General features: G+C 44.0%; 2 protein-coding genes across 5 annotated transcripts in view; one reads left to right on the top strand and one right to left on the bottom strand.

The window, feature by feature from the left end:
• Nucleotides 1–17,368: 17,368 nt before the first annotated feature.
• Nucleotides 17,369–72,644, bottom strand: LOC141105341 (MOB kinase activator 3A). The gene is made up of 4 exons (XM_073595209.1): nt 72,508–72,644; nt 40,791–41,298; nt 22,366–22,568; nt 17,369–17,854 (listed from the first exon to the last, which is right to left on the bottom strand). The coding sequence occupies exons 2-4, from the start codon at nt 41,206–41,208 to the stop codon at nt 17,825–17,827; spliced, it is 651 nt and encodes a 216-aa protein (XP_073451310.1). The 5' UTR covers nt 41,209–41,298; nt 72,508–72,644; the 3' UTR covers nt 17,369–17,824.
• A 19,663-nt stretch (nt 72,645–92,307) lies between these two features.
• Nucleotides 92,308–144,179, top strand: part of BTBD2 (BTB domain containing 2) — a 239,590-nt gene continuing 187,718 nt past the window's right edge. The window contains exons 1-3 of one of the 4 annotated variants that reach the window (XM_073595242.1): nt 92,308–92,327; nt 138,219–138,338; nt 142,863–143,019. In XM_073595242.1, coding sequence (XP_073451343.1) covers nt 138,256–138,338; nt 142,863–143,019 — 240 coding nt within the window. In that variant the 5' untranslated portion in view covers nt 92,308–92,327; nt 138,219–138,255. Of the gene's footprint in view, nt 92,328–103,599; nt 104,082–138,218; nt 138,339–142,862; nt 143,020–144,179 lie in introns of those variants that run through there. The other 3 variants (XM_073595225.1, XM_073595219.1, XM_073595234.1) reach the window with 3 other exon arrangements.

The following is a 144,179-nucleotide window of genomic DNA, read 5'->3' on the forward strand; positions in this document are numbered from 1 at the left end:
ACGACAGCGGCAGCCGCTACCCGGAAGCGCCGTGGCTGCCTGGAACGCAGAAGCGTTCCAAACACCATGAGGGGACACAGAGGAGCCAGGGTGTACTGGGGAGACAGGAGACAAACAACAGCATAAACAAAGAAACGACTGCCATGGAAGTAGTAGGAAATTGCAGACCTTGCCAGCCATTGATGCGTCCACCTTCAGGCATACCAAAGCATCCTCCCCTCCATGACTGGGGTATCTAGTGCCATGAAAAGCTATTCGCCCGCTCATAACTGGGCCCTGAGCTGCACCGTATGATGGTATGCTAGATTCTGGAAACATTCTGACCGGACGCCAACAGGAACAATTGTGATGTAGGTCCATGGAGGAGGACAAAAAAGGAACAGAGTCTATACAGGTGAGCTCAATCTTATAGGGTAGGGGGTCCTATAGCATTGGAGAGGAGGCGGGGTTAACCCACACGTAGGCTGCCATGGAGTCTGTCAGGAAAGTACAAATACCCCCCAAATGACCCCTTTTTGGAAAGAAGACATTCCAAGGTATTTAGAAAGATGCATGATAAGTTTTTTGAAGTTGTCATTTTTTCCCACAATTCTTTGCAAAATCAAGATTTTTTTTTCTTTTTTTTTCACAAAATTGTCATATTAGCAGGTTATTTCTCACACACAGCATATGCATACCAAATTACACCCCAAAGCACATTCTGCTATTACTCCCGAGTATGGCGATACTACATGTGAGACTTTTACACAGCGTGGCCACATACAGAGGCCCAACATGCACGGAGCACCTTCAGGCGTTCTGGAGCACCCAGGCCAATTCTGACATTTCTCTCCTACATGTAAAAATCATCATTTATTTGCTAGAGAATTACAAAGAACCACAAAACATTATATATATGTTTTTTTTTAGCAAAGACCCTAGAGAATACAATGGCGGTCATTGCAACTTTTTATCTCGCACGGTATTTGCGCGGCAATTTTTCGAACGTGTTTTTTTTGGAAAAAAAACTGTTTTGTGCTTTAAAAACAAAACAAAACAGTAAAGTTAGCCCAATGTTTTTGCATAATGTGAAAGATGAAGTTACGCCGAGTAAATAGATGCCTAACATGTCACCCTTCAAAATTGCACACGCCCGTGGAATGGCGCCAAACTTCGCTACTTAAAAAACCCATAGGCGACGCTTTAAAATTTTTATTGGTTACATGTTTTGAGTTACAGAGGAGGTCTAGGGCCAAAATTATTGCTCTCGCTCTACTGATCGCAGCGATACCTCACATGTGTGGTTTGAACACCGTTTTCATATGTGGGCGGGACTTACGTATGCGTTCGCTTCTGCATGCGAGCACACAGGGACGGGCGCTTTACATTTTTTTTTTATTTTTATTGTTCATTTTACTTTATTTATTTTAGTTTGATGCTCTTTTCCAAAAAATACATTTTTTGATCACTTTTATTCCTATTACAAGGAATGTAAACATCCCTTGTAATAGGAATATGGCATGAAAGGTCCTCTTTACAGTGAGATATGGGGTCAATAAGACCCCACATCTCACCTCTAGGCTGGGAAGCCTGAAATAAAAAAAAAAAAAGATCCTGGCTTCGATCGTAGCAGTGAGTCGGTAGAAGCACCTGAGGGCAGCGGAAGGGGGGGACGTCCCCTCTCGCCTCCCGTGAGAACGATCAAGCAGTGGTACAGCTGCCATGATCATTCTTATAGTGTAGGGAATCGCCGGCTGAAAAAGCTGATATCTGAATGATGCCTGTAGCTGCAGGCATCATTCAGATATCCCTGCACAAAGTCAAGGACGTTGTATGATGGCCGGCGGGCGGGAAGTGGTTAAAACGCATTTTTTTTTTAACACAAAGTTGTCCATTTATACAGTATTTCTAACACATAGCATGTACATACCAAAAATGACACCCCAAAATAGATTCTCCTACTCCTCCTGAGTATGGCAATACCCCATGTGTGAGACTTCCACAGCCTGGCCACATACAGAGGATGAGTACAGCCGAGTATGGTTGAGCATTGCAGGGTATTGCAGGGTATGGCAGAGTATGGCTGAGAATGGCTGGGTATGGCAGAGTATGGCTGGGTATCACCGAGTATTGCAGAGTATGACTGGGTATTGCAGAGTATGGCTGGAGTATGGCTGGGTATTGCAGAGTATGGCACGGTATTACAGAGTATGGCAGAGTATGGCATGGTATTGCAGGGTATTGCAAAGTATTGCGGGGTATTGCAGAGTATGGCTGGGTATTGCAGGGTATGGCTGGGTATGGCAGAGTATGGCTGGGTATGGCTGGGTATTGCAGAGTATGGCATGGTATTGCGGGGTATTGCAGAGTATTGCGGGGTATTGCAGGGTGTTGCAGGGTATTGCAGAGTATGGCAGAGTATGGCAGGGTATTGCAGAGTATTGCAGGGCATTGCAGAGTAGTTCAGGGTATTGCAGAGTATTGCAGGGCATTGCAGAGTATGGCAGAGTATTGCAGGGTATGGCAGAGTATTGAGGGTGTTGCAGGGTATCGCAGAGTATTGCAGAGTATGGCAGGGTATTGCAGAGTATTGCAGAGTAGTGCAGACTATTGCGGGGTATTGCAGAGTATGGCCGGATATGGCAGAGTATGGCTGGGTATTGTAGAGTATGGCATGGTATTGCGGGGTATTGCAGAGTATTGCAGGGCATTGCAGAGTAGTGCAGAGTATTGCGGGGTATTGCAGAGTATGGCCGGATATGGCAGAGTATGGCTGGGTATTGCAGAGTATGGCATGGTATTGCGGGGTATTGCAGAGTATTGCAGGGTGTTGCAGGGTATTGCAGAGTATGGCAAGGTATTGCAGGGCATTGCAGAGTAGTTCAGGGTATGGCAGAGTATTGCAGGGTGTTGCAGGGTATTGCAGAGTATGGCAGAGTATTGCAGGGCATTGCAGAGTATTTCAGACTATTGCAGGGTACTGCTGAGCATGGAGGGATGGCTGAGCATGGATGCATGGATGGCTGAATGTGACTGCATTTGTCACAGAGCAGCGCTGTGGGCACTACAGATCCAGCCCACAGCGCTGCTGCCATCCGATCCCACCCCCTCTGTACCGATCGGTACACAGAGGGGAGGGAGGAACCGGCGTCATGAGATGACGCCGGTTTGTTTACATGTGATCGCTCCGTCCGCGATGAGCGGCCGTTTACCTTGATCCGTGATGCGCCGGGTCCAGATGTTCTCGGGTGTGCACCCCAGGGGGCGCGCGAGAGCAGGATTCTGGGAGGACGTCACTGTACGCCCTCCCAGAGTTAAGCAACCGCCCTACAGCCGTCATTCATGCTAAGTGGTTAACTGCAGATGAGAGGCTCATACAGGAACGATCACCTACCTGTATGTTGGAGGTTTCATCCGGGTCCACAAGTGCCCAGAAACCCCTGATGTGATTGGTTGCAGTACCAGTTTGTCAGTGGGTCCCAGCCAAAATTTTGCCAAAAACCCTGCTAATCGCCTGCAGCCAATCGGCCTGTGATTGTACTTGTAAACATAGGCAGCTAACCGTTCCTTCTCTTCCTGGACTGAAAAGAGACACCACACAGTGAGTAAAAGCAGTACAATTTGCACCCACACACCTTAGTTAGGTACATTTAACTTTGATCCAGCCAGTGCCATTAGTACAGTGTCAGTGTACAGAAATTTTCACTGATCACTGTATTATTGTCACTAGCTAGATCAGATCAGGTCAGTTAACGTCCCTCTCAGCCAGGATCAGCTAGCATTAGATTGCCCTCACACTATAGGATGCTGATTTCTGCCATTGCTAGTATAGTCTTTATACAGATCAATATATTGAACACAAGCAGAACTATACTAGTTTGCCCCTTAGTATAGTGTCCCCAAAAACACAGTGTTAGCAGGATCAGCCCTGTTCACTGCCAGCACTTGTGTTTAGCGTCACTGTGACAGGGCAGTGAAAGGGTTAACTGGGGGTGATCAGGGGGTTCAAATTTTATTAGGGAATATATGGCGGGTACCCTGAACCTAATAAAGTTTAACCCCCTGATCACCCCCAGTTAACCCTTTCACTGCTCTGTCACAGTGTCATTAGTACAGTGTACAGATCTTTTTTCTGATCACTGTATTAGTGGCACGGGTGATGCCAGTTAGCGTTAGCGTCAGTCCCTGATAAAGTCAGGGTCCCGCCACATTCACTAATAAATTTTAACCCTTTGATTGCCAGTAACACACACACACACTATACACCTCCATTACTAGTATAGTGTCTGAACGAATGAATTTCTTTGATCAGATCTACGTATACTAGTGTCCCCAATAGTATAGTGTTCCCAAAACGCAGAGTTAGCAGGAACAGCCCTGTCCCACAGCCACCCACAGTAGTGTCCCACAGCCACCATGTCAGGGTTGGGCTCAGCCCCTCCTTCTCTGAGCTGGCCGCTCAGCTGTCGGCTAATTGCCAGCTCCTATCTCTCCACAGTTACTCAGCTGTTGAAGATATCCTGCTCGTCAGTCCTACCTTCTTAAGCCATCCAGCCCAGAGGATCTCTGCCTTCGCCCTAGTCAACATCACAGAGACGCTCTCCTGCATTCCTGTTAAAAAACTTGCTTGGCTGACATCCCTTCTGGCTCCAGATCCTGTCTGCTGTTTTACTACGCTCATCTCCGACTCCCTGACATTTGGCTTGTCTATCCGTTCCTGAACTCTGGCTTTTTTGACTACATTTGTTCTATTAACTTTTATTATTAAACAAGTGTGATTTAACTGTACTTCTGTCTCGGTCTGATTTCATGGTTTCTGACACACCAAGAATTTAAACGCAGGCCCATAGAGCCCTTCCTTATGCACTTGCAAATCCTGATTGGCAGCCCACCAAATCTGCAGCGCCCGTACTTCCCCCATTCACTGACCAACCCCCCCAATTCAGGTGGAAACAGCAAATTTAACTCCCCTTGGTTTTTATGAGCTGTTTTTCATGGAAGATCTGTACAGATCTAGTGTGGACCAAAGCAATTTATATGCTGATCAATTTATCGCCGCAAACCCAAATTTGAACCTTGCCAGACAATTTGAATGGAAACGTATCAAGGTTTCTGAATTTAGGACATTTCTGGGCCTATCCCTCAATCATAGGCATTACTATAAAGAGTGAGTTGCAGTCATATTGGTCCACTGACCCAATTCATCATATGCCCGTGTTCTCTGCTGCCATGGCCAGGACTAGATACGAGCAAAACTTGTGGTTTACTCACTTCAACGACAAACTCTGTCGTCCTCTGGGTGATCCTGGATATGATCGGCTCCACAAAATTTGGCCCCTCGTAAATCACTTGAACTAAAAAATTTGCATGTGTATTTGTATATCCCCAAACAAGCTGTCTGCGTAGATGAGTCCCTGATTAAGTTTTCTGGCCGCTTTGTGGTCAAACAGTTTCTCCCCAGCAAGTGTGCCAGATATGGGGTCAAAATGTATATGCTCTGTGACAGGGCAACAGGCTATACATGTACTTTCCAGATATAGTCACGTGGAGTCCCCCGTCTGCCCAGACTACATAGGGAGCAGTGGCAAGATTGTTTGTATATGGTGTCTCCTTTTTTCGGAAAGGAGTACCATTTATATGTGGATAATTTTTTACAAGCGTCCCACTTTTTAGACACCTCTTTCAATGTTGGAACTGTCGCATGTAGCACCGTACGATCTAATCGCTGGGGCTTCCCCCAACAGCTTATAAATTCCCCACTTAGACCAGGGGAGAGAGTCTGCCTGAGGTGCATGAATTGCTCACTGTGAGGTGTAAGGACATTATATTAGCCGCTAGACTGCTTTTACAAGCAGTGGGGGGGGGGGGGGGGAATCATCTCTACGGCCTAAGAAAGCAGAAGTTACAAGCATTTCATCCCTTTGGTTTCGCCAGATATAAACAGCGCCATGTTTAAAATGGAAAGCATCTTATCACACCGATCTTGGTGTGGTCAGATGCTTTAAGGGCAGAGGAGAGATCTAGAGTCTAAAAGACACCAATTTTTTTTTAAAAAAAGAGTACCTGTTACTACCTATTGCTATGATAGGGGATTTACATTCCCTGTGATAACAATAAAAGTGGTAAAAAAAATGAAAGGGACAATGTAAAAATAAAATTATAAAAGCAAAATAAATAATAAAAAAATAAAAGGAAAGCACCCCTGTCCCTCCGCGCTGGCGCGCAAAGGCGAACGCAAGCATCAGTCTTGCGTCGTACGTAAACAGTAATTGCACCATGCATGTGAGATATCACCACGAACATCAGATCAAATGCAGTAATTCTAGCAGTGGACCTCCTCTGTAATTCTAAAGTGGTAACCTTTAAAGGCTTTTAAATGTGTATATAGTTTGTTGCTGCTGCACGGGCATATGCAATTTAAAGCATGTCGTGTTTGGTATCTACAGTGGGGCAAAAAAGTATTTAGTCAGCCACCAATTGTGCAAGTTATCCCACTTAAAAAGATGAGAGAGGCCTGTAATTGTCATCATAGGTATACCTCAACTATGAGAGACAAAATGTGGAAACAAATCCAGACAATCACATGCTGATTTTTGAAAGAATTTATTTGCAAATTATGATGGAAAATAAGTATTTGGTCACCTACATACAAGCAAGATTTCTGACTCTCACAGACCTGTATCTTCTTAAGAGGCTCATCTGTCCTCCACTCATTACCTGTATTAATGGCACCTGTTTGAACTTGTTATCAGTATAAAAGACACCTGTCCACAACCTCAAACAGTCACACTCCAAACTCCACTATGGTGACCAAAGAACTGTCGAAGGACACCAGAAACAAAATTCTAGACCTGCACCAGGCTGGGAGGACTGAATCTGCAATAGGCAAGCAGCTTGGTGTGAAGAAATCAACTGTGGGAGCAATAATTAGAAAATGGAAGACATACAAGACCACTGATAATCTCCCTGGATCTGGGGCTCCACGCAAGATCTCACCCTGCGGGGTCAAAATGATCACAAGAACGATGAGCAAAAATCCCAGAACAACGGGAACTAGTGAATGACTTGCAGAGAGCTGGGACCAACTTAACAAAGGCTACCATTAGTAACACACTACAACGCCAGGGACTCAGACTTAAGCCAGTACATGTCCGGGCCCATCTGAGGTTTGCTAGAGAGCATTTGGATGATCCAGAAGAGGATTGGGAGAATGTCATATGGTCAGATGAAACCAAAGTAGAACCGTTTGGTAGAAACACAACTCGTGTTTGGAGGAGAGAGAATGCTGAGCAACCAAAGAACACCATACCTACTGTGAAGCATGGGGGTGGCAACAGCATGCCTGGGGCTGTCTCTCTGCAAAGGGAATAGGACGACTGATCCATGTACATGAAAGAATGAATGGGGACATGTATCGTGAGATTTTGAGAGCAAACCTCCTCCCATCAGCAAGGGCATTGAAGATGAAACGTGGCTGGGTCTTTCAGCATGACAATGATCCCAAACACACCGCCCGGGCAATGAAGGAGTGGCTTCGCTGCGCTACTTTAACTGGTAATTGTGTGGTCATGCAACTCTGTATTCAGACCAAATTTAGGCCCCTTTCACACGGGCTTTCCGATCAGGTCAGCCTGTCAGTTTTTCAGGTGGACCTGATCGAACGCACCTGTTACTCCTAAGGATCGGTAGATGTCAGCGGTTACATGCCCGTTGACATCCAATCTGATCCCCATAGAGGAGAGCGGGGCTTTGACAGGTCTTTCTCCGTACAGTGAGCGGAGACAAACCTGTCATCCACCTGCTCAGTGGGGATCAGCGGAGCGATCGCTGCTGAGCAAAACAGAGCCTGTGTGAAAGGACCCATATATATATATATATTATATATATTTTTTTTTGTTTACACAAATAGAGCTTTCTTTTGGTGGTATTTAATCACCAGGTTTTTTTGCAAAATTTAAACGAAAACCAAAAATTTGTGGGGGGGGGGATGATATTTTCTGCTTTCTGTTTTCAAAAATATCCAATAAACACAAAATTTAGGCCAAAATGTACTCCGCTACATGTCTTTGTAAAAAAAAAAAAAAAATCCCAAAAAGTGTATACTGGTTTGTGTGAAAGTTATAGCAGCTACAAACTATGGTAGAACACTGGAATTTACGCAGCTTTTACTGTCTGACTACCCATCACATTTCTTATGGTGCTAAAATGCCAGGGAAGTACAGACCCCAGCCCCCCCCCCCCAAATTACCCCTTCTTGGAAAGCAGACACCCCAAGGAATTTGCCAAGAGGCATGTTGAGCCCATAAATGATTTCATTTTTTCCACAAGTTACAAAAATCTCCCCCCTACACAAAGTTGTCACTTAAATGATATATTGCTCACACATGCCATGGTATATGTGGAATTACATCCCAAAATACATTACCACCTTACATTATAAATCATGCCTGCCACAGCCGATTGGCTTCCTTCTGATGAAGCCACGTGGGAGGGTGGCGATACTCGTGGAGGCAGAGCCAGGCGGGATGTGATCACCAGTTGGAGCAAGTGAGATATTGCTGGAATGTATTGTTTTACTGAGCTTATGCCTATTTTTTTATAAATAAAATGTTAGTGCATTTCCTAAAGTTAGGCTGGTGTATTCTGTGTCATTACCTGGGGTACCACATTTTCCTGTAAAGAAGCAATATTGGAGCACTTTCTTTTGGAGTCTATATGGTTTTTTTTTCACCAAGATTTTATATATATTTACCTGGCATATTTGATGTTAGTTTATTGTAGATTGATAGTTGACAACAGACAAGTGTAATGAGGAAATAACGCCCTTCAAAAGCCCAAAGACAGTCATTGGTTTATGGCACCTGTACACCGATAGGCTCCTAAAAAAGTTTGACACATGTGGTATCCCCATACTCCGGAGAAGTAGTGGAATGTATTTTGGGGTCTAGTTCCACATATACCGATGGCATGTGTGAGCAATAGATCGTTTAGGTGACAACTTTGTGTAAAAAAAACTTGAAGACCAAGCCTTTTCTGACGATTTTTGTTTTGAAAAAATATAATTTTTGCTAGAAAATTACTTTGAACCCCCAAACATTATATGTATATTTTTAAAAGCAGAGGCCCTACAGAATAAAATGGTGGGTGTTGCATTTTTTTTCCCCCAAGTATTTGCGCCAACTCTTAGAAAAAATACACTTTTTTGAATTTTAATGCATAAAAACACAACATACTGCCCAATTGTTTGGTCAAATATAAAATATGATCTTACACTGAGTAAATAGATACCAAACATGACCTGCTTTAAAATTGTGCATGCCTGTGCAGCGGCGACAAAATACGCACATTTTTAAAAAGCCTTTACAGGTTACCACTTTGCTTTTACAAGCAGACCTCCTGTGTAAATCTAATCTAGCAACTAATTAGCCACTAGAGTTGCCTTTACATGAAAGCCGACCGCCGGCTGAAAAAAAAAAAAAAAAAAATATACCAAGATGATGCCTACACCTGCAGGCATCATCCCAGTATAACAACTCAAAGTCCAGCAACGTTCCAGTACATTGCTGGTCCTTGTTGGGCATATATGTAATGTTATTCTTTTTTATTCTTTTTCATGCAGCCTATGGGCTGCATGAAAAAAAGAGAATCTAACAGATTCCTCTATTCACATCGATTGATCGATGTGGATGAAGAAATCTCTGCCAGAAAAAGTGTGTGGTATGCCCACCATTAGACTGCATCTACTCACTTCTAATGATGGGCATATATGCAATGTTCTTTTTTTTTTTTTTCTCTTCAGCCCACGCTCGATGTGGATAAAGAAACCTCTGCCAAAAAAAAAAAAAAAAATTTTTTTTAAATATATATATGTCAAAGTATAGTGGCGATATACGTTCTTTTTTTAACTACGGATGAGAAATCTCCTCCTACAGTGCTGCAATCACTGATGTATGTATTTTGAAAGCACACCCTGCTGCTGTCAGAATAAACAGATCAATGCTACAAAGTAAACAACGGTAATAATAAAACATTTAAACAATAAAATTACAACTATTTTTGACTTTTTTTTTTTTTTTTACAACTTTCCTCCAACTGTAAAAAAATTAATTTGAGGCTAGGGTCTCTCAAAATGCAATAGCTTGTCTCCTGAGTATCCAACAACTTTCTTTAGGTTGGCCAGGACAGAAATAACAGGTGTCACACTTAAATAAATGTCTACTACAATCACATCTTTTTCGGGGTGGCTTTTGAGTCGGGGTACCAGGGAGGACATCCGGAAAATGCCTCTAATGCAGCCATCTCACTGCATCTAGATTGGGAGACTGGGCCCCAGCACCTTCTGGATACAAAAGGGCCGTGATGATCTCATCCTGAATTTTAGGAAGGATCCACTTCTTCCTGATGCTTTGTATTAGTACAAAAGCGTTGAACATGGCCAATTGTAAATAAATATAGACACTTTCTTGTGCCAGAGTCTGGCCTGACAGGAAACTAAAGTACAGCTTCATCTGGTTGTTGAAGTCCACCCCTCCCATGTTAAGGTTGTAGTGGTGGACACAGAGGGACTACTCAACACCAGTCGCCATTGTAATTTGGACTGTTGTATCGGTGTGAATGGAAGACGGGACAAAAACATCCCATTTGTCCTCCCACTTCATTGTGAGCAATTCATCATTTCTCAAGCAGGCTTTCTCCCTTTCAGACACTATACTAGTAATGGAAGTTTATAGTGTGTGTTACTGGCAATCAAAGGGTTAAATGTTATAATGAATATGTGGCGGGAAATCTGACACTATCTGGCATCCCCCTGTGACACCAACACAGTGATCAGCAAAAAAAAAAAAAAAAAAAAACACCTTTACTGTACTGACAGGGGGTGAAAGGGTTAACGGGGGGGGGGGGGGGGGGGGGGGGGGGCGCGCACCCATCAGAGGGTGAAATGTGCCTATCTAGGCGTTTGTGTGCTGTGATCTCTTCTCACGTTGGAACCGAAAAGGGCTCCAGAAAAGAAGAGACCATCATTTTCTGTGCCTGTTTTGTAAACAGACACATGCTGATCTGAGATTCGTCAGGACCGATCAGCAGGTCCAGGCCAAAAATCATTGCCATGGACCAATCGGTGCTGGATCGAATCACAGCACCACCAGGCCAGCAGGAGCGTGGATCACGTACTAGGTATGTAATTCGGCGCAGCAAAGCCACTTTATATGTAAGTTATACGGTCTGCAAGCGGTTCATTTACTGCATCATTATTATTTTTATTTTTTTTTTTAAGTGAGGAATTTTGACTTACCTGTAAATTATTTATATAGGGAGCACAGTAAAGGACACAGGCTGTGTATTCATAAACCCTAGAACAAAACTCCTCCTGTGCTTTTGCAAATCACTGCACCATGCGTCTTCTCAGCATTCTGGCACCAAGCCCCCATAGCCCAGCTTGTAAGACCACCACTTTGTTCTCTGTTTATACAGTTTCAAAATTTTACTGGGTGGATAGCCAATCCTCTGTAGATGCAGCGGTCAGTCACAAGATTTTGTTGCAGTGGCACTGAAGTTGAATCTGTTGATCCTTGCTGTTGTTGAAATTTGGTTACGAGACAACCCAAATAGGCGAGTCAGTCAGCCTGGATTTTGTAGGGGTATTCCCAAAACAGTTTATTTTTTGTACAGGATCACCAGTTATTCCTTTAATGAAAACTTAATCGTTAAGCAACTGAAAACTATTTTTGAAACTAAATTAACATGATACAGTGTACGAGGATTTTACGGACTGGGTTTAGAAAAAATTCAAAAGGCCAAACTTCAGGACAATTAATTTTCATAACTTTAGATTGTTTATTTCATGTTCAACTCTGCACTTTAGTAATTAGGAGTATGTTTTTTTTTTTTTTTTTTTTTGGAGTTGTAAAAAAACACACTCCTTTTAGCTTTCGCAGAGTGCAGCTCTTACTGTACCTTCCAGACTCTGTGGAACTTCTAGTCCACAGCATCATCAAAGACTGTTATCAGCCATTGCAGCCTATTTGATGTTAAAATTGCAGCTTGAATCTCTAGGAAAACTAAAAAGGCTTTTTCAAATAACTTAAAAGTATGTCCAAAGCTTTTTTGGCTGTACTTCTCTTGATGGTCATGGGAATACATTTACTTTCATTCTCCTGTAACCCAGAGTCTACTAATAGTGGGCCATTGCCCACTATCAGCTGACCAGACAGAGCCAGGCCAGGCTCGAGAGGGATCCTGACAATTCTGATGGACAGCTGACCCTGCCTTTCAGCATGCCACCCTCTACCAAGCCTAGCACTCCAGGCACCCACTGCTTTCTGCTGGTAGCAACCCAAAAGCAGGGCTATCAGTGGTCATTTGATCCTTCAGTTCTTGGTCATAGAGTCAGCATGGGACAGCTGCAGCGATGATGATGCAGCATGGGAGGAGATAATGTTTGTTTTTTGTATACGTTAAGCTTCTCCTTTAACCGGTTCCCGTCTTTTTACGGGGGCAGAATGGCACCCCTGCGCAAAACCCTGTATATATACACACGGGGTTCCCTTTAAGAGCTGCCAGCATGGGGATTTGTGTGTGTAAATATACAAATCCCTGTCCTGTCAGGGGAGAGGAGACATATTGTTTGTTCCTAGTAAGTAGGTACAACGATATGTCTACTCCCCTAGTCAGTCCTAAAAATGTGTCAAAAGTGTCCGATCTGTCGGTCACAATACTGCTAAAAATCGCAGATCACCAAAAAAAAAAAACCCTTTCCCATAGTTTGTAGACGCTATAACTTTTGCACAAACCAATCAATATACACTTATTGCGATTTTTTTTTTTTTTTACCAAAAATATGTAGAATATATATTGGTCTAAACTGATGAAGAAATCGGATTTTAAAAACATTTTTGGGGATATTATAATAAAAAGTAAAAAATATATATTTTTTTTTCAAAATTGTCGCTCTTTTTTTGTTTATAGCACAAAAAAAATAAAAACCAGAGTTGATCAAATAGCACCAAAAGAAAGCTCTATTTGTGGGAAAAAAAGGACACAAATTTTGTTTGGGTACAGCATTGCATGACCACGCAATTACCAGTTAACCACTTCAGCCCCGGAAGAATTTACCCCCTTCCTGACCCGAGCAATTATTGCAATTCGGCACTGCGTCGCTTTAACTGACAATTGCGCAGTCGCGCGACGTGGCTCCCAAACAAAATTGAAGTCCCACAAAAATTTTTTCCCACAAATAGAGCTTTCTTTTGGTGGTATTTGATCACCTCTGCGTTTTTTATTTTTTGTGCTATAAACAAAAAAATAGCGACAATTTTGAAAAAAAACAAATTTTTTACTTTTTGCTATAATAAATATCCCCAAAAAATATTTAAAAAAAACCATTTTTTCTTCAGTTTAGGTCGATACGTATTCTAAATATTTTTGGGAAAAAAAAAAAAAAAAAAAAAAAAAATTCGCAATAAGCGGTTGATTGGTTAGTGCAAGTTATAGCGTCTACAAAATAGGGGATAGTTTTATGGTATTTTTATTGATGATTTTATTTCTACTAGTAATGGCGATGATCAGCAATTTTTATCGTGACTGCGACATTATGGCGGACACAGACAATTTTGACACATTTTTGGGACCATTGGCAATAATACAGCGATCGATGCTAAAAAAATTGCTTTGATTACTGAAAAATGTCACTGGCAGTGAAGGGGTTAACCACTAAGGTGGTGCTGTAGGGGTTAAGTGTGTCCTAGGGAGTGTTTCTAACTGTGGGGGGGAGGGGCTGTGTGTTACACTACACTGATCGCCGCTCCCGATCACAGGGAGCAGAGATCAGTGTCACTAGGCAGAATGGTGAGATGCTACATTAGCATCTCCCTGTTCTTCCTCACCGTGAGACGATCACGGGTATCCCCGCGGGACCCGCGATCGTGGAGCTCCCGGCGGGCGCGCGCCGCCTCTTAAGGGGGAACATACAGGTAAGTTAATCTGCCTGTACGAGCCCTTCTGCCGCAGTATATCTGCGTGAGGCGGTCGGGAAGCGGTTAAAGCAGGTCGGGAAGCGGTTAAAGCAGCACCGTGCCAAATTTTAAAAAGTGCTCTGGTCAGGAAAGGGGTAAAACCTTCCGGGGCTGAAGTGGTTAAATAAACACACACACACACACACACACACACACACACACACTCTCTCTAGAACACAGGGCTTCCACTGGCTGATCATAGAACCCAGCAAAGACTCGATCGGCTTTGTTGTGCTCAGATATAGTAACCCAGAAGCGATGACGTCACTTCTTGGTTGCCTGGATGCAAACCGCACCATTTTAAAAAATCAAAAGCATTCAATCAATTGACCTTGGTGTAATCAAATGTTTTTAGGGCAGAGGAGGGATTTGCATATCCTCGTGTTTGCATGTAAAGGCGAACGCAGGCATCGGTTCTGCACACATGCATATAGTGATCATCCCACGTGAGGTACCGTTTTTTTCTGCAAAACGCACCAGACCTGCTGCAGAGATACGTGAACCGGGTCCATAGAAAGACGGTCAAAATCTCCTGCTATTGCGATTTAGATGAGGTGATCCCACATCCAATTCACAATGGTGTGAACCCAGCCTTAAAGTACGATTAATATTGGTCTTATTTTTGGCGGGGGTCTTGAACTACTTCAGCCTCAGCAACATACTTGGACATCACTAGGGCTGAAGGAGTCATACCAGGATGATGACCTGGAGCTACAGGCATCAGCTGGTGATGGGTTTTAAATGTAAAAGCAATCCTAGCAGCTAATTTGCTACTGGATCACTTACAGGTGACAGAAGGGGTTCCCCCTCCTCTCCCATCCCACCAGGGAGCATGGGACTGAAGCCGGTGGTTCCACCCACTGACCATAGAGGTGACCGAGGACCGGATCATCCCAGATCATCTCTATGGTCCAAGAAACCCAAAGCAATGTGTATTTTGTCACTTCTGATTTTGGCAAATGTAAACAGGCCATTACTGGCTTGTGAAAACACTGGATCAAACCGATCTTAGTTTGATCTGATGCTTTTAAAAGGCAGAGGAGAGATCTGGGGCGTAATAGACTAGTAAAGTGTAATCTGTCACTGTCCATGATACCAAAAGAGATGCTCATCCCTTGTAATTGCAAGTCGATAAAAAAAAAAAAAAAAAATGTAAAGAGACAGTGTAAGAATAAAACAAAGTTTAACAAATAACAAAAAAAAAAAAAAAAAAAAAAAAAATGTAAAGCACCCCTGTCCCCACGTACAAAGGCGAATGCATAAGTAAACTGTGTTCACACCACACACGTGAAGCATCGCCACAAATGTTATAGCAAGAGCACTACGTCTAGCACCAGAGCTTTTGTGCAACTCTATAAACTGGTAACCTGTAAAAGGGTCACCGATAAGTACCCTAGTGTGGCACCATTCCACGGATGTGTGACATTTGAAAATAAATAAATAAAAAAAAAAAAAGTATATATATATAAATAAAACACACACACACACACACACACACACACACACACACACAGTCAGGTCCATAAATATTGGGACATCAACACAATTCTAATCTTTTTGGCTCTATACACCACCACAATGGATTTGAAATGAAACAAGATGTGCTTTAACTGCAGCCTTTCAGCTTTAATTTGAGGGTATTTACATCCAAATCAGGTGAATAGTGTAGGAATTACAACAGTTTGTATATGTGCATCCCACTTTTTAACGGACCAAAAGTAATGGGACAATTGGCTGCTTAGCTGTTCCATGGCCAGGTGTGTGTTATTCTCTTTTATTCTCTTATTATCCCATTTACAAGGAGCAGATAAAAGGTCCAGAGTTCACTTCAAGTGTGCTATTTGCATTTGGAATCTGTTGCTGTCAACTTTCAATATGAGATCCAAAGAGCTGTCACTATCAGTGAAGCAAGCCATCATTAGGCTACATACACACACACAAAAAAAAGCGCCTTTAAAAAAACAACTGGAGCAAATACTGTGTAACATACGAAATTTGCAACACTAACCATTTTACTCTCTATAGCCTCTGCTAAAAATGTTATGTTATATAAATGTTTGGGGGTTCTAAGTATTTTTCTAGTATAAGAGGTAGTAAAAACATGGCTCAACTGCAGGGTTTTACCACCCATCTAAAAAGAGAAAGGAAAGGGAAGCGCTAAGTGCAGTATTAAAATGAGCTTTAATAGAACAGCGGTAATAAAAACTCACAAGATGTGGAGTAATATAATGCTCATTAGTATAAAAAGCATTACCACTACATCTCCTTCCTGTCAGATCCGCTGATGACAGATTGTGTGGCTGTCAGCTGTGCACAGGAGAGGATTGGTGCTTCAGAGGCTATGTGCTCGGAGTTCACTGCTCCTTCAATAGGCCTGTAGAAGGAGCAGCGAGTTTGGAACAAGTAGCCTGTGAAGCACCAACCCTTTCCCTGTAGCTGATCTCACAACTGCCCTAAGAGTGCATTCCAAGCCAGCGTGAGGAACTTCCGGGATCCTTTCCAGTGTCCTTGGCTCACCATCTGTCATCTGTGGTTTCTGCAGGAAAGGGAATGTAGTGGCGGTACCTTTTATACTGAAGAGCATTATATATTACTCCACATTTTGTGATTTTTTTTTTTTTTTTATTATCGCTGTTATAATAAAGGGGGTTTTAAATACTGCCCTTATGACGCTTCCCTTTCCTTTCTCTTTTTGACCCACTACAGAGCTGGCTTACTCTGGGGATGGTTGTCGCTGGTGCTTAGCTTTTCCAAGACAGGTCATTTGGACTTTTCCAATAGGACTACTTTTTCCTTAGTTGAATGGACTTTAATTTTAACCTTTTTTTGTGCCATTAACATCTATATTTTTACCACCCCTCCAACTGCTGCTATGAACAAGCCCTTATGCACTTGAGGCTAAAAAAAAGTGAAAGCATCATATCTGGGAGTTCCGACAGTCACTTTTAACAAGCTGCCAGAAGACTTCTAGCAGCTTAAAATGGTTGTTACCTTAAACAGACATTCACTGCCAGCCCCTCTATTTTATCAAGGCATAAACACACTTTTTTTTTTTAAACGAAGCCTGTAAATACCACATGAGAGTTTAAGGTTCTGAAGATGCAGGGAATTTTTTTTTTTTTACACTCTACTGGTGTGCTTTTTCCACCTGTTATTAGCCCATGAAAACAATGCTTACCTTAGCATCACTTTTCCTATAATGCAATACCTTTTGTGGTCTCCTTGCTCTGTTTTGGTAAATATTTTGCTGCACTGGTGGTCAAAGAAACCCTTTGCTTGAGCACAGCAGCAATGTAGAGGAGTGCGGTAGCTGAATAGGAGTAAAGCGATACACATAATTTGGCAATTCAAAACAGAAGTTTTGCAGGCAATACCGGTTTCTTTTAAAAAAATTTATTGTAAACAAAGCAATGCAAAAATGCTCTTTATAGTTGGTAAATTAGTGAATACATGAATTAAAAAAACATGTAATGTTACATGTTGGGTATGAATGGCAGTGAACATGCTAGAAAAGAAGTAAAATGTATAAAAGTGACAAAGAAACCTGAGATGTAATTCACACAATGCAGACCCTAAAATATCACAGGTGGAAGTGAGTACAGTTCAGCATCAAAAGGAAAAATATGAAATACAAAGTTAAAAAAATAAAATCTAGGAGTGCACATCAAAAAATAGATTAAAAATATCCTATATAGACATCTATTAATAAAACGGCAATAGTCTTATCCAGTGTGACCCATCTCCTTGCAGAAATTTATAACTCTGCAGTTCTCGACAGACTCCAAAGGCAACATAAGTGGCAATATCAGGTGAGAGAAAAGGTCATTCACATCTTAATGACACATCTTCAATGTCATTTCTTTCTGTTAAAAGGGAAAAAAAAAACGAAGTAGTTACTAATCCAAATTAGGTGGATTTGATAAAAGGGAACCTGTCACAATAGAAATATAAAAACTGCATGCTCTGTGGCTGCCATCCTTATACTTTCTTCACCATTTATTGAATCTCTGATCTTGAACAAGCGTAATAATATGTAAATATTGCAGATGCCAATTAGGAATTTGTGCTTCAGTAGGTAGTAAAGCAGGGATCATGATGACATCCCTAGCACTTGTATCTTTATAAGGCCACTATCGTGAAAAATATTGAGGGTCATGTATCAATTCTGTCACACAGCAAGGCTAAGCTAAACAGGATCAACAAGACAGATCTATTAGAATATTACAGCTTAAATTCATAAAGTGTCCCCTTACGGTAGCTGCTATAAAGTATTATTGCAAAAAAAAAAAGAAAAAAAAAAAAAAGGCCTGCCCCTAATCATTTCTTAAAGGATAAGTTTACCTTTTAGAAAAAAAAAAAAAAAAACACCTAAAAATGTACATTTTTTGCAGGAAAAAAAATGCATTTATTTGGAGTCTGTATTGCATTGCATCAGCAGATTGCTGGTACCATGCAGGTCTCCTGGAGCTCTGTCATTGTATCTGTGCACCCGTATGGGCAAGCAGATACAATCTGACCGGAAGAATAATTGAACTACAACGGCGCCATGGTAGTTTATTAAGAACTACAAGCCGACAGCCGAAAAGGATGTCGAGGCTTGTAGTTCATTCACACAGAGCTGAATGAATGGACGCCACCGTGTGGGCACCACGCTGTTTTCAAAAAGTGACAGCTAGTACAGGGAACTCCTCTTCTTCTTCTTGTATAATACAATAGAAGGCCCCACACTCTTACAGTAAAGAACCCTCTGTATGCAGTCTAAGTTTAAACCTCTTCTTTTCTTCCAATCTTAAAGAGTGGCCACCTATCCCCTTCCGCAAAAAAGTTTTCTTTCTATTGTGGGGTCACCAGTACAGTATTTGTAAATTAAACTCATATCCCCTCTCAAGCGTCTCTTCTCCAGAGAGAATAAGTTCAGTGCTCATAACCTTTCTTCATAACTAAGATCCTCCAGACCCTTTATTAGCTTTGTTGCTTTTCTCTGTACTCACTCCATTTCTAGTACATCTTTCCTGAGGACTGGTGCCCAGAACTGGACAGCATACTCCAGGTGAGGCCAGACCAGAATCTTTTAGAGTGGGAGAATTATCGTTTTATCTCTGGAGTTAATCCCCTTTTTAATGCATGCCAATATTCTGTTTGCTTTGTTAGCAGCAGCTTGGCATTGCATGCCATTGCTGAGCCTATCATCTACTAGGACCCCCAGTTCCTTTTCCATCCTAGATTCCCCCAGAGGTTCTCCCCCCCCAGTGTATAGATTGCATTCATATTTTTGCCACCCAAATGCATTATTTTACATTTGTCTACATTAAACCTCATTTGCCATGTAGTTGCCCACCCCATTAATTTGTTCAGATCTTCTTGCAAGGTTTCCACATCCTGCAGAGAACTTATTGTCCTGCTTATCTTAGTATCGTCCGCAAATACAGAGATTGAACTATTTACCCCATCCTCCAGGTCGTTTATGAACAAATTAAAACAGGATTGGTCCCAGCACAGAACCCTGGGGGACCCCACTACCCACCCGACCATTCTGAGTACTCCCCATTTATCATCACCCTCTGAACTCGCTCTTGTAGCCACTTTTCAATCCATGTACTCTCCCCATGGTCCATGCCAACGGACCTTATTTTGTACAGTAAACCTTCATGGGGAACTGTGTCAAATGCTTTTGCAAAATCCAGATACACCACATCTACGGGTGTACTATAATACAATAGTATTATAGTTATGGTTCACATATATAATAACTCTTACTTTAATCATACACAATCTGGTCCCAGCTTCCGTAAAGCAGAGTTCCAGGCTTTTTATTAGTTTATTAAAAGTCAGAAGCTACAAAAAGTGTAGCTGCTGACTTTTAATAAACAGACACTTACCTGTCCCACGGTCCAGTGATGCGGCCGCACGGAGCCTTGCTCCTCTACGCCTCAGCTTGCAGCTTCACGGCCGGGTGTGCACTGCGCATGAGGCGCTGTGCTCCGAGTGGACAGGCAATTTGGGACCTATGACATGTCCCAGAAGATTGCCAAGAGGGAGGGGCCACCTAGGGAGAGAGGAGTCGCCGCCTAGGTGGCCCGAAGTCGGAAGCAGGACAGGAAGTCCCACTCAAAACTAGGCACCCACCCCCCCCCAAAAAATGACATGCCAAATGTGGCATGTAAGGGGGCGAGGAGTGCTTAAAGCGGAAGATCACCCTGGCTGTTGTCAGATACTTGCACACAGTAGCCAAACACTTGAATTTCTCCTGAAAGATAGCAGTCCACTTCCTGCTATGCAAGTGTGCCTACAGCCTCATAGCTGTATATCTGCATTGTGAAATGTATGGCACTGCTGCCTCTGACTGCTAGTCTCAGGAAATATAGACTGAGAATATGTGATATCACTATTGTGCCGCCCACAGTTCTGCTTGCTGGAGGCTCTGAAGCAAAGCTCAGCCTTCACCAAGGTGGCTGCCTCCACAAAGACGCAAAACAATGCAGAACAAGGCATGGCAAGTCAGAAATGGGGAAATATGGGGACCACAGGCAATACTAGGGACTAGTCCTTTGCATGCCTTTTTTGCACACAGCCTGCAGCGTTCAGTTTCACTTTAAAAAGAATATATAAAACCAAACAGTGGACTTTTTATTTGCTCTGATTTGGTTTGATAAACAGACCACTGAAAGCATTTTGCTAAATCTGTTTGAGAAGTGTAAAAAATACCTGTTGATTCTGCCAGAAATCTTGTCAGCTGATAAAATCCTGTGCTTTCAAACTGTGCTGAATTCTTATCAGTTAAATTATTCTTACTACACAGAGCCCACCCTTTATGTTATAGAGGGGAGAAGAGGGAGAAGTTGCAGCAATCCTGCCTTGTTTCAATTGTTCTGATACAGTAGTAGAGTAAGTGTTGCCACCCTTCGTGCTAGTTCACACCAGACGCAGTTCCGTGCACTTTTTTTCTGCACTAAAAATGCATGCACAGTGTTTTCCATGTATTCCAATGGCTCTAGTTCACACCATGCAGTCAGTTTCCACACTGGAAACTGACTGCATGGTGTGAACTAGAGCCATTGGAATACATGGAAAACACTGTGCATGCATTTTTAGTGCAGAAAAAAAGCGTACGGAACTGCGTCTCGTGTGAACTAGCACTAAGACAGGACGTGTGTTACTACAAAATTAATAGAGGAATATAAAAGGGGAAAAAAAAAAAAACTGATAGGGAAAACATGCAGCCAGCACATGACAGTTGTGCCATCTTAGGCCTTGTGCACACTGGACATGTTTGCAGCTGCTCCTAGGGGCACCTGGCTGTTTTTTTTTCGCCCACTTAACTCCCCTGCATGTTAGCCTATGTGTCCATGCACACATAGGCTTTTAGCGCCGTTTAGTGTAAGGAGAGTTTAGATGCAGGAGAATAAAAAAACCCACTGCAAGTGCATCCAGGAGCAGCAGTGTTCGTTCAGAAAAAAAATGTTTGACTATTGAAAACGCACATTAACACTAGGCGCATTTAGCGCTTGAGCGTTAATTTCAATGGCCAGAATAAATTAATGCCCATGCGCCCTACACACTTGTAAAAGCATCAGGGTTTTTTTTTGTAAAAACATTGCTGCCAGGAGGGAAGGTTTTTTAGGAGAAAATATCCTGTGTGCATGAGGCCATATAAATGCGTGTGTGTGTGTGTGTGTGTAATATATATATATATATATATATATATATATATATATATATATATATATATATATATATATATATATATATATATACATATACATATACATACACACACACACATACATATACACACACACACACAGTAGGTAAGGTTGAAGGCAATAGTCCATCCGGTTCAACCTGTGTAGGTGTACGGGTGTCTATAATCATTTCCCATATACCTGTATGTTGTGTTCTTTTAAGATGCACATCCAGGAGTCTTATTAAAAATATCCATACTCCCCACTGCCACCACCAATTGTGGAAGAGAGTTCCATATCCTTATTGCCCTGACAGTGAAAAACCCCCTGCGCAGTTGAAGGTTAAACTGCTTCTCCTCCAATCTCATTGTGTGGCCCTGTGTCTTCTTACACTCCCTGAGACTGAAGCTTCTGATCATGTGACTGTCAATCACTGTGGTCACAAGATCTGAAGGCCCGACTGCTTCCCAGCAAAAAGGGTCGGGGAGGGGGTCAGCGGCAAAGGGTTAAAGTAACTAAAGTTGATGTTCTGACTTGACTTAGCAGCAGTGCTTTCTGGGTAGCTTTAGAAGCTTAGCAATTCATAGTGTTCCTATAAAATAAATCCTCAGGTAATCCTTACATTTTTTTTTAAATGTGATTTTGTAATGCAAGGGGGGGGGGGGGGTGTAGAGAAAGTAAAATATGCTCACCAATGGCTCCAGTTCCTTGGTGTCAATCAGATTCAATTCTTTTACAAAATAATAAAAGTGTTTGTAGCAGGTATTCACATGTGCCTCTGCACCCATTTGGATGATTCTGTCAAAGTGATGAATGTAGACATGAACAAAGACCCGGAAAAGCCTTGACAGAATTTTTTTCACTACCTGCAGAAAATTCTTTGGAAAGGGAGTACCTATCAAAAGAAAACAAAGAAATATGTAAAAACATTCACTATATACAGAATAAGTTAAAGTGGTTCTAAAAGTCTAGGTGTTTAACCTAATGCCTTCCCATGCATTAAGGAAAAAAAAAAACAAAAAAACAAAAACACGCCACACACACACACACACAATACTGGTTTCCTGGCTCCCAAAAAAAAAAACAGACACTTACCTGACACCTCTTACAATCCAGCATTGTCCCTGCCAGCAGTACCACTCTCCTCTGTGCTTGGACTCACAGGCTACACAGAGCAGTGAGAGCTATATGCTCCTGCTGCTGTCAGCCAAATCCTGTGATCAGGGAGTGGGGAATATGGGCAAGCCTTGCTGTGCGTGTCTATCGATGCACACAGCCTGGCTCAGGAGAGCACCTGCTTGGGTGCCCCATAGCACACAGCTTGCTGTGGAGGCACTCTGAGGAGAGCCGTAAACAGCACTGGCCTTGGACCACCCAAAAATAGGTAAGGGGCTGCTCTGTGCAAGATCGTTGCACAGAGCAGGCAAGTATATCAGATTTTTTATTTTAACTTAACAACTTGCCCACTGAGCACTTAAACCCCCTTCCTAACAAGACCAATTTTCAGCTTTCGGTGTGCTCACATTTTGAATGACAATTACTCAGTCATGCAACCCTGCACCCATATAAAATTGTTGTCCCTTTTCCCACATAAACACCAAAAATTTCGTAAGAAAAATGCATTTTTCTTTGTTTTGGTTATAAAATTTTGCAAATTCGTAATTTTTTTCCATAAATTTTGGCCAAAATTTATACTGCTATATATCTTTTGTAAAAATAACCCACATCAGTGTAAATTATTTGGTCTTTGTGAAAGTTATAGAGTCTACAAGCTATGGTGCCAATCATTAAACATTGATCACACCTGATGTACTGACGGCTTATCTCATTTCTTGACACTAAGGCTGGGTTCACACTGGTACGACACAACAGCCGTACCGTCCATGAATCAGAGTTTGCCCTGCAACTTGAAATCAGACTTCAATCCCGACAATACCAGGCACTGTGCGTCTGGTATGAATCTTCAGTGGAAAGTCCACGCAAAAAAAAAAAAAAAAGAGAAGATTTTAACTTAGCTTGACTTTAATTTTCCCTTTCCTCACCCCCTCCGCTCGCCGGTGTGCACACGCGCGATACGGGCCGTGACTGGCCTTACAGCGCATTCGCTAGACAGGGGCTCCCGCTCCGGAAGTGTAGTCAGGGGTCATCACTGACCCTTCACTTCTGGAGGGATCACATATTTTTAAGGAGATGCTGCTAGCGTTTTCATTGTCACAGAGTGGAGACAGTGAACGCACAGCATAGCGGGTGGACGTACCTCCGCCGTGGGTTGCTGGACATTGTAGAGGTATTTGGGCTGTATTTTCTTCTACTGAGCTATGCTGTTTATAACTTTGAGTAGCTAACATGCCTTAAAGGGCGTCTTGTTTGGTGGGCTCACCTGCCTTGTTGGGCATGTTGGAATGTATCACTAGTTCCCGTGTGCCTAGTATATTAGAGATCAGTTTACAGTAATATATCCCTCTCCCTCTCACACTCTAGCCGTATATTTTATTATTATATTTGATATGCTCACATTGAACATACGCTGCAATGCAATATAATACTGGTGGCGGCTCTCCCTCTTTGTCTCATATACTCTTAATTAGGATCTTTTATATATGTACACATATACGTGTCAGTTTTTTGTGGATACAGCTTCTCCAAACAATCTATTAACGTCAATCTAAATACAATACAATGTAAATAAATGCACGCATATTGTTTGTCGGGCCACCTCTGGGTTATTTACATCATATCTAGGGTTACCTGTAACCAGTGTCAATATACATGCAAAATTGTTTAAATGAAATGACCGTATTAGCACCTTAATGATCTATTTGGGTTTTTTCATAAAATAGCCCCCATTAAATTTAAAAATTTTTATTTTTAAAATAATGGCACGGTTAATATATTTTCCTGACATTCTGGTCATTGCGTGATCCGACATCCCACTATCCAGCCCTTTATGGATCTGGCTTCCACAGGGCAATGGTCTTGGTTGGCTGAATTTGATAACCAGGGTTTTGACCGTGAACCTTTGCCGCACATGACCCCACAAGCATTTGCAATCTCTGATTGGGTAAGCACTCATAAGGTTTCAATGAATTATGTACTAAATTTGTATTAAATTAAAGTGAATTCTTAATGTTGTTTTGTGTAATTTAGATGAATATATAGATGCATGCGACGCCTTTGATGAAGCAGGAAACTGCGAAATATGTCGGCTCTCAGCATATTCAAGCATCTTGTGAAATAATACATCCAAGTATCACTTATCAATGATGTACTCTGTGAACTTTGTGATTTTATATTAATATTATTTATTATTTTTGTATCAATAAATTTTCTATTAATCTTTATGATTGTGTGCTTACCTTATTATACAGATATAATTGTCTCCTCCAAAAATCCCATCCTTTAGGGGTAACTTACATTTCCCCTGAATTTTATTAATAATTTCCCAATACAATATTAGGGATTAGAAACACCTTTCTGTATTTGCAAAGGATCCAATAATATTAATATTTATTTCTTCAAATGTTTCTACTTAAGTTTCACTGCTAAAGAATGTGATTCTTGGCAGACTGCCCTTTTTTTTCTTCCTTTCTTTTGACGGCTGTGGCTTCAGAAGAGCAGAGAGAATTCTTTGCATAGCAAGAATCGTGAAACACTTTTTTCAAGATCGCAACCGGGAAAAAATTGCGATAACGATACTTGACGTTCGTGCAGCTCTACTGCATTCACATCTGCGCGTTTCCAAATGCACTGCAACTGCCTCACGCTTGCTTTGCCATATTGCGGTTGTGCGGTTCTGAGCAAGCTGAAAACTCGCATCGCACTTGCGACGCCATAATGGCATGCTAATCGCGACTGCGGCAACCCGCGTGCTTTGCCATGGTGCAAACGTGCATCATGCTTGTGATGACGCACAGAAAATGTGTGCTGTGTCACGAACACCTCGCTTGCATCACCGTCATGGCATACTAACAGTGATGGGGGTGTCATTGACAATTGGGTTGCAGCCACATCTGTGCTTTGCCACACGTTTCTGAAACACGCTGCATATGCATATTGTGATTGCATTGCAATAATGGCATGGGTTGCCGCAGGTTCAGAAATGCACAGATGCGAATGCAGCCTAATCCATCCATGCTATCTACTGTATTGCTCAAAATATTGTTTTCTAGCAAAAACTCTCCGTGGTCTTTTATTAAACTCTCCAGTATCTTTTCAATTATAGAAGTTAAACTAACAGATCTATTATTACTTGGTAAAGACTAATTTCCTTTTAAATATAGGCACAAATTGGTCTTTCTACCAGTCTACTGGTATCAAGACAGTCAAAAAAAAAAAAAAAAAAAAAAAAAAAAGGGAAGGAAGGAATGGCTCTGAAATAACAGAGCTCAACATTTTAACCACCTCAATACCAGGCCTATTCTGGCGCTTCTCTCCTACATGTAAAAATCATCTGTTTGCTAGAAAATTACACCAGAACCCTGAAAAATTATATAGGTTTTTTTAGCAGACACCCTAGGGAATAAAATGGCGGTCATTGCAACTTTTTATCTCATACGGTATTTGCGCAATAATTTAAAAACAAAAAAAACAAAAAAAAAAAAACAAAAAAAAAAAAAAAAAAAAACGGTTTCATGAATTAAAAAATAAAACAGTAAAGTTAGCCCAATTTTTTTGTATAATGTGAAAGATGTTACGCCAAGTAAATAGATGCCCAACATGTTACGCTTTAAAATTGCGCACAATCATGGAATGGCGCCAAACTTCATAACTTAAAAATCTCCATAGGTGACGCTTTCAAATTTTTTGCAGGTTACCAGTTTAGGGTTACAGAGGAGGTCCAGTGCTAGAATTGTTGCACACGCTCTAACGCACGCGGCGATACCTCACATGTGTGGTTTGAGTGGCGTTTACATATGTGGGCGGGACTTACGCGTGCCTTCGCTTCTGAGTGCGAGCTACCGGGGACAGGGGCGTTTTAATTTTTTTTTTCCCTTAAAATTACCGATCTCATGCTGACAGCCGCAATCGCGGCTTTGTTTATTTCCAGGTACCCGGGCGTGACGTCATAACGTCGCACCCGTGCCTCCAATGGTCATAGAGATGACTGGTGACCATCTGGTCACCAGTCATCTCTATCGTCCTCAGCTGGCCGATTCTTTCCTGGGCCCCTGATGGCACGGGAGAGCCCGGAGAAGCACCGGATGGCGGCGGGAGGGGGGGACGTCCCCACCTGTTGCCTATACGAATGATCAAGCGGCGGAACTGCCGCTATGATCGTTCTTATCGTGCACAGAATTGCTGGCTGAAAAGAATGATATCTGAATGATGTCTGTAGCTACAGGCATCATTCAGATATATCTCCCCCCCCCCAAAGTGAGGACGTTTATATACAGTGGCCGGTTTTGAAGTGGTAAAAGCAACGTGGATGCAAGCCATCTGGTCCAGGTACTTTATTCACCTTTACTTTTGTCTAAATGTTTCTGGACCATATCAATTTTGATCCAATGCAGTTCATTTGGGATTGTGTCATTACTATCTCTATTATGGACTTGAGATCCTCCATTTTCCTTTGTACTGTGCATCCAAAAAGTATTTACAGCACTTCACTTTTTCTACATTGTGTTATGTTAACAGCTTTATTCCAAAATTGATTAAATTCATTTTCTTCAAAATTCTACAGAAAAATACCACATAATGACAATGTGGAAAAAAAGTATATTTGAAATCTATGCAAAATTTTTTTATATATATATATATATATATATATATATATATATATATATATATATATATATATATATATATATATATATATATATATATATATATATAAATAAATAAATAAATAAATCACACATACAAGTATTCACAGGCTTTGCTCAATACTTTATTGAAGCACCTTTGGCACCAATTATAGCCTCAAGTCTCTTTGAGTATGCTGCTACAAGCTTGGCACACCTATTTTTGGGCAGTTTCTCCCATTCTTCTTTGCAGGACCTCTCAAGCTCCATCAGGTTGGATGGGGAGCATCGGTGCACAGCCATTTTCAGCTCAGAATGTTCAATTGGGTTCAAGTCTGGGCTCTGGCTGGGCCACTCAGGGACATTCACAGAGTTATCCCATAGCTACTCCTTTGTTATCTTGGCTGTGTGCTTAGGATCGCTGAAAAATATCCACACAGCATGATGCTGCCACCACCATGCTTCACTGTAGGGATGGTATTGGCCAGGTGATGAGCAGTGCCTGGTTTCTTCCAGACATGACGCTTGCTATTCAGGCCAAAGAGTTCAATCTTTGTTTCATCAGACTGGAGAATTTTGTTTCTCATGGTCCAAGAGTCCTTTAGGTGCCTTTAGGCAAAGTCCAGGCAGGCTGTCATGTGCCTTCTACTGAGGAGTGGCTTCCGTCTGGACACTCTACCATACAGGCCTGATTGGTGGAGTGCTGCAAAGATTGTCTTCTGGAAGGTTCTCCTCTCTCCACAGAGAAACACTGGTGCTCTGTCAGAGTGACCATTGGGTTCTTGGTCGCCTCCCTGACTAAGGCCCTTCTCCCCCGATTGGTCAGTCTGGCCGGACGGCTTGCTCTAGGCAGAGTCCTGGCGATTCCAAACTTCTTCCAGTTATGAATGATGGAGGCCACTATGCTCATTGGGACCTTCAATGCTGCAGAAATTTTTCTGTACACTTCCCCAGATCTGTACCTCAATACAATTCTGTCTTGGAGCTCTACAGACAATTCCTTGGACTTCATGGCTTGGTTTTTGAGCCGACATACACTGTTAATTGCGTGACCTTATACAGATAGGTATGTGCGCCTTTCCAAATCATGTCCAATCAACTGAATTTACCACAGGTGGACGTCAATCAAGTTATAGAAACATCAAGGATGATTAGTGGAAACAGGATGCACCTGAGCTTAATTGAGTATCATGACAAAGGATGTGAATACTTATATACATATGATTTTTTTCTCGTTTTTATTTTTAATAAATTTGCAAAGATTTCAAACAAACTTGTTTTATGTTGTCATTGTAGAATTTTGAGGTAAATAATAAATTTAATCCATTTTGGAATAAGACTAACATAACAAAATGTGGAAAAAGTGAATCGCTGTACAGTAACTACTTTCCAGATGCACTGTATACACAGAGCTGAAGAGGGTATTGAATACATTTGCCTTCTCTCTGTCCCCAGTTACCAACTCAAAATGATCTTGTAAAAAGCCTTCATGAGACCTGGCCTTTTTTGCAACCTGTCATTCTTTTTTACTACTTATTTGCAGCCTGACTACATTACTTTAACCACTTCAGCCCTGGAAGAATTTAACCCTTTCCAGACCAGGCCATTTTTTGGGATACGGCATTGCGTCACTTTAACTGACAATTGCGCGGTCGTGCAACGTTGTACTAAAACAAGATTGATGGTCCCCCCCCCCCCCCCCCCCCCCACAAATAGAGCTTTCTTTTGGTGGCATTTGATCACCTCTGCAGTTTTTATTTTTAGTGCTATAAAACAAAAAAAACAAAAAACAAAAACGCAATAAGTGTATATTGATTGGTTTGTGCAAAAGTTATAGCGCCTACAAAATAGGTTACTGATTTATGGCATTTATTTTTTACTAGTAATGGTGGCGTTCTGCGATTTTTATCAGGACTGCGACATTTCGGACACTTTTTTGAAACCATTGACAATTCTACAGCAATCAGTGCTATAAATAGCCACTGATTACTGTATAAATGTCACTGGCAGGGAAGGGGATAACACTAGGGGGCAATCAAGAGGTTAAATGTGTTCCAACGGTCGGAGGAGACCGATCGGTGTTGACCGAGGAGCCGATGCGCATGTCCAGCGGTGGCGATGTCCGCCGGGCACCCGCAATCGCTCGTGACAGAGCAAGAACATGGATCTGTGTGTGTGTAAACACACAAATCCACGTCCTGTCAGGGGAGAGGAGACAGATCCATGTTCCTGCTGTCACAAGCAATCGCGGGTGCCCGGCAGACATTACGGCCGCTGGGCACACGCATCAGCTCCTCAGTGACACAGCGGACGTGCGTGCGTGCCCCCTATACCTCTTAAAGTGCTGCATTTGACGGGCACTGGTGACGAGGCTGCATTGATTTCTTGTATCATGTCTGCTAGAGGTGCACCGAATGGAAATTTTGCTAATACTATTAGCAGTGTGCTAAAGTTTAGGTAAGAGATTGCAGACATGATACAAGAGATGGTTAGAGACTGAGGACATGATACAAAAGATGGTTAGAGACTGCATTTTTCTTGACCTTTCTTGCTCTAAAAAGGTGCTAAAAATGGCCAACAATAAATTCATATTAATTTAATATGATGATTTTAAAAAGTTTAATAGAATACAATTATATAAAAAAATATATTTTTTAAAAACAATTTTCGGTATCAGTTTTCAGCCTAGTGCATCCTCCATTTTTGTTACCAAAATTTCCATTCGGTGCACCCCTACTCTGTACTAGGTCCTGTTCTATTTAATCTGTTTGTAAGCGATAAAACTAAAAAAGGTATGGTGGGTAAGGTATGACTTTTTGCTGATAACACAAAGGTGTAAAATAGGGTTGCTATTTCTGGAGGTGTCCAACATGGAACATGATATGGCATCACTGAAAGGTCAGTTAAAGCACTGCAAACTGTAGTTTAATATTTCCAAATGTAAAATAATGCACCTAGGGAAAAAGGATCCCTTGATAGGAGTACAATACTGGGGGTACAGTGTTGGTCTGAACTACAGAGGAAAAAAGATGTGGGGATATTAATTTCTTAGTAGGGGTAGAAGAGTAATAGAAAACCAACAGACATGACATGCATGCTGCCGATTCTGTGTAATTGAATCATTAATTGAAAGAGGCATGTTCAAAATAATAGTAGTGTGGATTTAAATTAGTGAGGTTGAAAAAAAGACAAGTCCAACCTATGTCCATTCAGTCTGAAAAAATAAAAACAGCTGGCCCTTATTTAAGGATGAAGGCAGCAAATGTGGTACATGCTGGGTATAGTGCATTCCTCTCTGAAAATCTGAGTAAAATGAGTCGCTCCAGACATTGTTTAGAAGAACAGCACTCTTTGAGAAAAAGTTGACTGAAGAGGGAAAAACATATAAAAGTGGCGCAGAAACTGATAGACTGCTCACTTAAAATGATCTCAAAAGCTTTAAAAATGGCAACCAAAATCAGAAAGCCGTGGAAGAAAACTATCATTCTAAGGAATTGAAAAAATAGACTTAGCCAATGATCAGCTCCAGGGTGATCAAAGAAGGTCTAACATTACCTGTGAGTACTGTAACAAGTAGAAGACACCTATGTGAAGCCAAGCTTTCGGCAAGAAGCCACCGCAAAGTCCCATTTTTGAAAAAACGATATGTAATGAAGGTTACCAAAAGAACACGTTGACTTGCCTAAAGAGAAATGTCACAACATTTTGTGGACTGATGAAAGAAAGGTTGTTCTTTTTGGGTCTAGGGGACGCAGTTTGTCAGACGACCCCCAAACACTGAATTCAAGCCACACTACACACCAAAGACAGTGAAGCATACTGGCGCAAGCATCACGATATGGGAATGTTTCTCATATTATGGTGTTGGGCCCATTTACCACATACCAGGGATCTTGGATCAGATTAGATACATCATAATCATTGAAGAGGTCATGTTGCCTTATGTCGAAGAGGAAATGCCCTGAAGGTTTCAACAAGACGACCCCAACACACCAGTAAGCGCGCAGCATCTTGGTTCCAGACCAAGAAGATTAAAATGTTATGGAGTGGCCAGCCCAATCCCTGGAATATAATCCAATTAGAAAAAAAAAAATGTCCATATTAAATCACATGTGAACAAATCTTCTTGTGTATGCTCCAACGCCGTGAAAAATAAAATGCACACGTGGTTCAGTAAACTTGGTTAAAGTTCTTCACCCGAAGTGATAACAAAATGCTCACCAGATCGCAAAGCATGACTAATGGGAAGGACTCCTTAGTTCAATGCTGTAGCTCCTTTATGCATCCCAATCCAATCAATCATATATGGAGGAAGCTGGATCGCAATCCACTTTGCAGGTATACAAATGTATACAATGAAGTTGTCTTCACCTTATATCTCTCCACTGCATATATCAACTTGCATCAAGTAGGTCTCTGACATAGCTCCTCAACAAAGAGCCACAGAAGGCAGGATATAGTGCAATACTGCTTTTATTAATTAAAAAGAGCACAAATAGTTCAGCATAAAAATCACAAACAACCCACTCAGGGAGAAGCAGGAACCGGTCTGACACAGGTATAAAACTCGCAATGTGCGTGGTGCATCTCAGCTGTGCAAGCAATAGTACAGGGCTCCTATGGTTGTAAGCATCAGGCCTCACCTCTATGCATTTCACGCCAGAGCGCGCGCATCAGGAAGTGGGTCTGACTCCATTTTCTCGGAGCCTAAATAGCAGCAAAAATGGCCGCGATTGGTCAGGATCATTGACAATGCTTTCCATGGACAAAAAAAGGATAAAAAAGTTTTTGGACTCAGCAAAAAAGACGGATACTGCTTACCCTTAGGGAGTATACAATCACTTAAAAGAAGTGCATCAGAAATACTTGTAGTACATAATTAACCACTTACCCACTGGGCACTTAAACCCCCTTCCTAACCAGACCAATTTTCAGCTTTCGGTGCTCTCACATTTTGAATGACAATTACTCAGTCATACAACACTTTACCCATATTAAATTTGTCCTTTTTTTTTTTCACATAAATAGAGATTTTTTTGGTGGTATTTAATCACCGCTGTTTTTTTATTTTTTGCGCTAAGAAAAAAGGCCGAAAATTCTGTTTAAAAAAAAAATGCATTTTTCTGTTATAAAATTTTGCAAATTAATTTTACTTCATTATATTTTGGCCAAAATTTATACCGCTACATATCTTTGGTAAAAATAACCAAAATCAGTGTATATTATTTGGTCTTTGTGAAAGTTATAGAGTCCACAAGCTATGGTGCCAATCTCTGAAAATTGATCACACCTGAAGTACTGACGGCCCATCTCATTTCTTGAGACCCTAACAAGCCAGGAAAGTACAAATACCCCCCAAATGACCCCTTTTTGGAAAGTAGACATTCCAAGGTATTTAGTAAGAGGCATGGTGAGTTTTTTAAAGTTGTAATTTTTTCCCCACAATTCTTTGCAAACTCAAGTTTGCAACAAAATTGTTATATTAGCAGGTTATTTCTCACATACAACATATGCATAGCACAAATTACACCCCAAAACACATTCTACTATTCCTTCTGAGTATGGCAATACCACGTGTGTGAGACTTTTACACAGCATGGCCACATACAGAGGACCAACATGCAGGGAGTGCCATCAGGTGTTCTTGGAGCATAAATTATACATATAATTTCTTGACTACCTCTTCCACTTTTGAAGGCCCTGGAGAACCAGGATAATAGAAACACCCCAAAAATGACCCCATTTTGGAAAGAAAACAACCCAATGTATAATCTATAAGGCATATCGAGTCTTTTGAACATTTCATTTTTTTCTACAAATTTTTTTTAATACAACGTTGTCCATTTACACAATGTTTCTAACACATAGCATGTACATACCAAAAATTACACCCCAAAATAGATTCTCCTACTCCTGAGTATGGCAATACCACACGTGAGACTTTTCCACAGCGTGGCCACATACAGAGGACCAACATGCAGGAAGCACCATCAGGTGTTCTAGGGACATAACTAATTTGACTACCTATTACACTTTTGTGAGGCACTGTAGTGGCATGGATGATAACTGATGTGCCATGGATGAGCCGTGGATGGGGATGCCTGAGCATGAATGAGTATGGCCAGGTACGGCTGAGTATGGCTGAGTATAGATGGGATGGCTGGGTACGGCTGAGTATGGCTGGTTACGACTGAGTACAGCTGTGTATGGCTAATTATGGATGGGGATGGCTGAGCATGGATAGATGGATGGGGATGGCTGAGGATGGATGGCTGAGCATGGATGGATGGATTAGTATGCCGAGTATGGATGGCTGAGCATGGAAGGAGGAGTATGCCGAATATGGATGGCTGAGCATGGATGGATGAGTATGCCGAGTGTGGATGGTTGAGCATGGATGGATGAGTAAGCTGAGCATGGATGGATGGATGGATGAGTATGCTGAGTATGGATGGCTGAGTAAGAATGGATGAGTATGCAGAGTACGGGTGAGCATCGATGGAAGAGTATGGATGGGTGAGCATGGATGGATGAGTATGCCAAGTATGGATGAGGATGGATGGATGAGTATGCCAAGTATGGATGAGGATGGATGGATGAGTATGCCGAGGATGGATGGATGAGTATGCCGAGTATGGATGGGTATGCTGAGTATGAATGGGTGAGGATGGATGGATGAGGATGGATGGATGAGGATGGATGGATGAGTATGCCGAGTATGGATGGGTATGCTGAACATGGATGGGTATGGATGGGTGGAATGGGCACATATCAGCGCTGTGGGCACTACACATCCAGCCCACAGCGCTGCTGCCACCAATCTCTCCCCTCTCCACGTACCAATAGGTATTGGGAGGGAAGAGAGGAACCGGACGGGACGTCAGTTTGTTTACAAGTGATTGCTCAGTCATTTGATGGAGCCATCACGTGGTAAACGGCCACGGACCTGGATGTTCTCAGGGGCGCACGAGAGCGGGATTCTGGGAGGACCTCATAGTACGCCCTCCCAGAGTTATCGAACCGCCCTGTAGCCGTCATTCGGCTATGGGCCGGTTGGTAATCGGTTAAAAAAATATATAATAAATGACAAAAACAGCTCCAAGCTGAATACAGCCTAAGGAGATATTCCCTACTGATAGTTATGCAGACAACCTCATGAAATATGAACATAAGGGAAAAAGAGGTGCCACTACTACCGTGGTTAACATAAATGGAAATCTAAACATTAAAAAAAAAAAAAAAAAAAAAAAATGAAATCAGCTACGCAAAATACATTATTACAGGCATTGCGATTACACCCATCGCCCTCTAGCGGACAAGAGTGATATCACAGTCCATATATCCAAATAGCTGTTGAGGAACAAATTTGCTCATACCCAGCCACATGGATTAGAATACACTCGATAGACATGTAGATGAATACCTTCCAGAGACCATGCCCAAACCCATTTGCCCCTACGGGTACAATAGGCTTGGCAAACTGATGGATAGCCATATAAAGGTCTATCGCAGTGGTTCTCAACTCCAGTCCTCGGGACCCACCAACAGGCCAGATTTTAAGTATTACCTTGGGGAGTTGCAGACTAGAATACTGCAATCACTGAGCAGCAAATGATATTACCTGTGATGTATTTCAGCTATCTTGCAAACCTGGCCTGTTGGTGGGTCCTGAGGACTGGAGTTGAGAACCACTGGTCTATCTCTATATTTAAAGTGGTTGTAAACCCTTTTAACCACTTCAGCCCCAGAAGGATTTACCCCATTCCTAAGCAGAGCACTTTTTGCGATTCAGCAATGCGTCGATTTAACTGACAATTGCGCGGTCGTGCGACGTTTCACCCAAACAAAATTGACGTCCTTTTTTTCCCCCACAAATAGAGCTTTCTTTTGGTGGTATATGATTGCCTCTGCGGTTTTTATTTTTTGCACTATAAACAATATTGGAGGAAAAATCGCTATAAAAGTGTATATTGATTAGTTTGCGCAAAAGTTACTCTACAAAATAGGGGATAAATTTATAGCATTTTTATTATTTTTTTTTTTTACTAGTAATGGTGGCGATCTGCGATTTTTATCATGACTGCGACATTATGGCGGACACATCGGACAATTTTGACACATTTTTGGGACCATTGGCATTAATACAGCGATCAGTGCGATTAAAAATGCATTGATTACTGTAAAAATGTCACTGGCAGTGAAGGGGTTAACTGTGTTCCCTGGGAGGTGATTCTAACTGAAGGGGGAGGGGACTAACTAGAGGAAGTGACGGATCGTGGTTCCAAGCTAATAGGAACACACGATCTGTCACTCCTGTCAGAACAGGGGCGTGTGTGTTTACACACACGCCCCTGTTCTGTGTCTCCTGCTCACGATCGCTCGTGGCTGGCGGTCATCACGACAGTCGGCCACGAGAGCAGCGGGCGCTTGCTATCCGGACCCCGCGAGCCGACGTATAGCTACGTGGTTTCACGCAGGGGAGCCAACCTGCCGCAGTATAACTGCGGCGCCTGGTCCGGAAGCGGTTAAAAAATCCCCCCCCCCCCCCCAAAAAAAAAACAAACAAAAAAACACCAAAAACCTACTAGCTCATTATGAATTGCTTACCTGAGATCGAAGCCCCCGCAGCGGTCCTCGTTCACCGCTCTGGCGGCCGACATCTCTCCGGGGGGTTACTTCCGGGTATCGCGGCTCCAGCGCTGTGATTGGCCGGAGCCGCGACGACGTCACTCTCGCGCATGCGAGCGGGAGCCGCCGGTAACGGCACAGTACAACTGAAGCAACGGCACTTACGTGTCATTACTTCAATTTGCTTAAGTGCGCATGGGCCGATGACGTCGGCACATGCAAATACAGGGATATCTCCTAAATCGTGCAGGTTTAGGAGATATCCAGTGTAGCTACAGGTAAGGCTAATTATAGGCTTGCCAAGTTCAAAATCCATCTGGTTTCGGCCTATAAAACCTGCATTCTCATATCTCCTACTCTCCAATGGGGCAAAACCTTGTCAATCTCATAAAATTTTAGCGCAGTGGGGTCCTTATGGTGGTGTAGCCTATAGTGATTAGAGACACTATGCTTTCTGAAGCCATTTTTAAATATTATTGACATGCTCGTTTATCCTCTTATATATAGACACCTAGTGGTTTTGCCCACATACACCAAACCACATGGGCATGTAAGATAAACAACATACCTAGTATTACAGGATATGAATTTATCTGATATTCTTTTCCATTAATTCCTTTAACTTCTTCAGATCCACACTATAGCCAAATGACGGCTACAGCCCGGATCTGCTTTGCCGGGAGGACGTCTATTGACGTCCTTCCCTTTACGGACGCACGCTGCGATCACCCAGGTCAATGAAACTCAGGTGATCACAGATCCGAGTAAGGGGACGATCCTGGCCCCTTACCACGTGATCAGCTGTCAGCGGAAGACAGCTGATCACGTGATGTAAATAGAGGATCGGCAATCTTTTTCTTCTTCTCACGCTGATGTGAGGAGAAAAAAAAGCCGATCACGGGCTGCTGTTTGAAGGGACATCGTCCTGAAGAGGAAAAACCTCTGTGCCCACTAGTACCGCCTGACAGTGCCAGCAATCAGGGCCCACAGTAAGTGCCAGCAATCAGTGCCCACAGTAAGTGCCAAAGTGCCAATCAGTGCCTCATCAGTGCCACTTAGCAGTGCTGCCCATCAGTGTCACCTACCAGTGCCCATCACTGCCACCCATCAGTGCCACCTCATCAGTGTAGCCTATCGGCGTACATCAATGGAGAAAAATTACCTGTTTGCAAAATTTATTAACAAAATATAAAACGGCTTTGTAAAAAAAAAAAAAAAAAAACGGTCTTTTTAAAAAAATTTAAATAAAAAAAACCCAGGAAAAAACCCAGGAGGTGATCAAATTCCACCAAAAGAAAGCTCTATTTGTGGGAAAAAATGATAAAAATGTAATTTGGGTACAGTGTTGTATGACCGCACAATTGTCATTTAAAGAGTGACAGTGCTAAAAGCTGAAAATTGGTCTGGGCAGGAAGGGGGTTTAGGTGCCCAGTAAGCAAGTGGTTAAACATTTGTTTCTTTTATCTGCTGTGGTTTTACACGATATAGAAGCCAATAGTATCTAGAAAAGTTTTCTCTTTCTGGCCTTGGGGGGGGGGGGGGATGACTCTACTACATTTTTGGCAATCATGTTTCTAAGCCCCTATAAATTAAAGGAAGGTTTCCGGGGTAGAATTTTATTCAAAGTGACATCTTGAGTGGGCCAAAACTATACAAATTATATATATATACAATTTTATCTGTTCTTAAAAAAAAAAAAAAAAAAAACAAACACAACACTCCCTGCATGTAGCAAAGTGTAAACACAGCAGAAGAGGAGCTCCAGACTACCCCCAAATGACTACAGGAGACGGTCAGAGACTGCAGACATGATACAGGAGACGGTCAGAGACTGCAGACATGATACAGGAGACGGTCAGAGACTGCACACATGATACAGGAGACGGTCAGAGACTGCACACATGATACAGGAGACGGTCAGAGACTGCACACATGATACAGGAGACGGTCAGAGACTGCAGATAACCTGTCCCCATATAATACTATTACAATAGCGCTCCCCTGCCCAGTGTCACCACAGACCAATTCCCATCCTTCGCGACCAGCATCCACACAGTCCTCTGCTCCCCCCCCCCCCCCACCTCTACACTGAGCATGCAGATAGGGCAATAAAACAAAAAATGGTGTGCAGTGCTTTGTGGTGATAAATGTACAAGAGAGTGTTATTAATTAGTGAATAAATATAGTCCTGAAATATATAAATTTGTGATCTGATTAAAAGAAATCTTTTGTGTATTCAAAGTAATTCCAGTGCTGAGTGTGCTCTGCTGTGTTCAAATCATTCCTGATTTCTGGTGAATGATTTGAACACAGCAGAGCACACTCAGCACTGGAATTACTTTGAATACACAAAAGATTTTTTTAATCAGATCACAGATTTATATTATTTCAGGACTATATTTATTCACTAATAACACTCTTTTGTGCATTTGTCACCACAAAGCACTGCACACCATTTTTTTGTTTTATTGGCCTATCTGCATGCTCAGTGTAGAGGTGGGGGGAAGAGCAGAGTACTGTGTGGATGCTGGTCGAGAAGGATGGGAATTGGTCCGTGGTGACACTGGGCAGGGGAGCGCTACTGTAATAGTATTATATGTGGACAGGTTAGTGGTCAGGGCGGGGTATTGATCATCTTGCATAGGACAGTCTGGCACCAACCTTACCACGTCCACCCCCCTCAGTGTCCTCCCCGCGGCCCCCTCACCTGGCTATGCCTCCGTCACACCTGGCTTGACATGCTTCGGCTCCACTCTCCTCCTCGGAGCTCCGTGCTCCACATGACAGATGTACTGTACTTTGTAACAAGTTGCTGGACAAACTCACACTGCACTGTCACTAATACACGACAATGACACGCTCAGCCTTACCCTGGACAAAGCGTTTTCTGCTTGTGTGACCACAATTTAAGTGGCGACAGGATGTCACTGAATATGGTTAACTAATGCCCAGTACATATGATGAGATTATCGGACAAATGATCATCTTTTTTTATTTTTTGCATGCTAATCTCAGATCATATCTGATGGGTTTACTGAAGTCACGAAAATTCGCGTACGGCAGAATAAAATTCGGAAGTGATGTCATGTGTTGTAATGCATCAAACGGCAGCTGTACTGATTAAAAACAGAATTCAGATTATCGTACGATTGCTCCGAAATCTGTATTTTTCATACGATTTTCTGATCGTGTTTACCGGGCATAAGCAATTACCCTTTTATGCTGCCACCGGATGTTTAACGTAAATCAAAAACGCTAATATTAGGAATAAGCAACTAGGATTTTTAGAATAAACATCTGTAACACACACTGTCACCACAGACATGTATATCCAGAGATTTACACTATAGTAACGCTCTTCAAGGGACAGGGATTCTTTACTTATGCAATGTGCATTAGAAACAATTTTAAGACTTTTCAAAAGATAGTTTCATAATGGAAAAAGGTAAAATAGTCCAAATAAAGTTTTTTACTGAAAAGGAGTATTACAAGGAAACAATAAATGGAACAGAAAACAAAAAGGGTTGAAGAATGAAAAGTACCAAGCCCTATTTCAGCAAATTCCAATGGATTCAAGATGGATGTGGCTCTCTGGTCTTTGCAGATTTTCCTTGGTTTGATTTTAAACAAGAGCTGTCCGATGTGGACGCAGTCCCTCTTTTGTGGACCCTGAAGAGGGTGTTACCAGAAATTAGCTGACCAATTAAGAGGCGGAGGAGTGGCTGATCGGACGTCACAAGTTTACGACCATACAGTGGCCACTCCCTCCAAAAGTATTATACAGATAATATCTTCGAATATGTATACGTTGCATTCTGGGAATTGGTATATAATTGTCCAGCATGGAATTTCTATGACAGAGATACTAAACATATCTCTGATAGGTTACCAAGGAGGTGGGAGACAGCCATTTTGCCTTTTGTATACAATTAGCCTAGTGATGTGTGATCTTGATTTGCTCAGTATTTTCTACCCTGTTCAAACATATAATTACGGTAATAGTATTGTATGTAGCCTTCTCCTGTCTGACTTTATAAATGTGTACATTTTTAATCAGTGAATTAGACAGATGTCCCTTGCAGGTTACTTCAGGGCAGGCTTCAATGGCTTTTACAATATCAATTAGCCATGGATAAGACATTTAATTTCACACAGCATACTGGGTTTAATTACCCTGAAACTCCAAGCATGACAGAATTAAAATGTTTTACGACAGCTGTAAAAAGTTAGACTGAAATGTGTATTGGGTTAAAGGGTTGAGGGGGTCTGGTGTCCTCTCAATGGATTGAGAAGAATGTAGCTAAAAATGTTGATTGCATCAGATGCCTTCCTGAAAGGATGTAAAAAGGGGATCACTGATGCTCGCTCTACTAATGTTCCAACCAGTCATGGCTGCATTCTGAACAACATGGTGGCCTTGCCCTTTCACACAGCCTTGTGAGGTGCCCAGTCCACATGATCACACATGATACAATAGACATATCAGAAATATGAAATGATGAAGTAACAAACACTTTAAGGGTGTTTGGGGGACATAACCTCAAACAAGCAGGACGACGTTCTAAAACCACTCTTAGAAAGTACTGTGTTACTGAAAGAGTGGTTGATACTTGAAAAAGACTTCCAGCAAAGGTAGCGAATAGATTCAACAGTAAACAAAATGGGGCAGACTCAAGGACCACTTTGTCTTTTCTCTGCTGTCATTCTTCTAGGTTTCAATAACAGAAGTAAAAATGCTAACAACTTACCAACATTTGTAGGAAAGAGTCCTTCATTGTTTATTTGAACTTCTATCCAATCCATCAAAAGATTCATGTACTCTGGAGCAGACAATGCTGTAGGTTTTCGGTATTTGTTTTCATCTTGCCATCTATATTCATATTTTGGACCACCAGACATAGTAGGACAAGACTGCTCAGTACAGCTGTCACTGATTGTACCATAAATAAGATTGATACGGTTGAAAAAATCCACAACATGAACTGCCACCCAGTCATTTAAGTCTTCTCCGTGTGGTAGCTGAACAGCCAACTTCAAATCTAGACCTGCATTGAGAGATGCTTGGGCTTTCTTATGCAACTCAAATCGCTGAGTGCCTGGCTCAAACTTTCGCTTGGGGCGGAATGTTCTGTCTTTGTTAAAAACCTGTTTGAGGGGATTTGACATGGCTGCAATGAAAAAAAAAAGACCCCCGTTTGATGTGTCAGCTTTCTACTTGACAGTCCAAACGACTATGGAGTAAATATGGCTTTTGATCTGGGAAAAAGAAAAAGAAAAAAAAAAAACACAACAACATAAAAAAACTGTTAAAACCAACCAAAAGAAAGATACATTCATACATAATATTCTTTAAATGTATTATCAAAGCATAGGTATAGTGTATTTGTATGGATGAAAAACATACATCTGTGCTGGATTGAGTTGAAGGCTAAAAGTTCACCTTTTAGGAAAAAAATAAATGCACATTTTTTTTTTTCCCTGCAAAAATAAGAAGTGCATTTATTTTTTTCCCCAGGAGCATGCAAAGCATTGCACCTGTAATCAGTGGATCACGGGTAAAATGTCAGGCTTCCGCACACTGTCCCTCTCTCCAGCTTTCTGCCATACCTCTGTACAAGTTTTCAGTTTGTAAACTGGAGGAAGAGTGAATGAACTAGGAGCATAATAATCTGCAAGCTTGCAGTCCACTAACAACTACAAGCCGTTGTGGAGGATGCCAGACAGGACTTGTAGTTTCTTCATTCATAGATCTTTGAATGAATGAGGAGGATGTGCACTGGGGAGATTTTAAAATGTGACAGTTGCTGCAGGGGAGAAGAACCCACTTTCACAAGGAGAAGGGGAACGGTAGGGCAGGAGCTGAAACACATTATTCCCGAAATATATTGTGACATATTTAGGGAAGGTGAACTTCTCCTTTAGGATAACACTTGCATTATTATAACACACACTGTTGTGAGTTAGCACGTTGTGGTGCCATTAATTTTGTATGGCAATGTAGCACTGATGTACATACAGTATCTCACAAGAGTGAGTACACAATCACATTTTTGTAAATATTTTATTATATCTTTATGTGACAACACTGAAGAAATGACACTTTGCTTCAAAGTAGTGAGTGTACAGCCTGTATAACAGTGTAAATTTGCTGTCCCCTCAAAATAACTCAAAACACAGCCATTAATGTCTAAACCGCTGGCAACAAAAATGAGTACACCTCTAAGTGAAAATGTTCAAATTGGCCAGTGTCATGTGACGCATTAGTGTTACAAGGTCTCAGGTGTGAATGTGGAGCAGGTGTGTTAAAATTGGTGTTATCGCTCTCGCTCTTTCATACTGGTCACTAGAAGTTCAACGTGACACCTCATGGCAAAGAACTCTCTGAGGATCTGAAAAAAAGAATTGTTGCTCTACATGGCCTAGCCTATAAGAAGATTGCCAAGACCCTGAAACTGAGTTGCGGCATGGTGGCCAAGACCATACAGTGGTTTAACAGGACAGGTTCAACTCAGTACAGGCCTCACCATGGTCGACCAGACCAAAGAAATAGAGTGCACGTGCTCAGCGTCATACCCAGAAATTGTCTTTGGGAAATGGACGTAGGAATGCTGCCAGCATTGCTGCAGCGGTTGAAGGGGTGGGGGGTCAAAAGGTCAGTGCTCAGACCATACGCCGCACACTGCATCAAATTGGTCTGCATGGCTATCGTCCCAGAAGGAAGCCTCTTCTAAATATGATCCACAAGAAAGCCTGCAAAAAAACTGCTGAAGACAAAACAGACTAAGGACATGGATTACTAAAACCATGTCCTGTGGTCTGATGAGACCAAGATAAACCCATTTGGTTCAGATGGTGTCAAGAGTGTGTGGCAGCAACCAGGTGAGGAGTACAAAGACAAGTGCCTACAGAGAATTACTTTCACTGTATAAATGAACTCCTTATAGTAGTGATTATCTGCTCTTTTTTTACTATGAAAGGGCCAATTTTAGGTGTTTTTTTTTTTTTAACTCCATTATGACAGGCGATACAAAAAAAAAAAAAAAAAAAATAGCATGAATCCCATCGCATAGGATTGCAATTTTTAAGTGTTTCTTTTTATACATTCTTTACATAAGAATGGAATATCTCACCACCACTATTTAACTGCAGTCAGTAATATTAGGATTTAGTACAATTATCATTTGATTACATTTGGATAGCGCAGCATTATTTTGGTATAACATTTTTATGTGGCACGAGGATATGGGAATGATCAATGCTAGCAGCTGTCCTTTAATAATCCTTAATTATCATTTGAATTTTCACACGGTAGCTCGCAAGACCTCGTTTGTTTTTTAGAATAATAAGCTGTCAGGTTCATAAAACAGAGATATCAGAACAGATTCAATCATACAGTTTGCAATGTACACAGATTTGCAAAACAATGGGATAAAGGAATATTCCTGAACTTTGTTTTATCTCATGGTTACTGTGAAAGCATCAATGCAGTGCATGTTATCTCAGCTTGAATTCATTGAATGAGTTTACCAAAAATGTAAACATTGCAGAATATACAGCCTCATGTTACATAACTAAGCTCCATTTCATGCTGAATAAACTAAAATTATTAATGCATCTTAAAATAGAAAACTATGTTTAAATGCTTTTGAAGTAAAAATCTATCTTATTAAAATAAATTTGATAAAAATCAAAAAAAAATCTGATTTAAAATGGAAAAAAATAATAATAAAAAAAAAATGGATTTTTATCCACCCTGCAAAGAACACTAGACACACCAAACTGGAATAACTGCTGCAGCCTTGTTTGTTTTTCACAAATATAAATAACAAACAATTCACCATAAGGCTTTTAATTAATACATTTAAAAAGTAAACAAAATCAGCGGGGCACTCTTCAAACAGTCCTCTGCCTCCTGGAAAGTTCTGTGGGGGGGTGTCAGGGGACTGTAAATGGCCTATACTAGAGGACCCCCCAGAACATTCCCAATCAGCTAACCTATCAGAAAACAGAAGTCAATCAATGGGGGGGCTTGAAACTCCTACCACCACCATCCCATGAGAATGGGGGCCCTTTAAAACAGGCTACCCCCCCCCCCCCCCACATTCTTTTGCTTTCGCTGCAATATTTTGGTAAACCATGTGCACCCCATGGTGCAGACATTGTTTCCCGAAGACAGCACCATTTACCAAGTCTATAATGCTCTGATTCACACAGCTGGTGTTGTCAAATCGTGGTTTGACGAGCATGCAGACAAAGTCTTTCACCTTCCCCGGGTGTCGCAGTTGCCGGACCTTAATATCATAGAGCCATATTGTTCTTTTTTTTGAGAATAAGGTTCAGGCTCGTTTTCTGTCTCTGGCATCTATGCAAATACTGAAACGATTTTTGCATGAAGCGTGGTATCAGATTCCAAAACTTAGATTTGTCAATTCCCAGGAAAATCCCAGGTCAGTGAATACAGAACAGCCACCAGACTATCAACACATTCAAAAGGAACTTGTCTATTAAGAGAGGTATGAACTGCAGAGAGATCATTTTACCCCTGTACAAATCATTAGTAAGACCTCATCTGTTTGAGTTACCCAATCATTACTTTTTTCACTTCCTGCAAGTTAGACATGCTTTCCTCAATTTGGTTCACAACCGGTAATTCTCCTCCAGTCCACTCCAGGGGGGGGGCGTGTCCAAGATGGCGATAGTGATGGATGCCTAGTTAAGGAGCTCTGCCGCCAGGGAATTTATCCGGTTTCCCTATCCTGACATTTTGGAGTGCCTACTACTACTACTCCTGTTGTCTCCCCGCAGATGACACGAAAACAAAAGACATTGGAGCACAGAAATCTCGGGAATACTACTTCTCGCGGCGCTTCTGTACACGTGCCAGCTCTCGTGCCAGACAGGATCTTGAAAAGGTCCTCCAGCGTGTCACCGAGGTCAAGCGGAGGGTGGGCGATACTGAGGACACTGTCCAAGACCATTCAGCCACCCTACATACCCTCCAGGTGAGCATGAAACACCTAGGAATCAAGGGCAGAGGACGTGGAGAACCGCAATTGGCAGAACAACCTCCGGAATATTGGTCTGTCCGAGGGCTCAGATCCATCTGCGTACACGGAGCGGCTGCTCCGCACGCTTTTACCCCAGGCGGCCTTCTCCTCCTTCGCGGTGGAGCAGGCTCACAGATTGCCACCCGCCCGCGGCCCTCCGGGAGCTCCACCCCGCACCTTCATTTTTCGGCTGCTCAATTTTAGGGACAGAGACTTGATCGTGAGGGAAGCCCCTGAGATAGGTGACATGCGTCATGAGGCTGCAGGCTTGATGTTTTTCCCGGACCTCTCGATTGACACCCAAAAGCTACGCAAGTCCTTAGTGCGTTGAAGCAGGCCATGCGTGTCAAAGGGGTGCAATATAGTATGCTGTTCCCAGGCCGCCTCAGGGTACAGGATGGAGAGACCGTCTGTTTTTTTTTTTTACGTCCCCTGAGGCTTCACACCCTACCTCGCCATTAATGCTTCTACATCTTCTTCCCCCTAACGTGAGTACCCCTTGCCTTGATTTGCTGTCTGTCCTCAGTGGGGGGAAACGGTTGTCTCACTTCCTAACTTGGAGTGGCCCGTGCAACCGGTCAGGTACTGCCTGCCGTTGTAGTCCCACAACCTGCATCCTCTATACAGGGCCATTGACTGTGTTGTGGATTACAAAACCCTATGCGGACTGTGGATTGCTGCTCCACTCCCACATTGAATGGGACTGCCCTTGCTGCTCCATCTGAGCCTCATTGACTAATTTTTCCTCCATGAAGGCAGACACTCTGCTGTTGTTTCTTCCCCTGTGGACAAGGGACACCGCCAGTTCTTCTACACCTACTGCAGCCCATTCTGCAGATATGGAACTGTGTTAAGGGAAATACCCCTGTTATGTGATGGTCCCGTTGGACCTTCCGGACATCGCCTTAGTCCTGGCTCCAAAGCATTATACTATAGAAGTTTGTGCCCACGGCTTTGGCCGGGTGATATCTCCAACTGTTCCCGCTCGTTGGCGGCAACTCCTTCAGACTTGGATTGTCTGTGCCTTTGGTGGATGGAGTCATGGAGTCTACTACCTGCCCTCTGTTCATGACCCCAGTTGGTCATTGACCTTGCTTAGTTTTGGGATGCAGGCATGCCCTGGTTTGGGGGGTTATGCGGAAAGGGGGGGGGGGGGGGATGTGCTGGAATGGGTTATGTTATCTATGTTGCTCGTTGAAGAAATGTGCTATATACTGTGTACTTGATGTCACTCACTGCTTAAATTCTATGTCCTATGCCTTGAGAAAATGGGGGGGTGGGGGAGTTGTCGTTTGCCTTTCCTTGGGGTCCAGATGCCCTCTCCCTACCTTTTGCGCTATTTTTCATTTGTGGCCATGGCTCCCTTAACCCTAATTTCCTGGAATGCCCCCCTGTCCCAATTTGGATAGGTTGACTCTGGACACGGCTGTGGAATCCCCACTCTCCAGATGGGCTTCTACATTCGATCTTACAGACGTCTGGCGTTAGAAAAATCCCCTCCTAAGGAGCTATACATGTCAATCTGCCACGTATGCGGTCATGTCCCGCATTGACCAGGTTTATGTCAACAGCCCTGTATTAACTAAGGTACAAGAAGTCTCTATACTGCCAAGAGGCATATCTGACCACGCGCCCATCTTGTTACGCCTCAATGTAAGTACCACCCCCACTGACTCCCTATGGCGTCTCTCCCGTTTCTGGGTCTCGGATGATCGTGCTGTCCCGGATGCAGAGGTGGCCCTGTGGGAGTATTGCGAAGCAAACCCGCCTGCCACAGATCCGGCCTCTAGCTGGGAGGCCTACAAGGTCCATGCTCGGGGCCATTACCAGTGGGCCATAGGCCACACCCGGAGGAAGGCTGAGGCAGCCCTGACCCTGGCTGAGCAAAGGGCCACCGCCTTGGAATCCCAGTATGCTGCAGATAGCAATGAGATCACATGTGGGGACTTGCGGTGTGCCCTGCGGGAGGTTATGCTGCTCTGTGTTGTGGCCGCTAAGAAATTGCTGCTACACCAGCCGCAACGTGTTTTTGAGCAGGGTAAGCTGACCAGCCGCCTTCTGGCGTGGTTGTTCAAAGAGTCGACAACGACAAGTATTGCCAATATTAAAGATGCCACTGGAAATCTGCTGTCTGATCCCAGTGCCATCAATGGTCGCTTTGCCTCCTTCTACAAGGCTCTCTACTCCCTTAGAGTTGAATATTCAGTGACTGAATTACATGATTTCGTAGAGGGTATTCACCTTCAATCACTTTCTGAGGAGGCACGCTGGGGGCTTGATGCTCCAGTCACCCTGAAGGAGCTTCAATGTGCTATCAGTTCCCTGCAGTCAGGGAAGACCGCAGGCGACGATGGCTTTCCTGCAGAATTTTATAAAGAGCATGTAGAAGCCTAGGTTAGTAGACTCTTAGAGGTCCTTCCTGCCTCCTTTGAGTCTTCCTCCCTGCCCCCCTTTATGTCTAGGGCTATTATTGTGGTGGTGCCCAAGCCTGACAAGGATCCAGAACTCTGCTCTTCGTATAGACCCATTTCGCTCCTCAATGTGGACGCGAAGGTCCTTGCAAAGGTCTTGGTAACCCGCCTCAATAAAGTCATCTTGTCCCTGATCCAAGGGGACCAAACCAGGTTTATGCCAGGTAAGGGCACTGATATCAACCTGAGGCGGCTTCATACAGTTATTGTGTGTTCAACTGCTAAGGGGGGGGGGGGCACTGAGGTTGTCGTCTCCCTGGATGCCAAGAAAGCCTTTGACTCGGTGGAGTGGGAATACCGATGGCTCATTCTAAGTAAATTTGGGTTAAGGCCCAACTTCATCTCTTGGATACATTTACTCTAGTCGGACCCATAGGCCAGAGTCGGTACCAACGGTGTATTGTTGGCCCCCTTTCCCCTCCGAGGAACTGCCCCCTCTCCCCGACCCTCTTTGCACTGGCTATTGAGCCCTTGGCGGTGCTCCTGAGAGCCATGGGGGAGGTGCAGGGGATTTCCTTTCCCCCACTAGTCGAGAAGGTATCCTTATACGCCGACGACATGCTCCTATACCTCCAAGATGCCCAACAGATGGCTTTAACTATCATTGCCCGCTTTGGCTCATTCTCGGGTATCAGAGTGAACTGGGACAAATCGATCCTGTTCTCCCCATCTGATAGGACCCCGGCTAATTTACAGGTCCCCCTTAAATGGGTGTCGCGATTTAAGTACCTAGGAATTTATATCCAAAAAGACCCAAAACGCTACTTTGAGGATAATCTATATCCTATCCTACAATAATTTATTCAGTGTTGTTCGGTGTGGAAAGCTCTGCCACTGACTCCAGTAGGGAGAGTAAATCTAATTAAAATGTCCTTTCTACCGAAGTTCCTCCATGCCTTCCGTAACACCCCGATCCCTAATGCCTTTTTTTACTAAAATTAGATCAGGCCATCACCTCTTGTTTGGGCAGGCTCGACCCCTAGAGTGGCTACAACTACACTGCAGCTTTCCTTGACAGGGGGTGGCCTATCTTTAGGAAATATTATTGGGCAGCGGTGCTGGTTACTGTTAGGTGGTGGTTTGCCCAAGACATATCCAATCAGGTTGTGAATTTGGAGGCGGCGCTCCTAGCATCTTATTAAGAACTTAGCAATCTAGTATACAGAGGCCCAAGATATAGACCCCAGGTCACTACCCCCATGAAGGAGACGACTGTAGTCTGGAAACAAGTTACACTGCATTTACAAGACCCTGGCACTGTCTCTCTGCATACCCTGTAGTGGGACAACCATACTTTACCGCATTTCAGATCTATTCCGGATCCACAGATCTGGGCTAGATAGGATATGGCGCAGAGTCCGAATCTCATATCTGAGGGACGTCTTCTCTCGTTTGTTGAGATGAAACGTAAATTTTATATTTCCTCCGTGGATGTTCTTCAGGTACCTGCAGCTCAGACATGCTGCCCGGGCACAATTCCCCTATGGCGTGGTTCTTGCTGCCCACACTGCTAATGATATTGATCGGACGCTGTCCTCCATTTATCTCACTCACCTGTAGAGACACCTCCAAAACCCTTAGACTGTTTAATGTGTGGCAGCGGGATGTCCCTGCCTTGACGGAGGAGGATTGGACTGAGGGGATGCAACAATGCATCCCACTTATATCTGCCAGGGATCGCTTTGTACAACTCAAGTTCTTACACCGGGTGTACTATACTCTCCATAGGCTGTCCATTATCTACCCAGGGACAGGGGACACATGTCCGAAGTGCAGGCAGTCAGTGGAGACCTTTATTCACATGGTGTGGTCATGCTCTCTCCTCCGGACCTATTGGCAGGCAGTGGTAGATGACATTAACAAGGTGGCTGGGCTTCACCTGGACATGGATCTGCTAGTATTCCTTCTGGGCATCACTGATAATCTGGCTACTACTAAACATACTAAGTCATTTGTATTTTATGCTGCTTACTACGCCAGGAAGGTTATTTTATCCAAGTGGAAGTTCCCTGACACCCCCCCCATGCCTTCGGCCAGGAAGGCCCTGATAAAACAATGTACTACCTTTATATAAGCTTACCCATATGGGGCGCCACTGTCTACAGAAATTTGATAAAATCTGGGCTTCGTGGACAGAGGCTAGGCACATCACTGTATAAAACGATTGCTGGATCTTTGTGTGTTGACCTGGGAGCCTGTGTTACTTTACCAAATCTAAGCCCTCTCTATGGTTTTGGCTGCCCCTCATGGCTTCCGTGGTGTCTTATGGGTGGTGGTCCCCAGTTCCTTCCTCTTTTCCTCCCTCCCCTCCTTAGTTTCCTGTGCATCCCTGATCCTGCTGGGTCGCAGTTCCCCCACTCCCCCCACAACACCCTGCCTCTTTCCCTTTAGAAAATCTTGGATGATAGGGTGGTTCGAGATATACTAATTCTCTGTTATGCGCCATATACAGGCAATCCCCGGGTTACAAACAAGATATGGTCTGTAGGTTTGTTCTGAAGTCAAAATTTGTTTGCAAGTCGGAACAGGTACATTTTTTAAGTGTAGCTCCAGTCCAAAAAATAATTTCTAAGTTTTTTGGATAGCATAGGGAAGGGTTAACACCCCTGTATCATTTGTTTTGCTGTTTGTGCCCCTGCTGCTCAGATTTCACTTCACTTTCTGTCCCTATGACAATTGGATTTTTAAATTTTTTTGGGTTGTTGTGGAAACAAAGGATTGGTGATAAAGCATCAGTGGAGACTCCTTTTTCCCCATGATAACTCTTACAGGAGTGAATTCCCCTTCCTAGGGGTAGATTTCCTCTCACTTCCTGTTGTCCCCCTCAGTTTGTAAGGAGTCATTTGTAAGTTGGACATTTGTAACCCGGGGACCACCTGTAGACTGGCCGATGTTTGTTGCAGAACCATGACACAGAGCGAGTTTACAAATAACCTGTCACCTGTGCGGTGTACCAAATCTTTCCCCAATGCTAACCTAAGCTCTGATGTCTAATCAAGCATCATGTATTCTACCTACAGTTCCTTGCAAAAGTATTCACCCCCTTGGCTTTTTACCTATTTTGTTACATTACAGCCTTTAGTTCAATGTTTTTTTTAATCTGAATTGTATATGATGGATCAGAACACAATAGTCTAAGTTGGTGAAGTAAAATTAGAAATATATATATACATAAAACTATTTTTCAGAAATTAAAAAGTGATAATTGGCATGTGCGATGTATTCACCCCCTTTCTTATGAAGCCCATAAAAAGCTCTGGTGCAACCAATTACCTTCAGAAGTCACATAATTAGTGAAATGATGTCCACCTGTGTGCAATCCAAGTGTCACATGATCTATCATTACAGATACACACCTTTTTGAAATGCCCCAGAGGCTGCAACACCTAAGCAAGAGGCAACACTAACCAAACAAACACTGCCACGAAGGAAAAGGGTTATCTACAGGAGAATCTAGACAAAGTAAAGCTAGAGACAACCTTTTTTTTTTTTTTTTTGTGGAAAAAACACACAAGAAGGAAGGAGAACCATAATGATTTGGCCTTTATTACAGGGTTTAACAATCAATATAAATCTTTTGAAAAAATTCTGAAGTAGTATTGGCCTATCCTAAAGGAGGATCGGGTTTTGTCTAAAATTCTGCCCTCCAAACAAAAATTCATATACAGGAAAGCACCTACCCTTCGGAACCATCTTGTCCACAATGTGATTGATTCCCCCAAACAGGTAAACATCTTCCCGGAAATGAGAGGGTTTTACAAATACCAAAAGATGCCTACCCTGCAGAGCTAGTAAAAAACAGGCAAGGAAAAGGGAAACATTCAAATCCAAGACTGACCATAAGGAGTACCAGATAAAAGATCCAATTACCTGCCACAGTTACCTACGTCATCGAATGCCCTTGCCACCTCCAATATGTGGGCAGAACCACTCGTCCCTTATATGTTCGAATAAGAGAGCATATTAACAATATCAAAAAAGGATTCCCAAAGCACAATATTTCCCAGCACTTTGATAAGGTGCATCACAGAGACCCTTCAGGCCTCATTCTATGGAATTGATAAAGTTAAAGTTAAAGACCATTGGAGAGGTGGTAATAATATAACTTTAATTTCACAAAACGAAATGAGTTGGATCTATTGTTTGGGCTCTCTCTAACCCCTGAGAGGTGCTTATAGCTGGGGGGCTATTTTTTTTTTTTTTTAACACAGAAAGCTGGGGGGCTATTTAGTTATATAATCTTCTATACTAATAGTGGCACCATGCATATTTAACCACTTGCCGACCACCTCACGCAGATATACTGCGGCAGAATCACGTACCTGTACGTGATCTCCTTCTTGCGGGCGGAGGGGTCAGATCGTACCCCCCCCCCCGATGCCCGAGGCGGTCGGCTTGTGTCTGGGAGCGATGAGAGGTGAGGGGGAGACCAACCATTCGTGGCCCTCCCTTGCGATCGCTCCCAGCCAATCAGATTTTTCCTCTGCTGCTGTATGCTAAACAGCAGCAGAGGAAACAATGTCATCTCTCCTCGGCTCGATATTTTCCGTTTCGGCGCCGAGGAGAGAAGACATCCGAGTGAGTGCACCAACACACACACACACACACAGTAGAACATGCCAGGCATACAATACACCCCCGATCACACTGACACCAAGCAGTTTTTTTTTTTCTGATTACTGCATTGGTGTCAGTTTGTGACAGTTAGTGTGGTAGGGCAGTTAGTATTAGCCCCCTTTAGTTCTAGGGTACCCCCCTAACCCCCCCTAATAAAGTTTTAACCCCTTGATCACCCCCCGTCGCCAGTGTCACTAAGCGATCGTTTTTCTGATCGCTGTATTAGTGTCACTGGTGACGCTAGTTAGGGAGGTAAATATTTAGGTTCGCCGTCAGCGTTTTATAGCGTCAGGGACCCCCATATACTACCTAATAAAGGTTTTAACCCCTTGATTGCCCTAGTTAACCCTTTCACCAGTGATCACCGTATAACTGTTTCTGGTGACGCTGGTTAGTTAGTTTATATTTTATAGTGTCAGGGCACCCCCCGTTTATTACCGAATAAAGGTTTAACCCCGATTGCCCGGCGGTGATATGCGTTGCCCCAGGCAGCGTCAGATTAGCGGCAGTACCACTAACACCCACGCACGCAGCATACGCCTCCCTTAGTGGTATAGTATCTGAACGGATCAATATCTGATCCGATCAGATCTATACTAGCGTCCCCAGCAGTTTAGGGTTCCAAAAACACAGTGTTAGCGGGATCAGCCCAGATACCTGCTAGCACCTGCGTTTTGCCCCTCCGCCCGGCCCAGCCCAGCCAAGTGCAGTATCGATCACTGTCACTTACAAAACACTAAACGCATAACTGCAGCGTTCGCATGGTCAGGCCTGATCCCTGCGATCGCTAACAGTTTTTTTGGTAGCGTTTTGGTGAACTGGCAAGCACCAGCCCCAAGCAGCGTCAGGTTAGCGCCAGTACCGCTAACACCCATGCACGCACCGTACACCTCCCTTTGTCGTATAGTATCTGAACGGATCAATATCTGATCCGATTAGATCTATACTAGTGTCCCCTGGCAAGCACCAGCGGCCTAGTACACCCCAGTCATAGTCAAACCAGCACTGCAGTAACACTTGCTGACATGGCGAGTCCCATAAATGCAGTTCAAGCTGGTGAGGTGGCAAGCACAAGTAGTGTCCTGCTGCCACCAAGAAGACAAAACACAGGCCCGTCGTGCCCTTGCTGCTGCATTCGCCAATCCTAATTGAGAACCCACCACTTCTGCAGCACCCGTACTTCCCCAACCAAATGCAGTCGGCTGCATGAGAGGCATTTTCTTTATGTCCTCCCAAGTACCCCTACCCAACAAAACCCCCAAAAAAGATGTCGTGTCTGCAGCAAGCGCGGATATAGGCGTGACACCCGCTATTATTGTCCCTCCTGTCCTGATAATCCTGGTCTTTGCATTGGTGAATGTTTTGAACGCTACCATACACTAGTTGAGTATTAGCGTAGGGTACAGCATTGCACAGACTAGGCACACTTTCACAGGGTCTCCCAAGATGCCATCGCATTTTGAGAGACCTGAACCTGGAACCGGGTACAGTTATAAAAGTTAGTTACAAAAAAAAAAGTGTAAACACAAAAAATATATATAAAATAAAATAAAAAATAGTTGTCGTTTCATTGTTCGTTCTCTCTCTATTGTTCTGCTCTTTTTTACTGTATTCTATTCTGCAATGTTTTATTGTTATTATGTTTTATCATGTTTGCTTTTCAGGTATGCAATTTTTTATACTTTTAGGTAAACAAAAAGTGTCAGAAAGGGCTTTGTCTTCAAGTGGTTAGAAGAGTGGGTAATGTGTGACATAAGCTTCTAAATGTTGTGCATAAAATACCAGGACAGTTCAAAACCCCCCCAAATGACCCCATTTTGGAAAGTAGACACCCCAAGCTATTTGCTGAGAGGCATGTCGAGTCCATGGAATATTTTATATTGTGACACAAGTTGCGGGAAAAAGACAAATTTTGTTTTTTTTTTGCACAAAGTTGTCACTAAATGATATATTGCTCAAACATGCCATGGGAATATGTGAAATTACACCCCAAAATACATTCTGTTGCTTCTCCCGAGTACGGGGATACCACATGTGTGAGACTTTTTGGGAGCCTAGCCGCTCACGGAACCCTGAAAACCAAGCACCACCTTCAGGCTTTCTAAGGGCGTAAATTTTTGATTTCACTCTTCACTGCCTATCACAGTTTCAGAGGCCATGGAATACCCAGGTGGCACAAAACCCCCCAAATGACCCTATTTTGGAAAGTAGACACCCCAAGCTATTTGCTGAGAGGTATAGAGAGTATTTTGCAGACCTCACTTTTTGTCACAAAGTTTTGAAAATTGAAAAAGAAAAAAAAAAAAATTTTTTTTTCTCGTCTTTCTTCATTTTCAAAAACAAATGAGAGCTGCAAAATACTCACCATGCCTTTCAGCAAATAGCTTGGGGTCTCTACTAGAAAGCCTGAAGGCGGTGCTTGGTTTTCAGGGTCCTGTGCGCGGTTAGGCTCCCAAAAAGTCCCACACATGTGGTATATCTCTGTACTCAGGAGAAGCAGCTAAATGTATTTTGGGGTGCAATTCCACATATGCCCATGGCCTGTGTGAGCAATATATCATTTAGTGACAACTTTTTGTAATTTTTTTCTTTTTTGTCATTATTCAATCACTTGGGACAAAAAAATAATATTCAATGGGCTCAACATGCCTCTCAGCAATTTCCTTGGGGTGTCTACTTTCCAAAATGGGGTCATTTGGGGGGTTTGTACTGCCCTGCCATTTTAGCACCTCAAGAAATGACATAGGCAGTCATAAACTAAAAGCTGTGTAAATTACAGAAAATGTATCCTAGTTTGTAGACGCTATAACTTTTGCGCAAACCAATAAATATACGCTTGACATTTTTTTTTACCAAAGACAAGTGGCTGAATACATTTTGGCCTAAATGTATGACTAAAATTGATTTTTTTTTTATATAACAAAAAGTAGAAAATGTCATTTTTTTTCAAAAGTTTCGTTTTTTTTCCCGTTTATAGCGCAAAAAATAAAAACCGCAGAGGTGATCAAATAACATCAAAAGAAAGCTCTATTTGTGGGAAGAAAAGAACGCAAATTTAGTTTGGGTACAGCATTGCATGACCGCAAAATTAGCAGTTAAAGCGACGCAGTGCCAAATTGTAAAAAGTGCTCTGGTCAGGAAGGGGGTAAATCCTTTCCGGGGCTGAAGTGGTTAAGTACGATTCCCCAATAGTGAGCAACATGCATGTTACTCCCCCTAACAGCTGGTACACTTATTAGGTCTATTGCTGCTATAGGGTGGGGATGGGGATGCCATTGATGGATACAGATTTCTGGTTAGTAAGGATTTAATTAACTTTTAGTTTTTATTTTATTATATTTATTATTTTTAATCACTAGGTGTTGGTATGAGCCTTCTATTAGTATTTATGGAGTAGTCTCTTATAAATATCATGCATTTCCCTAATATTATGTATTCTTTTGTGCTATATCTCTGGACTGAGCTACTGATGACTTTTACCGGGTAATATCTGGTTTGCACCTTTACCCGATTATTCTGATGGCTGTTATACCATCTACCACTAGAGGGAGTATGCACACAGAGGTATGCTGCTCCTTAATACTAACCCATATTGGGATTTCTATATTCACAATTCTACCCATCTTACGTTAGATTTTATTATAGCAACTCCCAATCATCAGCAGTTCTTTTATCCAGATATATATACACACCACTTCTGATGTATATGTACAGATTTGTACTGTTTCCTCTGACATAGGGTAGCGGTGGTGCAGGGTTAAGTTTAATCTATGGGGTCAGTTTGACACTTATGAGAATCTGGGGGGATGCTTATAAGGGGTGGGTGCTGCACGACCGCTGGCCTATAAAAGGACATTAGATCAGTAACATGGCACCGCCTCAGAAGAAGTTTGAGAACGAAACGTGTGTAAGGCGGAGTCATGCACTGACGTCACTTCCGGGTGTGATAGCGGTTCAGTGAGCCTGTGGAACGCAGCTGGAGCACACGCTGCTAGTGAGACATACCACAGGTCTGAAGCTGTCATTTTTCCTGTAATTGTAGGATTTTTTGAGGCGTTTCTAGTGTATGAAATACTTGTTTTTATTTTTATTTTTTCTGTCTCCTTTTTTACTGTTTTAACTTTGTAATAAAAACATTTTCTTTTAATACTACACTATGGGAGCCCATATCTCATTTTTTGCATGAAAACTTTACCTATACTGGATATCGGAGAGAGGATTAGGAGAAGACTATAGCTGGTTGATCTGGGCTTGGAGAGATTTTTTGCATACACAAATTGATCCAGCTGCGTGATATCCTTGGGAGGCCCATAGGAGCTGGATACTGAATGAAAGGGTTGGAGAGGAGCCTGGCTGCACGATCTATCTTTGGATACAGCATCGATACATCAAGCCTACCTGTTATGCGAGACACCCCTGTAGGGGTTACTGGAGCTGGTGAGTGGGGACCCAAGAGGGAGAGCACCTAAAAGTCACCTGGATTTGTTCCTGTGTTTATCGTCACCAAGCACTTTAATATCACAAACAGACTTTGTTTGGATTGATTTCTTGATGTATATTTTTTTGGACTTAGCACGCTAATAATTTTTTTTGGGTACACTTTCATTTAATATTTTTCATACACATTTGGGACTGGCCTTTTCTATTTTTATTTTCTATACCTGCATTTATGTTATTGGAAACATCACGTTTTATATTTTTTGCCTTAACAATTTGCTTTATCATCATAACTTATATTAACTTGGCATTTAGTAAGTTAGTTTTGCACTACTGTTATATGCACATTGGTTATTGCACCATTGGTTTGTGCACATTTATTAGTCACATTAGAGGCGCATAGCACCTAACAAGCGTTCAGGGTCTGTCGCTTTTCATTTGATAGGGAGCGCCAATTACCCTTATACTTACACATATTAATTAGTGAAATGATGTCCACCTGTGTGCAATCCAAGTGTCACATGATCTGTCATTACATATACACACACCTTTTTGAAATGCCCCAGAGGCTACAACACCTAAGCAAGAGGCATCACTAAAACACTGCCATGAAGACCAAGGAACTCTCCAAACATGTGTTGTTGAGAAGTACAAGTCAGGGTTAGGTTATAAAAAAATATCCAAATCTTTAATGATCCCTAGGAGCACCATCAAATCTATCATAACCAAATGGAAAGAACATGGCACAATAGCAAACCTGCCAAGAGACGGCCGCACACCAAAACTCAAGGACCAGGCAAGGAGGGCATTAATCAGAGAGGCAGCACAGAGATCTAAGGTAACCCTTGAGGACCTGCAGAGTTTCACATCAGAGACTGGAGTATCTGTACATAGGACGACAATAGGCCACACGCTCCATAGGAGTTGGGCTTTATGGCAGAGTGGCCAGAAGAAAGCCATTACTTGCAGCAAAAAACAAAATGGCACGTTTTGAGTTTGCAAAAAGGAATGTGGGAGACTCCCAAAATATATAGAGGAAGGTGATCTGGTCTGATGAGACTAAAATTGAACTTTTTGGCCATCAAAGAGTCTGGCGCAAACCCAACACATTACATCACCCAAAGAAAACCATCCCCACAGTGAAACGTGGTGGTGGCAGCATCATGCTGTGGGGATGTTTTTCAGCAGTCGGGATTGGGAAACTGGTCAGAGTTGAGGGAAAGATCGATGGTGCTAAATACAGGGATAATCTTGAGCAAAACCTGTACCACTCTGTGTGCGATTTGAGGCTAGGACGGAGGTTCACCTTTCAGCAGGACAATGACCCCAAACACACTGCTAAAGCAACACTTGAGTGGTTTAAGGGGAAACATGTACAGTAAAAGTGTTGGAATGGCCTAGTCAAAGCCCAGACCTCAATCCAATAGAAAACCTGTGGCCAGACTTAAAGATTGCTGTTCACAAGCGCAAACTATCCAACATCCAACCATCCAAGGAGCTGGAGCAGTTTTGCAAGGAGGAAAGGGCAAAAATCCCAGTGGTAAGATATGGCAAGTTCATAGAGACTTATCCAAAGCAACTTGGAGCTGTGATAGCTGCAAAAGGTGGCTCTACAAAGTATTGACTTTAGGGGGGTGAATTGTTACGCACGTTGACTTTTTCTGTTATTTTGTTCTATTTGTTGTTTGCTTCACAATTAAAAAAAAAGAAAAAAGGGGGATGATCATTTGGTGGACAAACCCTTATCTAACATTTACAAGGCGCTAGTGTCCTCGATTCAGTTAGGCCTGGAGAAGCTTTACTCTAGCTGGCAGGAAGATTACCCTGGCTTGGACATTGAGGATTGGGAAGACATGTGGGAGGATCCCTTTCTTCAACTGGTGGCAGTAAGGAATCGTTTGATTCAGTTTAACCACCTTAATACAGGGCACTTTCACCCCCTTCCTGCCCAGGCCATTTTTCAGCTCTGTCGCACTTTCAATGACAAATTGCAAAGTCATGCAACACTGTACCCAAATTCATTTTTTTTCATCCTTTTCTTCACACAAATAGAGTTTTCTTTTGGTGGTATTTATTCACTGCTGGGATTTTTATTTTTTATAAAAACAAGACCGACAATTTTGAAACAAAAAAAAAAAAAAAAAAAAAAAGTAAGTAATTCTTCTCCTTCACCGATGTGCGCTGACGAGGCACTATTATGCCTCACTGATAGTGGATGGCACTGATAAGCAGCATTGGTGGCCAAACTGAAAGGCAAGACTGATGAGCACTAAAAGGTGATGATCAGTGTCCCAATTACCTGCCCAGACCTCCCCTGCGAGGAGATGCCGCTGATCGGCACTCCTCGCCACACACTGTCAATGTGAGGCGAGGAGAGACGATTCACGGCACTTCCGTATTTACACGTGATCACCTGTGATTGGGCACAGCCAAACCATGGTTAAAGAGCCGCGTGCGCACGACAGCGGCTGTTCTGGGGCGCCGTCATAGGACGTCCACCCAGAACTAGAGCCGCACCGTCCCTCCGTCATTTGACAGTGGGTGGGCGGCAAGTGGTTACATTTATTCACAGAATTGAATAAATTGTACCCAGGTGCTTACCCCTGCTGTTGGAAGTGCAGTGGCAGTGAGACTAACTTCTGCCATATGGTATGGTCACGTTCCAAACTACAAATGTTCTGGAACTTGATAACTCAATTTATATCCTCCCTGGTGATGACTCAGATTCCCCTGACTGTTTCAGTCTGTCTTTTGGGCTTGGTGAGCACCTTGGCACATCATCAAGCAACAAGGACTCTCATTGGGTTGTTGTTTTTCTATGCCCGTAAGGTGATAATTTTAAAATGGAAACTGCCAGAAATACCTTCCTTAAAATTTCTGAAAGGCATTAGTCAATACAGCCATCCCTCTATACAAATCCACATACAGGAAGTCCCCGAGTTACGAACACAATAGGGACTGTGGGATGTTCCGGGTGCTCGTTATGTGATCTGGGGAGTAGTATGGCAGTGTGGGATGTGTCTGGAGGTGCTCAAAAGGTATCTAGGACCAGCGTGAAGCACAAGTGGCCGGCATTTGAGGCCGTTCGTAAGTAGGAGTCGTTCGTAACTAAGGGACTGCCTGTACCTTTCCCGTGGATGTTCGACCAAATTTGAAAAAAATATGGTTGCTCTGCTAGAATCAACCGACACTAATGCCTGGAAATTAGCTTTTAACACTATCCTAGTTGGGTCGTTACGCTCCAACCCTGGTCTGCTACATTAAATTGTGGGTCCCCATTATACTAAATTGAATATAGGCTCCTAGGTGTTGTACTAATATATTCCCCCCCCCCCCCCAATAATTACAGTCTATGTCTATTCTCTTGCACACATAGAAATCCATATATGCTTTACAGGTTATTCAAATTGCAAGATGAGCAGTGTGACTAAATTCTTAGAACCAAGGTTTGTATTTTACTAGTAGAGCCTTTTCAAGGTTAAGAAGTTGTTTGACTTTTTTGTATTACTCGAGCCGGGGAATGCCCAGCGGCTCTGTACTTTTGAAAATCAATAAAAAGAATGCACCAAAAAAAAAAAAAAAAAAAAAAGGTCAGAAGATCAAGAAGGATTTTTTCCCCGGCTCTAGCAAATTGGATTATGCTTTGCTGGGGTTTTTCGCCTTCCTCTGGATCAACTGTGGGTATAGGATTGGAGGGTTTTTTTTGGTTTTTTTAACCGGTTGAACTAGATGATGGACTTGTGTCTTTTTTCAACCTGACTAACTATGTAACTATGCGTGGGGTACTTGGTTCTATTTTTCGAAGCCTGGACTGTGCAATATACTCGCTCTCTCTGCTCATTTCATTATCTTAACAAATTGATATTTTTTCACACCCACTAATCAACTAATTTAAACATTCGAGGCAGGTATGATTAAACTGATGAACATGAGGAATTTCTCAAATAAATTGATGTATTGATGAATACAAAGCACCATTAAAGCAGAGTTCCACCCATTTCAAAGTCAGCAGCTACAAAAAAAGTGTAGCTGCTGACTTCTAATAAACACTCACTCACCTGTCCCACGGTCCACCGATGCAGGCACACAAAGCCTTGCTCCTCTTCCCCTCCTGTCCATGGCGCCGGCATTGTAATGGTGGCCGACCGGCTGTGGCGAGAGCCGTGCTGCGTGTAGTGAATGGCCTGCGACATGTCCCAGAAAATTGCAGGGAGGGAGGGAGGGAGTAAAAACATAAAAAATAAAGGTAGTTTTAAAATTGATGGCAGCAACACCTCGCAAAAAAGTTGGGACAGGAAAACTAACCAGGAAGAGCTGGAAGAACATTTTGAAAATAATTAGGTTAATTGGCAACAGGTACATGATTGGGTATAAAAAGGGCATCTAAGAGAGCTAGAGTGTCTCAGTAAAGATGGGCAGAGGTTCATCTGAGAAAAGCTGCGACTAAAAATTGTTACTTTCAGAACAATGTTCAACATAAAATTTACATATATCATCTACAGTACATAATATCAGAAGATTCCAAGAAACCTCCGTGCGCAGGGGACAGGTCAAAATGCAATATTAAATGCCCGTGATCTTCGGGACTTTAGACGGCACTGCATTAGAAACAGGCATGGTTCTGTGATGGACATCACTGCATGGGCTCAGGAATACTTCCAAAAATCACTGTGTGAACACAGTTCACTGTGTCATCCAAAAACTCTAACATGCAAAGAAACAGCCATATCTGAACATGGTCCAAAAATGCTGCTGTCTTCTCTGGGCCAAAGATCATTTAAAATGGTCTATTGCAAAGTGGAAAACTGTTCTGTGTTCACACGAATAGAAATTTGACGTTCTTTTTGACAACCATGGGCGCTACGTCCTCCAGATTAAAGAGGAAAGGGACCTTCCGACTTGTCATCAGTGCTCACAGCTCTAGTGGCTCTAACCAAACAGCTCATTGACACTGTACGGGCAACAGCACCTAGGTGAATGAGACCTTACAGCTGATCTCCAGCTGTTAGTGAAGTTTAAATAGTTTGTTGGGACCAAGCTGGTCTAAATGGACTATTACCTTGACGAAGAGATGCAATGTCTGGGAGTGCTGCATAAACTGTATGTTGCTTCAGTTGCATACAGTATGAAAACTTCCCATCCCACACCCAGGACAAAAATCGAGTTGGTTCACAGGCAGCATTGAATTATATGAATGAATACAAAGCTTCCCCTAATTGGCTGAGGTGGGAGGATGACGTCACTATCTCTGAGGAAGCTTTCTATTCATTCTATATTCTATATATACTCGAGAAATATATGAAAAAACTGTCAATTATGACATATCAGCCTGGATGTCACATCACTTCCTCAAACTCAACCTATCCGAAACTGAGCTTAGGAGACCTTGGGCTCCTCCTACCAGGACAGGAAACACGTTACACCCACCAGATAAAAGTGCGGTCCTCCAGACCCATGTCAGTCTTCTCAAGAACCGTAGGACCCTGCAAAACATATGCATAATACACATAACTTCAGACAGAACCGGGTGGGAATCTGGCTGTCCTGGAAGACTCTCAGAAAAGGAGTTACCGGTAAGTCTAACTCAGCTTTTCTCCAAGCGTCTTCCAGGACAGCCCTGGACCATGTGGCAGCCCTGCAAATTTGTTTCCGGTGAGGCACCAGCCCTCTCAGCCCAAGACGTAGACAAGGCTCTAGTTGAGTGCGCAGTAACAAAAGGTGTAGGAACCTCCCTAATTTTGTAAGCTTCAGAGATGGCTTGCTTTATCCATCTAGCCAATGTGGCTTTAGATGCACTATTCCCCTTGTGAACTCCAGAAAAGAGGACAAACAAGGCATCAGTTTTCCTAAAGGTCTTGGTGACCTCAAGATAGACTAAAAGAATCCTTCTTACATCTAGAAAACTAAATTTTCGTGAGGAAGGGCTCCCTAACTGATAGGGCCTGAAACTCACTTACCTTACGAGCTAAGGTAACAGCTATAAAGGAACACAATCTTTAATGCAAGTAACTTAACTGACATACTTCCCAGAGGCTCAAACGGAAATTCTACCAGAATTTGAAGTACTAGGGACAGGTCCCAAGTTGGACAATTTCTCACCACTACTGGTCTGGCCCTAGAGATAGATTTGAAAAATCTGGCTATAGTGGGATTTTCCAGGAGAGAAAACTGGAGGAACACACTAATAGCTGCCGCCTGTACCTTTAAGGTACTAACTGAAAGACCTTTATCGACAACCTCTTGGAAAAATCCCAAAATAGACGGAATATCATGAGTTAATCTTTCATTTTCAGATAACCATGAATTCAACTTTTTCCAAACTGGAATAAAAAGCTCTAGTGACCGGCTTCCTACAATTTACGAGAGTCTTGACTACCTTGTCAGAGAACCCCGGGGCGCTCAGTATCTTTTCTTCAGATACCAGGCCGTCAAGTTTAAGGAGACCACCTGCGGGTGTGATACTGGACCCTGCAATAATAAAAGTCTTCTCTTTTCGGAAGACTCCACAGAGATTGTAGCAGGGAAAACCATGGCCTCTTGGGCCAAAATGGGGCAATTAGAATGAGATTTGTCTCCTCTAGCAAAAACTTCCGGAGGACTTCTGGAATCAGTCTGATTGGCGGGAAGGCCTAGCATAGGCCTGGAGGCCACGGGTTTGCCAGAGCATCGATCCTAAAGGCTTGGTCTGCCGGGTTCATGGAAAAGAATATCTCCGTCTTGCGGTTGTTTCGGTTTGCGAACAAATCCGCTACGGGATAACCCCATCTCCTGGTGAGGTCTGCAAAGACTTTGGGATGAAGGGACCAGTTGTCTCGGTCTATCCTGTGACGGCTGAGATAATCTGCCAGGCAATTGTTTGTCCCCTTCAGGTGTACAGCCGAAATTGAAGCTAGATTCCCCTCTGCCCATGAAAGGATCTCCTGGGCAATGGACTGAAGCATCCGGCTTCTCGTGCCTCCCTGCTTGTTGATATATGCGACTGTCGCGATATTGTCTGACAGAATTTGGAGGTTGTGACCTTTGATCTCCATCTGAAAAGACTGTAGGGCTCTCTGGACTGCTAGCAGCTCCCTTTGATTGGATGAGGCCCTTGCCTCCCTCGAGGACCACTCTCCCTGTGCTACTGAATTGCTGAGGTGGGCCCCCCCATCCCCAGGAACTCGCATCCGTGGTAATTCTTCGGGATATGGGAAAGGACCATGGGAGACCTCCTGCTAGGTGCTGGCCAGCTCTCCACTACCACAGGCTTCTTTTTATCCTGGCGGGAAGCCGGATCCTTGACTCCAGGGACCTTACGTCCCCGTTTCTTAATAGAAACATTTGTAACGGACGCTGACGGAGTCTCGCCCATGGTACCGCGGGAAACCATGAGGTCATAAGACCCACTGCCCTTGACACCTGTCTCAGAGAGACCGACTGGTTGGTCTGCAATGCTGACATAGTCTGGAACACTTTGGTAATCTTTTCCCGAGGAAGAAAAACTCTTTGGTTCACTGAGCAAAAATCATAACCCAGATAAGTTACTTTCTGGGCTGGGATCAAGGACAATTTTTCTTTATCAGCCAGCCTAGGGACTGTAAGAAGTCCTGTACAGCCTGGAGATCCTCCAACAGCCTCTGGTATGATTTTGCCACTATCAGGAGGTTGTCCAAGGGATAACAGTTATCGCCTTTAACCTTAGTGGAGCCAGCGCTTCCCCCAACACCTTCGTAAAGATGCGTGGGGCTGAGGAAAGACCGAAAGGGAGGGCTTGAAACTGAAAATGTCGGGTCCCCATACTCGTCTTCACTGCCAATCTCAAAAACTTTTGGAAGGCTGGATGCATAGGGATATGAAGATAGGCATCCCTTAAGTCCAACGTGGCCATAAAGCAGTCTGGGTATAGTAGGTTGATTGTAAAAACCGTTTCCATACGGAAATGCTTGTATCTGATGGACTTGTTTAAGGTCCGGAGATTCAGGATAAGTTGAAACTTTCCCCACGGCTTTTTGACCACAAATACATGGGTATAAAATCCCTTGCCCTGCTCTAACTGTGGAACAGGAATCTTTGATCCAATAAGTCTCCGATCTGGAGACCCAGAGCCCTCGCTTTCTCTCGATCTTGTGGAGGAAAGGTGACCAACAGTCGTTCTGATGGTTGGTGAACAAACTCCAGCCTGTACCCGTTGGTCACTAGGTCCAGGATGAAGGGGCTCGAAGTGACTGCTGCCCACTGTGGGATGAAGGCCCTCAATCTTCCTCCCACCGGGGAACACAAGTCACTGTGGCTTGGTGGGCTGTTGAGGAGGGTTAAACAGCACTCCCCCTTTGCCTCTGCCTTTGTGCCCAGTCCAGTGTTTTTTCGGCCTGCTGTCATTTTCTCTAGGACTCTGTTGCCTGCCTTGGCCACAAAATAATTTTCTGGCTGTCGGGATTCTCTTTTTCTCTGGAAACGCCTTTTTCTTACCAGCCGTGCATTCCAGAGCCTCCTGGGCCAAATAAATGATCGCCTGTTAAGGAAAGTCCACAAAGGCGTAATTTGGAGGCTGGGTCCCCTGACCAGGTTTTAAGCCAGATGCTTCTCCTGGCCAAGTTCACTAAAGCCGAAGTCCTGGCCGACATTCTTAAACAACTCTGCGGAAGAATCTGCCAAAAAACCTACAGCCTGAAAGAGGAGAGGAAAGGACTTCAAAATCTGCTCTCTCGAGGTACCCACTGAAAGGTGTGACTGAATCTGAGTCAACCAAACCTCCAGATTTCTGGCCACACAAGTGGAGGATAGAGCTGGTTTCAGGTTCCCAATCGCTGAGTCCAGGCTCTGTGGAGAAGGATATCCCCCCTCTTGTCCATCGGATCCTTAAGTGCGCTCATATCATCGAACGCTAGGTCCGAATTTTTTTGAAACCTTTGAAAGAGGTGCGTCCAGCATCGTTTTTTTATTCCACGGCTGCGCAGAGTCCTCATCAAAAGGGAACCTTCTTTTTAGGTTACTAGAGAAGAATGGTTTTCTCTCCGGGTTATGCCATTCCAGTTTAACAGTATCAACCAATGAACCATGGACTGGAAAAACTCTAGGTTTTTTCTTATTCAATCCCTTATACATAAGATCGTGTTTGGATAACTGAACCTCCTCCTTTTTCAATTCAAGGGTGGTATAGATAGCCTTTAACAAGTCATCCACATCCTCTACAGATAAATTAAATCTTGAGCCTCGAGTGGATTCTCTATCCCTGGGCTCTGTATCTGACCCTGATTCTTCAGGGGAAGAACGGGTAGATCTGACCTCAGCCTCAGAGTATTCACTCTCTGCCTGCTGCGGAGTGCTGACTGAAGCTCTCTGTGTGGACGGACCCTCAGCTGGGGTCTGGAGCTTGTCAATAAGTGTTCTAAAAGAACTAAAGGTGGACGCAAGCTTGTCCTTAACAGAGGTTAGCATTTTCTGACAAGAGGCAACCGGGTCATCCTTTACAAGGCCATCTATACAGCTGCGACAAACGGCTTTGCTCCACAAGGAGCTCAATTTCTTTGCGCACACCGCACATTTCTTTTTAGGTGGCTGCGCTTGTGTCTTGTCTTGGGTCTTGGTCTGTAAGACAAAAAGATAAGTGACCCATAATGAGACTCACAGCCACCTCGCCACTCCGAGCCACCATGTGCAGGAGGGAGGAAATGTGTCCTCTTAACCCACTACTACAGAGAGGGGAGGGGGAGGGAACACTAACAGGGAGCTGGTGTTGGGCGCATCGACTGCCTGTGTAGAAACTGCAGATTGATCCATCTTGCCTCTTTCTGGCTTTCCACAGCCTCGCTGCTTTTACCAGAAGACACCAGCGGCCAGTGTCTCCTGTTCGCGCCATTTAAGGAGACTGGAACCGGCGTTTCCGGCGCCTGGCGATGACGTCATATGCCCCGGAAGTGACCTGCTCTCAGTACTTCCTGTGGGCCAGCTTGGAGCGCAGAAGCCCCGCCCCCTCTCGAGCACTGCAGCTTCCTGCTTCTCTTCACACAACTAGCCACGCTGCCTGTGAGGAGAGGATACCACTGCTTTCATAAGAAAAGCACTTATGGGAGCTGACACCATGCCGGTCCTGGCCCTCTCCAGGCACTGAGACACAGGAGACCGCAGCACAGCCAACCTCTCCAGCAGAGTGCTGCTACTGGCAGAGGAGAGGTTAGTGAAATGCCCTAAATAGCCCTATAGAGCCCCTGCTCATGAGACCTAGGGACCAGGTTCCAGGAACATATTACCCCCCCGTCCGGAGGAAACACAGATAACTGACATGGGCCTGGAGGACCACCCTTTTATCTGGTGGGTGTAACGTGTTTCCTGTCCTGGTAGGAGCAGCCCAAGGTCTCATGGGCTGTCCTGGAAAACGCTTGGATGTGGGGTCACCAGTATGGTATTTGTACATTGAAATCATATCCCCTCTCAAGTGTCACTTCTCCAGAGAGAATAAGTTCAGTGCTCGCAACCTTTCCTCATAACTAATGTCCTCCAGTCCCCTTATTAGTTTTGTTGCCCTTTTCTGTACTCGCTCCATTTCCTGAACTACTGCAACTCCCTCCTCATTGGCTTACCTCTAAATAGGCTATCCCCACTTCAGTCCATCATGAACGTTGCTGCCAGGCTCATCCACCTTACAAACCGCTCAGCGTCTCGCTATATGCCTCTGCCAACCCCTCCATTGGCTGTCACTCAACCAACAAATTAAAAATTCAAGATACTAACAATAACTTACAAAGCCATCCACAACCTGGCCCCCAGCTACATCACTAACCTAGTCTCAAAATACCAACCCAATCATTCTCTTAGCTCCTCCAAAGACCTCCTGCTCTCTAACTCCCTTGTCACCTCATCCCATGCTTGACTTCACCAGAGCCTCTTCAATACTCTGGAATGCTTGACCCCCAATCTGTCCGCTTTCAGACGATCCCTGAAAACTCATCTCTTCAGAGAAGCCTATCTGGCCCCCACCTAACAACTGTACATTTTCTCCATCAGCACATTCCCCACAGTTATTACCTCTTGACCTTTTCTTAGATTGTAAGCTCTAAGGAGTAGGACGCTCCGATTGTTACTGTATTAAAGTTTATTGTATTTGTACCGTCTACCCTCAAGTTGTAAAGTGCTGAGTAAACTGTTGGCACTACATAAATCTTGTATAATGATATTAATATCATAAATAAAGTACGGTAAATAAAAAATAAGCGTGAAATTTAAAGTCCATAAAAAGTCCCAATAATCAAATAGATCTGTTATGCAGTGCTCCTTAACTGAATTCCACATCAAACACCAGCAGCCATTGTCACTCAGACTGCGGTATGGTACCTGCTTACCAGATCCCCGTGACTCGCTTTCCCAAGAGAAGTCTAGATAGATATGTTGGCGCTTTCATTTTCCCAACAATCCCTGATCACCTGGAGGTCCTCCACTGAACAAACCAAAGCTCCACACAGGGGCATTCCTCCTTGCCGCAGTGCTTTTTCTACCCCAATTCCTTTCGCATGTGTGGTTTTAGCTGTGCTCACCTACGTTATATACAGTACATGTATGGAGATCCAGTAAACAGGTACCATATCACACTCTGGGTGACGTTGGCTGCTGGTGACATGTATTTGATGTTGAATTCAGTTAACCTCCCTGGCGGTATGATTATTTCGGATTTTAGGTGCTGAAAGCGGTACCATTATTTTGCATGGAAATTTGGCGTTTTATATTGTAGGTCTGTAAATCTTAACAATAACACACTTAAATCTGTCCAAACCAGAGTATAGTAGATATCCCGGGTATGATAAAGTTTGAAACACAAAAACATAAATTATAATATAATAAATAAAAATAAATAATTAAAAAAAATTAAAAAAAAATAGTAATAAAATAAATTTCCCCACAATTCACTATCGCTCAATTCTGCAAGTGTTCTAATTTACTATCGCTGTTTTCTAGCTGGTCTAAAGCCACTTTTGACGTAAAGGGACACTTTTTGGTTGCTATGGACAATCTCCAGTTTCCAGGCAGAAAGAACAGTGTATATCATGTAAAACTGCATGCAGGGCATGGGCCAGAGCACTGGGGACAAAAGGGATGTGAAATCATTTCATACAGTACTGTAATCTGTAAGATTACAGTACTGTATGTGTTATGATTTTGACAGTTTTTTGAATTTGCCGCCAGGCTCCGCCCCCGTGCGTCGCGACGCTCGCAGGGAACGGAGCCTGGCACGGAGAGGCTTCGGAGGAGGACGGAGCCCTCGGACACTGCGGGGGACATCGCAGGATCCCGGGGACAAGGTAAGTAACGCCGCCCCAGGATCCTGCAATGCGATCCCGAGTGTGGCTCGGGGTTACCGCTAATGGTACTGAATTTTAACCCCGAGCCACACTCGGGAAAACCGCCAGGGAGGTTAAGGGGCACAGCAATACTGATATATTTGATTTGATTATTGGGACTTAAGGACTTTCAATGCCATGCTTAAAGTGTTACTAAACCCACAACAGTAAAATCAGTCTATATACAGGCGGTCCCCAGGTTACAAACAATATAGGGTCTGCAGGTTTGTTCTTAAGTTGAATCTGTTTGTAAGTCGGAACAGGTACATTTTTTAAGTGTAGCTTCAGCTAAAAAAAACTATTTTTAAGCTTTTTGGATAGCATAGGGAAGGGTTTGTTTTGCTGTCTGTGCCCCCTATTCAGAAGATTTCACCTCACTTTCTGTCCCAATGACAATTGGATTTTGGAAAATTTTGGGTTGTTGGTGATAAAAAACCATCAGTGGAAACACCTTTTTCCCATAATAACTCTTACAGGAGTGAATTTCCATTCCTAGGGGTGAATTTCCTCTAACTTTCTGTTGTCTCCCGCCGTTTGTAAGTAGGAGTCGTTTGCAAGTTGGATATTTGTAACTAGGGGACCGCCTGTATATGCAGTAAAGCGCGCTTGTTATACTCACTATGGAACCTAAGAGGTTAATCCTCTGCATTGTGTAACAAGGCTGTTTGATCCTGTCTTCTCAGCCACCCCTTCTTCCACAGTCCCCAATCTTTCTGCTGATAGAATACAGCCTTGGGGACAAGCTGCACATGCTCAGTTTGGTGTGATCAACACAGGTTCAATCAGCACTATCCAGTGGGTCAGGGATCCTGCATTTTCAGAGGACAATCGGGGAGAATGATAACTTTTCCTACAAGTTTTAACTAGACACTGATAGAAGTCACAAGACTGCTCTAACTGCTGTTGAGAAAAGGTATTCAGCGGTTTATATTTAGTAAAATAATTGCATTTCCATGTTCTGCGTACTGTGGGAGACCAGATATAGTGAATGCAGGGTCATGGGTTTAGTAACACCTTTTCATTTACTTTGTTTATTTATGACATTAAATGTCATAATTCAGTTTAAAAAAAAATGGCTACAGGGCAACACTACTTTTTATATCTGTAACATAAGTTCAGGTTGGCGTCACTGGGCGCTGCTGTTTGTCCTCCCAGCATAGATACCGAGCTGTAAAAGACAGTTCTTGGGTATGGCAAATGTTTTTTTTGGCCCTACTACTCCTACAAATTACAGTAGTGCAGTTTGTTCTGCACTCCTGTGACCTGGTTTCAGCCACCATTAGAGCTGCACGATTCTGGATAAAATGAGAATCACGATTTTTTTTTGCTACAATAAAGATCACGATTCGAGGCTTAACATCATCTTTCACATTATGCAAAGAATTTGGGCTAACTTCACGGTTTTGTTTTTTTTTGTTTTTAATTCATTGAAGTGTATTTTTTCCCCAAAAAACTGCGTTTGAAAGTCTGCTGCGCAAATACAGTGCGACATAAAATGACTGCTAAAAATATACATATGTTTGGGGGTTCTAAGTAATTTTCTAGCAAAAAAATACTGATTTTAACTTGGAAGCAAGAAATGTCAAAAAAAGGTTTAGACCCCTTTCACACTGGGTCGTTTTGCAGGCGCTATTAGCGCCTGCAAACTGACCTGAAACAGCCGTTGCTGTGTCTCCAGTGTGAAAGCCTCGGGGCTTTCACACTGGAGCGGTGCGCTGGCAGGACGCTGAAAAAAGTCCTGCTAGCAGCATCTTTGGAGCGGTGATACACCGCTCCTGCCCATTGAAATCAATGGGGCAGCGCGGCTATACCGCCTGCATAGCGCTGCTGCAGCAGCGCTTTGCAGGTGGTTTTAACCCTGTTTCGGCCACTAGCAGGGGTTCAAACCGCCCCGCTAGCGGCTGAATACCGCCGGTAAAACGACACTAAATATAGCGCCGCTTTACCACCGATGCCGCCCCCGTGTGAAAGGGGCCTTAGTCTTTAAGTAAACTGACCTAATTTTACAGGCCGAAGTTCTTCCCTTTGATCTAAAAGGTACTTTGTATCTTTTCTTTATCTCTCAGCACTGAGGAATGTTGACAGCTCGGCTCTGCACTGTTTACATAGAATCAGCCGATTAGGATTGTAAAAGGGGGGGGGGGGTGTTGAATTGAGATTGAGATTTTAACGATTAAAGCGGGAGTCCGGCAACCAATCCTTTTTTTTTTTAGGTCATTGAGACACTTTGCTAACCCCAAAATAATACTCACAGTTTGGGTGTAATATTTCCGCCTCTGTCTGTTTTCGTACTGAAGAATAACTTAAAAAAAATGTGATGCTGGCTGTTTCCATCTTGCTTGTGGGCATGTGAAGCCCACAAGCATTGATTTCCTGGATGCAGTGAATACTGTTCATTCACAGCTTGTTCACATGCATGATCATTGTGTCCGCACTGAATCTTGGAAAGCCTGACACTAAGCTCCCAGGAGACAGTGCGGGGCCGGGGAAAGGCAATAAACACGCCTACTCCCATGGGAGGAGAAACAGGAAGTGCCACAATAAAGTACAATATAAAGGTAATTACAGCGATAAAAAAAAATGTTTCGTGCGGCATTTGAGCATCTATGCAATTAACTGAAAGGGGTAAGATTCAGTTAAAAATTTGAGTGGAACCCCGCTTTAATTGTGCAGCTCTAGCCCACTGTTGGCCAACGTCACTCAGTTGGTCCAGGCAGAGAAAAGATCCCGACCCACCCACATGCCTGAGCCAACCGTTCCCTCCCCAAAACTGCAGTGAGTGCTGAAGGGGCAGACCAGAGAGCCACTGACTGATAGTCACGGTTCTCTGCTCAGAGTGGAGGAGGAGAACTGAGCGATAAGCGGTGTTTGATCACTCAGTTCTCATTGCAGAGATGGCGGGGGACAGATGCAGCATCGGATCAATGCTGCATCTACCTAGGTGAGCGCAGCATAAGGTTTGGTTTTTACTTCTCAGCCAATCACAGTGGTCACACGATTAGTCAATTTTTCCCACAACCGCTGGCATTCAGGACTTTTTAAAATGGAAGCCGAGGAGGGCAGGAAAGGGTTAAATAAGCTGATATGCCTATTTAAAGCTGAAAGTGTTATAGAATATACACACCAAAACTCAGAAGAGATTTAGGAATAGGTGTAACAACCTTTGAAAAGCACTTCCACAGGTTGTGGCTGTACTACTCTCGTCCCGAACTAAACCGCAGGGTTCGTTTTCCGTAACGGTTACTCTGTCAGCCAGGGTAAGGAAAGAGAACAATTAGAACAGCAATGATGTACTACCGGCGACCAATCAGAAAACAGCATTCCAACTTCACCTACAGCAGAGGTGCCTCTGTAAAACTTTATTACACCACATGGGGTGAACAAAAACGCCGGAGAAAACTCAGCAAAGACAAAACTAGTAGCCTGGTACCGTACACCTATAGGCTCCATGGCCTAGAAATACCCAACTCCACATTACACGCTCAACGACACACTATTACCAAGAACGGTGCTATCCCTTCATTAAAGAAATGGCCTCTCCACATGTCTCTCAGTCGCATTACTCCGAAGGGAACCGTTTACCTTCGCTCCCAGACCGCCTCAGACATCCATCATCTCTCGCTAAACTTCTGAGGTGTGACTTCAGACCGCTTCCGCCCGGGCTTCCTTCTTCTCTAATTGAAACTCGTGAGCCCGCGCCGGCTCCGCCCCCCGCCAGCACTGAGTGTCATCGGATGACTAAAGATGGCAGCGGGGAGGGATGCTGTGAAGGGAGCAGAGGAAGGATGCTCGACATTCTACAATGTGTGCGAGCTCAGGGATGAGTTCCAAGTCCTAGGACTATATCAAACCTTTTTCGTGCCTTTAAAAATGACGTCTGCCTTCATGCCTAGCAAAAGCTTATACAGACAGGTTTTAAAGTGGAACTTCTCTGAAAAGGGGAAGTTTCAATTATCTGCCGCCTCGTCCTCCTTCCTCTTCAACTTTTGGCACATACAATTTTTTTTTAAGGCAGGACGATTCTCTAGTTTTCATAGGTAACTGCCTCCACTTTCTCTGCCCAGAGCCTCTTGGGGACAAGTCACGGGTCTCAGAAGGCTGCGGGTCCATTTACAAAGTGCAGCACCATGAGAAGCAGGCTTTGAAGCCACAAGGATTCATAGCCGCCTTCCTACACTAAATATGTTAGTGTTCCTGTCAGAATCGGTAACAGAAGTGACGTTCCGTCAGCAGCGGACATCTTACTACACCCAACTACGTCTTAAATTTCACAGTCATTTTACCAATAAAGTGAGTGTATATAAATAAATATAGTGTACTGACATCTGTGATGGTGTTTGGATGGTAAATATTGAAAGCCTTAGGCCCCTTTCACACTTGTACAAATTGGGACTGCAAAGTCGTATGACAAGTTGTTTCTCATGATTTCCAATAACTACCATTAGTACATATTAGTACGACTTCAAAGTAGTCCCTGCACTACTTTGGTCCGACTTTAATGTGAGTTACACAGGCATTCCCTGAAATTGCGGCAAAATCGTTCGACTTTGAAGTCACAGTAATGTGAAAGGGGCCTAAAGGTTTAGTGATTAACAGTGCAGGGTGTACCAATATGAGCTCCACCACCTTCCTACTGCTGGTGTCCAGCTTCTTTCAAAATGTAACATCCAAACAGTATGATGTCAACACACTATATGTATTTATATACGTTCACTTTATTGCTAAAATTACTCTGAAATTCAAGAAGTAGCTGGGTGTAGTAAGATGTCCACTGCCGCCTTTTTTCTGACTGCAGGTGTTCTGTCAGATTAGCAAACCTGGTAGTGGTGGAACACATGTGCTGCTGAGCGAACTTCACTCCCGTTACCTAATCTGACGGGTCGCCGTTTCTGACGGCACCGGGGATCCGAAGACCAGTGTGGGATCAGCCCAGGTGAGGACGACGCTAGATTCTTGAACAGGTAAGTGACCTTTTTATTAAAAGTCAGCATCCACAGTACTTGTAGCTGCTGACTTTTAGTTGTTTGTTTCTAGGGTCAAGATCCTCTTTAACCACTTCAGCCCCGGAAGATTTTACCCCCTTCCTGACCAGAGCACTTTTTACAGTTTAGCACTGCGTCGCTTTAACTGACAATTGCGTGGCCGTGTGACGTTGTACCCAAACAAAATCCTTTTTCTCAAGTCGTCTTCCAGGACGGCACCCTGAGAGAGATGACTGGTCCACTTGACAGGAAACACAATCAATTAAGAGGTTAAAGGCCCCCGCCCCTCCCTGTGCTCCTCAGTTTTTGATTTTGTTTCCCCACAGCAAAACCGTTTGTTATTTTTTCTTATGAACCAAAGCCTGGGGCTGGTGGTCTCCCCCTCGGAGCCGGACCAAATGCCTGGGAAGCCGCTGGGTCCGGCCGGAGATTTCTATCCTTCCTGGGGGGTCCCCCTATTCTTTCCTCAGGGGGGCGGCAGAAATTGGAAGAGCCCCCCTGAGTGCTGAAGGACCCTGGGTACAGTGGTGTACCCAGAACTTCAGGGGCCAATCTTCCTGTCTCTCTTCCTTACCTGTGCGGTGGCCATGCAGGTGAAGGAGTCTGGTTTTCCTTCTGAGGTCAGCGTTTCTGTGCAGGGGGGTAGAGTCCTATGCAGCGGTGTCTGCAGGACTATGGCTTTATCCAGCAGGGCTATGGCCATTACCCGTCCACGCATTGCCCCCGTCCGACCGGCCGAGCAACCAGCTGTTCGCTAGGATCGCGCAGTGACTCCCTTTGCTGAGTACAGCTCAGCGTCCTGTGGGCGCTCGGCGCCATTTTCCTGAGGATCGTGGAAGAGTGACATCACTTCCTCCTCTGGACAGGAAATGACCTCAGCATGTGCTGCGCCGCTTCCGGTCTTAGGCAAAATGGCGGCGGCAGCGCGATGCAGCCACATAGAAGGATATAAAATCCACAGGGAGCAGGCGCCCACGTCTCCTCTGCGCTTGTGTGTATCAAGGTTCCCTCTGAAGCATGGAACATGAGGAGAGACCTGCAGGGTTTACGGCCATGGAAGAGACCACAGGGGGTGAGTCTGACCGGCCTCCAGGGGTTTAGATGGGAGAGGGTACCCCAACTCTTCTCCCCTGAGTCTCACAGTGATATGCCTGTGTTTTTTTTAAGGGGACAATGCTACTGCCCGTGAGGTTGCCAGCCGTCCCGTGAAATCCTCCACCCGTTCTAAGAGATGTGGGAACTGTAATGATAGGTTACCCCCAGATCATCCAAAACCCTTCTGCTTTTAAGTGCATACAGAAGTTGACAGGAAAGGAGACATCTCAGATTATGAAGGAGTTCCTCACAGTACAAACTGAGATGCTGTCCACTTTAAAGGCTTTTCAATCCTCCCTTAAGCCTAGGGACTCAGAGGCTCATACTAGTAAGGATGCCTCCTCCCAGGATGGCTCCGCCTCCTCTAGGGGGTCTAGATACCGGCCGGATGCTCCGAAGTATCCACTTCCTCAGGATTCAGAGAAAGAAGGCGAGTCTGAAACCCTTGATCAGGGATTTTCGGACAAAGGGGTGGTGGACAGCCAAGAGGAGGATGGGAGGGAGGACTCCAAGTCTAGCAGGCATATATTTTCAGCTGACGACATGGAGGATCTTCTGAGAGCTGTCTATGCTTCAGAAGAAATTCAGGAGCCTGCTGCACAGGTTTCTGCTCAAAATAAAATGTATAGAGGTTTAATTAAACCTCAGGCCAGGGTTCTTCCGGTGCATTCCGCCCTCAAAGAGGTCATCTTAAGGGAATGGAAAGAACCAGAAAAAAGGCTCCTGAAATATAAAACATGGAAGCGTAGATGCCCTTTTACTGAAGGAGAATGAGGAAAAGTTTTTCAAGACTCCTAGGCTAGACGCCTCCTTAGCACAGGTGTCCAAACAGTCTGATCTTTCCTTCGAAGACACCGGTAATTTAAAGGATCAAATAGATTGGAGGACTGAAACCGTTTTACGCAGAGCCTGGGAGGCTAACGCTGTGGCTATGAGCCCCGCGTTAGCCTCAGCTTGCATCGCAAGGAATGCGGACATGTGGGTCTGTAAACTGATGGACCACGTATCCCAAACCTCCAAATCTAAGGAGATCTTAGATTCTTTGGAGGTCACAGGGAATGCTGTCGCATACTTAGCGGATGCTGCGGTTGAGACAGTACGTACAACCGCCAAATCTGGTGCTTTATTAAACTCAGCCAGGCGAGCCCTCTGGGTTAAGACTTGGGACAGGGATAGCTCATCTAAAACCCATCTATGCGGTCTCTCTTTTGAGGGGACTCTCCTTTTTGGCTCTGGCCTAGATCAGGCCCTGGCCAGGTCTACCGAAAAGGGGAAAAAAATTCCCTACTAAACCTAGGAGGGAGAGGAAGAGGTTTTTTCGAGGCCCCCAGGCAAAAAAACGCTTCTCGGAGAAAAAGGTCTCCCCTAATAGACGCTGGGGCGCTGAAAAGGACAAGCAAAAGTCAGGTATTCTCTTTTAGAGCCAGAAGTCAGGTGACAAGACCCCTAAATGACTTTCCAGTAGGGGGAAGACTTTCCCACTTTGCCCCTCAGTGGGAAAGGGTCACTCAGAGCCCCCATATTCTTCAAAGTGTAAGAGAGGGTTACAGATTAGAGTTTCCCTCCCCTCCACCCCCCAAGTTTCTCTTGACTTACCTTCCCAGGGATCCCTGCAAAGCAGCAGGAATCCTTCAGAACATAGAAGAGCTGGCCAGTCAGGAGGTCATAATACCAGTCCCAGTGGGCCATCAGGGTCAGGGTTTTTACTACCACATTTTTGTGATACCAAAACCCTCAGGAAGGTATCGTCTTATCATAAATCTAAGGAACCTCAATGTTTTTCTTCGATACAAGAAGTTCCGCATGGAGAGTGTTTATTCTCTCAGGAGACACCTCCTCAAGGACGTGTTCATGGTGACCTTAGATTTAAAGGACGCTTACCTTCATGTCCCTATTTTTCAGGACCATCAGATCTTCCTGAGATTCGCGATTGCCTCTCCAGAGGGAGTACAGCACTGCCAGTTTGCGGCCCTCCCCTTTGGAGTCTTCACGAAGGTCATGGCAGAGGTGGTGGCCTTCCTGCATCTCCAGAGAGTGGCATTGATTCCCTACTTAGACGACATTTTGATTTACAATCTGAGTCGGGATCAGCTACTTCTGGATTAGCCAGAGTAATGGAGACCTTAGAAGCCCTGGGATGGATCATCAGCAGGGAAAAATCCTCGCTGACTCCTGCCCAAAGTCGTACCTAGGTTTCCTGGCGGACTCCTCGGAACAAAAATTAGTTCTACCCCAGAGCAAGGTAGAAGGCCTCATATCAGCAGTCACATCACTGTTACAGGCAAAGACCATCTCCTACAGAGGTATCATGAGAGTACTGGGTCTGATGACTGCATCTATCCCAGCAGTTCCTTGGGCACAACTACATTCCAGGACCCTCCAGCACTTTCTCCTATCCTCTTGGGATAGGAAAAGAGACTCTTTGGACATAGAGATTGCCATTCCGGTCGAAATAAAAGACTCTCTTCACTGGTGGCTTCTTCCTCAGAGGCTTCAGGGGGGTCTCCTTTGGAGCCAACTTCAGCCTCTCAGGATAACTACAGACGCAAATTCCTGGGGGTGGGGGGCCCACCTGGAGGATCTAATAGCTCAGGGGTCCTGGGACCCAAAGCAAAGAAGGGCCTCCTCCAACTTTCGGGAGCTTTTGGCCATAGGGGAAGCGCTAAAAGCTTTCGAGGGGAGGATCAGGGACCAGGAGGTGCAGGTCTTATCAGACAATGCCACAGCGGTAGCATTCCTGAATCATCGGGGAGGCACCAGATCTACAACGCTCCTATCTCTATCAGCGGAGATTCTGTCCTGGGCAGGGAATCGGATTCTCTCCATTTCCACAATCCACATAAAGGGAACTTTGAATGTAGAGGCAGACTTCCTCAGTCGTCAGCCGATTCTGCAGGGGGAATGGGAATTGAATCCAGAGGTCTTCTCCCTGGTAAGTTGGCAGTTCGGCATTCCAGAGATAGATCTCTTTGCCCGCAGAAAAAGCAGAAGGGTAAGGAGATTCTTTTCCCTTGCCCGAGAGAGGGGCTCAGAGGGGATAGATGCATTGGCACAAGTTTGAGACTTCCTACTGGCCTATGCCTTTCCCCCATTGGGGTTAATTCAGAGGATTCTTCAAAAATTGTTCCTCTCGGAAGGCAACTTGATTCTGATAGCCCCCTGGTGGCCCAAGAGAGCTTGGTTTCCAACCCTGCAGGGTTGGTCCATAGCCCCACTTCTTTACCTCCCTGTCCAGTGCGACCTTCTTCTTCAGGGTCCAGTCTGCCATCCAGACCCCAGATTCTTCAAGCTGACGGCCTGGCTCTTGAAAGGCAGAACCTGCGGGAGAAGGGCCTATCGGACAGCGTAGTGGATACACTGCTCCTTAGTAGAAAGCCGATCACAAGGCATATTTACGCTAAGACCTGGGGGATTTTCTCTCGCTGGTGTCAGGTGAGAGGGACTTCACAGAAAGAGATCCCCGCTATTTTAGAATTTCTCCAGGATGGAGCAGATCTGGGTTTGGCAACCAAGACCCTTAAGGCCCAGGTCTCAGCCTTGTCCTGTTTTCTGGAGAAACGCTTGGCATTACACCTCCTGATCAAGAGATTTCTCTTGATCAGAGAGAGGTTGTCCCCTGTTCAGATGTCTAGTGTCCTCCTTGGGACCTTACCTTAGTACTAGATGGGTTAACAAGGGCCCCGTTTGAACCAATAGATCAGATCCCCCTTAGGATCCTGACCTTTAAGTTGGCCTTTTTTACTAGCAATCACCTCAGCCAGGAGAGTAGGTGACATCTAGGCTTTTTCGATTAAAGAGCCATTTTTTCGTTTATTTGAGGACAGGGTTATACTTAGGCAGGACCCCCTGTACCTCCCTAAGGTAGCATCAAAGTTCCATAGGACTCAAGAAGTAGTACTACCTTCCTTTTGTAGTAATCCCAAGAATGAAGGGGAAGTTTCTTTTCACTGTCTGGACATCAGACGCTGTTTATTATCCTACTTAGAAAGAGTTAAGGAGTTTCGAAAGTCCAGCCATCTTTTAGTTAATTTTTTTGGCCAAAAGAAGGGCCAACAGGCATCCAAGGCTTCCATAGCTAGATGGATTAAGCATACCATTTCTTTAGCCTATGAGCAGTCCGGTAGGGCAGCTCCTAGAAACCTTAAAGCGCATTCCACGCGATCTCTGGCAACCTCCTGGGCGGAAAGGGCCGGAGCTTTGGTGGAGCAGATTTGTAGAGCCGCTACATGGTCAAGCCAGAACATGTTCCTGAGGCATTACAGAGTGGAGTTACTATCCCCTCAGGACCTGGCATTTGGCAGGAAAGTCCTGCAAGCGGTTGTTCCGCCCTAAAGGTAGGCCCGAGCTACTTGCTCTTCTCTCAGGGTGCCGTCCTGGAAGACGACTTGAGAAAATAACCAGTTACACTTACCGGTAACTGTGTTTCTGGGAAGTCTTCCAGGATGGCAGGCCTACTTCCCACCCGTGCTCTTTAGGTATAATTCAATGTTTAGAGTGTGGTGGTTTTATATTCTTCACTCTCGTGCACTGGTGTGGGTCAATACTTTGTCACAACTGAGGAGCACAGGGAGGGGCAGGGGCCTTTAACCTCTTAATTGATTGTGTTTCCTGTCAGGTGGACCAGTCATCTTTCTCAGGGTGCCGTCCTGGAAGACTTCCCAGAAACACCATTACCGGTAAGTGTAACTGGTTATTTTTCCCCAGAAATAGAGCATTCTTTTGGTGGTATTTAAACACCTCTGCGATTTTTATTTTTTGCGCTATAAACAAAAAAACCCCCGTCAATTTTGAAAAAAAAAATAATTTTTTTTTTACTTTCTGCTATAATAAATATCCCCCAAAAATATATAAAAAAATAAATGTGGGGGGATGAGCTACCACTGACCTGCGAGAGATCGATGTTCCCGATGACAGGGAACAGAAGATCTCTGTCATGTTACTAGGCAGAAGAGGGAAATGCCTTGTTTACATAGGCAGTTCCCTGTTCTGCCTCTCCTCGCCGTGATCGCAGGCCACCGGCGGACATCGAGGAGGGGGAGCAGGTACCCAGTTTTCACAGGTACCCAGCTCCCACTTCTGCTGCGGGCCACCTAAGCAACTCCTCCTCTCCCCTTCCCTCCCAGCAATCTTCTGGAACAAGTCACAGGTTACAGAAGATTGCCTGGCCACTCAGGACGTACAGCGCGATTTGCGCAATGCGCACCCGGCTGTGAAGCAGCAAGCTGTCACTGCCAGGTGCCCACAGTAGTGCTGCAGAGAGGAGAGGGAGAGAACTGGGAGAGGGAGAGAACTGAGGGTTCGGGTGGCCGCATCACTGGACCTCGGGACAGGTAGGTGTGTGTTTATTAAAAGTCAGCAGCTACACTTTTTGTAGCTGCTGACTTTTAATAAGCACAAAAAAGGGTGGAACTCTGCTTTAACCAGTTTTGTGCACTTATACGTGTGATTTTTTTTTCCTTCTGTTTTGCAAGCGTTTGTGCACAGGTGTGCAAATTCCTGGGTGGGATGAGAGAACATTTGTTAAGGCGAAATGTGTAAAAACTCCACCCCCACTTGAGGTGCTAGTGTACTGGCACTTCCTCGATGTCTATGAAGACAAAATCACAACAGCTTTGCATTACAGCCCCATTCACTCCAAAAGGTGCGCAAATATGCATGGGTGTGGAATTATATGTGTTCTGCACAAGCACATAGTGCAGCCAACCCATTTTAATGCCCTATGCGTTAACCACGCTGTAAAGTAGCTCATGCACCATTTTGCACTTATTTTTTCACTCCAAAAACACGTTTGATGTGTTTGAGTTGCTATTAAAGTGGTTGTAAAGGCAGAAGGTTTTTTACCTTTATGCATTAAAGGGGTTGTAAAGGTAAAAATTTTTTCACCTTAATGCATTATTTGACAATACCGCCGCCCCCAGCCCCCCTGTTTTACTTACCTGACACCTCGAATCTCCGCTGCTCGTTCCCGTCATCTCTATTGCAGCTCAGCCTGGTCGCTGATTGGCTGCAGTGGATGGATTGAAAGCAGCGCAGCCATTGGCTCGCGCTGCTGTCAATCACATCCGATGACGCGGCGCGCCGGGGGGCGGGGCCGAGTAATACAGTGAGCGGCTATAGCCGCCGGCTGTATCACGGGAGCGCGCCCGCAATAACTAACTACCATGCGGGGGAGCTCGCATTAAGGTGGTTAGTTCTTGCGGGGAGGAGCTGAAACACCTGCCGAGGGACCCCAGAAGAGCAGGTTCGGGGCCACTCTGTGCAGAACGAGCTGCACAGTGAAGGTAAGTATGACATGTTAGTTATTTAAAAAAAAAAATAAAATTACCTTTACAACCCCTTTAAGATAAAAAACCTTCTGTGTGCAGCAGCCCCCTAACACTTACCCGAGTCCCCCTCTCAATCCAGCGATGTTGCGAGAGACTCGGCTGTCCGGGACTCTCCCTCCTGATTGGCTGAGACACACAGCAAGCGCCATTGGCTCCCACTTCTGTCAATCAAAGTCAATGAGCAAATCAGAGGAGAGAGGGGACGGGGGCCGTGCCATGGCTCCATGGCTGAATAGACACACAGAGCAGCGGCTCGGCTCTGGTGTCCCCATAGTAAGCTGCTTGCTGTGAGGGCAGGAGGGAGGGGCCAGAAGTGCCGGCGGAGAAGAAGAAGAGAATCTGGGATGCTCTGTGCAAAACAACTGCACAGAGCAGGTAAGTATAACATGTTTATTATTTTTAAATAAAAAAACAAGACTTTAGCATCACTTTAACAACGAATGGTACTGCAAGCCTTTTGTGCTTGTTTTTAACCTCCTCAAAACTGCTCGCCACATTGTACTGCGGACAGGTGGCCCAAACAGCGATGTACCTGTACATCACTGACCTCTTCCAGATACAGGGCATGTGTGCCCCCCCCCCCCCCTGTAAAATCCCACTGTGATTAGACACAGGGGGATTGCCAATCATTCATGGCCAGGACCTGCTGATCAACTGTGTCCAAGCACAGCCCAGAGCCCTGTGTTGACAAACAACACAGGGCTCTGCACAGAGGGAACAATCTCTTTGTTTCTTCACCCTGCAAAGCAGGGCGAAGGAACAAAGAGATCTTTAATAAAAAGTAGCACATAATACACACATTAACACTTGTTAGGCACACACTTAACCTCTTGATTAAGCTGATATATTAACCCCTTCCTAGTCAGTGTCATTAGTACAGTGACAGTGTAGTATTATCACTGATCATTGTATTAGTATCAGTGGTGATGCACAATTACCAGTTAAAGTAGCGCAGTGCTAAATATCAAAAAATGACCTGGTCATGAATGGGGTAAAACCTTCTGGAGCTGAAGTGGTTAAAGAAGAATTCCAGGCATGGTATATTTTTAGTTACATTGGTCCAGCTTGGACTAATATAGCTAGGGTTGTCCCGATACCGATACTAGTATTGGTATCGGGACTGATATCGAGCATTTGCACAAGTACTTGTACTCGCACAAATGCTCCCGATGCCTTATCCGATACCTGGTCAGCGGGTGAAGAGGGCGGATGGAGTCAGTGGGCAGAGTCAGCGGGCGAAGTCGGTGGACGGAGAGGGCAGGCAGAGTCAGCTGAATGGAGAGCGAGTCCTCACCTGCAGTAGAACTAGCTAGGTAAGCTGTCAGGGTTGCAGGGCACAGCCGCATCAGGATCAGTGACCGGAGCCGTCACATTTGGTCGCCATCACCGGGTGAACATCCCGACGCCCATCTTCATACACCCATCACTCGGCTGTAGTAAGCCAGCAGCGGACATCTTGTTACACCCAGCCCATGTAGTTCGGGCTGGGTGTAACAAGATGTCTGCTGCTGCTTACTGCGGCCGAGTGCAGGGTGTACCAAGATGGGCGTCGCAGCATAGCATTTCAAAATAAATTCTTTCCTCATGTAATTTATTGCTGCATTTCAGTGCCAGCCATCAGTGCCAGCCACCTGTCAGTGCCCATAAGTCAGAGCCATCTATCAGTGCCACCTATCAGTGCCATCTATTAGTGCCCATAAATGCCGCCTATCAGTGCCAGCCATCAGTGCCAGCCACCTGTCAGTGCCCATAAGTGCCGCCTATCAGTGCCCATAAGTGCCATCTATCAGTGCCAGCCATCAGTGCCAATAAGTGCCGCCTATCAGTGCCAGCCACCTGTCAGTGCCACCTAACAGTGCCCATAATTGGCACCTATCAGTGCCATCTATCAGTGCCACCTATCAGTCCCCATCAGTCAGTGCCATCTATCAGTCCCCATCAGTCAGTGCCATCTATCAGTGCCAGCCATCAGTCAGTGCCACCTATCAGTGCCCATCAGTCAAACTGTCACATGACATTAAAAAAAAGTATCGGTAATCAGTATCGGGGAGTACTTGAAAAAAAGTATCGGTACTTGTACTCGGTCTTAAAAAATTGGTAGATGTACAGTATCTTACAAAAGCGACTACGTTTTTGTAAATCTTTTATTATATCTTTTCATGTGACAACACTGAAGAAATTACACTTTGCTACAATGTAAAGTAGCGAGTGTACAGCTTGTATAACAGTGTAAATTTGCTGTGCCCTCAAAATCACTCAACACACAACCATTAATGTCTAAACCACTGGCAACAAAAGTGAGTAAACCCCTAAGTAAAAATGTCCAAATTGGGCCCAATTATACATTTTCCCTCCACGATGTCATGTGACTCATTAGTGTTACAAGGTCTCAGGTGTGAATGGGGAGCAGGTGTGTTAAATTTGGTGTTATTGCTCTCACTCTCTCATACTGGTCACTGGAAGTTCAACATGACACCTCATGGCAAAGAACTCTCTGAGGATCTGAAAAAAAGAATTGTTGCTCTACATAAAGATGGCCTAGGCTATAAGAAGATTGCCAAGACCCTGAAACTGAGCTGCAGCACGGTGTCCAAGACCATACAGCAGTTTAACAGGACAGGTTCCACTCAGAACAGGCCTCGCCATGGTCAACCAAAGAAGTTGAGTGAACGTGCTCAGCGTCATATCCAGAGGTTATCTTTAGGAAATAGACATACGAATACTGCCAGCATTGCTGCAGAGGTTGAAGGGGTGGGCAGTAAGCCTGTCACTGCTCAGACCATATGCCACACACTGCATCAAATTGATCTGCATGGCTGTCGTCTAAGAAGGAAGCTAAAGATGATCCACAAGAAAGCCCGCAAACAGTTTGCGGAAGACAAGCAGACTAAGGACATGGATTACTGGAACCATGCCCCGTGGTCTGATGAAACCAAGATAAACCTATTTGGTTCAGATGGTGTCAAGCGTGTGTGGCGGCAACCAGGTGAGGAGTACAAAGACAAGTGTGTCTTGCCTACAGTCAAGCATGGTGGTGGGAGTGTCATGGTCTGGGGCTGCATGAGTGCTGCCGGTACTGGGGAGCTACAGTTTATTAAGGGAACCATGAATGCCAACATGTACTGTGACATACTGAAGCCAAGCATGATCCCCTCCCTTCAGAAACTGGGCCGCAGGGCAGTATTCCAACATGATAACGACCCCCAAACACACCTCCAAGACGACTACTGCCTTGCTAAAGAAGCTGAGGGTAAAGGTAGAAATGGGCTGGCAGGGAGCTGGGATAACCCATAAATAGACATGGGCCATGCCAGCAAGGGAGTCAGGTGGAAGATGGAAAAGCAGTGCTGAGGAGAGGCTGTCAGTGGCCCTTGAGGGATCCCTGTCGGGGAGGGGATTTACCTCGGGCTGGGAGCTCAGGAAAGCTGGCCTGGAAGGATCCTAACACAGGAGGCAGTGGAAGGATTCATACTGGAAAGGAAGCGGGGAGGAGCAAGTAGGGACAGTGAGTAGGTCAGCATAGTGCAGGGACAAGACAAGGGTAAAGGTTATCATCTGTAACAATGCTTTCTTGACCATGTTGTGCCAAGTCTTCATCTAACTTTGCCCTGGGAGGTCTGCATGTGTGTGTGCCAGTCGGGCAGGACTGATGCAAAGAGTCAGTTGGGAGGAAGATCAGCCAAGGGTGGTTTGTGGCAGCCAGGTGAGCTAGCATTCTGCAGGCAAGTGGAGCTGGGATCAGTGGCCACAGGAACGCAGAAGGAGAGATGTTATGTTGTTCACTTCATCTGTGCTATTTTTGTAGGGGGATTGAGAGTTCCTGCCTGTAATGGGCCTTTGCTGAACTAGCAATTAAACTGCTAGTTCCATCAGGAGTGAGCAGCAGGAGCTGTACATAGGGAACCCAGTTTGTGCAGGTAGAAGGAAGAAGAGGCTTCTGTGCAATCTGGACAAGAAGATATCCAGTTGATGTCTGCCTCTCAGTCGCAGAGGCTTTTGATCCAGGCTCTTACCAAGATGGTTCGTTCTGACTTTAAGTTGTCTCTTGCAGAGGTTACTGAGCCCCCCTGGTCCTCTTTGGGGTCCCTGAGGCCTCTTCAGACCGCACAGGCTTTCCCCTTACACCCTATGTTGGAACCTCCTAAGAGGTTTTCCCTTTTATATCCCATGGATGAAAAGTTTGTTAGGAAGTGAAGCATGCCAGCTGTAGATGCAGCAGTCTCTTCCTTAAACAAGAACATAACTTGTCCGGTAGATAACGCACAGGGCTTGAAAGACCCTGTTGACAAGAAATTGGAGTCATGATTAAAGGCTTCCTTTTCTTTGGCCAGTTCAGCTATTCAGCCAGCTGTTGCAGCAATTGGTATCTGCCAGTCCATAAAAGATCAGGTCAGACGGCCTGACAGGCTAACCAGGAGGATGATCTGTATGAAAATAAGACAGATATTCCTCGAGCACTGTGTTTTGCTGTTGATGCCCTAAAGGATTCAATACAGCAAGTTTCTCGTTTGGCTCTCTTGTCTGTACATATGTGCAGACTTTTGTGGCTTAAGAACTGGTCAGCCGAGCTTCCTTGTAAAAAGTTATTGGCAGGTTTTCCCTTTCATGGGGAATGTTTATTGTGACAAATATATCCAAAAGATTTCCCGAGGGAAGAGTTCTCTACTTCCTGTGAAGAAAAGCACCAGGCGTCACTCGTTTAAAACCTTTAGGGCCAGCTTCCTCAGGTGTCTCAGCGCCAAGGCGGTTCCGCCGGCAACAGGGCACTAGAGCCAGGGGCAAGCCGCAAGGCCAGGGCCAGAAAAAGCCCTGGGTCCAAATCTCTTCTAAACCCAGCACCAAGCCCTCCTATTGAGGGGACGCCCCCACTCTATCGGGTGGGGGGGAAGCTGCTGCACTTTGCGGACATTTGGAGAACAATGGTTCAGGACGAGTGGGTCACCTTAACAATATCCCGTGGTTACAAGCTGGAGTTGCGGGGGTGGGGGGGGTTCCCCCTCAGAGGTTTGTAAGATCCAGCGTTCCCTTGGATCCTCCAAAAATAAACTTATTGTTTCAGGAACTATATCATTTAGTGCATCAAGGAGTGATTGTACAGGTTCCTGTATCCGAAAGGGGTGTGGGGTTTTACTCTAACCTATTTACCGTTCAAAAACCAAACGGGGACACAAGTCCCATTTTGGATCTAAGATCCCTGAACCAGTATCTACTAATCCAGTCCTTTCGGATGGAGTCTGTCCGCTCAGTAGTAGCCTCACTCCAGATGGGAGACTTTCTAGCCTCCATCGATATAAAGGACGCTTATTTACACGTACCTATCTTTCAGCCTCATCAGAGATTCCTGTGCTTTGCAGTAGAGGAACGTCATTTTCAGTTTGTGGCTCCACCCTTCGGGCTTGCCACAGCTCCCCAAGTGTTCACAAAGGTCCTAGCACCAGTACTGGGTCTTTTAAGGGCCCAAGAGTCTTGGTGCTCGGGTATCTGGACGACCTCCTGCTCAGAGATCACTCACTACAGGCTCTAGAACAAAGCATAACCTGCACAGTGCGGTATTTGGAAAGCTTAGGCTGGGTCATAAATATCGAAAAGTCAGCCTTGAGACCAGCTCAAAGTCTGAAATATTTAGGTCTGATCCTAGATACGGTCCAAGCAAGGGTATTTTTGCCACCCTTAAGGATCTGTGCCCTGAAGGATCAGGTGCATCAGAAAAGGGGCACCAGGCAACCCTCCATTCGGCTCTGTATGAGTCTTCTAGGAAGGATGGCGTCCTCCTTCGAGGCAGTGCCCTATGCCCAGTTCCATTCCAGACCTATACAACAAGACATCTTGTTGGCTTGGAACAGAAGAGGACAAGCTCTGGATCATCCAATGTTCTTATCTTCTCGGGCACACTTAAGCCTAAACTGGTGGTTGAGGGATCAGAACCTGCGAAAGGGTAGATCCTTTCTCCCAGGAACTTGGAGAATACTGACCACAGATGCCAGTCTCTCAGACTAGGGAGCGGCCCTAGAGGGGCTCACAGCTCAGGGGAAATGGTCAAGGACAGAACAGATCCTGCCCATCAACGTCCTGGAGTTACGGGCAGTACGTCTGGCCATACGGTCCTGGACGGTGGAGCTTCAGGACTGCCCTATCAGGGTTCAGTCCGACAATGCCACTGCAGTGGCCTATATAAACCACCAAGGCGGTACCAGGAGTCGTTCAGCTCTGAAGGAGGTGAACCACATACTAGCCTGGGCAGATTCTATTGGCAATCCACATCCCGGGAGAAGAGAACTGGAAGACAGGTTTATCTCAGCCACCAGCAGATCTGCCTGGGGGAATGGTCCCTACACCCAGGGGTGTTCCAGGAAATTTGCCAGCGTTGGGGATGGCCAGAGGTTGACCTATTGGCATCCAGGTTCAACAACAAGCTACAGCAGTTTGTGTCCTGAACAAGGGATCCTCTGGCAATCAGAGCAGATGCTCTGGTAGTTCCATGGAGCCAGTACTCCCTGGTTTATGCTTTCCTTCCCGGTCCCTCTCATTCCACATTTGTTGCGCAGGATTCGGAGAGAGGGGGTTCCAGTTATTTTGGTGGCACCAGCCTGGCCCAGAAGGCCCTGCTTCCCGGAGATTGTGAGACTGAAAATAGACGGCCATGGACGCTTCCACGTTGCCCTGATATACTGTCTCAAGGTCCTATATTCCACTCCAATTTACAGTCTCTAAATTTGACAGCATGGCTATTGAAGCCAGGGTGTTGAAGGACCGTGGCATCTCGGGACCAGTGGTGTCTACCCTAGTGAATGCTAGAAAAGTTGTCACTAGGAAGATCTATCATAAGCTCTGTAAGACTTATAATGCTTGGTGTGAAAATGGCATCCTTTGAAATACATAATTGGGAGAATTCTCTCTTTTCTACAGTCAGTCAGTCACCTATGTGTCCTAGGAACTTGGTGCTGTCTGTGTTACAGAAACAACCATTTGAGCCTTTCAAGGAAATTCCATTAGACTTGCTGCACGCAAGCTAGCCTTCCTGATGACCATAACCTCGGCTAGAAGGGTGTCGGAGTTAGCGGCCCTTTCGTGCAGGGAACCATACTTGATCCTTCACCACGACAGGGTCATGTTACGGCCTGTTCCATCCTTTTTGCTAAAGGTGGTGTCAGCCTTTCATTTAAATCAGGACATTATTTTGCCTTCTTTTTTCTCTCAGCCTCATTTGGCGGAAGAGAGGACTGCATTCCTTGGACGTTGTCCAGGCAGTCAAGGTTTATTTGTCTAGATCTGCAGAGATCCGAGGATCAGACTCATTTTTTGTTTTACCAAAAGGACCCAAGAAGGGGCAGGCAGCTTCCAAGGCTTCCATTACCAATTGGGTCCGTCATTTGGTCATTCAGGCCTATGGTCTGAAACGTAAAGCTCCTCCCTTTAGGGTGAGAGCTCATTCTACCAGGGGTATAGGAACCTCCTGGGCTTTTCGCCATCAGGTATCTGGCTCAGATTTGTAAGGCTGCTACCTGGTCTTCAGTGCATACGTTCACAAAATTTTATCAAGTGGATATTCGGCTTTCGGCCACAGTGTACTGCGGGCTGCCGTATAAGGTAGGATGGCTATTGTTTGGCAGGGTGTCTCCCTCCCCTCAAGGCTATTGCTCTGGGACGTCCCAGTAGGTAATGAATATTAGCCTAACTCTGTGTTCCATGATGTATGAAAAAGAAAATAGAATTTTTTCGTCATACCTGTAAAATCCTTTTCTTTGAGTAGATCATGGGACACAGAGATCCCTCCCCTCTTTTTTGAGGATTCAGCGCTTGCTACAAAACTGATGTAATTCCTGTATGGGAGGGGTTATATAGGGGATCACTTCCTGTCTAAGACTTTGTCTACCAGTGTCCATTCAGCTAGAGATGGCGTATAACCTAGTAGGTAATGAATATTAGCCTAACTCTGTGTCTCATGATGTACTAAAAGAAAGGGATTTTACAGGTAAGTATGACGAAAAAAATCCTATTTTTGTAAATAGGGAGGAAGTTGTCCCTGGTTCAGTGTTTTGGACTTTTTCAAGTTGGGCATCCCATAATTCTCTACCTCATACAAGTTATCATCCCCTAATAAAAACAACACAAACCAAGGACTGTTTTCTGAGTTGGAGTGAATGAATGCTATGTGACTGACTGTGCAGTAGTGGGGAACCCTAACTTCAGTGACTCCTATAGGGGTAGTGCTACACATGTTTATATTTTAATAAAAGGTTCTGTTGTTTTCACTTGATGTCTAAGATTCGATTTCTATGTTAAAATATTACACTGGTTGTGCTTGCCCTGCTGAGGTGGTACGCCGTGGCAGGTAAGGGTTAACACTGCTGGCTAGGTTTCCCCAGCTTTTAAAGGAAGTACCACCCTCTGCTTGGGCAAACACATAAAAAGGAGGGAACCACCTCTTGGGGGTGCCGTAGTAAGTAAGGTTAGTAAGGTACAGTTCCAGTTTTCCCCCACCTAAGGAACAGAATGCCGCTATGGATGTGAACTACTTCTTGCACTTAACCACCCCTCTGGGAGCCAAGTCAGGGTTAGAATGTTTTGGACTTATGCCACTGCTAAATGTATTTGAGGACTTAAAAGGACTTTCTCACCTTATTAAAGGGGTTGTAAACCCTTGCCGTTTTTCACCTTAATGCATTCTATGCATTAAGGTGAAAAACATTTTTAATGCAGCAGCGCCCTCGAGCCCATCTTATACTTACCTGAGCCCCGAAATTTGCACGACGGGAACGAGCACACCAGCTCCGGCCGGTTTCTCGTGTCCTGATTGGATAGATTGATAGCATCGCAGCCATTGGCTCCCGCTGCTGTCAGTCAAATCCAATGACGTGGGGGCGGGCCTAGTCATACATTCGGCGGCTATGGGCACTGAATGATGGACTTGGGAGCACGCCCGCAAGGTAACCCCCTCATGAGAGTGCTTCTCCTAGGGGGTTATCTAATGTGGGGAGGAGCCACCGGGGGAACCCAGAAGAGGAGGTTTGGGGCCACTCTGTTCAAAACGAGCTGCACAGTGGAGGGAAGTATTATATGTTTGTTATTTAAAAAAAAAAAAAAAAGAACCCTTACAATCACTTTAAGTTATGACTACCTCCTAGGGCAATCAGGGGCACCAGTGGACTAACTAAGGGGCACGTAAGAGAAGCATATACAGGAATGTTTATTGAAGATTATCCATTAAACTGTCCATTTGTTATATTTAAACATCTTCAGTGCACAGAGTAGGTAAGTATAGGCATGTTTGTTATTTTTATTGAAAAAAAACGAGGGTTTACAACCCCTTTAACCACTTCTGGACTGCCCGCCATTGTTATACGTCGGTACGTTGACGTTGAATACCATTGTTATGGCAGCAGATAGCTGCCATAACCCTACTATTTTCTGAAACGATGGGTGATCTACTTTTTTTTTTTTTTTTGAAAATGATTTTTATTAAGATTTTATGCATAACATAACATAGAACAGGGATATGCAATTAGCGGACCTCCAGCTGTTGCACAACTACAAGTCCCATCATGCCTCTGCTTCTGGGTGTCATGCTTGTGGCTGTCAGAGTGTTGCTATGCCTCATGGGACTTGTTGTTCTGAAACAAATAGAGATCTGCTAATTGCATATCCCTGACATAGAACAACCAAACTGTGTCAACATGAGATCAGCCAGCTTCCACAACCACAAAGGGCCCAAAAAGTTACAGTGCATTTGCATATAAACCAAACTAACATAGTCCAACTGACTAAACCAGTACATTCTAACAATGTAGGATGTATCGATGGTGGGAGAGGTGCCCTCCCACTGCGTTCCGGTTGTCTCCGCCGCTTACTGGAGCACTGTGTCGAGTGAGGGAATGATGGCCCCCACTCGACTCAATGATGTTGGATGACAGAAGCGACCTCAAACGTCACTTCCCCCCAACAGCCTTAAAGGAACATTTGTTTTTTATTGGAAAAAAAAAAAACGTATACGTAAGTCATATGTAAACGGTGTTCAAACTACACATATGGGATATCGCCACGATCATTAGAGCGAGAGCAATAATTCTAGCAAGAGACCTCCTCTGTAACTCTGTAGACATTTTTAAACGTTGCCTGTGGAAATTTTTAATGGTCATAGTTTGTCACCATTCCACGAGTGGGCACAATTTTTAAGCATGACATGTTGGGTATCAATTTACTCGGCGTAAAATTTTCTTTCACACTATAAAAAAAATTGGGCTAACTACTATTTTCTTATTTTTTAATTTAAAAAAAGTGTATTTTTTCCAAAAAAATTGCGTTTGTAAGATCACTGCACAAATACGGTGTGACAGAAAGTATTGCAACGACCGCCATTTTATTCTCTAGGGTGTCTGAACAAAAAATATATATAATGTTTGGGGGATCTAAGTAGTTTTCTAGAAAAAAAAAAACTGATTTTAACTTATACACAAGTTTGAAAAATAGGCCTGGTCCTTAAGTGGTTAAGGCCAGCCTTGCATTGTACGGCAGCCTCAGCCTGCCTTTGGGGGCATTAATGATCACTTTCTCCTGGTCCTCACTTGGGCGCAGTAAGCCCCATCCACGTGCATGTGCAGGATATCATCGTCATCCTTCGCTTTAAAAAGTGAGGATCCCCTCACCCATGTCTCTCTTGTTGTTAAACCTATTCGTCATGTGCATGTACACTTTTGCTAGTTGAATCCCTAATCAAAGATACCAAGGTTTTCTACAGTGTTTTCATTTACAATATGCCTACTAGCTCATGTGCAGGATAAGCTAAATTCAAAGCATGCCTCTGGAGATAGCCGATAAAGTTACCAGTGTGCTTATATCAGCTCTCACCAGATCTTTCAAGCCCTCAAGTGGCTGTTGTCATAGCTAGTCACGTGTGCAGAACCATGGAACTGCAGGTCTAAACAGAGGCTGAGATCGTATGAGGGTGAAGCCTACCCATATATATGCTGCTATGGAGAATAGTCAGGAAAGGAAAATTATAGTAAGTATTTGAATACAACTTTCTGTTTTATTTCCGTGTTGCTGTTTCAAAATTACCCTTGCTTCCTTTAGGACTCGTTCACACTATCAGCAGAGACCTTTGCTTTTCTGCCCTGGATAAATGCAGGACACCGCTAAGGTACATAGAAAACAATTGTTTTCCAAGTACCCCATTCACAACACAACGCTGGTGTAATAAGTGGTGCAGTGAGCTGTAGAAAAATTCAGCATAAAGCAGTGCGGTGTCCTGAAATGTCCATTACACTGCTCTCTGCTGGAGCCAGCCCGGTCACTAGCCCAAACAATAAAACAAAGCATTTTACTTAACGAACTAGTTTGAACATGGCCCTAACTGTTACAGTTGCTTATGCCCTCAATATTACTGTTAAAAGTGATTGTAAAGTCTATTTTTTTTTTTCTTAAAAATAACAATTGTTATACTTACCTGCTCTGTGCAGTGGTTTTGCACAGAGCAGCCCGGATCCTCCTCTTCTTGAGCCCCTCTTTGGCTTTCCTGGCCCCTCCCTCCTGATGAGTGCCCCCACAGCAAGCAGCTTGCTATGGGGGCGCCCGGGCTCTGTGTGTTCATTCAGACACAAAGCCACAGCTAGACTCCACCCTCTCTCTCCTCATTGGCTCACTGACTTTGACAGCAGCGGGAGCCAATGGCGCTTCGCTGCTGTCTCAGTCAACGAGGAGGAGAGTCCCGGGCAGCCGAGTCTCTCGTGCAACATCGCTGGATAGAGATGGTCTCAGGTAAGTATTGGGGGGGGGGGGCTGCTGCACACAGAAGGTTTTTTATCTTAATGCATACAATGCATTAAGATAAAAATCCTTCTGCCTTTACAATCACTTTAAGCTATCAAGTGGCTAGTGTCATAGATTATCACGTGTACAACTACAACCATGGCAAATGCAGATGAAACAGAAGCTAAGATGGCAGCTTCCTTGACTGTAAAGGATTGGAGAGTTTAGTTACGCTTTAACCCACTTGATGACCAGTCCCACACCTGGTACATCGCTGGATTTCAAGTGGTTATACCCGAATGATACCAGCTGACCGCAGATCTTAACAAAGAACGGATCAGCTTTGTTCGGGTCTGTGGGCTATGGTAACCTGGAAGCGATGACCTGACATCACTTCCAGTTTACCTGGATGTAAACGGCGCCATTTTCAAAAATCAAAAGCATTTTAACACACTGATCTTGGTGTATTTAAATGCTTTTAAGGGCAGAGGAGGGACCCCAGATCTCTCCTTAAATAATATCATCACATGCCTATTACATTCCTTGTGACAGCAATAAAAGTTTTCAAAGAAAAATTAAAAGCATCAGTGTAAAAAAAATGTTTTAAAAATTAAAGTGCCCCAGTCCCCTTTTGCTTGCACGCAAAGGCGAATGCATACGTCAGTCCCGCAGGCATGCAAACAGCTATCGTTCCACATATGTAAGTTATCACTGCAAACGTCAGATCATGGGCAGTAGTTCTACCACCAGACCTCCTGTGTAAATCTAAAGTGGTAACCTGTAAAGGCTTTTAAAACATTGTCTATGGATAGTAAAATTTATGTTGTTTGTTGCCTTTGCACGGGCGTGCACAATTTTAAAGCATGACATGTTTGGTATGTATTTACCCCGCATAACATCATCTTTTATGTTTTACCAAAAATTGGGTTATGTATTTTTTTTGCTTTAAAATTTTAAAAAAGTGTATTTTTTCCTAAAAAAAATTGAGCTTGCAAAATGGCTGCACAACTACCGTGTTACATACAAAAATTGCAAAACCCACCAATTTATTCTCTAGGGCCTTGCTTTAAAAAAATATATAACGTTTGGGGGTTCTAATAAATTTTCTAGCAAAAAATACTGATTGTTACATTGTTAAATCTGTGTTATAAAGTAATCCTATTAGACTAAATTATCACACTAGACAGCGCTAATGTTGAGCAATTGAAACATGTGGCCAACAACACATAAAAAGGAAAATAATAAAACAAAAAAGTCCCTTAGAAGAAAGTCCCTTACATAGGGTAGTGATGTAAAGTTCAGGGTGTAGTTCAGATAATTATCAGGTGATCATGAAAACAGTCCTCCACATGCACCTTCCACCGATCACTACGAAATCCACCCGGTGACAGACACTCTCCCCCTAGGGGGTTAAACTCACCAGATATGGGGAGCAATAAAGCATTCAGAGTCAGCACTCTTTAACAGCAGTTTGTTGCCAACAACACTCTATGTAGGGTCACAGATTTTCAGGGCTCATAATGAATCAAAGAAAACAGAGAAAAAAGTGCACATAGCGTAATCCTGTTTATTGACTCAGAGTCCCTTCCACAAAGACAGACAGAAAACCCCCCTTCAATAAAATACGTATATCAAATAAAATCAAAAGTGAGCAATCAATCGAACAGGCAGGTAGTGTAAGTGTGTCAACTTCACCAAAAGATGTCAGCGCCGCTACACAGGAGAAGATGAATACTTCCTGGTTGTGCAGATGACTCAGGTGGAGCGCACACGTCACTTCCTACGTCGCGTTAGCCACGCCCTGACGCGTTTCATCATATCCTTGACTTCAACAGAGGGCGTCCTCTGTTGAAGTCAAGGATATGACGAAACACGTCATACAAACGCGTCAAACAAACTTCTGTTAAAGAGTGCTGACTCTGAATGCTTTATTGCTCCCCATATCTGGTGAGTTTAACCCCCTAGGGGGAGAGTGTCTGTCACCGGGTGGATTTCGTAGTGATCGGTGGAAGGTGCATGTGGAGGACTGTTTTCATGATCACCTGATAATTATCTGAACTACACCCTGAACTTTACATCACTACCCTATATAAGGGACTTTCTTCTAAGGGACTTTTTTGTTTTATGATTTTCCTTTTTATGTGTTGTTGTCCACATGTTTCAATTGCTCAACATTAGTGCTGTCTAGTGTGATAATTTAGTCTAATAGGATTACTTTATAACACAGATTTAACATTGTTATATTTGGTTTGAGACAGCTGCTTCTATTAGATTTGCTCTCTGCTTAAACAGACAAAGTGGAGTGTAATCTCATTTATTTGTTTGTGAATAATTCATAGTTGCATATTGATGTTTATTTACGTTTATGCACTTTTGAATGTTCACTTATTCTAAATATTTTAAATATTTTTATATATCTACACTTTGGGTCTGTTTAGTTGCCTGGCGCTGAGCGGTGTTTCTGCAGGTCTGGTGAAACACTTATATATTCAAACTGATTGTTACATGTAAACAAAAAGTGCCAGAAAAGGCATTTTTTTTAATGCAGAAGAGACATACTATTACATTAAAGCGGAGTTCCACCCAAAAGTGGAAGTTCCACTTTAAGGACTCCTCACCCCCTTACATGCCACATTTGGCATGTCATTTTTTTGGGGGGGGGAGTGGGTACCTTATTTTGACAGGTACCCAGCTCCCACTCAAGCGGAAGTTCTCCTCTCCCCCATCCTCCCTGCAATCTTCTTGGACATGTCACAGGTCCCAGAAGATTGGCCGGCCATACAGGTACATCGTGACTCGCGCATGCGCAGTGCGCACTTGGCTGTGAAGCCACAAGCTGTCACAGCCGGGTGTCCACTCTTGTGATGCCGGCGACGGAGAGAGGCGAGGGAGAGAACCCAGGGTTCGGGCGGCTGCATCGCTGGATCCTGGGACAGGTGTGTGTTTATTAACCTCCCTAGCTGTAATTTCGGGTGTGGCTCGGGGTGAATTTTCATTACCAAAAGCAGTAACCCCGAGCCACACTCGGGATTGCATTGCGGGATCCAGGCAAAGTTACTTACCTTGTCCCCATGATCCTGCGATGTCCCCCCGCTGTGTCTGCGGGCTGTGTCCTCAGATCGATCTATCACTGTGCCGGGCTTCATTCCCTGCGAGCGTTGCGACGCACGGGGATGGAGCCCGGCACCAAATTCAAAAAGTGAAAAAAACATAATACAGTATACTGTAATCTTACTGATTACATTTCTGTATCAAATAATTTCACCTCTCTTTTGTCCCTAATGCTTTGTCCAGTGTCTGCATGTAGTTTTATATTATCTACACTGTTCTTTCTGCCTGGAAACTTGAGATTGTCCATAGCAACCAAAAAGTGTACATTTACGTCAAAAGCAGTTTTAGGCCAGCTAGAAAACAGTGATAGTAAATTAGAACACTTGCAGAATTGAACAATAGTGATTTGTGGAGAAATTCGTCACCAAACACTGAAAGTAATGACAGCGACAATTCTGCAACTGAGCAAATTTCAGTGTTTTTGATTTGATTACATTATTGAATAAATATTATTATTATTATATTATTTGTTATAATTATTTATAGTTATTTATTATATTATAATTTATGATTTTGTGTTTTAAACTTTATTATACCCGGGATGTCTAATAGACTCTTGTTTTGAACAGATTTAAGTGAGTTATTCCTAAGAATTACAGGCCTACAATATAAAACACCAAATTTTCATGCGAAACATTGTGAAATAATCATACCGCCAGGGAGGTTAAAAGTCAGCTGCTGACTTTTAATAAACAGAAAAAAGGACTGGAACTCCGCTTTAACATCTTACCTGCCTGTCAGCACTGTATGCTCAGTGTACAATTTTGAAGTTTGCTGAGATGAATGAACTCCTAAGTAATGTCATCTCGGCTTGGCCAATCAAAGATTGCTGAAGATCAGAACCTGGAAAAAGACCGCCCGAAGATGTCGGGGTCCTGTAATGTCCAAGACACTGCAAGGCTGCAGTGGAGGTGTGTATAGTTCTGCTGTATGGTAAAACATTGTCAGCAAGATAGGAAGTGAAGCTAATGCCCTGTACACACGAGTGGACTTTTCGACTGGACTGGTCCGATGGACCGAATTCGTCAGACAATCCGACCGTGTGTGGGCTTCATCGGACTTCCGACGGACTTTAGATTTGAAACGTTTCAAATCTTTCCGCCAGTCCCAGTTGCTATCGGGAAGTCCGTTCGTCTGTATGCTGGTCCGACGGACCAAATACAATGCAAGGGCAGCTATAGCACCTGCCCGCAAGAATGTTTCCAGCGCGAGGATCGCGCTGGTTCTTGGCGACAGGGTACTGTGCATCTCGCGCTCGCTGCAATAGGAAAAACACATTTTCCTATTGCAGCAAGCGCGAGAAAGAGGCGACAATGTCCCTTAGGTCTGGTATGGATTTTAATGGGACCCCCCTACACCGAAAAAAACGGCATGGGGGTTCCCCCAAGATCCATAACAGACCCTTATCCGAGCACGCAGCCCGGCCAGTCAGGAAAGAGCACCCCCCCTTCCTGAACCCTACTAGGCCGCATGCCTACTAGGCACCCTGCGGCCCCCCCACCCCAAAGCACCTTGTGCCCATGTTGATGAGGACAAGGGCCTCTTCCCAACAACCCTGGCCGTTGGTTGTCTAGGATCTGCGGGCGGGGGGCTTATCCGAATCCGGGAGCCCCCTTTAATAAGGGGGCTCCCAGATCCTAGCCCCCCACCCTATGTGAATGAGCATGGGGTACATCATACCCCTACCCATTCACCTGGGGAAAAAAGTGTCAATAAAAAAAACACACTACACAGGTTTTTAAAGACATTTATTAGGCAGCTCCGGGGGTCTTCTTCCAACTTCGGGGGATCTCTTCCGAATTCTCCGCTCTCTCTGGCCTCTTCTCCTGGTGTCCGGTTCTTCTCCCACTCTCCGGTCTCTTCTTTGCTTCTTCTCCTGCTCTCCGGTTCTTCTGCCGGGCTCCTCCGCTATCTTCTGCTCTTTTGCCGCTCTCTTGCTAGTGGTGGCCCGGTCTTCTCCATCGTCTTCTTCCCTCTTCTCTTCTTCCGATGTTGACACGACGCTCTCTCCCGCTGTAATGCCGTGTGCGAGGTGCACAAAGACTTATATAGGCACCGGGTGATGTCACCCGGTGACCCCGCCCCTTATGAAGTCACAGTTCCGGGGCATGCTGGGACTATGCTGTCATAAGGCCTATATAAGTCGTTGCGCACCTCGCACACGGCATTACAGTGGGAGAGAGCGTTGTGTCAACTTCGGAAGAAGAGAAGAGGGAAGAAGACGGTGGAGAGGACCGGGCCACTGGGCCACAGCTAGCAAGAGAGCGGCAAAAGAGCAGAAGATAGCGGAGGAGCCCGGCAGAATAACCGGAGAGCGGGAGAAGAAGTGGAGAAGAGGCCGGAGAGCGGGAGAAGAACCGGACACCGGGAGAAGAGGCCGGCGAGCGGGAGAAGAACCGGACACCGGGAGAAGAGGCCGGAGAGAGCAGAGAAGTCGGAAGAGACCCCCGAAGTCGGAAGAAGACCCCCGGAGCTGCCTAATAAATGACTTTAAAAACTTGTGTAGTGTGTTTTTTTATTGACACATTTTTCCCCAGGTGAATGGGTAGGGATACGATGTACCCCATACTCATTCACATAGGGCGGGGGGCCGGGATCTGGGGGCTTATTAAAGGGGGCTTCCGGATTCCGATAAGCCCCTCGCCCGCAGACCCCGACAACCAACGGCCAGTGTTGTCGGGAAGAGGCCCTTGACCTCATCAACATGAGGACAAGGTGCTTTGGGGTGGGGGGGCAGGGCGCACCCCCCCTTCCCCAAAGCACCCACCCCCCCATGTTGAGGGCATGGGGCCTGGTACGGTTCAGGAGAGGGCGCCCGCTCGTCCCCACCTCCTTTTCTGACCGTCCGGGCTGCGTGCTCAGATAAGGGTCTGATATGGATTTTGGGGGAACCCCCATGCCGTTTTTTTCGGCGTAGGGGGTTCCCCTTAAAGTCCATACCAGACCTGAGGGCCTGGTATGCTCCGCGACGAGGCTCGCAAGGTGTCAATCTCGCCAATAAAAGCGGCGAGGTTGACTTCCCTTTCTAGTCCCATTGTACTTCATCACGTTCAAAATGAACGTGTGTGGGCAAGTCCGGAAGTCCGCCGTAACTCCGTCGGGAAGACCATCGGACCTATTCTGCCGGAAAGTCCGGTCATGTGTGGGCGAGTCCATTCGTTTGGTAAGTCCGTCGGAAGTCCGCTGGAAAACTCCGCTCGTATGTACGCGGCATAAGGCCTCATGCACACTGAGGCTGTTAAACGGACGTTCAGTGGCAGTTGGACGTTTTTTTCAACTGCCCCTGAACTCATTCAATGTTATCCTATGTGACCATGTACACAGTCTCGTTTACAGTCATTTTTAGGCACTTGCGTTTAACAGCCTTTCATTGAAGGCAAAAAAGTTCAGAGTTCAGACGCCAAAGATTTCCACGTTTCAGACGCCAAGCGTTTTCGTTTATAAGCGTTTTTAAAGGTGCCCCTTTTTTTTACATTAAAAATCTCAAAAATTATGGCAAATGATGAAAAACCATTAGAATAATATTTTAAAAACGTGTAATTGCTTGCAATGATTCATAGACTATATACCCTAATGAGCCCTTGATCCAATCCAATACACCACTAGCATTGCTGTTATCCGAAGTATAATTGGAATTTGACCCATATGTTAGACTTGAACAAGGAACTTGTGGCAGGTGACGTGGCAAGTGGACAATCCACAATTTGTGGCAGGTGACATGGCAAGTGACAATCTGCAACGTGGCAGATGACAATCCGCAACTTGTGGCAGGTGACGTGGCAAGTGACAATCCGCAACATGTGGCAGGTGACAATCCGCAACATGTGGCAGGTGACGTGGCAAGTGGAAAATCCACAACTTGTGGCAGGTGACGTGGCAAATAACAATCCGCAACTTGTGGCAGGTGACGTGGCAAGTGGACAATCCACAACTTGTGGCAGGTGACGTGGCAAGTGTACAATCCGCAACTTGTGGCAGGTGACGTGGCAAATGACAATCCGCAATGTGTGGCAGGTGACGTGGCAAGTGACAATCTGCAACTTGTGGCAGGTGACATGGCAAATGGACAATCTGCAACTTGTGGCAGGTGACGTGGCAAATGGACAATCCACAACTTGTGGTAGGTGACGTGGCAAGTGACAATCTGCAACATATGGCAGATGACAATCCGCAAAATGTGGCAGATAGCAATCCGCAACTTGTGGCAGGTGACGTGGCAAGTGACAATCTGCAACATGTGGCAGGTGATGCGGCAAGTGACAATCCGCAACATGTGGCAGGTGACGTGGCAAGCGAACAGTCCGCAACTTGTGGCAGGTGATGTGGCAAGTGGACAATCTGGAACTTGTGGCAGGTGACGTGGCAAGTGGACAATCCACAACTTGTGGCAGGTGACGTGGCAAGTGGACAGTCCGCAACTTGTGGCAGGTGACGTGGCAAATGACAGTCTGCAACTTGTGGCAGGTGACATGGCAAGTGACAATCTGCAACTTGTGGTAGGTGACGTGGCAAGTGGACAATCTGCAACTTGTGTCAGGTGACGTGGCAAGTGGACAATCCACAACTTATGGCACGTGACGTGGCAAATGACAATCCACTTGCCGACCTGCCGTCGTAGTTATATGGCGGCAGGTCGGCTCTATTGCGCAAATTGCCGTAGGTGTATGTCGCTTTGTGCAATAGATACAGTGGGCACGCGCCCGTGGCGATGGAGCCAATGAGCGTGGCCCGCGGCCGCGATGTCTGCCGGCCACCTGCGATTGCTCCACAGAGAGCCAGAACGGGGATCTGTCAATGTAAACAAACAGATCCCTGTTCTGTCAGGGGAGTACAGAGTGATCGTCTGTTCCTAGTGATTAGGAACAGCGATCTCTCTGTACTCCCAGTCAGTCCCCTCCCCCCCACAGTTAGAAACACCTCCCAGGGAACACATTTAACCCCTTGTTTGCCCCCTAGTGTTAACCCCTTCTTTGCCAGTGTCATTTATACAGTATTCAGTGCATTTTTATAGCACTGATCGCTGTATAAATGTCACTGGTCCCAAAAAAGTGTCCGATCTGTCCGCCTCAATGTCGCAGTCCCGCTAAAAATTGCTGATCACCGCCATTACTAGTAAAAAATAAATAAAAAATTAAAAATGCCATACATCTATCCCCTATTTTGTAGACGCTATAACTTTTGCGCAAACCAATCAATATACGCTTATTGTGATTTTTTTTACCAAAAATATGTAGAAGAATATATATCGGCCTAAACTTATGAAGACATTTGTTTTTTTGGGGGGGATATTTATTATTATTATAACAAAAAGTAAAAAAAATTTTTTTTTTCAAAATTGTTGGTCTTTTTTGTTTATAGCACAAAAAATAAAAACTGCAGAGGTGATCAAATACCATCAAAAACACTATTTGTGGGAAAAAGAAATGACAATTTTGTTTGGGTACAACGTCACACGGCCGCGCAATTGTCAGTTAAAGCAACGCAGTGCCGTATCCCAAAAAAAATGGCCTGGTCATTAAGGGCGTAAACCCTTCTGGGGCTGAAGTGGTTAAACTAATACTTTGTTGAAGCACCTTTTGATTCTATTACAGCACTCACCCTGTAGGCCAGCGAATGAGAAGTGTGTAATAAAAAGTGGGAACTGCCGCAGTTAGACCCCTTGCACACTGGGGCGGTTTGCAGGCGGTATTGCGCTAAAAATACCGCCTGCAAACCACCCCTAAACAGCCTCTGCTGTTTGTTCAGTGTGAAAGCCCGATGGGCAGGGCGGTGAAAAAAGTCCTGCAAACTGCTTTTTTGGAGCTGTGAAGGAGCGGTGTATTCACCGCTCCTGCCCATTGAAATCAATGGGACAGCGCGGCTATATAACGGCAATACCGCGGCTATAGCCGCGCTGTACGAGGGATTTTAACCCTTTTTCGGCCGCCAGCGGGGGTTAAAACCGCACCGCTAGCGGCCGAATACCGCTGCAAGAAATACGGTACAGCAGCGATAAAAATAGCGCTGTTGTACCGCCGACGCCCCCACCGCCCCAGTGTGAAAGGGGCCTTAGGGTGGTTCCAGTTTTGTATTTTTGTGGCAAGATTGGGATATCTGATATATTCATGGTATTAGTTATATAATTAGTTATATAAAATAGCAGAGTCCACAACATTTGCTGTATTAAAGCTGCTCTTCAGTAATTTTTTCATCTTTCCATCTATTAAATCTTCTGCCCTTGTCGTTTTAACTTTGGACAGTAAAACATTTTTTTCTGCCAGTAAATACCTTATACAGCCCACTTCCTGTTTCTTGTCTGGTCATTAGCCTAGACTTATGACATCATGCACACCTCTCTCACTCACGTGAGAGTTTGCCAGGAAGGGAGGGGGGGTGAGTCATAAGAGGGCCAATGAGTGCTGCAGAGCTGGAGGTGTGTTTGTGTAAATCCAGGAAGTGAACAGGCAGCATCTTCAGCTGCCCACAGTTAAAATGGATGCAGCCAGACTTGATGGAGGGAGATTTCTGCAGTACCTTGGTTTACGAGTAACACGGTTAACGAGCGCTTTGAAAGACAAGCAAGTTTTTTCTTTTTTAAATCCTGATTCGGTTTGCGAGTGTTGTCTTGCAAAACGAGCAGAATTCAAGCTAATGGGGTGTGCAGTACCGCATTTGGCCAGGGGTGCCGGTGACACCTGGAACGGTTAGGAGCCGTTCGGAAATACTCAGAATCACTCAGAAATACTCCGTTCCCGAGTTCAGCCGAGCTGTCCCCGAGTATTTCCGAGGCTCTCCGGCGCCCCAACCTCTGGTCACATGCGGTATTGCAATAGACATCAATGCGGAACAAATTATCTATGCTTCAATTGGCTTCTATGGGGAAACTCACTTTGATATACAAGTGCTTTGGATTACAAGCATTCTCCTGGAATGAATTATGCTTGTAATCCAAAATGCCACTGTATTGGCAAGTACAGAATCACAGTACATATAAAATAATATGCAAAGTGGTTGGAGGGAAGCTTCAGAACGGCAAAAATGCTTTTTACAGATTATGTGAGCAGACTGCAGTTCCTCTTTAAATACACGGCTCACAGACAAAAGATTATTAACCAGATGACTGCCAATGAAAAAAATGGCTCGCCTAAGGACAAATAAAAACCATCTTTTGCCAGTCCATACTGTAGGAAAGAGTGAACGTGAGAAGTTTGTTGGAAGCGCCAATCAGCGCGCTCTGCCTTTGAACACGTGATCCAAGATGGCGCCTGGAAGACAAACAGGAACTAAACAAAGTGCCCGCAGTTTTGGAGCTCGAAGCCGTCACTTTCCTCGTCCAATGAACAGGCCCGATCATTCCCATCGCTCGTAGTCAAGGTCACAAGTTCCACCCATCTACTGTTTTAAGTCAATCTGATGCCTGCGCTTTTCCCGTTGCCATAGCAATTTTAGGGCCACACCGCCCCATGCGTCGCTGCTGCCCGCTTTTATTTGTGAACAGTGGTTGGGAGCTTCCAGCTATATCCGCCTCCAGCCGCCCACAGGAGCCTCCCCCATCCAAGATGGCGGCGGGTGGGAATGGTGGCCTTTCGTTCTCCGGTGTGGTGAGCAACAGCGCCCCTAGCAATCGCGGTGGGACCGTGTCCACTTCGTACAACTACAGCGGAGGGGCAGCGGTTTCCTCTCCGGGGAACCAAACTGCATCGGCAGCGTCTTCTGCCGGGGCCTCGCCTCCAGCGGCTCCGCCTCCGCCTCTACCTGCGGCTGCCGGCCTCCTGCACAGAGAGCCCGTCTATAACTGGCAAGCCACTAAGACCACGGTGCGGGAACGCTTCACTTTTCTGTTTAACAACGAGGTGCTGAGTGACGTGCATTTCCTAGTCGGGAAAGGACTGGGCAGTCAGCGGATACCCGCTCATAGGTACAGAATCCTCCGGCTTCCAATACTACATTCTAGGCTTGTCACACCCACTCTGACTGCACAAGGCTGGGGTGACAAACACACACAGGGGGTCTGCATGCTGCTCATTGTGTTTGTGGATTACACAACTTCCTTCCATGTGCTCATGTCAAGGCAATTTACCACACCTCTGAAATGCGATCTGCAGTGGATCTCTTTTTAGGGGACCGTGAATAGGCAGCTGGGACATGATAGGTCGCTTTCCCATTGCCTGTTTTAACCCTGCGTTGTGCTACAAATGGGTGTGGTTGAGGTGCTACCTCCCCCTTTATGCTTGAAATGTGTCCCAGTCGGCAGCAATAACGTTTGTCGAGTGCAACATCAGCATGCGTACAACTCCATCCTCAGGGGTGCTGCTGCAGCTTAACCACTTCAGCCCTGGAAGGATTTACCCTCTTCCTGACCAGGCCAATTTTTTGTGATACGGCACTGTCGCTTTAACTGGCAATTGTGTGACACTGTATCCAAACACTTTATTTCCCCCCACAATTTATTTATTTATTTTTTTTTATGGCATTTGATCACCTCTGTGCTTATTTTTTTGCTCTTTAAACAAAAAAGTGATAATTTCCCCCAAAAAAGAAAGAATAGTGTTTTTTTTTTTTTTTCTGCGATAAAACATTTCCAAAAAGAAAAAATGTATTCTGCTTCATATATTTGGTCAAACAAATTGCAATAAGCGTATATTGATTGGCTTGCCCAAAAGTTATCGCGCCTACAAAATGGGGGATAGATTTTTGGCTTATTTATTTATTAGTAATTGCGGCGGTCAGATCAGACACCTAACTGACATTTTTGACACTTTTTTTTTTTTTTTGGCCAGCGACATTATTACAGTAATCCAGTGCTAAAAAATGTGCGCTGACATTGTACTAATGACACTAGATGGGAAGGGGTTAACATCAGGGTCAATCAAGGGGTTAAATGTGTTCCCTCAGTGTTTGTTCTAACTGGGGGACTGTGTGACTGGGGAAACACACAGATCTGTCTTCCTGCATAGCAGAAAGACAGGATCTGTGTGATCTGCCTTGTTTTACACAGGCACATGCCCGTTCTGTCACTATGGGGAAAGATCGCAGGTGGCTCTAAGTCCGCCGGACCTGCTCATTGGCTCACCCGCTGGCCAATGGGAGCTAGCGATGCATACTAGCACATTTTGACTTACTGACTGTGCCTATTCCTCTTTTTATGAGGTTTACTACTATTTGTTTTTACTCTCTAATCCAAAGGCTGATTGACCCCCCCCCCCCTTTTTTTTTTTTTTTTTTTTGAACATGTGACCAGCAGCAGAATACTAGAAACCTGCTCCTGCATGTTTCCCTGCAGACAGGCTGGGAAGGAGCTGGGTCATGTGACAGATGTACATTTTTTAGAAAAAAAAGTGTGTACAGTGGAACCTCGAATTACAAGCATAATCCATTCCAGGAGCATGCTCGTAATCCAATGTACCCGCATATCAAATTGAGTTTTCCCATTGAAGTCAATGGAAATGAAAATAATTAGTTCCGCATTGACTTCAATGGGATGAAATACCGTATGCGGCCAGAGGTGGGGGGTGCTGGAGAGCCTCGGAAGCGGGTGAAAAGGCACGAGGGACACTTCGTCTGACCTCGGAAAGACTCCCTTCACTAGCCTTTCCGAGGTTTGCCGAGGTCAGCCAAACTGTTATCTGTCCTTTCCGTGCATCTCCAAACAACGCTGATCGGCGACTTTCGGTTCTGCTCTGCTCCGGCGCCCCCCCACCTCAGGCCAAAAGCAGTACTGCACAATGCTTTTGGCCTGAATCCTGCTCGTTTTGCCGGACAACACTCAGAGTCAGGATTTTTAGAAATACAGTGCTCGGTTTGCGAAACGCTCGTTAACCGCGCTACTCGCAAACCGAGGTTCCACTGTGTGTGTATGTGTGTGTTATATATAAATTAAACAGTGAGGCTGATTTACTAAAGACAAATCTACCGTACACTTGCTCCACAGCTTAGTAAATAAGGAAAAGTTTCATTTTGCAAAGAATACTCAATCACATGCAAGGAAAATAAAAAAACATAATTTTTGCTTGCACATTAATGAGTTATAGAAATCGGCAGCGCTTCTCCTCAGATCTAGAGCAAATGTACTTGCAGCGCACAGAATATTTTGTCTTTAGTAAATCAACCTGCCTTTGTGTTTTAGTATCCCTTTAACTGAACAAGCTAGAAGCTGATTGGATACTATGCAGTTCTGCTCCAGATTCTGTCTGCCCTAGTTTTAGTCTAGGTTCGAACTGATGCTGAGTTGAATCTGTTTTTCTGGGCAATTTTGAGAAGCTCCAGTGCGAGTTGATTTGGTTCAGATACAACTCGAATGCGTTTTTGCTGCGATTTGGATGCAGCTGCGATCTCTCTATATGGTCCAGGGATGTGGGGTGAGGAACAGGGCAAGATTTGCACAAAATGTGTTGGAATTGTTACAGTAGAACAGATAAGTGATCTGCATGATGTTTCCATTCAAGTCTATGGAATTACAAATTGCAAGCTTGTACAGGACCCCTTTTAAGGCTCCATGCACACTAGCATTTTTTTTTTTTTTCCTGGTCCTAGACGTTGAAGCTCAAAAACACTAATAGCCTAAAGTAGTGTGCATGGACACATAGGATAACACGATTTAGCTTCTAGGAGCTTAAAAAAAACGCTAGTGCGCGTGGAACCTATAATCGCATCAGAGTCACACTGCATGTATGTGAACGGCCTCCATAGAAGCTTGTTATTTCACTTTTACGATTCCCTGTGTTCTGGAACGTATCAGAAATCACATCAGTGTGAACCAGGGTTTAGTAAATCTCCCCCACTGTTTTGCTAACTGTATGCAGAGCATACAAGGTGGTGATAGTATTTATTCAGTGCAATATATGTATGTATATATGTGTTCATAAAGTAGTCCTTTAAGGTGGCCTTTATACCTATGTATTATACTAACATACAGTTACAGTAAAGTACGTATTAAAGCAGTGCATGGTGTGTCACTTCTCTGTGCAGTAGTTTTTATTGGCATTCGTTTTGAACGGTACCCCAATGCAGAAGTACAGTAGGTGCTGATGGACCTGCACTGCAGTGAAAAAAAATAGCTTCTGGTCCAGTTTTTGTTGTGCTCTGATGTCTGACTCATACAAATTGTTGCAAGAGGGCCATGCTGCATAAATTCAGGGGTAATTCTATACTAAAGAAACACACGGGCAGCCTGTCGAGCAATGACAGGCTGCAATATGTAACGGCTGTATGCTGATCTATGCACAATTGATCAGTACTTGTGTATCGGAATGTATATACTTACTTGAATGCAGACTGTGTTTGGGGCAGCACATACAGTTGTGCTCATAAGTTTACATACCCTGGCAGAATTTGATTTCTTGGCCATTTTTCAGAGAATATGAATGATATTACAAAAACATTTTTCACTCATTGTAGTGTTTGGCTGAAGCCATTTATTATCCATCAACTGTTTACTCTTTTTAAATCATTATGGCAACAGAAACTACCCAAATGTCCCTGATCAAAAGTTTACATACCCTGGTGATTTTGGCCTGATAACACGCACACAAATTGACACAAAGGGGTTTGAATGGCTATTAAAGGTAACCATCCTCACCTGTGATCGGTTTGCTTGTAATTAGTGTGTGTGTGTATATAAAAGGTCAATGAGTTTCTGGACTCCTGACAGACCCTTGCATCTTTCATCCAGTGCTGCACTGACGTTTCTGGATCGTGAGGCATGGGGAAAGCCAAAGAATTGTCAAAGGATCTGTGGGAAAACGTAGTTGAACTGTATAAAGCAGGAAAGGGATATAAAAAGATTGCCAATCAGCAGTGTTGAAACTCTAATCAAGAAGTGGAAAATGAGGTGTTCTGTTGAAACCAAACCACGGTCAGGTAGCCCAACTAAAATTTCAGCCACAACTGTCAGGAAAATTGTTTGGGATGTAAAGATTAACCCACAAATAACTTCAGGTGAAAGACAGGACTCTCTGAAAACACAATAAGGAGCCACTTGAAGAAAGATGGGCTGCATGGTCGAGTCGCCAGAAGAAAGTCATTACTACGCAAATGCCACAAATTATCCTGCTTACAATATGCCAAACAGCACAGAGACAAGCCTCAAACCTTCTGGCACAAAGTCATTTGGAGTGATGAGACCAAAATTGAGCTTTTTGGCCATAAACGCTTCATTTGGAGAAGGGTCAACAAGGCCTATGATGAAAGGTACACCATTCCTACTGTGAAACACGGAGGTGGATCGCTGATGTTTTGGGGATATGTGAGCTACAAAGGCACAGGAAATTGGTCAAAATTGATGGTAAGATGAATGCAGTATGTTCTCAAAAAATACTGGAGGAACATTTGCATTCATCAGCCGGGAAGCTGCGCATGGGACGTAATTGGACACTCCAACATGACAATGATCCAAAACATAAGGCCAAGTCGACCTGTCATTGGCTACATCAGAATAATGTGAAGGTTCTGGAGTGGATATCTGTCTCCTGACCTCCAATATCATTGAGCCATTCTGGGGAGATCTCAAACGTGCAGTTCGTGCAAGACAGCCCAAGAATTTACAGGAACTGGAGGCTTTTTTTGCCAAGGGGAATGGGCAGCTTTACTATCTGAGAAGATAGAGAGCCTCAGAGCCACAGTTTCGGAGGCCATGAAATGTCCCCGAAATGACTTGGGACGATACCTTCGGGTGTCTACTTTCCAAAATGGGGTCATTGGGGGGGGGGGGGTTGTGCTATCTGGACATTTCAGGGCCTCCGAAACTGTGATGGGTAGTGCGGAGTGAAATTGCCATTCTCCGCCCTTAGAAAGCCTGAAGGCGGTGACTGGTTTTCCGAGTCGTGTACATGGCTAGGCTCCCAAAAAGTCTCACGTGTGGTATCACCGTACTCGGGAGAAGCAGTAGAATGTATTTTGGCATGTAATTTCACATATGCCCATGGCATATTTGAGCAATAGATCATTTAGTGACAACTTTGTGCCAAAAAAAAAAAGTTTGTAATTTTCCCGCAACTTGTGGCAAAATATAAAATATTCCATGGACTCAACATGCCTGTCAGCAAATAGCTTGGGGTGTCTACTTTCCAAAAAGGGGTCTTTGGGGGGGGGGGGTGAACTGTCCTGCCATTTTATTAACAGTAGAAGCTTATGTCCCACATCACCCACTCTTCTAACCATTTGAAGATAAAGCCCTTTCTGACACTTTGTTTACTTAAGAAAATATATATATTTTTTTTAACTAGAAAATTAATTTGAACCCCCAAACTTATTTTTTTTTTTTTTTAAAGCAAAAGCCCTACAGATTAAAATGGCGCGGGTGTTGCAATTTTTTTTTTTCACACAGTATTTGCGCAGCAATTTTTCAAATGCATTTTTTTGGGGGAAAAAAAACTTCTTTTTTTTTTTTTTTCTTTTTTGCACTAAAACACACTATTGCCCAAATGTTTGCTGACATAAGAGATTATCTTATGCTGAGTACATGGATAACAAACATGACATGCTTTAAAATTGTGCACAAATGTGCAGCGGTGACACACTACATACGTGTTTTTTTTTTTTTTTTTTTTTTTTTTTTTTTTAAAAGCCTTTAAAATCCTTTACAGGTTACCACTTTCAATTTACAGAGGAGGTCTACTGCTAAAATTACTGCCCTCGATCTGACCTTCGCGTCGATACCTCACATGCATGGTGCACCCCGAGGACGACCAAGTTCATTGTCATTGAATAGCGTGAACCGCAAGATCTACTCGTATCGTGTCCTGGTCATGGAGGCAGAGAACACGGGCGTATGGTGAATTGGGTCAGTGGACCAATATGACTGCAACTCACTTAGGCCCAGGAAGGAAACCGTAATACGTTTAAAATCTCTGGCAAGGGCCAACTGGGTATTGGCGGCGATGAATTGACCAGCATACAAATTGCTTTGGTCCACAACAGATCTATAGAGATCTGTGAAAAACGGCTAATGCTGTGCTGCAGCGGCTGGTCCGGAACTGGTTAATGACCCGGCCCTTTTTTTTTTTTTTTTTTTTTTTTTTTGTGATACAGCACTGCATCGCTTTAACTGACAGCTGTGGGGTCGTGCGACGCTGTACCAAACAAAATTTACGCCCCTTTTTTCCCCACAAATAGAGCTTTCTTTTGATGGTGTTTGATCACCCCTGAGGTTTTTTATTTTTTGCGCTATAAACAAAAAGAGTGACAATTTTTGAAAGAACAATATTTTTTAATTTTTGCTATAATATCCCACAAAAAAAGAAGAAAAAAAAATTCTTCATCCGTTTAGGCCAATATGTATTCTACATATTTTTTTACATTTAAAGTGGAACTAAACTGTATCTGAGGACCACAAACTGAAAATGCTATTTTGTTTAATATTCAAAGCAGACTCTCCTATCCATTCATGTCTCCATGCTTTATTTTTTTTTGAGAGATCACTTTGAAAAAACTCCCCTCCAAGCATTTCTGGTCATGGCCATCTTGAGTAAGGGCAGATGATTCATGTAGCATTTATTTCCTGGAATCCATCTACCCTTAGCTCAGGCATGCAGGCACAAGGGTATTCTTACATGAAAACCCTCCTGAAGATTCTTGTGATGTATGATATAATTTGCCTAGGCCTGTAAACCAGGAGGTAACTGAAGAACTGCAGGAAAACGGTTTAAAACAAGTAAATATGATATCCCTTCTATTAATATTGATAGTAGTGTTGGCTGACAGTTTAATTCAGCTTTAAATGCCCATACTTCTAGGTGGAGAGAGGAAGAGGCTTCCCTCATTCCTGCTCCTGCACTGTTGCGGGGGTTTGGGGTGTTTTTTTTTCTCTTGAAGCCCCTGCTTGTGGGCAGTCCCTCAACATCATTGCTTACAATGCAGGCAAATATTGTATTTGGTGGAAACAAGTGATTGTGGCATAGAGAGGGACTGGTCACATGGATAGAGGGAGCCTGCTGAAGTGCAGAATATGGTATTTATCAATCCTTAGATGTGGTGGCTTTGTGTGTGTGTGTTTTTTAGGATTCCCCCCCCCCCCCTCTGTTTTTTAAAGGATAAGTTCACCTTTTTAAATAGAAGGTGAGGTTGAAAAAAGACACAAGTCCATCAAGTCCAACCTATGTGTGTGATATGTCAGTATTACATTATATATTCCTGTATGTTGCGATCGTTCAGGTGCTTATCTATCTTTTGAAACTATCAATGCCCCCTGCTGAAATCACCATTTGTGGAAGGGAATTCCACATCCTTGCCGCTTTTATGGTAAAGAACCCTCTACGCAGTTTAAGGTTAAACCTCTCCCTTTTTTTTTAATTTTTTTTTTTTTTTTTTTTTTTATTATTTTAGTGAGTGGCCACGTGTCTTATTCAACTCCCTTCCACAAACGTTTTATCCCTATTGTGGGGTCACCAGTATGGTATTTGTAATTTGAAATCGCATCCCCTCTCGTGCGTCTTTTCTCCAGAAAGGAATAAGTTCAGTGTTCGCAACCTTTCCTCATAACTGTCTTCCAGAACCTTTATTAGCTTTGTTGCCCTTCTTTGTACTCGCTCCATTTCCACTACATCCTTCCTGAGGACTGGTGCTCAGAACTGGACAGGATACTCTAGGTGCAGCCGGACCAGAGTCTTGTTGAGTAGGAGAATTGTCGTTTTATCTCTGGAATTAATCCCCTTAGCAGGTTCAACAATGGCATGCAATGCCAAGCTGCTATCATCTACAAGGACCAATCAATCACCTATGAGGAGAGGGCGGGGCCAAGCCACGTCTCTGTCTTATGGATACATAGAGCTGGGCTTGGGAGTAAACACACACCAGTGCCCCCGTAGCAAAGGGTTTGCTATTGGGGGCACTGGTCATGGGGGAGGAGCCAGAAGCGGTAGCGGGTGACCTGTGAAGAATAGGATCGTTGCTGCTCTTCTTTCTGAACCTTTAATACCACTTTAAATGGTTTGTCATCCCTGTAAACTGATACAACTGGAAAAGAGCTTATTCTTTTGAAAAACAGACTTACTAGCCAGATCACCAGATGTAAAAAAAAAAAAGAGCGCCTAAGAAAGAGAGTTTTGAATTGATAAGCTGCAATATGTTTGCTTTTGGGTTTAATACTGCTAATTCCTTTCTCTTCTCGAGCACTCTGCACTAGATCGTTCCCTTCAGCAGAATGAACCAAACTCTTTGCACTTATTGCTGTTCCTGGTGGCATAATGTAATATTTGACAAATCTGGTACCAGGAGAAGCAACAACCAGATCTGCACTGTGACTACAGCGCCACAGTGTGTTGTATTGTGGTCCTGTTGTTTTTTAACTTCAGTCGTCTTACTGGCAAAGTAATACTATATTCTGTATTTCTGTTTTAAATTTGTTAAAATAAAGTTTGCTCAAAATTAACGGAATACATTTTTTACTTTTAACTGTTGCTTGTATGTATAGTCAGTTTTTAAAGAGTATGTAAAAAAAAAAAAGGTAAAATCATGTATTTTTTTTTTTTTTTACATTGTATTTTAATTATTTCTATCCTTAGAAGTTCCACACGTTTTAGGCTCCATGCACACTAGGCGCAGAAAAAACGTCAACGTTTTTAGCTTAAAAACACGGCATACAAGACACAAATAGAAAGCATATCATACAAAGTTTAGGTGAGTCTATGAGAGTTTAAGAATGTTTTAGTTTTATAGGCTTTTTTGCACTACACGCCCCTCTGCAAAAGTTTTACTCCCAAAATAACCAGAATGCATTTCACACTGCATTGCATTTTTACTAAAAAACGTTGAAACTTGACGTTCGGAGGAGATAAGAGGAGTTTAGGAGAGACTGATGTTTTTACAGCTCCTAATCTTCTCCAGAAAACGCAATAGAGAAGGGTTTTTTTTTTTTTTTTTCCTCCCTCTAAACGTCCCTGACAGAAAACGCCTGTAGAAGTCATATTGTGCAAAGACACATAGAACACAATAGAAGTGCTTCTAGAGGCAGGAGAAAAAAATGTCAAACGCCTGTAGAATCAACGTTTTAAGTCCAGTGTGCATGGAGCCTTAAGCTGGCCATACACTAGTGGTGTTTTTGTTGAAAGATTTTTGTTTTTAAGAGGTTTAATTTGATTTCTGAATTCTTCATGGTGTCAAATCGGCGTTCATTTTCAACCACAGTAACAAGAAAATTTAAAAGAGCAGGATGGAAAATTTTTCTTTAACACATTTTTAACTGTGAGATATGTGTTGGATATATGAGCGAACATCATAAAAGGAGATTTTTCATGTAAGCCCACAACCACTTGTTCCTTCCCAGACTTAGATGGGGTAGGTGGAACACTTTGGTGGGGGTGGGTCAGCCACGCCTCTTGACCCTTGACCCCTGGGGACATGCCTTCTGGCCTTTGGAGCAGGTCCCTGTTCCAATCTCTGAGTCCTAACCTTGTTCTTCAAGGAAAAACCCTAACGGTAATGCATACCATTGTTTGTATTACTATTACAACACTGATTGTTAGAAAATTATAGAATTAAAAAGCCACGATGCTCTAAAAGCTTAATTATCAATAGTTTTCTCCATATTGTTAAGGTTGAGCCCTTGTTTAAAAAAAAAAACTCCAGGCAAATGGTTAAAGCCCAACTGTGCCCACTCTGCAAGGGTATTGCTCATTTATGTCAAGGGGGAAAAATAAGATTTAGGCTGGCCATACATTATACAATTTTCTTGTTCAATTTCCTATTAGATTTACCTTCAACTATGTAGTGCAAGGGCCTGCCTGATAACATACAAAAGTGTTGGATTTACCAAAACCTATGGTTTTGGTAAATCCTAAAGGAAATTTGTACAAGAAAATTGTGTATGGCCAGCCTTGCTTGCCTGATCCTCTACTCCTCAAACTCCACTAGTCTAGGGTCCTGGTGTCCAACACCAGAGTAGGGTCCATAGCTGTGCACTGGATGTGAGGATGCAGAGGGACAGTCCACCTTTGGCTCATGAGGGAACACCGCTTGTTGGGGAATAGAGAATCGGGTAAGTAAAACAGTTTTTCCTCTCCCTTAGACAATTCAAGCTACTAACCCTATGACCTCTTTCACACTGAGGCAGTTTTTAGGTGTTTTATTGCTAAAAATAGCACCTGAAAACTGCCACTCGAGCTGGGGTGGTGCACTTGCAAAGACAGGGAAAAAATCCTACAAGCATAATTTTTGGGGCGGTGTATACACCACTCCCACACCGCCCCTGCCCATTGGAATGAATAGGCACCGCTTCCGAAGCACCTGAAAAGCGCTTCGGAAGTGCCGCATCACATTAAACGAGTGCCGCTTTACCGCTAATGCTGCCACCGCCCCAGTGTGAAAGAAGCCTAAGGCCCCTTTCACACTGGGGCGGTTTGCAGGCGTTATTGCCCTAAAAATACCACCTGCAAACCGCCCCAAAACAGCCTCCGCTGTTTGTTCAGTGTGAAAGCCCGAGGGCTTTCACACTGAAGCGGTGCGCTGGCAGGAGAATAAAAAAATCTGTCAGCCGCATCTTTGGAGCGGTGAAGGAGCGGTGTATTCACCACTCCTAAACCGCTCCTGCCCATTGAAATCAGTGGGACAGCGCGGCAATACCGCGGCTATAGCCGTGCTATACGAGTGGATTTAACCCTTTTTCGGCCGCCAGCGGGGGTTTAAAACCGCACTGCTAGCGGCCGAATACCGCGGTAAAACAGCGCTAAAAATATCGCTGTTTTACCGCCGACGCCCCCTACCGCCCCAGTGTGAAAGGGGCCTTATGGTGCCCGCACAGCCCCACTGCAAGGGATAATAATTTTATTTATTTTTTTATTTGCCCAAGGTTGGGCTTCAAATGCTTAATTAAAATGTGTGAATATATGTATGCCAGCTGAACAGCGGACTTTCAACATCTGGGGCTGACTGTTAAAATGCAATAGCTGCAGCGGAAGATTTGTGTTTCTGTGTATCATAGAGGAATCTGAAAATAACTGTATGACCAACTTTATACTGCCCAGCATGACTGGTGACCTGACTTTCTCTGCTACAAGTAAATAGTACAGTTAGGTTAACTCCAATCCTAACCTGTGGATTGACAACTGGAATACTTTGGCAGCTCTGCTCACACTGCTGTCTGCATGTTTTTTGTCATTACATGCACAAGTAGCATATCTGCTTGGCTGCTAGTATTTCTTTTCTACCAGTCTGTACTGCTGTAACAGTTTTAAATCGCTCAGAATCTCTAACACTATAGCCTAATCTGAATCTGAGGGTCTTGTCATGAAAAACTGTACCCAATGGAAATGTTTAACTTTTTTAAATGTTATTAAACAGGTAAACATTACATTTTTGCTCAGACTATCTACTGATAAAGGTGATGCATGTAAAATGTGCGCCTCCAGTTTTTTAACAAAAATATTAATAGATGTAATGTATTGTGGTAAAGGTAAACACACCCTTTGCCCCTGATGCTGGTGTTGCATCTTACACTAGAAATGTCTTCTTATAGGCAGGCATGCTGGGAAATTGCCTGCCGGTCTCTGACATTAAAGTAGAACTATAGGCAAAACTTTTTTTCTTCCTTTTTTTTTTTTTTCCTTCTTTTTTTTTTTTTTCTTCTTTCATTTTGCATAGAGTAAGGGAGGGTTATAACCCTCTGTCAGGGTGTGTTTGGGTTTATTTTCCCAGCTATGTCCCTTTTCCGAGATTCCCCTTCACTTCCTGTCCCATAGCCAAACAGGAAGTAAGAGGAAATCCCTGCAAATTAAGGGAACCCCAGGTCACCAGCACTAGTGTCCCCTTTGGAAGATTTCCCCTTTATTACTTTTCTGGGAACAACCCAGAATTAGGGATTTTCTTTTACTTTCAATAAAAATGGTTACGTGGGACAAATGGAGAGGGTGAATTTCTCGAATGGGTACAAGGAAAGCAATTAAAAAAACCTAATAGGTGTTGTGATTCCTCTCCACTCTGTCCAAAAAAAAAAGTTAGATATACTTTCATTTAGGGAAAAATATTTTGCCTACACCACCTCCCATGTAAAATCGTTTCAGTTGCAAGATGTTTGTGGAGTTTCTTTCAAAAATTTTTCGTATTCAAATGTCCCTGTACAACATTTCAATGGGGTTCAAGTCAGGGTTTTGACTAAAACAAGTAATAACCCTTTACTTCTTCTTTTTTGAGTCCATGCTTAGTGGATTTCTAGTGTGGTTAGTTAGGATTGTCATGTTGAAAGATCCATTTCCGGTTCAGCTTCAACTTTTAGACAGATGGTGCCACATTCTCATCAAGCATGTTTATCCACTTTAAAGCCAGGCCTTTTTCTGACATTTGTTTACAAGTACAAATCTGTATTTTTTTGCTAGAAAATTACTTGGAACTCCCAAACATTATTATTATTATTATATTTGTTTTTCTTTCTTTCTTTCAGCAGAGAACCTAGAGAATAAAATGGCAGTCATTGCAATATTTTTTTATGTCGCGCTGTATTTGCACAGCGGTCTTTCAAACGCAATTTTCTCTCAAACTTCTTGGCCTCCAAGATTCTGTTCTATCCTGCTTCTCCTACCTATCCCAGTGCTCCTTCAGTGTTTCCTCCTTTCCTCCCTTCCTCACATATCAACATGGATGTCCCACCACTTCCTTTAAACTAAATCTCTCTAAAACCGAGCTGGTAATATGCCGCCCCTCTTCCCTCCATGACTTTTCCTACAAACTTAATAATGCAGCCATCCATCCCTCCCCTCATGCTGTGGTACTAGGTGTAATCCTAGACTCTGAACTCTCCTTTCAGCCCCAAATCCAATCGTTGTCAAAGGCTTGTAGACTTAACCTCTAACATCTCTAAAATACGCCCCTTTTTACCTAATGAAACCACCAAGCTACTCGTCCACTCCCTTATCTCTCGCCTTGACTATTGCAACTCCCTTCTCATTGGCCTACCTCTCTATAGGCCATCCCCTCTTCAGTCTATTGTGAATGCTGCTGCCAGACTTATCTACCTTTCCAACCACTCAGTGTCTGTCACCCCTCTCCGCCAATCCCTACACTGGCTCCCGATCGCCCAGCGAATTAAGTTCAAACTACTAATCGCAACATACAAAGCCATTCACAACTCTGCACCAAGCTACATCACCAATTTAGTCTCCAAATATCACCCAAACCGTCCTCCCGTTTTCCTCTCAAGACACTCTCAAGCTCCCTTGTCTCCTCCTCCCATGCTCGTCTCCAGAGCTTCTCCCATCCTCTGGAACTTTCTACATCAACCTGTCCGGCTATCTCCTACTCTAGCTGCCTTCAGGCAATTCCTGAAAACTCCAGGCTTCCCTGAAGAGATATCACTCCTCCAACTAATGCTTTAAAATTGTGCACACTCGTGGAATTGCTTTAAAAACAACTGTACTTAAAAATCTCCATAGGCAACGCTTTCAAAATGTTTACCGGTTACCTCTTTAGACTTGCAGAGGAGGTCCTGTGCTACGTTCGCGGCAATACCTCACGTGTGGTTTGAATACCTTTTACATATGCGGGCACGACTTGCATATGCGTTTGCTTCTGCTCGCAAGCACGGAGGGATGGGACGCTTTTAATTTTTTTTTATTTTTTTTTTATCGCTTTTATTCCTATTACAAGGAACGTAACCATCCCTTCTAATAGAAATAAGCATGACAGGTCCTCATTATTGAGAAATCTGGGGTCAAAAAGACCCCCAGGTCTCTCATTTACCCTTTTTTTTTTTTTTCTTAAAAAAAAAAAAAAAAAAATCCTGTCTATCTGTCCGAGAACTAGAAGTGATGTTGGAGGTCGCTCTGGCCCTCCAAGGGCATGGAGCCGAGCAGGGGCTATCTTGCCCTCACTCAACTTCCTGCCTAGCCATCGGCCACATCAGATCAGTTTCCGGGCTTACCAACGGCTCGGGTATGCTCGAAAAATGACCAGGAAGCGATGGCAGGGGGGCATCGCTGCTATAAAAGTGATCTCGCTGCGAGTCCGCCGCTGGGACCACTTTTATTTGAAAGCCGGCCGCCTAAGGGAAAAAACAATACCGGGGTTATGGCAGCTAGCTGCTGCCGTAACTACAGTATTGTCAAATTCATGATGTACATTTCCAGTTAGGCAGTCGGCAAGTGGTTATGGATACGTGATATGCAGAATTAATAGTTGACTCAATTACTTAAAGCTCTTCAGTCCCTAAGGCAGCAAAAGCTACTCCTATCATACCCTTTCCACCGCCATGCTTTACATTTGGTCTTCTGAAATGCTGTCTTCGGCTTGCACTAAATGTGTGTACTGTAACTATGGCCAATTTTGTCTTAGGGGGACAGGGGGTAGCTGAACACAGTGTGGGGTGTGTATTTTTTTTTTTTTTGTTTGTTTTTTACCACGTCAGCCCCGGAAGATTTGGCTGCTCAATGACCGCGGCACTTTTTGCGATACGGCACTGTCGCTTTAACTGACAATTACATGGTCGTGCGACGCTGTACCCAAAAAAAATTGACGTCCTTTTTTTCCCACAAATAGAGCTTTCTTTTGGTATTTGATCATCTCTGTGGCTTTTATTTTATGCGCTATAAACAAAAACGAGCAATAATTTAAAAAAAAACAAACATATTTTGTACTTTTTCCTATAATATCCCCAAATTTTTTTTTTTTTTTTTTCAGTTTTTAGGCCGATTTATGTATTCTTCTACATATTTTTGGTAATAAAAATCGCAGTAAGCATATATTGATGGTTTATGCAAAGGTTATAGCATCTACAAAATGGGGGATAGATTAATGGTGTATGTATGTGTATGTATGTATGTATGTGTGTGTGTGTGTGTGTGTGTATATATATATATATATATATATATATATATATATATATATATATATATATATATATATTCTATCATTTTTGGAACGATTGACAATTATACAGCGATCAGCGCTAAAAAAATGTACTGATTACTGTATTAATGTTACTGGCCGGGAAGGGGTTAACTGTGTTCTAACTGTAGGGGGAGGGGACTGACTACGTAGATGATGGATCATGGTTCCTAGCTATTAGGAACTCATGATCTGCATCTCCTCTCAGAACAGGGATTTGTGTGTTTACACACACACGTCCCTGTTCTGCCGCTTGTGCCTGCGCGCGCCTGCTATCCTGGTTAAAGGAGCCGACGTACAGCTACGATGGCTCGCGGGATCGTGCCAACCTGCCTCAGTATAATAGAAGTACATCTTCGCCAGCACACCATGGATCAGCAGACAAGGTTGTCCAAAAAAGGTTTTTTAATCGAAAATGGTCACATCACAAGGGGGGTGCAACGTTTCGGGGCCGCGCAGGACCCCTTCGTCAGGCAAGTGACGAAGGGGTCCTGCGCGGCCCCGAAACGTTGCACCCCCCCTTGTGATGTGACCATTTTCGATTAAAAAACCTTTTTTGGACAACCTTGTCTGCTGATCCATGGTGTGCTGGCGAAGATGTACTTCTGTTTGATGCTTCCAGAACCCAACTGGTAATCGTTACAGCACCCGTTAATGCTCTATGCCGGGAACGTGTGCGACTGGAATATTGAATTGCCTCAGTATAATGACGGCGGCTGGTCGGCAAGTGGTTAACCGTAACCACTTCAGCCCCAGAAGGATTTACCCCCTTAATGACCAGGCCATTTTTGCGATACGGCACTGCGTTGTGTTTTTAACTGACGATTGTGCGGTTGTGCGACGATGTACCCAAACAACTGGTGTGTGTGTGTGGGGGTTTTTATTTTTTATTCTATATTATTATTTTTTTTTTTTTTTTTATGTGCTATAAACAAAAAAAGACTGATAATTTAGAGAAAAAGATGTAAAATTTCTGCTATAATGCATACCCCCAAAAAAATATAAACAAATTTAATCATCAGTTTAGGCCAATATGCATCCTACATATTTTTAGTAAAAAAAATTGCAATAAGCGTATATTGATTTGGCAGAAAATTTAATTAAGGTGAAGAAAAAAAAGATGGGCTCCGTATGCATAGTCTCTCTAAGGCAGCCTTTCTCCATGGTCAAAATGTAAAAGCCTATTTCTCTGCTCTTTATTTAAAGGACTGCAATCTTGACCACTGGTTTATACTGCCACCTGCAAAAGTAGGATACTGGGTACTAACACAAAGAAATAAAGCAGCCTGGGGGCAGCTCCTGATTGTTGCCAACCCCCCCTTCTGCTCACATAGCCTCAGTTTATTGCCTAGTGTTCAGGATTCTGTGATACTAAAGTCTCGTGTTTGTTATTTTTAAAGAAAAATAAAAAAACATACTTGCCTGCTCTGTGCAGTGATTTTGCACAGAGCAGCCCCGATCCTCCTCTTCGCGTCCCTCGCGCTCCTGGCGAGTGCCCCCACAGCAAGCAGCTTGCCATGGGGGCACCTGTGTTCATTCAGACATGGAGCTACGGTTCGGCCCCGCCCCCTCTCTCATTGACTGACTTTGGCGGGAGCCAATGGTGCCGCTGCTGTGTCTCAGCCAATCAGGAGGGAGAGTCCCGGACAGCCGAGACACTTGTGCATGTCGCTGGATCAAGATGGGTCTCAGGTAGGTATGAGGGGGGGCTGCTAAACACAGGGTTTTTTTTTTTTTATCTTGATGCATAGAATGCATTAAGATAAAAAAAACTTCTACCTTTTAGAACCACATTAACCACTTAAGGACCAGCCTCGTTTTGGATTTTAGGTGTTTACATGTTTAAAACAGGTTTTTCTGCTAGAAAATTACTTAGAACCCCCAAACATTATATATGGTTTTTCTTCTAACACCCTAGAGAATAAAATGGCAGTTGTTGCAATACTTTTTTTTGCACCGTATTTGCGCAGCGGTCTTAAAAGCGCACTTTTTTTGGAAGAAATTCACTTTTTTGAATAAAAAAAAAAATAAGACAACAGTAAAGTTAGCCCAATATTTTTTTTTTTTTTTTTTTTTTTTTTTTTTATATTGTGAAATATAATATTACGCCAAGTAAATTGATACCCAACATGTCGCGCTTAAAAATTGCGCCCGCTCGTGGAATGCTGTCAAACTTTTAACCTCAAATCTCCATTGGCGATGTTTAAAAAATTCTACAGGTTGCATATTTTGCGGTACAGAGGAGGTCTAGGGCTAGAATTATTGCTCTCGCTCTGCCAGTCGCGGCGATACCTCACATGTGCGGTTTGACCACCATTTTCATATGTGGGCGCTACTCGTGTATGCGTTCGCTTCTGTGCGCAAGCTCGTCGGGACGGGGGGGGGGGTTTTAAATTTTTTTTTCTTTTTTACAATATTTTATTTTTACATTGTTTTTAGAAAAAAAAATAAAAAAATTGTCACTTTTATTCCATTACAAGGAATGTAAACATCCCTTGTAATAGAAAAAAGCATGACAGGTCCTCTTAAGTATGAGATCTGGGGTCAAAAAGACCTCAGATCTCATATTTACACTAAAATGCAATAAAAAAAATAAACTGACATTGAAAAAAAATATGCCTTTAACGTTTTTACGTCGCCTCCGCCCAGCAGTGTCATGGAGACGAGTGGGCGCCATCTTAGCCTCACTCGTCTCCAGGCACACCACAGGGAAGGACGCGACCGCCCTCTCCCGCCACCGATTAAAAATGATCTTGCGGCGAATCCGCCGCAGGGACCACTTTTATCTGAAAGCCGGCCGCCGCACGAAAACGGGGTTACCGGACATACATCGTCGTGCGGCGGTCGGTAAGTGGTTAAGGCAGGTAAGGCCAATTGTCGAAAGGCATTTTCTCCCTTTTCGGTCTCTCCAAGTGGAGAGACCGAAAAAAGGGTTCTGGCTTTTCTTTGGTGTGAAGTGCCATCCAAGGTGGTTCGCTTTTCAGAGTGGTACATATGCAGCTGACAGCCTGAATGCGCCCATTCATCAGACAAAAATACAGTAAAGTTAAAACCTCTTGTGAAGCCTTTCAAGGAGCAAACTGTTGTGCATGTGGGGTGTCTGTTCTGTTATAGTGGCTATTGTCTGTATGATGATTAACCGCTTGCCGACCGGCTCACGTCGATATACGTTGGCAGAAGGGCACGTACAGGCATATTAATGTACCTGTACGTTGCCCTTTTAGGAGGTGGCTTGCGGGCGTGCGCCGTGAGTGTGATTGCGGGTCCCGCAGATTCTATGTCCGCGGGGATACCTGCGATCGTCTCACGGAGAGGAAGAACGGGGAAATGCTGATGTAAACAAGCATTTCCCCGTTCTGCCTAGTGACACTGATCACAGCTCCCTATAATTGGGAGCAGTGATCAGTGTCGTGTCACACACAGCCCCCCACAGTTAGAATCATTCCCTAGGACACGCTTAACCCCTACAGCGCCCCTAGTGGTTAACCCCTTCACTGCTAGTCACATTTACACAGTAATCAATGCATTTTTAATCGCACTGATCGCTGTATAAATGTGGTCCCAAAATAGCACCAAAAGTGTCCGATCTGTCCGCCATAATGTCGCAGTCACGATAAAAATTGCTGATCGCTGCCATTACTAGTAGAAGAAAAAAATAATAAAACTATCCCCTATTTTGTAGAAACTATAAACCAATCAAACGCTTATTGTGATTTTATTTATTTACCAAAAATACGTATCAGCCTAAACTGAGGAGGGAAATTTTTTATATATATATATATATATATATATATATATATATATATATATATATATATATATATATATATATATATATATATATATATATATATATATATATATATATATATATATATATATATATTTTTTTTTTTTTGGGGGGGGGGGGGGATAGCAAAAAGTACAAAATGCTTTTTTTTTTTTTTTTTTTTCAAAATTGTCACTATTTTTTTGTTTATAGCTCAAAAAATAAAGACCGCAGAGGTGGCAAATACCACCAAAAGAAAGCTCTATTTGTGGGGAAAGAAGGACGACAATTTTGTTTGGGTGCCACGTCACACGACCGCGCAATTGTCAGTTAAAGCGACGCAGTGCCGAATCGCAAAAAGTGTTCTGGTCTTTTGCCAGCCAAATGGTCTGGGGCTGAAGTGGTTAAAGCCCTGCAAGGACTAATAGCCTTTGGAGCTTTGTTCATATCCGTATGATCTAAGGGCATTCTTATCAGTATGGTCAAGTTTTTGCAAAATTAGGTTGGTGACTGTTTCCTATAGTTTCTTAAGAATATAAGATTATAAATGTTAACCAGCCTGTCAATATTGTAAAGTATACTTGAAAATTGACCTTTTTGACTACAGTGATCTCCACATGAGACAGATTTTGTGAATGGGCAGTGTTCACTCAGCTACCAGTGATGGTTTAGGGACTTTTGGCTGCATGTTGTAAATGGGAGGGCCTCATTAGTAGTTTGTATTTGGTTGCTGGCATAGATGTGAGATGAGGTTCCTGGAGCTAAACCATCACCTCTAGCAATAGGGATGATATCTGGGGCTCTCACTTGCTCAGGCTCCCTGGGTACCTGTGACATCAAGCATTAAGTTTGAAATTGCTTTTGGAAATGTTAGCATTAAGGCTGGGTTCCCCCGCATCCAATTCGCATAGCAGGAGAATGTGACCGGCTCTCTATGGATCTCTGCGGAGCGTACTGCACTGCTGTGCGTCTTTTGGCTCAGTTTCATGGCTGAATTCAGGCGCAGATTTGGCTCTGAGGGAATGTTGTGAGTTGGGCTGGGTTCATACTGGTATGACATACGCTCCGACTTGGGGAGAACATGTCGCATGACGTGTGTAAATCAATGATTCCCTTTGAGAGCCGTCTTAATGGGTCGACACAAGTCAGTCTGACTTTGAAAAAGGTTCCTGCACTACTTTGGTACGACTTTGGTTCTACTTCAGCCCATCGAATATCAGTAAAGTTGCATCCTTGTCCTAACCATCCGGCTTGTGACATCCGACATGGTGATTGCAGCAGTAAAAGGAAATTATCTCACACTGGAATTGTTTTGATTGGTCAAAGGACAAGTCAGACTATCTCAAAGTCTGAACAAAATTTTATCTTGTTTATTCAAGTCGGATGGAAGTAGGACCCATGTTGCAGGGCAAAGTAGGATGAATCGTACAACAGTCGTGTCGTACCAGTGTGAACCCAGCCTTAAAAGTAAGGCAGGGCATGTGGGTCGCGGGAATACAGAACTATCTGCACTTCTGTGACCTGTATTCAGCTGACAGAGGGCTACTAAAGTCAGTTGTCGACTAACGTCACTCAGCCTGTCCAGACTCTGGGGGGGGATCCCGACTGTCGGATCCACCCGGATGCCTGACCGACAGCAGGCTCAGCTTCTCAGCATGCTGCTGAGAGCCTGAGCGTCGCTCCTACCACCTCCAAAGCCTGGTGCTCCAGTGAGTGCTTGAGGGGCAGAGCAGAGAACTGGTGACTGACCGTCACCAGCTCTCTACTCACTGAAGTCTGAGAAATGAGCGACCAGCTGTCTTTGAACACTCAGTTCTTTGGTCTTAGAGGTGGCAGGGGACCCACCCAGGTAAGGTATGAACGTGTTTTTTTTAAATCTATTTGTTTTTTGCATCTCTTTTTAAAATGAGGATTTGACTTGGTCTACTGGCAGATTGCAGGGGAGCCCTTGTGGGCCAGGTCAAGAAACTGTTCATTAAGTGGTGAAATACCGTGAGTTGGTCCTGTCGATGGCAAGAACTATTGCTTCAGAGGGAATATTGAATGTATAGATTCTAGTGGTTTAGGTGGCAATTTAGAGGGTAACTCCACTTTCGTAGAGCATATACAATTGCGACTCAAGTCCTATTGTAAATGAATGTTACTAAAAATGAACTTTCCTTTTCAATCTGCAGCTCTAATTTTTTTGTAAAATGCAATATGGCTACCTGGAGGTGTTCTGTACACAGAATGTGTACAGAACGCCCCCAGGAACATAATTTCCTGCTTGTGTGATTGGCTTCACTGTTCTCAGAAGTATACAATAAGATGCAAGTCAGACTTCAGACATAGCCTGCAACAAAAATCGAATTTTTTGAGATGTACTCCCAATAGGAAATCACGCCTAAAGGGATGTAGACCCTGCAATTTTCTTCATTAGAGCCCTGCTGGTACAGCAGCTGATTGATAATTATAACACCATCCCCATTGGATGCATTTACCACATGGACACATACAAGCAGTGATTTCTTCAGAATAACTAAAGGTAGGAATATGCAACAAAGTTTGTTAAAATCCTTGTAATGTGCATAGATTACCAAGAGGAGAATGGTGTTGTGTGTTTTTGATATATTATTTTATTTTTATTTTTTTTTTCTCCACAAAGGTGGCGTTACTCTTTAACTTTCAGATGGTGGAAGGTATCTGTCTCTAATCCTGGAGCGATATGTCAAATCGCATGCCAAATCGGCAGCTATTGCCGGCAATGACACCCTCTGAAGTGGTGCGGCGCCGCACTGATTCCCAAAACTAGTTCTTGTGCTACTTTTGGCCACTTTGGGGGGCGATTTGTTTAGACATCTGTGCAGGAACCTGCACAGATGTCTGTCAATTCGCTGCTGAAGTCGGACTGCATTGCCGGGTTGAAATTGTGCGAGTTAAGCTGAACTCGCACGATTTCTAACCCACAGCAATATTAACCTAGGCTAAAGGTTGATGGGGGGGGTGTTACTGTTGTTAAAAAAAACTTTGCTCAATACCATGATAAAGATGGGTTGAGCCACACTTAGATGTCAGACCACAACATACAGGGATTTGCAAGGTAATGCTGACATATAATTACACACAGGTTGGACTTGTGTCTTTTTTTTTCAACTTCACCTACTATATGTAAAGTCTCCGATTTTTTTTTTTTTTTTTTCTGCCCTTCTGTGACAAGTCCTCAACTGACTCAAGTCCTGTGAGTGCCCTAACCTATATATCTATCGATTAGCTAATCTCTCACACATATGCATATATTTATTATTAATAATAATATTTTTATCTACTGTGTTCTGTCAACCACGAGTGGCAGACTTGATGCCTGGGCATCCCATAAGGCTCTACCCACCCAACATGCACAGCAGCTGTGAAATTAAAGCAGTAGTAAACTCCGCTTTGGTGACTTGTACCTGCGGGTAGGCTTATAATCAAGCCTACCTGTAGGTACAAGAAATATCTCCTAAACGTGCACTATTTAAGAGATATTCACTATTTCTGCAGCTGGTGATTTCACCGGCACATGCATGCACACTACGCTCTGAATGGACTGCATATTGAGAGTCCTATCCATTCAGAGCACTGTGCCATGATCGTGCCTCATGTGCAGGAGTGATTTCATCGCATCTCCGCTATTCAAACAGCTGCATACCTGGAAGGAAGGATTCCAAGGTAAAGATTGAAGCCCTGTTAGCGATGACAGTGCCACTGGAGGGCTTAATTTTTAAGGCAAGTCTTTCATAATGTGCTAGTAAGTGTTGCATGCCTGCACGTTATGCCACTGACTTGCAGGGAGAAATTTGTGTATAATGTAAATATTATATATATTTTTTCTGCCTCTACTACCACTTTAAATTGAAGAGTCGGAGCCTGATGGTGATGCTAGGAGACTAGCTCCTATCAGGTCCCCCTCATCTGTGATTTCTGCCATTAACCAAAAATGGGCATTACCCTATTTGGGTAACAATATTAGCCAATGTCTCTGCCCACTTTGTTTAGATTCAGCTGTATTGGGGATGTATTTTTGGTTGCTAGGATTGCCAGTGACAACCCACGAGGCTCTGAGCAGAAGGTTATCACGTTCATGACAGCTTACCAGTGCCCAATCCCTGCTCTTTAGTACAGTAGCCCCACTCTGACGCTGGCATTTCTCTGTATGTCAACTCAGAGTTGGTCTTAATTTATGCCAGTTTCCTTATCTGGGAACTGGCATAAGTAATTTTTTTTTTTTTTTTTTTTAATGGTTTGCAGCCATATTGAAACATTCTTAAAGTAGCTCAGCTAAAAACTCCCTGAATCTGGTGTAAAACTGTTATAAAACTGTCGTAAAGGCTTTCCTTGGGTGCAGAAGGTTATAGGACCATACTGCCAGAATAGTGTCACAAATGCTTCATTGACTCGCCCCTATATATTTTCTGAAAGCAGAGACCGTAGAGCATAAAATAATGGTAGTTGCAATCAGTTAATTGATAATTGTGCTACTGTTTGTAAAAATATGCATTTTAATTAAAAATAACTCAAATTGTAGTGCACACAACGAAATACCTATTTTTTGGGGTAAAATATCAAAGATGTGTGTAGAAAATGGACAGCAGGATCAGAGACTTCTAAGCCCTTATGTGATCGCATAGTTAAGGTGATATAGGTTCTCTTTAAGGGGAACTGGACAGGTTGTAGGGTCAACTAACACCCTACACTCTGCCCACCATCCCCTGATCCCTGCTGCACTTCCATGGGTGATTAACTGTCAGTGCCCATGCAGTCGGTGTAGCAGTCCAGGGATTTGAAATCCCCAAGCTAGTATTCCTTCTTTCTGTAGGGCTTCCGGGATGAATCATAGCAGGGCTGGCTCTTTAAGCTGCTACTGTAGTGAACCTATTGTTGCTTGATTCACCTATGTACGACGAGCAACGCATGCATTGCCACTGGGTGCTTTACAGGTGCAAAGCAGAGGTCCACCTATCGGGGAGCCCATACTTGAACAAGGGGGAAGATTAGCCTGTCCAAAGTGGGTGAAGTCTTCGGCGGGTCCCACAGTATCCCTTAGAAGGAACTGATATGGTAAGTGGGCATGCCATTTAAAAACTGTTATCTTTTGGCTTCTAATTGGGAACTTGGTTTTCATTTTTCTTCTCTGCCCCAGTTGCTGTCTGCAGCCTGGACAGGGAATATGGGTATACACTGGTGCCTGTATATTGCAGCAGCATTTGACTGCCATTTTATTTACCACTGTGTGCTTTAATAGGTAGATGCCACATCCATATTACCCCTTTTGATTTAAACCTATACAGATATGCTGTGCACAGGTCAAGACCCCATCTTGACTTAAGGTGTGCATGTTTGACGCCAAATCGTCTAGTACTATTCACACGTTGTCATTTTCTGCTGGTGCATAGACTGGAGGACATAGTCTATACATATATTTGCCCTTAGCTGGATTAGAAAGAATATTGTAGGCCTTCTTGTCAAGTTTTATGGTAGTATAGGACTTTTTTTAATTTTTTTTTTTTTTATATAAACTTTTTTTTTTTTTTTTTTTCAAACCTGTCATACTTGTCTCCTCTGTGTAGTTGGTTTTGCACAGACTGGCCCGATCCTCCTTTTCTGGGGTCCCTCAGCGGCGCTCCTGGCTGCTCCTCTCCTAGAGTGCCCCGTTGGAGAGCCGCTCTCTCTCCTGGGGCACTTGTGCGGGAGCGCTCCCGTGTCTTGTTGCTGCATCACAGGAAGGAAAAGGAGGGGCTCTGGGGGGGCTGCTGCATCGCAGGAGGTTTTTCACCTTAATGCATAGAATGAATGCATTAAGGTTAAAAACCTCAACAGTTTACAACCCCTTTAAGTCCAGTCCTTGTCACTTTCAATAGTCTGCCGTCATCTCTCTTCAGGATCCACCTGTGGTAAATTCAGTTGATTGGACATGGTTTGGAAAGGCACACGTGTGTGTGTGTGTGTGTGTGTGTATGTAATATATATATATATATATATATATATATATATATATATATATATATATATATATATATATATATATATATATATATATATATATATATATATATATATATATTGTGTATATGTATATATTTTAATATATTAGTCCCACAGTTAACCGTGCATGTCGGAGCACAAACCAAACCATGAAGTCCAAGGAATTGTCTGTAGACCTCCAAGAGAGGATTGTATCGAGGCACAGATCTGGGGAAGGGTACGGATAACCTTTTGCAGGTCCCAATGAGCACAGTGGCCTCCATTACATGGAAGAAGTTTGGAACCACCCGGACTCTTAGATCAGGCTGCCCAGCCAAACTGAGCGATCAAAAAAGGGCCTTTAGTCAGGGAGGTGACCAAGAACCTGATGGTCACTCTGACAGAGCTCCAGCATTCCTCTGAGGAGAGGAGAACCTTCCAGAACACTTGTCTCTGCAGCGCTCCACCAATCAGGCCTGTATTGTAGAGTGGCCAGACAGAAGCCACTCCTCCAATAAAAGGCACATGACAGCCCTCCTAGAGTTTGCGAACAGGCACCTGAAGGACTCTCAAACGATGAGAAACAAAATTCTCTGGTCTGATGAAACAAAGATTGAACTCTTTGGCCTGAATAGCAAGCATCATGTCTGGAGGAAACCAGGCGCTGCTCATCACCTGGTCAGTGCTATCCCTACAGTGAAGCATGGTGGTGGCAGCATCATACTGTGGGGATGATGTTCAGTGGCAGGAACTGGGAGACTAGTCAGGATTGAGGGAAAGATAAATGCAGCAATGTACAGAGAGCTCCTTGGTGAAAACCAGCTCCAGAACGCTCTGGACCTCAGACTGGGGCAAATGTTCATCTTCCAACATGACGGCCATAAGCAAACAGCCAAGATAACACAGGAGCGGCTATGGGACAACTCCTCTGTCAATGTCCTTGAGTGGCCTAGCCAGAGTCCTGTCTTGAACCCGATTTGAATATCTCTAGAGAGCTGAAAATGGCTGTGCACCAGTGCTCCCCATTCAATCTGACGAAGCTCGAGACATCCTGCAAAGAAGAATGGGAGAAACTGCTCAAAAATAGGTGTGCCAAGCTTGTAGCATCATACTCAAAAAGACCTGAGGCTGTAACTGGTGCCAAAGATGCTTCAACAAAGCATTTAGCAAAGGCTGTGAATATTTATGTACACGTGATATTTATTTTAATGAATTTGCAAAGATTTCAAACAAAGTTCTTTCACGTTGTCATTATGGGGTACTGTTTGTAGAATTTTTTGAGCAAAATTTATGATTTCTTTATCGTACATAACGGAACACAGAACCACAGTAATTACTGTATGGGTTATATGGTACCTTCAGGTGATGGACACTGGCGCACCCTAGACAGGAAGTTCAATTCCCCATATAACCCCTCCCCTTACCGGGAGTACCTCAGTTTTTTTTTCGGCAGTGTCTAAGGTGTTGGTCACGAGTAAGATGTGCTGAACTCCGCTGGGATATTCCTTGCGGGGGGGGGGCAAGCTATGCAACCAGATCCATTTAAAGTGTCTTCCAGGTCGAATTGAATGGTACCCGGGCCTCGTGTCGGAAGAAATGAGGTTTTGCCTGCAACGCTTCTTTTTTTAGAGAGCTGGACCCCGGGATCCAGTATTTTTTTTTCAGCCATTCTCCTGGCGGGGTGCTTTACAGGCCCAGGAGTGTGGATCCCCCGATTTTAAAAGGGGGACCCGGTTCCTGAAGGTTTTTTTAACGGAGCTCACCATGACGGGTGAAGATTAGGTCTGTCCTACAGAACCCTGCAGCTGGATAAGGGAAGGAAGATTCCTAAGGAATTTTTCTAAATCTTGTGGGTTTTCTCCTTTAACCACCTCAATACTGGGCACTTTCACCCCCTTCCTGCCCAAGCCATTTTTCAGCTTTCAGCGCTGTTGCACTTTGAATGACAATTGCACGGTCATGCAACACTGCACCCTAATGAAATTTTTATCATTTTTTTTTTCACCACAAATAGAGCTTTCTTTTGGTTGTATTTGATCACCTCTGCGTTTTTTTTTTTTTTTTTTAATTTACTTTTATTGTGACTGCGATATTGCGGCGGACATATCGGACACTTTTGGCACATTTTTGGGACCATTCACATTTATACAGCGATCCGTGCTATTAAAATGCACTGTAAATGTGACTGGGAGGGAAGGGGTTAACACTAGGGGGTGATGGAGGGGTTAAATGTTTGCCCTAGGGAGGTAATTCTTACTGTGGGGGAGGTGACCGATCGGTGTCCCTATGTACAGGGGACACCCCATCGGTCTCCTCTCCTCTGACAGGACGTGGATCTGTGTGTTTACACACACAGATCCACGCTCCTGCTCTGTTACCCGGCAATCGCGGGTGCCCGGCGGACATCGTGGCTGCTGGGCACGCGCATCGGTTCCCGAGCGGCACGCGTGCCCCTTAGTGGCTCGGGAGGGCTCATATGACGTCTGTGACAGACTCACCCGGGATAGAGGCTTTTGGAGGGGACTGAATGTGAGCCCCTTGTCTACAGATTATGGGCTCTGGCATTTTGGGTACCCTTGAGGTGTTGTTACTTTGGCTTCGGGTCCTTGTCCCCCAGGACACACAGACTCTGGGGACCCTGTATTTGCCATAGTAGCAATAGTGACTGAGTCATACTGTTGGGACTCATACTGTGAGAAGATGCTAATGTCATCAACTCCACTCACCTGTCTGATGTCAGCTATAATGTGTTTAATGTAAATGAGTTTAGTCTGGCTTACCACAGGTTCTAAGGGTATTCAACTCATTGTTTGTTCTAATTAACCCTGTGTTGTTTATGGTAATGTGTGTTGAATAGTCAATGAGCTAGGAGACGTAGTCACCTAGTCTGGGTAAATGATTTAGTAAACTAGCTCATGTTAATTAGGTTACAGTTGTAATTTTGATTCTAAGCATTTGGAATATCTGATATCTGTATCCAGACTACAAGGAAGTGGTATACTGACGGAAACACTCAAGCGGAGTGTGGGACGTTCCGTGACGTCCGCCCAGAACAACAGCTGCTTCGTCCCGCCGTAATATGACAGTGGGCGGGCAGCTAGTGGTTAAGTAAATGTTGTCATGTCTATAGTCACCACCGGGGGCTGTCAAGGGCACGTACCTGATTCCATGCTTGTCAGTCTCGCTCTGTGTCACAAGCTGCATGGTTCCTCCAGCCCAAGCCCCAGGTAAGATGTGGGAAGGGGTTTTTTTTTCCTCTTTGGAATGTCCTCCCACCTGGACAGCTTCACTCCAGGAGGCAGAGGGAGCATGGCTCAGTCGGCGGTGTGCCGCGCCGCTGCCATTAGGGCGGTTCTCTATCCAGCGGCTCTTCTCCTCCACCCCAGCCCTCCCCCTCATGCGATCCAGTCGGATTGGATCCCGCTCGTGCGGGAAAGTTTTCTTTGAAAAAGATGAGGGAGGATGCGGTGGGTGGTCGGAGGAAGGGGGGAAGGGGCTTGTCGGCGTGCTTCAGCGTCCACAACGCGGGCAGTGTAGCTATAAAGGGCACATTTTTTCAGGTACATACAGCTGAAGGAGGGACACAGAGCAGACGAGTGGCATGTGAGTGTTGGTTGACAGGCATTCCCAGGGCACGTTTACTTATGCATCAGGCTGAGCTTAATAGCAGCGGCAGTTGCTGAACTATTGCTCAGCAGTAGGTGCATTTTTTTGGCAGTACCTCTGCGTTTGTGCTCAGCACTATGACTAGAGGGGGTGTTACAAAAACCACAAAAAGCAAGGGTACAAAGGGGTCGCCCTAGAGACAACACCATCCCCCCCTGAAAGATCTAGGGAGGCTGGTTAGAGTGAGCCATCTGGGTTGTCAGGGGCTGCAATTGTTTCCGACACTTCACCCCCTGTCTATGTAACTGAGGAGGTTTTCTCTTCAACTATCAGTGGATTGGAGGAAAGGTTAGCGGCTTTTATCGCATCTTTAGAGTGGAAGAAAATGCTTTAGGTCCCCTTCTATTACCCAAGATCCTCAAACAGAGGAACGGTGGGAGGGGGAAAATGAATCCCCCTCAGGGGACCGTGGAGAGACTGACTCCTCTTCTGAAGGCTCAAGTGGGGAAGGACCTTCTTCAGCTTCGCATGTTGAGAAGTTGCTGGTGCATTCTCTTACTGAAATGGTCCGCTCCACATTTAAGCTACCCTTAACTGAGTCGGTTTGAAAAGCCCACTTCTTGTTTGGGTTCACTAAAGTCTCCTCAAGCTTTTTATGTACGGTATCACCTAGATAAGCATTTCTTTTCCCTCCTAAAAAGCTTTCAACACTTTATCCTATGGAGGAAAAATTCACTAAGATGTGGAGCATACCAGCAATTGATGCTGCTATATCCTCTGTGAATAAAAGTTTGACCTGTCCGGTTGACAATGCACAAATGCTTAGGGATCCAACTGATCAGATTGGAATTCCTGTTAAACATTTTTTTCCTTGGCAGGTTCAGTGGCTCAACCTGCAGTGGTGCCAGTTGGGGTATGTCAATCCTTGAGAGACCATTTGAAACAGGTGCTCAAGGTTTTCCCTGAACAGGCCCAGGAGTTAGCCGAGCTACCAGCGGCTTTGTGTTTTGCTATTGACACAATCGGAGATTCTATTCTTCAAACCTCTCGCCTTACACTTGGGCTGGTACATATGCGTAGAATCTTATGGTTGAAAAGTTGGTCAGCTGAAGCGCCATGCAAAAAGCTCTTGGCTGGTTTTCCTTTCCTTGGTGAAAAGCTGTTCGGGGATGATTTGGACAAATATATCCAAAAATATCAAGTGGGAAAAGTACCCTTTTGCCAATTAAGAAAACGAGTAAATGTCCCTCATTTTAAATGGGCTCTTGTGCCAGGGGCATCAGCCTCCAGGCAGTCGCGACAGCCTCCACCATCAGGTTCAAGAGGTAAACCTCGGGGTCAACCCCAGGGACAAAAGAAATCCTGGGGGTGGAAACCCACACGACAGAACGCTAAAGCCCCTTTATGAAGGGGCGCCCATGCTCGTTCGAGTGGGGGGAAGACTTCTGCAGTTCTCAAGGGTCTGGCAGGAAGAATTTCGAGACAGATGGGTGGTCTCCACAATAGCTGTAGGTTACAAACTAGAGTTCCGAGAATTCCTGTCTCCTCATTTCCTCAGGTCAAATGTCCCCAAAGATCCAGAGAAAAAAGTCTTTCTAGCGTTAGACCGACTTTTGACGCAAAAAGTGATCATGGTAGTCCCCATGGAAGGGCAGGGGTTGGGGTTTTATTCAAATGCCAAAACCAAATGGAGATGTCAGACCAATTCTAGATCTGAAAGATCTAAACCAGTTCCTGAAAATTTGCTTTTTTCGCATGGAATCAATCCGATCAGTAGTCTCCATCCTACAAGGAGGAGAACTTCTGGCATCAATCGACATCAAGGATGCATACCTGCATGTACCTAATTTTCCCCGCTCACCAGAAATATCTGCGTTTCGAAGTAGAAAAACTTCATTTTCAGTTTGTAGCCTTGCCTTTCGGTCTAGGTACTGCACCTCAGGTGTTCACAACTTCTGGCCCTTCCTCTGGCCAGATTAAGGACTCAAGGTTAATAACGATAATGGCATACCTAGACGACCTGCTCTTGATAGACCGGTCGGTAGCCCGCTTGGACCAAAGCATTGTCACCACAGTCAACTACCTAGAATACCTAGGTTGGGTCCTCAACCTAGAGAAATCTTTAAAACCAGTAAGAAGATTAGAGTACTTGGGTCTGGTTATAGATACAGCCCAGAAGAGGGTGTTGCAGTTCCCTATGCTGTTTCATTTGAGACTGTTGCAAAACAGTATCCTGTCGGCCTGGAACAAGAAGATCCAAGCGCTAGATTTTCCAATGCATTTGTCGCCAAAAGTCGGCAGAGCCTCAGTTGGTGGAGGATACCCGAGAATCTGCAGAAGGGGAAATCCTTCTTACCAGTTACCTGGAAGGTGGTAACAGATGCCAGCCTTTCAGGTTGGGGAGCAGTCCTGGAAGAGGCGTCTGAACCGAAAGGACCTTGCCCAGCAACGTTCTAGAGATTCGGGCAGCGTACCTAGCCCTAAGGGCCTGGGCATTCAGGTTTCGGAATTCTCCTGTCAGGATTCAATCCAACAATGCCACAGCAGTGGCTTATATCAATCACCAAGGGGCCACTAGAAGTCAGGCAGCCCAGGGGGAGGTAAACCATATCCTAACCTGGGCAGAAAAGTGTGCGCCATGCATATCGGCAATCTTCATTCCAGGGGTAGAGAACTGGCGGGCGGACTACTTAAGTCGCCACTAATTGTTCCCGAGGGAATGGTCCCTTCACCCTGACATCTTCCTGGCTATATGCCAAAGATGAGGGATCCCAGACGTGGATCTGTTTTTTGCGTCCAGGTTCAACAAAGTTGACAGCTTTGTGTCAAGAACAAGGGATCCATTCGCATGTGGAACAGATGCGTTGGTGACCCCGTGGGATCAGTTCTCACTGATTTTATGCATTCCCTCCTATTCTGCTGCTACCTCGATTTCGACTTCTTTGCAGGATCAAGCGGGAAAGGAAGTTGGTAGTTCTTGTTGGCCCAGAAGATCTTTGTATGCTGAAATAGTAAAGATGGTGGTAGGGGCCATGGCCCCTACCACAAAGTTCAGACCTGCTATCGCAGGGACCAGTGTTCCATCCTACTTTACAAACGCTAAATTTAACAGTTTGGGTATTGAAACCCACATTCTGAAGAATCGTGGGCTTTCAGGCTCAGTGAAATCTACTTTTATTAATGCAAGGAAGCCAGCTTCCAGAGCCCTTTTATTATAGAGTCTGGAAGGCTTATGTTTCCTGGTGTGAATCCAGGGGTTGGCATCCTAGAAAGTATGTCATAGGTAGAATCCTTGTCTTTCTGCAAATGGGGTTAGAGATGAAACTGGCCTTGAGTACTATCAAGGGCCAGGTCTTGGCCTTATCGGTATTGTTTCAACGCCCGCTTGCTTTGCATTCTTTGATCCTGAAGCTTTATACAGGGGTAACGCGGCTTAATCCACTGGTTAGAGCACCCCTGAACCCTTGGGACTTGAATTTTTAGTTCTGTCAGCATTACAAAAACAGCCTTTTGAGCCGATACAACATATTCCTTTGGTCCTTTTGACAAGGAAGCCATATCTTCTGCAAGCAGGGTATCGGAGTTGGCGGCTCTTTCCTGTAAAGAGCCATATTTAATTATTCACAAGGATAAAGTAGTATTGCGTCCTCATCCTAACTTTCTACCAAAGGTAATGTCAGGTTTTCATCTAAACCAGGATATTGTTCTACCTTTCATTTTTTCCAGAACCCTTTTCTACGGAAGAAAAATCACTCATTCTCTGGATGTAGTGAGAGCAGTCAAAATCTATTTGAAGGCGACTGCTCATTCGGAAAACAGATGTTTTTGTTTGTGTTGCCTGAAGGTCCTAGGAAAGGACAGGCAGCGTCGAAATCTATTATTGCCAAATGGATTCGACAAGTAATTATTCAAGCTTATGGTTTGAAGAAGAAAGTTCTACCTTTTTCAAATCAAAGCGCACTCCACCATGGCTGTTAGTGCGTCGTGGGCAGTGCATCACCAGGCCTCCATGGCTCAGATCTGCAAGGCCGCAACTTGATCTTCAGTCCATACATTCACCAGATTCCATCAGGTGGATGTAAGGAGGCATGAGGATATCGCCTTTGGGCGCAGTGTGCTGCAGGCAGCAGTATAGGCCCTCAGGTCTGATTGCAGCCTACTTTTGTTTGTGTCTCCCTCCCCTCAGGTGGCTTTGCTCTGAGACATCCCATACAGTAATTACTGTGGCTCTGTGTCCCATGATGTACGATGAAGAAAATAGGATTTTTATAACAGCTTACCTGTAAAATCCATCACGGAACACAGAGGTCCCTCCCATCTTTTTGGTTAAACGTGTATTGCTTTTCTACAAAACTGAGGTACTCCCGGTAAGGGGAGGGGTTATATGGGGAATTGAACTTCCTGTCTAGGGTGTGCCAGTGTCTATCACCTGAAGGTGCCATATAACCCATACAGTAATTACCGTGTCCCGTGATGTACTCCAAGAAAAGGATTTTACAGGTAAGCTGTTATAAAAATCCTATTTTTAATCCCATTTTGGAATCCAGCTGTAACATAACAAAATGTGGAAAAAATGTTGCACTGTAAATACTTTCTGGATGCACTGTATGTAGAATTATTTGTTTCATCTGTGTATCACCTGATGCTAGTGACTTCACTAGGTATTTGTAAGGGTTTTCAACCACTTTAAGAAAGGTCCTCAAGCCTAGATTGCACCAGTGAGAACAGTGTAGGGAAATTAGTTATTACAATATGGCAGCTACATAGAATAGCAACAAGCCATACAGTTAGAAAGTAAAATGTTCCAACTGTAGATTATATTCAGAAGGAAAAAGTTAGTAATAAGTGCCATCTTGATGCGATCGCCTTTTTGGCAGGCTGCTGTGGCAGATAATCAAAAACAAGGTGTGTGCCCTTTGGCACACAAGTTAATGTAGATGTAAACACTAACTGACCTTTTTAATTTGCCAAATCATTTTGTATAATAAAACAATTTTGTTTTCTTTCTTAAAATATTTGTTTTTAATTTTCCTTCATCCCTTTATTATAGCTCAATGTTTCCTCCTTTTTTATATTCATGCCCTAGTAATGACTGCATATTTCTCAGACAATAGTCTCCTGATGGTGACAGCAGTGGACCATGCCATGTAATGCATATGCAATGAGCTACTGGTCTTCATCAGAAGCCCATATGTGAGGGTGACAACCCAGTTGTTGGAAGACAAGGACCCTAAAGCTACTTTCACGCTGGGGCGTTGGGGGCGTTTTTAGAGGCGCTTTACTGAAGTTTTTGCGGAGGCTTTTAACCCCCGCTAGCGGACGAAAAAGAATTAAAACCGCCGCTGCAGCGGCGCTTTTCCAGCAGTTCAGTGACGCTGCCCATTTATTTCAGTGGGCAGGAGTGCTTTAGCAGCGGTGTATACACTGATCCTACAGCGCTGCAAAGATGCGGCTTGCAGGACTTTTTTTGTTGCATTACATTACCTTTGGTACAAGTGAACCTTTAATGAATGGAGCTAACCTGGTCTGATGCACACCTTTTTGTCCTTGATCCAGTGTCTTGACTGTCTGGCTTTGCTGGACACTGCACAGACTTGCTTCTGAAAACAACCTGGTCCTTTTCTGCCTGTGCGCCCAAAGTGTTCTCCAGTAGTCCTGCAGAGTTTTGCTTTTCCCATAGGACAAAGTGAGGCTGCGATGCGAACGCACAGGCTGACCCAAAATATTTGCTTTTCTGAGGTTTTATTGGATGTTAGTGATGGGCTTTATATATATACTTTTAAGGAATAGTTATGCATTTGTGTACAAATTCATATCATCGTGTTTATATGAACTGGAGTTATGTTTTTTATTTTCTTCCTTCCTTTTTTTTTTTTTTTTTTTTTCTCCTTGCAGGTTTGTTTTAGCAGTTGGAAGTGCTGTCTTTGATGCTATGTTTAATGGTGGTATGGCCACAACATCCACAGAAATTGAACTACCAGATGTTGAACCAGCTGCTTTTCTTGCTTTGCTAAAGTAAGTGGTAAATGTCAGTTCTTTTCCATAAACATGTGCTTGTTTTTACCAATGTTTGTTATTTAACCATGGGTTAAAGCTGAACTCCAGGTACAAAAACTGTCATTTTAAATATATTCTTTAATAGCCAGATTGGATATCAATCCAATCCATTTTGTTAGCAACAAATGCCTGTGCAAAGCCAGTTATTACTTTGTAAGTATTACTGACATCACTCTGCTGTAAATAGTCAGTGCAGAGAGCAGAACTGTGACAGGGTTTCAGCAGGTCCACTCCCTACAGGCCGCCTGCAGATAACTAGAGGAGGAGGCACATACAAGACCAGTCACCTTGCGCAGCAGAGCTGCAGTGAGTGTTTACTATCGCATAGTTCCATAGTTCCAGGTATGGTTGAATAAAGAAACTGGTCCATCGAAGTTCAACCTGAATGTCACTACCATATTCTATATCCCTGTACATTGTTTGCTAAAGGTGTGTGGGTTTTTATTAACTTTTTTTTTTTAATCAATCTACGCTCCCTGCTGATGCCTCCAACTTTGGAAAGAACCCCTTTGTGCAGTTTAAGATGGAACTACTGCTTGTGCAGCTTCCATTGTGAGGCCATATGCCTTGTTTAAGGCCTTAGATGGTTTTCTCCCAATAAAACAGTGACCATTTAAAGATTTGTATATTGCGATCATATCCCCTCTTTTCTCCAGGGAGAATACGTTTAATTTTTGTAGTCGTTCCTTTTAACTGAGATTCTTCAGCCCACTTATTAACTTCATTGCCATTCTCTGGACTCTATACACTTCAAGGACATCTTTCCTGAGGATTGGTGGCTAGAACAGGCACAGTATACTTAAGATGTGGCCAAACCAGAGTTCTGTAAAGTGATAGTTCTAGTGTTATCTCCTGACTAAATACCCTCTTCAATGTATGCCCATAGTCTGCTGGCCTTGCTTGTTGCAGCTTGGCATTGCATGCTATTGTTCAATCTGTGATCTACTAGGTCCCCAAGATCTTTTTCTATTTCCCCCAGAGGTTTTCCCCTTAGTGAGTAACTTGTAAGCATACTTTTAGCTTCCAAGTGCATTTTTAAATATTAAAGCTGATCTCCAGGTTTAATTTTAAATGGTTCCTTTGGACCAAGCTGGTCCACGCGAACCGTTTATTTTAACTAACAGTTGCAAGTGGCTGGGAGCGCTGTATAAAACTGTATGCAGCTTCAGCTGCATACAGCGCTGTGTTCTGACAGCAGGGCAGGAACTTCCATCCCGCTCCCAGAACAAGATCGAGTCGGGTTAAGTGCTGCTCAGCCATCCAGAGGAAGATTTGTATTCTTTGAATGAATACAATGCTTTTTCTGATTTAAATAAGGCAGAATTTGTGACGACATCAGTCCTCTCCACATCAGGCAGTCAGAGGAAGGTTTGTATTCATTCATAGAATACAATCCTGCCTGTGATTTGCTGAGCAGCACTCAGCATCCCACTCCCGGAACAAAGTCGAGTTGGGCTAAGTTTTTATTCCATTGTATACTGTTTGTAACTGAGGCTACATACTTTTTTTTTATACAGCACTCCCAGACGCTGCAACTGATTAAGTAAATAGATATTTTGGACTGGCTTGGAGATCAGCTTTAAACATCATCTGCTATAAGCTGCCCACACCTCTATTTCAACTAGATGTTCTTTTAAAGGTACTGTATCCTGTTGAAGGTATTGCCCTGCTTGGCTTTGTATCATCAGCAGATACTGAGAGTGAACTATTTTTTCCAACCGCTTTATTGTTTATGAACAAGTTAAACAGAATTCACCCCAGGGCAGAGCCTTAGGGCACACTGCTCACAACTCTAGACCATTCAGAAAATATGCCATTAATCTGTACCTTCTGGATGCGCTCTTGTAACCAGTTTTCTATTCAGGTATGTACAGTATCATTACACGAAGCTCCTTCACAAAGGCAAAGTTTTCAGGCTGTGCAGATATGAAAAATACACAAAGCCCACCGAGGATTAAGTAGGTATACATATGTCTCTTGTACTTAGAAAATATTTGCTTGGCCTGGATTTCAGCTTTAACCTTGTCAACCATTTTATCAGCTGGTCTTAAAGTGGCTGTAAACCCCATTCATGAAAGTTGACCTGGGCACATATATCTGTAGTGTTTTTTACTTATCGCTCCAAAGCCCTAAGTCTTCTGTCTTTCTGCTGCTCGGTTCTTCTGTTATCAGATATCTGATAGCTCTTCTACAGCCGAGATAAAACCAGCCTGAAATTTGTGTCATGAATGGTGCATAGAAATAGATTAGCAGACAGCTGTTCTATTCACAGCACAGCTCTGCCTATTTCTTCCTTCCTCTGCCTATGTGGAAAAAAGGGCACCCCCCCCCCATCTTCTCCAATCAGCTGTCACACAGTGTATGCCAAGAATCCACACCCAGTGGTGGAACAGGAAGAGAAAATTCTAACACGATGTGTACTTTCTAAACAGTCTAGAAAGTTGAAGACCGGCAGATATACAAGTAAAACTTATGTAGGGAGATTTGTTTCATCTGAGTATCCTTTGAGGCTGTTCACTAAACTGGGTATATGTGAGGGTTTACATCCACTTTTACTGTTTTAATGGGAAATATGATTTGACCCTAACACTTATTCATCAAGGTTGACTGCAGATGTTGAGAATGAGCCCTGAGTTTTTTTTTTTTTTTTTTTTTTTTTTCTTTAAAACTGGGTCTCTTTAGTGTACATATAATTCAGAGCAATAGTCTCATTTTAAAGCACAACTCCAGTTATGAAAAAAAGAAAACCTGCTAATACTCAAGGAAATGGAAGATAGCCGCACACTGCAAGAGGATACTTAAAAATTGCTTCCTTATTCCAAAAGATGACAAGTAACACAGCATCAGATTCCAGGGATTTTAACACATTCCACACAACATAGTACTTAATCATGATGATTAAACACTTTTGTATGAAATGCATTCGCATCCTTGGACTCCTGTGCTGTTACTTGTCCTCTTTTGGAATAAAGAAGCAATTTTTAGTATCCTCTTGCAGTGTGTGGCTATTTTCTCCTCCTATTTTCTTGGTTCATTGCGTTGACGGGCCAGGTCAGTACCCTGTCGGGAGTGACTAGTTGTGTGATTAGCTTCTTTTCTTCACCTGGAGCTGTGTTTCCGCTATATTGTGTCCATGGCCAATACTCATTTTCTTTCTTATACTGTTCCATGCAGTATTGTGTTCTGCTTTTTTTATTTATTTTTTTTTAATTGGGCCGTTTATTTTAACCTACATGACTCAGGACATACTGTGAGTGCCTTTTAATGGAATAAATGTTATTTTAATGGAAAACTGTAAGACAAATCTGTAGGCGGCTATTCCTGACCACCTTCTGAAAATGCTGGGTGCCATTCTATCATGCCTAACTTCAATATTTTAAGTCGGTAACCTGGAATGCGTCTGCAGTCCATTAAAGTGAGAATTCTTGATCGGCTGAGTTCTGAAACTGTTTCAGAAAGGTTTGAAGCTAAATCACAATGGTTGTCAGACAAATGTCATATTCAGAAGGTCTGCAGTAGCAGCTTGGATATTTCTCTTGGCAGGTTTCCTTAAAGTTGAAGTGCAGGGTCTACCTAACTATGCCTAAACCTGCTCCCACCCCCATTTTTACTCCCTATTCTTACTACCTTGTGAAAGGAAAATGTCTACTTGACAATTCTGAGGGCAGTCCGGTCATATCAGCTCCCAGTAGCAGGCTTCAGGTGAGAGGAGGAGGGACAGCAGATGCCCCATAGCAAGCCTATGGGTGATGTCACAGCACAGGAATTTTAGCTGTTGGCTGTGATCTCTCCTGAAGCCAGCCACTGGGGAGATTACGTGACTGGACTGGAGCACCCACAGAATAGGCAAGTATAAACCTCTTCCTTTTATAGGACAGTTTTAATGGGGGTGGAAACGGGTAAGTTAGGGATATCCTGGACTTCGACTTTAAAGTGGAGTTCCAGGCTGAAATCCAACTAGGTTTTAAACAATACAGCACATCGCCACCCTCCCTTTTTGGATATTGTATATATTGTTTTTTTTTTTTTTGTAGTCTTTGGCACCTTTTTTTTTTTTTTTTTTTTTTTTGTTTTTTTTTAGGTTTTTCAGGTGGACTTCAGTGATTTCCCCAGCTGCCTTCTGGGACCTGTGAGTGTCCCAGAAGCTGACGGGACCATTCAGAAAGCGCAGCTGATTTCCCTTATTGTAATGCTGGCGCCTGCAGCCGAAGCTGATGGACGGATCCGCTTGGGGTACCGACTTCGCGGGAACCTTGGACAGGTAAGTGTCCTTTTTTATATTAAGTTACCAGCTACAGTATTTGTATCTGCTGACTTTTAAATTTGTTTTATGCAGGCTGGAACTCCACTTTAAGTTCCCTAAAGTGTAATCCAAGTCTTGCCGCTTAAAATGCTCAGTTGTAAAGAAACTTGGGCTGTTTCTTGGCTATGTATTTTCTATCATTCTTGCATCCAAACTAACTTGAATACGTATTGTTTGAGGTTCCTTTACTCTGATGAGGTTCACATTGGGCCAGAGACTGTCATGACTACCCTGTATACAGCAAAGAAGTATGCAGTGCCAGCACTGGAAGCACATTGTGTGGAGTTTCTCAAAAAGAATCTTCGGGCTGATAATGCCTTCATGTTGCTCACTCAGGTATGTGGCTGTGAGTTTCAAAAGAAAAACAGTAACTACTTAAATTAACCTGTCACAAGAGACATGAAGGTTTTGCATAGCGGTTTTGGTTGCCTAGCTGCAGTGCTCACCACTGCATCAGTACTTTTTGTCAATGGTCTGAGTACCTTTTTTAAGGTCGTGGACTCAAAAATCTTAAAGCCCATCTCTGGACAAAACAATTGTACAACAGTGCTTACCAATACCTTTTGTAGCAGATGTGAGCATATTTGCCATTTTGGAAGCTTGCAATAATGAATCTGGAGGAGCAAAGTGCAACCCTACAGTAAATTGACTATGTTGCGTGTAGTGTTCTGCTCACTAAGTAGCCAATTAATGGGGTAGATATGGAGGAATGATTTAGGATTACCAGGCAGGTAATTGGGGTTATTGTGGAGGAAGTTGCAGGAGATAACAAGAGTAAGGTACACTTGGAATGCCTTTTATAAAGAACAAAGATGTGAACAGGGAAATTGGGAGTGTAGATAGTACTAATAGGATGCTAAGTGGCTGCATGTGACCTGTGGGAGTAATGGGTTAAGAGAACGGGTGAGGAAAGAGGGAGCCTATGGTTGTGTGACCTGTTGAAAGTGACAACGGGGTGTGAAGAAATTGAGGGAGAGAAGTGCAGAGAGAAATTAAGTCACTGGCGGATGCTGCAGTGTGCGGCAGTGATGAGATTCAATGTTGGGAGGTAAAAGATGAGCCATGAACTATGCAGGTGAAGAGGAAACATTGAGAAGAGAGTGCAGGTGAGGGTGCAGTGACATTGGAGGTAAAGATCTGATCAAAGGGATCAAAAAGAGAAGGTGTCGGAAATGTGCAAAGCTGCAGTTGCCGGAGGAGAGTGTGAGTGGTTGTCAAATAGATGCTGGGAGGTGGAGAAGAGAGAGTGAGGAGGCAGTGAAGATGAGGTTGTGCAGAAATTGGGGGGGTGAGAAGGGAGCTGCAGATTGTGAGTCTATAGAAAAGTATCTTTGCTTTTATTAGGACAGTTTTAAATGACTGAAACAGGACACCCTGGAACTGAAGCTAACCAAAAACATCTAATACGGCCACGTGAAAGCGTCACCCCTTTTCAGATTGCCTGCAGCTTCAAAGAGCCTTTTTACAATTCCTGTTTTTACACATTGCAGTCATTG

The sequence above is a fragment of the Aquarana catesbeiana genome, linkage group LG01, assembly GCF_042186555.1.
Source record: "Aquarana catesbeiana isolate 2022-GZ linkage group LG01, ASM4218655v1, whole genome shotgun sequence".
Taxonomy (NCBI): domain Eukaryota; kingdom Metazoa; phylum Chordata; class Amphibia; order Anura; family Ranidae; genus Aquarana; species Aquarana catesbeiana.

Coding starts and splice junctions, on each gene's coding strand:
- LOC141105341 (XM_073595209.1), bottom strand. CDS start 41,208: ATGTCAAATCCCCTCAAACAGGTTTTTAACAAAGACAGAACATTCCGC. Junction 22,569..40,790: donor ACTCTTTCCTACAAATGTTG/GTAAGTTGTTAG, acceptor TTCTTTTGATAG/GTACTCCCTTTCCAAAGAAT. Junction 17,855..22,365: donor CCAAGGAACTGGAGCCATTG/GTGAGCATATTT, acceptor CCCTTTTAACAG/AAAGAAATGACATTGAAGAT.